The sequence below is a fragment of the Prinia subflava genome, chromosome 3 (assembly GCF_021018805.1).
Source record: "Prinia subflava isolate CZ2003 ecotype Zambia chromosome 3, Cam_Psub_1.2, whole genome shotgun sequence".
Taxonomy (NCBI): domain Eukaryota; kingdom Metazoa; phylum Chordata; class Aves; order Passeriformes; family Cisticolidae; genus Prinia; species Prinia subflava.
The window spans coordinates 90,180,785-90,324,963 of NC_086249.1; the positions used below are offsets into that span (position 1 = coordinate 90,180,785).

At 39.6% G+C, this 144,179-nt stretch overlaps 2 protein-coding genes across 3 annotated transcripts; one reads left to right on the forward strand and one right to left on the reverse strand.

Moving 5' to 3' along the window:
* Positions 1-2,641: 2,641 nt before the first annotated feature.
* FANCB (FA complementation group B) lies at positions 2,642-21,416 on the reverse strand. Its single transcript, XM_063392875.1, has 9 exons — positions 21,243-21,416; positions 19,650-20,689; positions 18,521-18,673; positions 17,908-18,000; positions 13,954-14,082; positions 12,921-13,087; positions 10,446-10,900; positions 9,371-9,608; positions 2,642-8,234 (listed from the first exon to the last, which is right to left on the reverse strand). Exons 2-9 carry the CDS (start codon positions 20,580-20,582, stop codon positions 7,814-7,816), a joined length of 2,589 nt encoding a protein of 862 aa, XP_063248945.1. The 5' UTR covers positions 20,583-20,689; positions 21,243-21,416; the 3' UTR covers positions 2,642-7,813.
* Positions 21,417-21,504: 88 nt separating this feature from the next.
* On the forward strand, positions 21,505-54,453 carry MOSPD2 (motile sperm domain containing 2). 2 transcript variants are annotated; one of them, XM_063392877.1, is made up of 15 exons: positions 21,505-21,623; positions 21,840-21,906; positions 30,802-30,957; positions 31,710-31,796; positions 33,124-33,278; positions 35,641-35,701; positions 36,899-36,937; positions 37,942-38,066; positions 43,063-43,233; positions 45,391-45,503; positions 48,822-48,918; positions 49,687-49,783; positions 50,430-50,559; positions 51,684-51,786; positions 52,299-54,453. In XM_063392877.1, the coding sequence occupies exons 1-15, from the start codon at positions 21,615-21,617 to the stop codon at positions 52,443-52,445; spliced, it is 1,557 nt and encodes a 518-aa protein (XP_063248947.1). In that variant the 5' UTR covers positions 21,505-21,614; the 3' UTR covers positions 52,446-54,453. The 2 variants fall into 2 exon arrangements, with proteins under 2 accessions (XP_063248947.1, XP_063248948.1); XM_063392878.1 differs by having other exon boundaries at positions 21,550-21,623; positions 21,843-21,906.
* Positions 54,454-144,179: the final 89,726 nt, after the last annotated feature.

The following is a 144,179-nucleotide window of genomic DNA, read 5'->3' on the forward strand; positions in this document are numbered from 1 at the left end:
GGGTGTAGCCCTGGCCAGGCTCTTGTACTGCCCAAGGTGTACCCTAAAGGCATTTTCATAAATATCTATTTTATTCTCCTAGCACTGTCTAGTTTTGTTCCAGGTCAGCCTTCCTAAGGCATCACAAAAGTTTTAAAAACTGGCTTGCAGATGGAAAGGGCACTTAGAGCTGTACACAGCTGAACCAACACCTTCCAGTCAAATGAAAACAAAATGCTGAGGAGTCAAAGATTCTGTGATTTTTAGAAGAGAAGATCCTGATTTTTTTACGTGTATAGCTGCAATGCTGGCATGGGGGTGCATGGGGTGGGTTGAAAAATCCGTGTTAGGAAGGCAGGAGAACTTAGCACTAGGCAGGATGGTGAGTCATGAATGGCCCACAGCAGTGTGAAAAGGGAATTCACAGATGAGCTGCAGCACTGGGTTGACTTAACATGTGTATGAGCAGGTTGATATGCAACAAATTCTTAATATTTTCAAAAAAATTAAAAAGGCATTTCAGATGCTCTTAAGGGAATCATTACTATAACCTTAGGCTATCCACAGTCACTTCAATTATTCAAATCCTGCATCATTCATACTGTTAATGTGTTACTGTTTTAGACATGCTACTAATTTATAGAAGATTAATGTGGATTGTTGAAGAATTCAATTCACTCCAAGTGAACTCATTCCAACAGCCAGTAGGACAGAATATTTATTGTAGAAAGAATCAACATCAACATCAACATGACAGGTCTCCTCTTTATTTTCTTTTAGATTATATCATGCCAATTTATTGAGAAAATATACCAGTTTGCACAAATTCCTACCTCTTTGGTAGGAAAATAGAGGGATTTATTCTTTTCCCAAGCCTTTTTATATATTTTTTTAAGATTATACACTTAATGTTATTTCACTTGATTACTTAGTTATAACTTCACAAGACAATATATTAATCTTTGGGGAAATGCAATAAGCAGGGATCATTTATTCAACCTATTTGATTATTTTTGCCAAGTCTACTTCATTATTCCAGTCCTACAAAATATATGGAAAAGTTTTACAATTAGCTATTTTCTTCTGAAGTAAAGCACCTCAGTACTATCGTGGATTTTACACACTGGGTCACTTGCATCTGTCTATATATTCTGAGCACAGTTGGAAAAACTGAGCTACTTTGAAATGAGCAAAACTGATATATTCTTTCCAGAAAATTACTAAAAGCTGATCTGTAGCTAAAAAATATCACATTTATTGTCAAGGTGGTGTTTATGATTGAGGTCCTTTGCATGGGAATAGTTCACTTACTGCAAAAGTAAGTGAACAAATAAGATAGCACCTTAGGAACATTTTTTTTTTCATTTCTGCATTTACACAGGCACTCCTCTGTCCAAGGGGCTGGTAAATTATGGAGTAAACTGAAATAATAAAACTCTTGAGTGTTTTAGTAAAACTATCACAACACCAACACCCTTTCTTAGTCCTTAAATAGGAATCATGTACATTGAAAACAGGGACATCATTAGGGAAGAACACTCCCAGTGCAGCCATCAGCATTGGGTGATCAGTGATTATTCCCCACTGGAATGTGTAATTTCAGCTCTGCTCCTGCTGAGGTCACAGTTGCTGTTCTCCATGGTGTGGTGGTTGTATTTACATCCCGCCATTAATTCACAGACAGCCTTTGAATGGGACACTGAAAGAAGAGCCCACCCCTAAGTCCAGCATGACAGCTACACTGACTCTCCAGCTTGGGGAAGAACTCATTATCTAATGAATGTGATCACAAATGAGAATTAATTAATTGTCATGGACACTGCATATTCTAAGAGGTCATGGGATCTTCAGATTGAACAGCTGCTCTGCTGGACTATTTTACCTCATGCTGACAAACAAACAAAAGCTGTTAAACTGAAGATTGCTGAACGGGTCTGACTGTCTTGTATTATTTCTCCTTAGAGTTGTGTTGAAAAATACAAGTAACTCCAATGTAACATTATTTTCTTTGCTTTCTCTGATGTAACTACCTTACACATCTGATTTGGGGTGATTAAAACAGCTGGTATATTATCTGCATTCAGTCACATCTGGATGATTTGATAATGAGAAGGTTTCATACTACTTTAGAAAAAAGAAAGGAGATTCTGATAAAAGCCTCAGAAATTCACTCCTTTCTGGAAGCTTGTGTGTTAACAACTCACATCTAATAGTTTAAAAATTCCAGTAGTATACTAACCCATCCATCGAGTGCTGAATTTTCTTAAGTGAGGTTGAGAAAAGGCAAATTAAAACAGAAGCTTAAAATTTTGTAAGCAGCATTAAAATCTATTACCAACAAGTAAAGCAGAAGTGTGAATGAACCTTAACTTCAGAAATCTGATAAAACAAACCAAAAACCCTGTGCAGCTTATCAGCATAAATAGTCATGAAGAGCTGGTAGAAAGCTCAGGTCAGGGCTGTGGAGAGGAAATGCTTTTTTCTGTGTTGCATAATTACTTGCAGCACTTGAAAATTTCATCCGGTTTGTTCATAACTTTTATGTGTAGATTGCAAACTTATCAGAGACTTATAAGACTCAGCAGTTTGGAAAAGAACATACACCTGTTTCCTACGGGACAAAGCACAGCAAGGTGATGGGCTTCTTGTTTGTTTGTGGGGGGTTTTTTGGTTTTTAGGGATTGGTGGGGTTTTGTTTGTTTGTTTGATTGTTTTTCATTTTCGAAGTGGTTGTGGTTTTGTGTTTTACTATTTGATCACTGAGGTGAGGGGAAGAGAGAAGCGTGAGAACAGAGTCAGCAGAGCCTGTGCAGAGGGAATAGCACAAACCTGACAGAAATAGCAGACTCCCACCAACCATGAATTTTGGCAGCTTCTGCATTTCCCCTCATGCTTGAGAACATTTCAAAGGCAGGATTACAAAAGAAGACGTGACGTGCTCAGTTCGAAACTGTACCTGGGGCTCTGGGGAGAGGCCGGGGCAGGCACAGAGGCAGCACACGCTGTTTTGAAGGACTCACTTCAAAGCCTTCCCTCTCTCCCTCTCTGCGCAGGTAAGGATCACAGCCCGGCACAGGAGCCACCGCCTCTCCATTTAGACAGTGAGGATTAGTTAACCTGAGACTGCTTTACCAACCTGTGCCTCTGACCTAAATACCACAGTTAAGCACCAGGGTTTGTGAATGCAGGACTCGAGGCGGGCACTGGAGTGATACGAACCTGGCGCTGGGCAGCCTTTGCTCTAACCGAGTGCTTCACAAACATGCAGCTGCCGTCCTGTACCTATGAATCATGAATTTCTCAATATATTCCCGGGATAAGTTTGCAAATACCACAAACATGAGGTCACCGAAAAGACCTAAGTAGTATCACCTCCTTAAAGCAATAATTAACATGACTAAACACCAGCATCAAACCTCCTACTCTTGCTTTTTCCCTGGGAGGATTTTCTTGGCTAGAAACTCCTGCTACATAATGATGTTCACCTTGTCCTTACCTAATGGCAAGCCTAGAGTGCATGCCATTGCATTGCCACTGCACTAAAAAAAAATAAAAAACAACGAAAAAACCCACAACCAACCCCCAAAATAAACGAGACTTGGCAATAACTAAATGCTCAAATTTACAACTATTTGAGATTTTAAATCCTTGCATTGATTTTTAATTGCTTTCTGCTGTTTAAAACTTCATTTCTCCCACGGAAGTAGAGAAGGGAAGAAAACTACCACTGTTTGAATACTCCTTTTGCTAAGCCTATCATCTTCATTAATAGCCTCTAATGAATAATTCACTCAAGGATAAACATGGTACCATTATTATTTTGTCAGCAGAGTCAGTATGATTCAGAGGAGAGCAGTCATATGACTGTCACACTTCCCAAATTGTGAAAAGATGTGGGAAAACAAAAATTAGCAGCTGAGAAAGAAGGCTTAACTTTTACTCCTAGGAACAACTGAGCAGCCTGTGGCTGATTTGAAATACATACACACACAAACTTAAAAAGGAAATATTACTGTCCATCAGAAACCACTCTAGAGCAGACAGGTTTCTTTTCTCTGAAAGCCCTTAGAATAAAAAAGAAAAATCACTGTAACTTAATTTATTACACCAACTTGGCCAGAAAAAGCAGAGTTCTTTGACACACAATCCCTCTTCTTAGGGTCTTAAATCATATTGACTTAAAAAGTGCTAAGATTGAACGAGTGCATCCAGGTGTGACAGCTCATACTTCCTATGTCAGCCTTCCCTTTGCATACCTGTCTTTTGAAACATGTGATGAATGAGTCATTGCAAATAAATATCTGCACACAGAACACTGCCACGGCCAGAGGAGTGGAACCATTCCTATAGATACCTGTCAGAAACCATTGACATCTGCTGGTTTCCAGAAATCAGGACTGTTGGGGTCAAGACAAGGCATAATTTCATAATTTCATTGCCTGATCAAAGGGCCCTTTGTGTGAGTTTATGTGACAGGGTTCTCCAGCTCGGGAGGGAGGAATGTTTACTAGCAAGCAGCAGGCTGAGGAGATTATTACATGCTGAGAAGCAGCATGTGAAAGTCTCCCAGGACTGGTAAGCTCTGGAGACCAGTTGTTCTGTTAAATCCACCAGAACTGATAAATTCAGAACAGCAGGAGCCTGCTGGCTGTGCACAAAGCCACCACACACATTAGTATCAACCACGGTTTGCATTAGCTTGGATCATGCACAAACAGGTTGTGGTTGCCACATGCAAACAAAAAACCCTCCAGGACTACACACACACACCTGATGAAGCAAAGAGCTCTTCAAAGGGCTTTGTAACCTAGCTAGGAGCCAGAGGTCCAGGGTAGGGACTGACCTCCCATTGTAACATTCATGACTACTCCTACAGAGTAGACTCACGAATGTGTGGTGTGCATGGTTATCTGCTATTAGTGACAGCTTTAGTAGCAGAAAGCCTTCTGTTCCTTGGGATGTGTACGTTTCCCAACTTGATCTACTATCATGGAAAGGGGAATTAATTTACAAAATCAAACATCCAACTATTTTATCAGTTATTTCTTGGCAAGACTAATTCCCCCCCAACTAAGACTGCTGCTGTCACTGTTTTAATTTCTCAAATGGCTTGTTCAAAAAAGTATTTGCAAAACCCACTATATGCAAGATCTTACTTTCAAGACTTTCTTGGAGGTTCAGAAAACAGGACTCCAACAATTCATGACAGAAACATGGTTAGCCAACAATTTTTCTATTCCATGCAGTTTAGACTTCTCATTTGAACACCAGCATATGCAGACAATTATCATCATGAGACACCAAATAAGTAGGTTAATTCTTTTGGTTGCTTTTGATCCTGAAAAGCAAGTTTAGGAAAGCAAATACCTCTAAACAAAATGCCTGCTGCTGCCACTTGAAGATAAGGTTCTAGAGAGCCTGAATCTTTGTTAATGTCTGCTCCATTTTTCCCTTATTCCTGGCCGAAAAACACATACCAGCAGAAACCTTTCAAGTATTTCCAGGAGACCTTTAGATTTTGGCACATAAAAGTACAGCACACACAGTACACCTAGCAATTGCATAACTACCTCTGAAAGTTGTACCATGCTATTATGCATTACTAGTCTGTTGAAGAACTGCTCCCAGGAATCTTAGAGCTGTTAGGAAAGTGTTTAATGATCTCATCCAATGATTTACAAAACAAGCATTCATGCCTCAGGAAAGTCTCTTTAGCAGGAACATGTTGTTACTATTCTACTCTAATAATTTCACTTCTACACTGCTGTGATTTCACTGTTTGGTTCTTTAAAGTAACAACTCCGTGGAATTAGAAACTGGTAATATCTGTGCTTAGCAGCTTCTCTTCATTTGTCCCACTGTGTTACTTCAACGAAGGGATGTGAACACAAATGGAAGTTTCTCTTTAAAGACAGACAGACCAATGGTTAGATGGTTAGTTACAGCATGAGAGCAGGCTGCTACATGGTGACAAAAATCAAAGGCTGGACTGTTTACACTGCTTTACAAAATGTCCTTCAAGTGCCCTGAGTGTGCAGTAGCTGTGTTGCTCTGAAGGTTTCTGCTCAGATGGCTTAGCAAGGTCTTGCCCTTAGCTGCAAGCTACAGGATTGCACCTTGAGATTTTTTTCTTCATTTAAGTGTTTATAATTAGGAACTTCTGGAAATTCCAGTGACAACTGACTGCCAAGGCCTAACAATGGGTTCTTAAGCTTTGACTATTGCCTGACTGGACTTAACAAAGAAAGAATTATAAAAAAATCTTCAACTTTCTCATCCAGCGAATACTGAGATTCAAATACCCATGACATTTTCCTAAGACACTCTTGACATCTTAATGGAAGATTTCCCTTCTCTGTAGCTAAAAAGGAGTAATTTAATACTTTTGACTATCTCAAAACGGAAGCTGTATCACTAGACTGGGTTAAGGTTACAAAGCACAGTTCTCTCATTTACTGGTTTTCTAGGCAGTGTTCTGCCTTTTATGTGCATCAGACCACTCCTGTTGCCAGAAGGAGAAGATGCCTTGGACTGAAACACATCACCACTTAATGCTTCTAGAGGACATACATACAGAAATTGAACTTTTTGATGAGATAAAAAGAATTATTCTGAAACATCAGTATTCCTTTGAGTCAATAAATACCCTCTACTTTTCCTGCCAGACTTTTATTGTCAGAAAGAGATCATGCTGGAGATGTGAACTATTAACTCTGTTTGCAGAGAAAATGAAAAGCAAAACTCTTGACAACTTCAGAAAAATGGTGACAAGCAATAAGGATGTTTTACTTATATAAAGCAGAGATAAAAGGAAGCAGATTACTGTGATTTGGGATTTTCTAACCTTTCTGCCCCTCTTGAAGCTAGTGGGAAAAAATTGATTAAAAATTACTATCTCAGCAAGTAGTATAGGCCATTTTCTTCCTAGAAGCATAAGCAGATCTTCCTCAAGCCAACAAAAGGAGGAAGAATAATAAAAAAATTGCTCAATATTATTTAAACTACCTGAGATATGCCAAAACCACAGAGCAGCTAGCATCAGCAGACAATCATCTGACTCTGGGATTGAGCAAGAAAATCTTCTGACCCTGAAGCTAGGTTAACACCCAAGGAAGAGCAGTTTCCTCCAGGATTTACCAGTGAGACTAGCCCATACCAATCCCAAATTGAGTGGGAATGGAGCTCTCAAACCTGAAGCAGCTTTATTATGCAGTGAATCTCATGAGTTCTTGAAATTTGTTTAAGAGGTCTGATCTGGTTCTCCACCTACAATAAATACTTCATAAATCTGAGGGTGGACTCCAGAAGATAGGGCTGAAAGGTAGAGAGTTTTTTTCCTCAAGTGGTATCACTGGAAGTTATTTATAAGGTTTGACATATCATGAAGATAAACTGCCTCTTGTTTGAAATTGCCAAAGTCCATGCTCAAATGATGAATTACAATTGGTTGTATAACTTAGATCCTTTCTATACCTGCTTTAAGATTTCTAAAAAAGGCTTACATTTACATGTGTAAACATTCATCTTTCAGGTTCAATAGAACTACTTTAAAGAGTACACACTTACCCATTTTTTTTCTAAAATAGTTCTTTTATAGTCCAAGAATTATGATTTTAGAGTAGGAATTATTAGAAAACACCTTAAAAATATTTTCAAAATCTCTAACAAAATAACTCATAAATTCCTCCAGTAGTCCTCAATTGAAATACCAGTATCTGTAGAAACAGAAATGCTATAATATACAAGGCAGTATAAGTACCCATAAAAATATAAATATTATTTAATGGTATAACTTTGATAAATTTTTTTTCAAAATAAATTTAGTCAGTAGTTTCTAGGACTTGGCCAGTCTCCACACAATCATATCTGAACTGAGCTGAGCTTCTGCTATTTCCAAAGCCATTTTCTGGTACAGGGCACCATTCATGGTTTGGTTCATACTTCGCACGCTCTCCTCCCGCTCCTTCTGAAGCTTCTTTCTGAACTGCTGCACTCCTTCCTCAGTGTCCAGCAAAGGAACCAGAGGAGCATTATTGATCTTCTTGCCAGACTCATTCCACCTTGTCAAGCTGTTTTCAGCTTTAGTTTCTTTGAAGAAAAGAGAATTCTTCCAGGTGAGCATTTCCCTCTCCAGAGCCAGTGCTGTCTGTTCAGTAAGTACTCCTTTGCTTCCAGATCTCAGGAGTTTTACACTGCAGCTTGGAGGGAGAACTCTGGTAAGGCTGTGAAGGCACTGGAACAAGACAGTCAGATTTCTGTAAAACAAAATGATGATTGTGTCAAAAAAAAGTTTACTCTGTAGTTTCCACCTACCACAGAAATATCCCAGATATCCCAGATAAAAGATCAATCCAAACACAGGAATAAAGACAATCACAGACCATAAATATGGGAATCAGTAACTATTAACAAAATGGGGTCAGAAGTGAATAGCACCAAGTAAAATAACTTTTCAAAAGGAACCAGAAATGTTGAGACTTAAAATTTTACTGATTGATTGCTTAAACATTCCAGCCTTTCCCCTTGCATAAAGGAAATCAACCCCTAATTTGAGGAAAAGACTGAACCTCACTACAAAACCCATTCTTAAGAGTTACACCTTCTCTTTTATTTTTTAGCTTGAACTCTTCAAAACAGCAATGTTTGTCAATATCCCAGAAGTACTTTTTATGTCATAAAAAGTACTTCTTACTTTTTATGTAAGAAGTATCCAGCTTATCCAGCTAAGTCATAAATATGGCAATATTACTAACTCATTTAACCTGGTTTAGGAAATATTTGTCCAAGAATCTGCCTAAGAAAGAACATCAGTGAGACTCTTCAGATTATTTCCTTTATATAATCATGGTAGATAGGAAATAACTATAGCAGAAACATGCACAAACTGAGACTACATTTATATTGCAATACTAAACTAAAAAATCACCTAACAATACATTTACATTTAATTTAACTTGGGGTTTGTGGTTTGGCTGGTTTTTTTTAAAATCAATATACAAATATTTAGTATTTAAGTTTTTTTAAAATTAACATACATTGAAGAAAAAATTACAAATTAAACATTATACTAAGAATAACATAAGAAGAAAAGAATATAAAATTATGCAGCAAAATTAAGAGAAGAAATAGCTCCAAACAGGTATTAATGGAGAAAAGACTTATTTGTAATGCAATGTTCCAGCCTAGACAAAAATTAAATAACTCAGTTCAGGTTCTGCAATAGTTCTGACTTGAAAACAGGTCTGATATTGGTGATTGTTATCAAAGCATCATATTGGCAGCCTATTGCTTATGATTTTGGCTGCTGTTATGGTACCAGTAAGAAACAGCGTAAAGATATAAAAGGGTGTATGGAAGATGAATATAAGCTATGCTTTTCAAGTGATTTTACCTGCAAAATATTGTTAGAACTCCTTCAAATGGATTTTTCAGTGCCCAATTAAAGATTGTACCATGGACATTTCCTGCTTTATGACAGAATATGTTGTCCTGGCATTCCTTAAATGGTGTGCACTCCATTTCTTCCAGCAACCATGAACTGACAGGAGTCAAAGTGCACTCACAAGACACAATCTGAAAGGAGAATCTCAAAGACACTGCAAGGACAGCAAGTATATCTTCCATGGAACCTGCAAGGAAATACAGTAAAAAAAGGTATTTGAACTAAATATTTTGATCATGCTGCATGCATTAAATGAGCTTTGATTTTTGGTTCACACTCCCATTTTTTATGAAGGATTTGTGTCTGACTTCAGGCATTCTTTGGGAACTTTCTTCTCTCCTAAGTTCTTATCCCTACTTCTGTCAAGGAAGACAGTTGATTAATGGTGCACCACTAATATAATGAAAGCTCTTAAGATAAACATCATCTTGCCAAAAGAAGACTATTATTAGCCTAGTGTGATAGTAAGATGACATGTTGGCTTTAGCAGTGACACAGCATCAAAGGAAGAAAAATTAAAATTCATTAAATTTTACAAACAATAAAAAGGATATTTCATTACCTGAGCAAAAGCCCAGTTTTGAAATAAATTCAATCAGGAATATTAAAAAAATGAAAATAAATGACTTTAATGTACATGTTCCTCATGTAGATGAGGAAGAGCTTCAATTACTTTGGAATTATTTAAGAGGTGGTAGTAGTATGTCAGAAAAAAACTTCTGTATCTAATTACAGTATCTTATTTATAGAAAAAACATAGGCTTCAGCATTCTGTACTCAAATTTATCTTCCAAATTATTCTTTCCAGATACCCTTCACCACCAATGCTAGCAAAACCTTACAGCAACTCACTAAACATTTTTTGTCATTTTGAAAAATGTTTTATCTCCTATTTCACCCAGCTTTGATTCCCAAAAGGTCTGTGCAGCTCGTGTTCAGAGAAATTTAGCTTGGCATCACCTAGAGTAAACAAAAGAATCAAATATATATATTTATAAATCCAAAGCACATAAATTCCATTTACCTGTACAGTAACTATTATTCCTCAGCATCTTTACTGAATATCTGCCATTTGAAATATCTTCCAGACTTAAGAAAATCTTCCCACAGAGTACAGTAATCTTTTTGCTCTGTTGTAAACTATCATCCTGATGGTTTTGCCTCCTGGCATGCAGAAGAACTACACAGCACACACGATGAAACGCCAGGAGTGGTGAAAGGCTGGTGACAGCAGTGACTGTCTTTGCTTCATCCAGCTGAACCCCTGAAGATGTCTTAGGGAACTCTTTTTTCAGATCATTCTTGCTATGCAAGTCCAATTTCATCTTTTTTGGAGGAGGTTCAATTTGACTTGAGGAGACTGCCAATGCTGAGAAGGCTTTGTTCAGCTTGATGATTTTACTTTGACACTTGATAATTGGAGAAATCGAAGAGAAATCCTGATCCATCACTAAAGATAAACTGACATCCCTCAGTGACCTGTGAAAATCCATACAATATGACTGCACTCCCAGCTCACATTTTTGCTTTCTGACAAATAACCACAACTCTGCAGACATTTAAGACTACCATAAATTCCAATACTATTCCAGATCAAGTCATAGACTTTGCAAAGAAGCTAAGTCTTTCACATGACTGTTTCATACAAACTTAGTATAAAGACTTTTCAAAAATTGGACTGAATTTTCAAAGAGCTTCTAGGAGTTAGATGCCTCATTTCAACCAAAAAAATTGGATGTTTAATTCATGCAGAAAAACCGGAAAATTCTATGTAACCTGTACTCTATGATATTTATAGATTATTTTTTAAAGATTTGACTTGCTTTTTAATAAAAAACTGCAGAAAATATAAATTCTGTCCTTTTGAGGACTAGAAACTCTTCTTATACTCTACACTTTTATAGATATTCAAACAAAATTGAATGTAGAGTAAAATAAAAGGTTTAAGATATTATTGCCTTGAACATGCAGCAATTTCCTGAAATGTATGAAGTACTTTATTTATTCAACACAGGGCTCTTTCAATGAAATCCTAATATTACTGTTCCAGATCCTCTCTCAATGAATATATTATTCTGTCAATCAATTCAATCTCAAGATGTCACTGACATTTGAAAGTCTTATGAATGTCTAATTTTCTTTACAGAGAAGTATCACCACCTCACAATGCAATCTATTATATCACTGCAATCTTGCATTAGTAGGAAGCAGAAAAATGATCAATAAAGAATTACAGTGTCGGAGTTGGAGATAAAGCAAGTCCTTTTGCCCATAAACATAGGTTGTTGTACACAGTACTGAACTGGAGCCCAGAACAGCCAGGTTCTGCTGCTGGCCTGCCAGGTAACCTTGGACAAATGGCTTCTCCATAGACCTTTTCTCCACTGTAAAAATGAGGGACAGGGCTAGACTGCTCCTGGTTTTTAAAATCTCCTGAAGATCTTTGAAGTTACACAGGAATGAAGCGTTTTACTTTTTTTAAAAAAAGCAAAGACATCATCATCAAAGCTAAAAGAACAAACACTAAAAAGGCAAAAAACAATCTTTTGCCTCAGTGGCTCTTAAGAGAGGCTGTCAAGAGGATGAGGTCAACTTTCTTGTAAAGTTACAGCAATCTGGCAGTTGAGAAAGAATATAGCCACAGCTGCAGCAGAATGGCCAGAGGGCCTAACAGGTCAGCTCCCCACAACCACCTGAATGATTTCCAGTGACATCAGTGGTCTTTGAGCTCAGCCCAACACAGCCTCAGCTACACTGCCTGTGGGAACGTGGGTCAAAAGAGAAGTTCTGACTCCACCAAAGTTTACATTACACAATTAACAATGTAATTTTACATTTTATGTAATCCTCTTTTTTCACACTGTTTCAACTTAGTTCCCTCTCTGTAAGGGAAAATGACCTAAGTAGTATTTACAAATAGAACTGAGTAATTAAAATAAATAGAATAAACAAATAATTTTAAAGATGATAATAAAAATAAACAAATTATTTTGAAGGTTTAAGTATTGTCTGGCTGATTGTTCCACATAATTTACACAAAGTACAAGCTTTGCAAGTATTTTGATTAGGTACTTGACTAGAAGAGTTCAATTCAAAAGCTAAGTATTTATTAGTTCGTAAGAGAATTTAATATATTTTCTTTTGTGCTTTTTGAAGCAAACCAGTTAGGAATGGCAAGTAGCTGACATTAAAACATCAAGAATTAAGACAGAGCTTTATTTACAACACGGACTACAAAGAGCCATAGTTTTTGTCAAGGAAAACTCTTTTGTAAAAAAGTCTCCAGTAAGGTTGCTACACTCACTCAACTGATTTCTGGCTTTCTGTGCAGTGCCAGAGAGCATGCAAGCAGCAGCAAGAATACTGACAAAGGCACATTTAAAACACACTATATGCAAATGTTCAAAATAAGAACGTTCAAATTTACTGCAGAGCTTAACCTATGCATTCATTTTCTATAAACTACCCATGAAATTATTAGATATGAGCATATACTCACAAATAAAATGATTCAGTTAGTTTCACTCCAACTACCAGGCTGTCACCCACAACACGCTGCCACAATTCCTCTGTGAAGCGCTCTGGGACTTTGGACACCAATGATGTCTCTTTGCTAAGAGAACCAGCAGGACTTTCTACATCATCCCAGAGAGAGACAAGGCCTTCCTTACAGAAAAATGTGGGGTTAGATGGATTAAGTAGAAATACTGGCACTTTTTATACTGCATTACTTTGTGTTTTACCCCAAGTGACTGCTGGAGGAGCTTTTAAGATATACAAAATGGCAGATACATATCTATAAACTAGTTTATTCTCTACAATACATAGAATTGAATTTCTTAAAACACATTATATCATTATGTAAAGTACAACTTATTCTGTCATTGTAAACATCACATGTTGAAATTTTGACCCGTCATACAATTAATTGTCCAAAGATTTAAGGTGCTAGAATTTATATTATTGTATTTAATTTCTCAATACTTTGTTGTCCAAACCTAGAAAATTTGAAAGATATCACAGCAGTAACTGAAAAGGAGATCAACTCTATTTCAATTAAATTAGGTTTCTTCTGAGCAACATATTAAAATAATTTTTTCCCAACCTCCATCACATTCTCTGCCCTCAGTTCACTGTGCCCACATTATAAAATCAATTTTGCTCACATAGTGCTATGACAACTCCCTTTTTTTAACATGTGAGATTACACACAGATATTCAATATCTAGGCAACTGTGCCAATTAGAACTGTACACTCTGCTCGTGTTTGTTGCTAACTCTGTTAGAGGTTACTCCTCCATACCAGTTGTCAGGAGGTGTTGTGCACATCAAGTTCAAGTAGAAACAACTAAATTTACTCCTAACTACTCATATTGGCAAGTTAAGAAAATGAACCTGACTTAAAAAGCAGATTAATGAGTTTTGATAGAGGCAACCCCTACAGGTGAAAATAGTCAGTGGTTGAGGACAGCACCCTCTACAAATGGCCTGTCAGAATTCAGAATTGATCTGGCCCATCTCCTGCATTTTACCTTTCTTGAGTTTGGGAGAATATGGGTTCTTTCTTCAACAAGATCTATTAATGCTCTGCAAGACTCAAGAATAACCCTTTTTTGGAGTCCTAAATGCTGCTGTAGCTCCCGAACAGAAGTCCAACCAGCCTGTAAAAGAAAATCATTAGACGACTGCACATAAGAAAGGATATTGAAGATATCAAAATATCTTTTCAGGTTTCCATTTTTATGCTTTTTCATTTTTAAAGCAATGTTTCTAAAAAATGTTCAAGTCAGGCTACTCTGTCTTTAAAATATGAATCTCAGAATCTTGGTCTTTCAATATTAAACCTAGAGCTTAAGATAAATATTAAGGTAAACTTAATCAAATTACATAGATATTCAGATATATTTCTTAGATATCTTTCTTTATTAATCCTGCTTCACTTTTTCATGGATAGCAGTTTCATTTTCTTCTCAAGATTTGTATTGATTATTGGTCAAGTAAATATATTGAAGAGTTGATAGATATAGAAACAGACACACGCGGTTGACTGTGTCTCAGTTAAACAAAACACAATAAAAAAATCCCCCAATAAACCAACCAAGGCAAATCAACCAAAAACCCCACAAACCAAGCAATAAAGAAAAAAAAATCGTGCCAGCTTTTCAGGTTTTAAGAAAGCTCCTCAAAAGCTTTCTTTATTTCTATTATCTGGAATAATATTTCTATTATCTGGAAAGCAAGAGCCTGAGAATCCAATGCTGTCGAAGAGAGAACAAACTGAAGCCTGGAATGCAAACCCAAACTTCCCTCTTCTCTTCCCCATCCCCTTAGAAAATCCCCTTAAACACATAACACACACAAATCCAATATAAGCCTGAATAAAAAAGCAGTTCTTGTCAGTGAAGTGATGGCCTCTGCTCAAGCTGCAATGGCAAAGGGCATTTAGACCAACAGCACTCTCATGAAAAGTTCTGAAAAAAAATTGTCACCTATGGAACTGTGAATCTAAGCACCAGATTCCAAGCAATAACCCAGTGCCAGACTTGAGACAAGAGATGAAAATGAAGAGTTAAGAACAAGATGAGTCTACAATACCTTCCTAATTTAGGTCATCAGAACATTTAACCATCATTTACTCACACTGGAGCTGACTCCTGAATAAACTGAGAACCAGAAAGCAAATGGGAAAGCACAGATGTGGAAGCAGTCAAAAGGGCCAAACATTCACTGCTCTGTGCTTGCTGACCAATCTGGCTTTTGCAAGCCCTTTTTCCTCCTAAAGCAACACAAGAAAAAGACCTGAATTTCACCCCAAGACTGAGTTGTGCCCCCCTCAGCGTTCTGTCACAAGTGACAGGCACATCCTTTCTGCAATGTGCCAAGATGTGCTGCACTACAAGCACCAGCAGGAGTTACAAGCTTTGTGCTCCGAAACTAAGAAAATAAAACTAGATCACCTTAGAAGAGAAAATAAACATGAGTATAAAAACAAGCAGTCCAGAGCCAAAGACAATAGAACTGTGAGTAAATTCAGAATTACAGTCTTTACAAAACTGTCCAGTCATGGGGGGGAGAACACACCAGTGGACATAAAGACACTTCTTTATTGCTGCCAAAACAATCAACTAAAACCATGAGAAACCTGTAACCTCAGCTGCTGCAGTGTAACAGCAGTACTCTGCCAAAGGATGCCTTCAGAAGATACCAAAACTAACATATTAAAGTAGAAAAAAAAAATCAAAAGAGAAAAGGCTGGATTCAGGTCCAGAATAGTGTACACAAAATAAACATAGAACAATTCAAAATTGCTCAAGCTGATCTGTTTTTCAATTTCACTGCCTGCAAAAAGCAGTTTATATATATTACTGTGCGTAACTTAAACACAACCTACTTATACAGTGGACTATAATTCATTCCTGCCAAAGTTCCACATGGCTAAGAAAACAGCTGTGCAGATGTGAAACAAGGGTTAAGCAACAAGGAAGAAAAAGGGCTGCATCTGCTATTTCATTCTGCTCTAAAACACAAGATTCCATGGAGACTGTGAAAACTTGATTTGATTGCAAATTTCTGGAATACCTGAATTTTGATGATAAATATCAGGAGGCACCACTTCAAGACTAAATAACCTTTGAAAATTCCCAAGTTAAGCAGAACTCATGCACTATTGCTTCAAAACAAGGATCCTTGAAATTCAATTATATATCAGATTATAAAAGCCAGCAAGAGTACTTCACTGTTCAGCAAATATAATACAGAACAATGGGGATTTCAACAAGGAAGAAACAGTGAGGGTAAAAAGAAATATCTTCATCTACTTCCAAATTCATCAGCTTGTTAAAACACAGTAAATTTCCAACTGCTTACAATGCTTGTGCTAACACATGGCTTTGAAAATTAGAGATTAGAAAGATCTAAAAGCACAGAAATGTTAGGTCTTATAAGGGATTCTGTAACAGCTATATTAGCACACAATAGATAAAATATCCAGCCAGTGGCTGACTTCCAGCAGAAGCAGTGGCAAGTGCAAACCAGATAATTCATTTGATCCTGGCCCAGACTCCCAGAGCTGTACAGCTGGAAGCCAGTTGGTGTACTGAAAGAACAAAGTTATGGAACATAGAAAGTGCAGCTATCAATGGCAGGGTGAACAACCTTCATCACAATCATGGAAGGAGCAGCCAACAAGAGACAGAAACTAACTTCTGTTTTGTAGAAGAATAATGCAATGAGCAATGTAATGAGTAGGGCAAGAATGCAGCAGTGAAGTCAGTTTTAAAATATGACTGTCGAAAAAGAAAAAAATGCAGAAACAGAAAAAGATGCATTCAGAAGGAAGATTGCACTTCTGCATGTTAAAGAAGTGTAACATGTAACATTGTAACATGTAAACTGTAAAAAAGTAGGATTGGAAGAGACCTCAAGAGGTCCTCAAAATTAATCCATCTTCTATTTTCTTGGCCTTCTAGGAGGGCAAAAAGTATTTTGTCCACTATTCTCTAAACAGCTTTTATCTTTTGGATGATGCACAATATCTCTTTAGATATCTTTGTCATTAGAACTAGAAAAGTTTTTTCTTTTTAAGTCTTTTCCTAACGTGTCCTCCTTTTATTTATTTATTTAATAACTGGTAAATGATGGCCAATTCATTTGCTCCACTTTTAAAGGCTGGAAATAAAACTGCCACAATACCCTACTTAGTTTTCACTAATTCTCAAGTGACAGGAATAATTACCTCATATCTTGTCTTTAGAGCACCCTTAGCAAACTAACAATAGCCTTACCTCATTGACTCAGTGAGAGATGCACATTCTCCTCTAAAGCTTTTTTTTCTTACATAACCTTCCTATTTGTTAATTATTATCTATTTGGTATAAGCTAATATACACACTGCAAAAGCACTCACATTGATGAGTACGTTGGATGGAAAACTCCAGCAAGTTTCCCCAGCTTATTTATAAATGATGCTAGTTGAAAGAAAGATACATTTTAGCTTATCTGCAGTATTTTTCAAAATTATTCTCATAAAACCACCAGCAACAGGAGCACGAACATCAGAAGATGGTGAAATAACCACTGTCACCAATTTGTGCAAATGTACTCACTGGGAACCTGCCACTATGTGATCTGAAAGTTATGTATGTGATGGGGAGCAAAAGGAGTAAACATTCTAATTTTTTAAGCTGGTATTTAAACATGAGTAAAATGACTGCTAAGGAGCTCTGATAAGATAGCTTCAATATTATCTCAAACTTTTAATTAAAATTAAATTGGACCTCTAAAATTACCTAAATGCACTTATAACAATGGAGAGAACGGAAACACAGACTACCACTGATTCAAGAATAAATACTTAACCATTTTGTTCTTTTGCCTGAACCACTTCTCCAGTAATAACAGTATCATTAGCCTCACCCTTTAGACAATGCAATGATACAGGACAGTAATTTATTGAAAACATGGAGGCAGAACTGTTGGGTACAAACCTGCAATCTTGTTTCAAGGGCTCGGACAGTGGGCAAACCATTCTCTTGCAATCCTTCTGCAGCAGGAACATCATGTTTATAATTGACACCACTCTGAAAGAAAAAAACAAAACCAAAACCCTGAATAAATTAAAAAGCTGAAAGTACAGTACATGTTATTACACAGCATTATAAAAATCTGGGGGAAAATACAGCAAGCCAAGACAACCAGAGTATGTGTTTGAAAAGAAAAATCCTGTTTTCTGAAAGCAATTAGAATTTGATAGTACATAATGGACAGACCCAATTATGAGAAGATAATTAACAAGCACTATGGCCTGAATTAAATTAAGTGTTCTTAGCCAAAAGGTAAGCATTGTGGCAAAACTATTATGTATGTGAAGCTGCATTTTCAGCTGCATTAATTTCCCAAAAGGAGGGTGATACAAACATAGAAGCAAAATAATATTTTCAGATAATTTAAGATTACAGCAAGAAAATTGTATTCAAACTTCAGGGCATTTCACAGAACACATCCAATTTCACTTTGAATCAATACTTTAATGATTTGTTGAGGTTTTCCTAATTTAGTAAGCACAGACTGAGTAGCTGAGAAAAGGCAAGCTCAACTTACTGCATAGTTGACCTCCCCAAGATCTGTTATTTTGAATGTACTTAACACGTCTGTATTGGAGTCATCCTCAAAAAGCAGAAACAGCTGCTCACTTCCAGAGCCAATGAAATCATCCACCAGAACACACTTCACTTTTTGCCATTTGGAAGCCACCTACAGTAGAAGAGGTTTTAAAATACATTTGTTAGAATAAAACTTGTATTTGAGATCTCATTTTGGTGAAGCTTGCTTTCCCATGAAGAGGAAGCCTATTCAGTTGTGTGAAATACAATAATATTTAGAAGTTTCAAGCTCTCATTCTCTCCCCATCATTTAAAGCCCATGTAACTCTGGGGAAAATTAGCCATTTCTCTTTAAAGATCACTTTCCAGATTACAGGTTGAAGAGAAGATGACAACTTTTCAGTGCACTCAAACAGCTGAACAGCTTAATGTTGTAATTTATTTAGAAGCAGTAATTCTTGAAGATCAGTTAAAGGCCTTATACCTTTTACATTGAGAAATATCTTTGTTTCATCACAGACTTAAATATGTCTGAAAGTTAGAGACAATTTTTTATAATAATGCCAGCAACTCAATAGTACAAATTTTTATTTCCTGACTTATACAAATCTTCCTGTCAGATTACTACAGAACTCTAGCAGAAACTTTTGTCTCTCCTAATTTATGAAACAATAGCAAGGCCTCTTCTTGTCATTATTATAAAACATTTTCAAGAAACAACTTTTTTGTTATTAGGAATTGAGACTCAAAAAGCTTTGATGTTCCAATGAGGAGTTTATACTTTGCAAGGATATGAGGTTACTTCCAACACAAATCATCCAGGCACACTCATTGACTGCCTTACAACTTCACACTATTGCAGTTTTCAATTAGCAACAGAAGCTTAGGTCAGATTCATAAAGGTATTACTAAATGAGAGAATCCCAGCTTCATTTTCAGATATATAAGTAAGCAATGGAAGCAAAACAATGTCATACTTTAGACAGGTTATTTTACCAGCAGCAACAATAACAAACAAATGAAAACTAAAGAACTTAATCATGCAGGTTTTCAGTTGCAGGACTTTCAATAAGACAATAAATACAAAAAGACTGCAGTAAAATGGAGCTGTTTAAAGCCACCAGTACCTGTAAGCTGTCTCTCCTCTGTACAACACAGCTATTTCCAGAGGCAAAAGACACAACAAATAGCAAATCGTTGCTACTGGTTAGAGCTGGTTTTACCGAACACGGCTTTTCGTAAGGAAGCTCACAAACACCTTTAGGGACACCATTTTGGAACCAAATAAGCTGGTTCTTGTGGGTTATGGCAACAAGTGATACTTGGAGCTGTTTTTTCAATCTCTCACTCTTGCAGACGTAGATGGAAGAGACCACTCTGCTGTAAGCATGAGGCATGAAGCATGTGCCAGTCAGCAATTTTTGTGTTTGAATTGCGTATCCAAAGAACTCACTACCCCAGATGGCTCTGTCTGAAACAGAAAACTCATCTCGATCTTCAGTCTCTGGCAGGCAAGCAGTTCTTATCCCTAAGACAACAGTGCCTTCACCCACAATTTCACCTGTCCACACTACAGAAGAAAGCTGTACAGGAGCACTTTGAACCACGCAGGTGTTGGAAGAGATGTAGAACAGCTTGTTGGCATGTCTCCACAACAATGATGGGCCAGCGAACAGCCTGATGTCTTCTTTCAGTTCATAATCCAATTTAAAATAAAAAGACGGCTCAAATTGGTTTGAACTGTGAAGCAACAACAAAAAGTATTTGACATTGTTCCGTTTTTTCTTCTTCATCAAAACGCAGGGAAGAATAATCCCTGTTCTGGAATCCGTTGTGCAGCTACAGCAAATCATTTCAATTTTTGAGTGACTGGCTCCCATGCTGAATACCCCAGAAGACTTCTGAACAAACAGCTTAGTGTCTCTGTTGAACGCCATCCTTCTGACACATAAATTCATTGTTTTATCACCCGCTTCCTCTGCATGCTTTGGTTTTGACAACTGAAATACAAGGACTTCACCATTGTAGGACAAGAATTGATCTTGCTCACTCAGGAGCATCTTGATTTATCTTCATGTGTATTCTTCTACAAGAAAACCGTATGTGTCCCTATTTCTGTCAGGCTTACTTCTTCATGGAAATTTTAACCTTTCTGGACATTTTCCATCTACAAAAGCAAATAAGAAAAAAAAATACTTTGGAACTAGCTGAACTGAGCCTTAATAATAATTATGCATTGCAAAACAATAATACAGAAAAAATTAAGAATGAGGCCAGTATGTGCTTTAAATCTCACTGATTAATAGGGAAGTTAAACAACTTTGTACTGAGAGATTTAAGTAGGAGAAACATTTCAGAAACGTTTCTTGACCAAAGTATGAATTCCCTGGTTATCTACACCTGCATGCATAACATAAATTGATAGAAACCGAACCGCATACTGACAATTCGTGTGATTGCATTGAAGGTGTCAGCACCACAAATATACTGAGCACACTGGAAACTAACGGTGCTCTGAATTCTCAAATTACAGAACCTTCGCTCGGGCGCAGTGATTATTAATAGCTATAAGTTATTTTCTGTTAAAATTATAAGGCCTCGAAGGAGAAGATTCTCTGAAGAAGCATCCAGTCATTTTGCGGCCAAGCAGACTCCCTCCCTCTCTCCCTCTTCGCCCAGAGAAGGCCCCGGGGACCCCGAGGGAACCGCAGCCGTCTCACCAAGTTTGGCTCAACTTGCGGGTGCAGCAGCGACGCTCCTCTCCCGGCTCAGGCCGCGTTACCTCCGCCCCGCCGGGCCCCGCCGGATCCCGCACAGGGACTGGGCACAGACAAGGGCAGCGACCACGGGCTCCGGGCTGCCGGCGGGGCCCGCTGCCGGTGCCCGGAGGGGCCGCTGCCGGTGCCCGGCGGGCCCGCTGCGAAGCTCCCGCCGCGGGAGCACGCCGGGAGCACGCCGGGAGCGGGGCGGGCCCTGCCGCCCGCCGCTCTCCCCGCGGCCCGCCCCCCGCGCCGCTCCGTCCCCTTTTCCCGCCGCTCCTCGCGCTGCCGGAGCCGCCTCAGTGCGGGCGGCGCGGGCGGACCCGCTGGATCATGGCTGAGGTGAGTCCCTGCGCCCCTGCCCCCTCACCCCCCTCACGCTGCCTTCCTGCCCGCCTGCCGGGTGTTCGCTCCCCGGCCGCCGCCCGCAGCCGCTCGGGTTGGGTGGTCTGGCGGGACGGGTGGCCGGGCCCTGCCGTACAGGTGAGGGTCTGGGGCTCTGTGGGGCCCCGGCCTTTCCCGTCCTTTCACGGCCCCCTGTTCCTTGTTGCCTTTCAGCAGCGGCAGGATAAGGCGGCGCTGATCAGCGAGACCCGGCGGCGTTTCGAGGCGGAATACCTGCCAGGTGAGCTGCGAGCGGGGCTGCGGGCTCTGGGGCTTGTCCGCTGTCGCTTTTCCTCTCGGGAATCCCGCTTTCCCAGGTCCGGCAGCGTCTGTGCCTCTTCACGGAATCGACTGGGTAGGAAAAGGCCTCCGAGATCATCGAGGCCAACCTGTGAGTGAGCACCTGTCAGCCGGACCACGGCGCTGAGTGCCACATCCAGTCTTTCCGTAAACACCTCCGGTGACTGCCGCCTCCCTGGGCAGCCCATTCAAATGCCGAATCACTCGTTGTGTTAAGAATTTCTTCCTAATGTCCAGCCTGAACTTCCCCTGGTTCACTTAAGGTGTCCCAAGCCATGGAAAGGTATGGTGCAAAGCAGGTCTCTGTGCCGGCTCTCGGTGCTCCGTCTGCTGGGCTTCTGTCCTGGGCTGCAGGGTGTGTTGGGGCAAAGTTCTTGGTCCTTTTCTCTCGCAGTTGTGTTAGACTGGCTGGAGAGTGTGGCTGGGACTTTGGTGTTCTTTAGACATAAAACATGTCAGGGAAGGGGGAAGGGAGGCATTCTGACCTCTCTGAGCTCGTCAAAGGAAGAGTTGTTTTTCTGGAGTAACTTGCACTTGAAATTCATGCAGGCCATAATTAAAATCGTGCTGCATGTCCAACTCGGTTCTTAAGTGCAGGTGCATTTAAATTTGTAAATGAAGGCCGGGAGATACTGGGGATGCCTAGGGGAGAGGGAGGATGGGTAAGCCTAGTGTGGTTTTCTTTTAATTCGAGGTTGATTTACATGGCTTATGTTGGAAGAATGCAGACTATGCTAACAACTGCAGTAAACAGTGTGTTTCATTGTGACTATCTAGGGACTTTCTACTAAAAATGCAGATTTTTAATGCAATCACAGTAAGACTCCAGTAGCGTTGCCTGCATCTCCTTTAATACGAGCCTCAGTTCTGCAAACAAATGCCTTGCTTTGATGTTTCTGATCAGAATTATTGAGGTTACCTTGCTATCTATCTCTTTTTTGTAAGGGTTACATGCTTCTTCATTGGCTTTGTTGTAGTGGGCTGGAACATGCCTTTGGGAAACTTTGAAGGTCTTGAGGATGATAGAACTTTGTCTCCTTTAGTTACCCTGAGAACTTTCATAAAGGAGATTACTTTGGCCTTGGTTACGAGTGATCTTTATTTCTGATCACAAAACTTATTAGAAAGTCTTGAGGTAGTGAGAGCTTATTTTACTGTTTGATATTTCTAAGTGAATAAAGATATCTGTAAAGCTCAGGCTTGAATGAGTGGAGGCTCATCTTAAATTCTAAATTTTTCTGCCTCTTCATGTTTTCAATTAGTGTGTATTTTCTTATGGTAGGTGATTCAATTTGCTTTGTATTCTATTATTCCAGAGTCACAGTCGTAAATAATTATTTCAGAAAGCCAAGGATGGTTCTGGGACAGTGGTTGTGAAAAAGGAGTATTACTCTTTTAGCTGATCTACTGCTTAAAATCTTGGAATTCCCCAAGTTTCTCTAGTCGTAACAATGTCTCTGTTGGGCTGGTTGATACAGCCATTAAAATAACTGAATAGTGTTGCAAGGTGAGCTGTAATCCTGTTTACAGTATTTTGAGCCCTTTTTCTCAGTAAGCCCATTTTTGGGTCATGGATTCAGGCTCTTGGCCCTTTCAAGAAAATAGGATTAAAGCTTTTTTGAGTTTGTGTTCTTTAGACTCTGCCACAAATTTAGGAATGCCACAAGCAAGTTGGTGTTCTCATGACTACAATCAAGAGTGAAAAACACAGGATTTTAATTTTGTACTGGTCTATCAGCCTTTACTCTGTGGGTTCTAAAACATATTCTTTATGCTTCTGAGTCAAAGAAATGTGGGGCTGCACGTATGCAGATACCCTCAAACCTGTGACTTTGGGGTGGAAAGGTACAAATGATTGCTTCATACCCAGGAATTTTAGTCTGCTTTCAAAACTAAGGGCACTGTCAGGCTACGCTGGGAAGCTGATCCATCCTGTAAAGTTTAGTATGGTCATACAATTGTGGACCTCTACAGAGCAAACTTTATTCAATTTACAGGTGAAATGCAGGTGGTAAAGTTGGAGAAAGGTTTTTAGTTTGTGTTTTTTTTTTTTTTTCTGGAGGTTGCAGCTGCCACTGTTTTGTTTTCCCTCTGAGGAAAACAATGTAACTGGTTATTCTAGAAACACAGTGATTCTGATCATCAAAGATGAAGGGGTTCTTCCATATTCTGTAACTCATAGTTACTGGTTTCCCTCATGCAGGAGGAATTGGTAATGGTCAAAAGTGCTGTGATGGCCTTACTGTGGTGTTTACTTTTGTTATGAAATGAAAACTTAGGGGATCTTTGAAATCCTACTTTTTCACTGACATTATTTATTGGCAGAATACAATTTTTAGATCAAAGTAGAATCTACAAAAATATATTATATAGCTGATTCAGAAAAGTCTAATATTTCAACATGTATTATAATTATTCTTATAGTAATATGCTGTGGTCTTGATAACTTCCAAGGTTGGATGGGAAAAGTTCTGTTCAGCAATTGAAAGCACCGTAAATCTGTTTTTTTGAGTTACACAGTTGTTTCATTGATGTGACCAAATCAGAAAATGCTTTTGATGGTCAGATACAGTGTGAAAGTGTCAGAGAACTTTACTGGTTCATTTTCCAGAACTTTCTTGTTGAAGTTGTTCAGCTAATTTGGCCATTGAAGTGTTCTAGAAGGAAAGCTTGGCCACTCTTGCATCTTATCTGCAAAGCAGTATTTGTTATTAACTGAAGTTTTGTGGTGGTTTTTTCTCTTCATTTAACTTTCTATCTGGGTTTCAAAGACAACTTCAGTTCTTGTGAGGAATGCGTGTCTCAATAATGAAACCCTTGTATTTAAAAGGTTTCTTTCCAGTAGTGGTCCTGTTAGTCCAGTAGACTGGCAAATAATGCCTGATGTGGTAGGCAGAGAGCACTTTGTCTTCACTGGTTTGTGTCCTAAGTTTTGTTTTGCCTGCTTGGGTTCTTTGTGAGAGTTGGTGATGTAAATGATTTTACTGGTGAAAGGAACAATGAAAACAAAAGGGTTTTTTTTCTAGCACTGACTGGCACTAACAATGTTTTCTAGGAAACAAGCATGTCTTTTTCTATAGTGAATTTCCATTCCTTAGAGGATTTCTAAAATTAGCTTTTATTTCTGGGCTCTTACTTTCTATTTTAATGTTACAATGGAAATTATTTATGATCAAGTCTTGTTATTTTTTGCAGTAAACTAGTTTTCTCGACATTTCCTTTTGAATATTAACTGTTTCTAATTGCCTGTTATTTCCTGGCCCTCCCCATTTACATACTTTTCCTTTCTCCTTTAGGCAAATATTAATTTTCAAAAAATATTTTGTAAGAGAGGTTTTCCATCCTTCCAATACAAAGGATTAAATTTCACCACCATGACCTTCTTTAAGCCAGTAGCAAAGGTGTTTTGTTAATCATATGGGCTAATTGCAAATAAATTTTTAGACATATGGGACATCCTTAAAATCAGTGGTAAGACTATTGCAGAAGATTCTTAATGCTTTTCAGAGCAGAAGACAAATGCAGGGTTTGCATACCTGCATATGTCTTCTGCTCTGAAAAGTCTGTTTTCCCTGGTTCTTGGCTTTCAGGCTGAGACTGGTGAAAGGATAAAATGGGAAACATAGAAATATACTTTCATAAAAAGGTCTGTAAACATTAATGATTGAGCTTTTTATTGAAAGTAGTCTTTATTGTCGCTGAAAATGTTCAGCTTTGCTAAAAGTTTGTTTCTCTCACTTTGTGGAGGCAGATTTTTGTCTATTGCTGCTTGAGGTTATTGAAATAATTCCTTATTGGATGGAAATAGTGTTCAGTTTTTTTTATTCATCCCTGTCCCTTTATGGCTACTGACCTTCTTAAATTGTTTCTAGTCTTGCTGATTTTCTCAGCTAGCAGCTGAAGGCACATACCTGAATTGTTTTGATACTTAGCCTAATGTTTGGCATCAACAGCCAATTAAAATGGTTTTCCTCTTTGTAGCCAAAGTCCAAGAAATGATTGTGACCATTTTAGATCAGGAATTCTTGGCTGGAGTAGCTTTAAGACAGTAGTTAAATTGAGTCTCTGTGTAATGTAATACTTGACATACTTTTCTAAGTTGCTTTTTTTGTCTACTTTGTACCAAAAAGTGAAGTTTTTGGGTTTTTTCTCTATTAAAAGACATGCAGTTGCTGTCCCTACAGCTTTCTGTATGGCTTGTTCTGTAACACTACTTTTATAGATAAGCTTTCTTTTTCTGAAGGGAGGGGTCATTCAGTGGTTTAATTCTGAACTTCTCTGGATTTAGTGTGTGTGATTTGTCTGTGCTGCCTGGTTTTGAATCCTGTAGCTATTCTTTTATATTCCTGCTTAATATTCTGTAATTTGTATTTTTCCCAAAGCCTGAACACTTGAAGAAAGCACAGCACTGTTCTCCTGGTAGTCACGGAGTGGGTCAGGCTGGAAGGGACCATGGTGGCTTGTCTGGTCCAGCCTGTTCAGGCAGGGTCATCCCAGAGCACAGGGCACAGGTTTGCTGCAGGCAGCCCTTGGGTGACTCCACACCCCCTGTGGGTGATCTGTTGCAAGGCTTGGTCACACCCAGTGAAGAAATTCCTCCTCATACTCAGGAGGAACTTCCTGTGCATCAGTCGGTGCCACTGCCTCTTGCCCTATTGCTGGGCACCACTGAGCAGAAGCTGGGCCATCCTCTGACACCTCCCTGCAGGTACTGACAGACACTGATGGGATCCTCTCAGTCATCTCCTCTCAGTCATCTCTTCTTGAGGGTGGGCAGGCCCAGTTCTCTCTGTCTGCTCTCAGAAGAGAGGTGCTCCAGTCCCTTAATCATCTTTGCAGCCTTCCACTGGACCTGCTCCAGGGGCTCCTGACATGGTAATTAGATGGCATTGAAAAAGAGTGACGTTAAGAGAAGGGATTTTACAATTTGTGCCTCAGAGGACTTAATGAAATCTTCTAGGGAAAGTATTGCAGTGAAATTTGTGTGCGTTTAGTTTTGCGTCATTCTGCAATTGTTTTCAGAGCTGCTGTCTGATGCTATGGAAGATCTTTTATGTTGAAATATAGTAATTAAGTGATATAGTTTCACTGGAAGCTTCTCAACTTGAGGAAGACAGCTATTAAAAGGGCAGAATGTGCTCATGGAAAGAACACAAGTTCTCACTAAAAAAAAAAAGGAAGGCAAGTAATATAAGAAGTTGCTGTTCAGCCAGAACTTTGTCATCTTCTAGTCTTTTCTCTTGACCTCAATTGCCAATGAGAAAATGAAAGTGACTTAACCAACTATTTTCAAAATAAGGTTAAATACCCAGTCAGTTTTGCTCACTCAATTTTTCTTGAAGAACTTTCAGCTAAAGGAATAAGGAGGGCTAATAATGGCCACATCTCCTTGCTACTGTCACTCCCTTATGTGTAATTTATAATTTGGCAGATTGTTTTTTCTTGCTTTTTTTTGGATCTGAGTCTTGCTTAGTTTCTACAGTTTCCTGGATCAGTGGAGAAGTATAGCAGCATCCCAGTTTTACCTCTTCCATGGGCTGTGGAACGATTCTATGATACAGAAGAGTTTGAGTGTCTTGGACTGAGGGAGCAACCAGGTTTCCAAGCCTCTGGACTACAAAATGTTACACAAAAGTCTGGCACTGCTGCTCCACACGTGGTTTTCAGCAGCTCTTTCTGAACAGAGATAGCTGATAGTGCTGTTCCTTGTGTTACCTTTGGGGTGAGTGAGGGTGTTCCAAATACCTCCGAAAATTCTGTTCATTAGGAACTTAACTACAGAGATGTCTCTCTTCCTGAGCTGAGCGTGACTAAACTGAGTGTCTGTGTCCTAGTGGCAGTCCTGCAAGTGTGAAGAAGCAAACACCTAATTTTCCTTTGAGAAAAGCATCAGTATATGGTTACAGATCTAAATGGGTAGGCTTGGAGGTTGTCTGAGGTAAGTTACTTCAGTTTACAGTTCCACCTGAATTTCCATATGGGTGCCCTGCAAACACTGTTTCCTTTTTGGCCTCTCAGTTGTTATGCAGGATGTATTTAAATAGTATTGAGAATCCCAAATGTTTTATTTTCTTTTAACTAATTCTCATCTAACTCTGGAAGTTTCTAATACAGCAGCTGCACTCAAGTGTTCCATGAGTGATTTAAAATTAGAAACATTCTGATTATTTCACAGCATATTTTGAAAACAAGTTTCCAGATGTCTGTAGAATTATGCGGCATGTACAGATTTGAAGAGGAATTCTGCCTCTGAACTGGCACATTTTCAATCACTATGTTCTTGGAAGGAATTCATCAATTTTATCTCATTCTGCTTTTCATGTGTGATATAAAACACCTTTCTTTTGGATTCACGTTCTCATTCTAAATTTTACTTATTTTATAGCAAGAATTTAATCAATCAGGTGAAAGTCATACAGTGTTCAGAACTCCGCACTGTTCTGTCAATCTTAAGCTAACCTGATTCAAATACTGGCATTCTGCAAGTACTTGTGGATGCAGAACTTGACTAGTTGTTTCTCCTGGGTTTAGGGTGTATTGTAGCATATATGTAAATTCAGATTACATGGGCCTTGTTGAGAGAACTTAGTTACACAAGCGAGGGAAAGATACTTTTTCAAATGTTCTTATCTCTGAATGCAGCTTCCTTTCCATTGATGTTGGAAGATTGGGTTAAACATTTCCTCTGTTTCACTTTCATTTTCTTAAAATACTCACTAAGTCAAATGTCTGTGTTTTTAAAGATATTAATTCAGAGTTTGGTAAAACTTGTTAGTGGCTGAGAAATGTGTTCTGAGGTTTGTTCCATGTAATGGTATATCAGTGGTTTAAATTGCAGCTTATTACAAGGTGCACAATTCTCTCATTTTGACAGTTGTGCTCTCAAACAGATACTGAAAGCAGAGAGAGCCTCAAAAAGTGTGAAATGTTATTTTACTAGTTTTTACCTGGTGGTGGGTTTTCTCTTTAACTACCCAGTACCCTAATCCCTTATTGATATAAGATACATGTGGGACTGATCTCAGCCAAGTGCTTGGCTGATTGCTTGACTGCAGTCACTCATAGCTGGAAGCCAGTGTGTGTTAGAGACTATTAAAACAAGGTGAAGTCGTGAACTTGAAACTTGGTACTCTTAGCTTTTCTCAGATAAAACTTCCTAAATCATTGAGGGAACTACAAATTTCAAATGAGCATTTGAGACTAGAAAATTTCACACCCAGGTTTTTTGCAATTCATCTGTGGTTCCTGTAGACCCACAGAGAAGTTAAACATTTCAGTCTGCTGCTGAGTCAGAATATAGGAAATCAGCTGTATGGTGCAAGTATGGAAATGATGAGAAAAGGAACTTCAATAGTTAAAAAGATTTGAGTGGATTAGAGGCTTTGGGGCAGAGAAGAAAGTAGGGGACTAAGATTAAGGAAAGTGAGATTAAATTCTAGGGTTATCTAAGGAACAAAGGAAAGTAGTGGAATGGGATCAAGGGAAGGAGAAATTTGAAGCCCAATGAAGAAGGGAACATGGTTCATGATGTACGTGAGAAGCAGTCAGATGTGAAGAGATGCATTGGGGAGTGCAACTATAATTTAGTGAATGGACACATTTAAATTGATATCTTCTTACAGTTACATTGACTAATTTATAACAGCAAACAGTATAAATTGAAAGACAAGTAAAATAGATCATATTTTTGCTTTGCCAATAAAACCATAAATATTAGCAGAATTTAATGGTGTCTTTTCTTTAACTCCTTCCTCAGAGTTGTCTGACTAAAATGAACATTCCCAAGCCATCCCATCACAGTTCTAGATAGTTGTAAATGGCTCTGAAAGCAGTTTATTGCTATTGATAGAGGCATAGTCTTTCCAGTATGTGAAAATTAAATCTTTTATTTAGTCTTAATTTTTCCATGGTAATGGTGAATTTAAGTGAATAGTTTAAGAGCTTATGGTTTTTTAGTAGTTAGCAGAGATGTGTATCAGTGTCTGTTGGTTTCAGAAGCCTGTTTCTATAATGGGCTCTTGATTTACATTCTGTTTTTACCAGTTTCTCAGACAGAGGATCATTGATCTGAAAACTGAGCTTTTGTTCAAGCATATCTGCAGTAGAAATAGGTCCACTTAGCATTTATGTTTTACTTTCCTGTTTAAAAATAAAAAAAGAACCAGAGCAGCAGCAAGTCTTGTTTCATCTGAAGTACTTCCAGAAGCATGTAAGCCTCTTATCGTGTTGCTAATGTGATACAAGAAAATAAAAGAAGCCCTGGGGGCTTTTGTGCTACTCTAGAGTTGCATGTAGTTTTTGTTGGGTAGGGTAACAATTTATAACAAGTGTAAACTTGTAATTTGTTTAAAGAAGACAACTTTGTTTAATTGGATTACGTATAGTGCATGTTCAAAACCACAAATTTTATATTTGTTGTCAGACATTTTCTGGTCTAACATGCTGAGACCTGTAAATTTGAGAACTCAAACATATACTTGTGATGTTTAATCTATGCATTCATCAGTATACAGATTGTAATACTATATACTAATTCATGTTAATTACAGGAAACTGGTTTTAGGGAAATTACACCTGTCCCAAATGCACCTTGATTTTCTTTGCATAAGGATCACAGAAAATACTTTTCTAGTGAGAGTAATCTCATAGTATCCCTGAATATCATTGCAGCAGATAGATGGCTTTCATTAATTTATCGTACTGTGCTTTGTTTGCTTAGATTTGAAACTGCAAGAGATGTTTTATGTACCAAGTAGAAGCTTATAGACATACACTTGGCAATTCTCATCACGTTTTTGTAGCAAATGCTATAGACACTAACTTATTTATTTCCTAGATAAATCAGAGAAATATGATTCTAGAGATGTGGAAAGACTTCAGCAAGATGATAAATGGGTTGAAAACTACTTGATTTGGCGTCATGATGTTGTGGATGATACTTTAAAGATGATTGATGAAAGCTTTCAGTGGAGGAAAGAATACACAGTTAATGGTAAGCTGTGTTATACAGTGATTTTGAAGGTGTGTGTTGCTTTCCTATTGAACTACCACTGACCTCTATATACAGTTTCATTAAGAACTTCTTAAAGGTTTGCAAGTACCATGGAAAGCTGAGCAAGAACTTGCAAAACAGGAAGAAAAAGGAAAAAGTATTGCTTTTTATGTTGACCAGTAGTGTCGGTTTTGTTGTGGTTACATATATCTATTGAAAGGGTGTTTAAGAGGAAGGAAGGCAGGCAGCTATCTATTGTTTTGTCTCTTTGCATGATAGAATCCAGAAAAAAAAAAGACTAATAACAAAAAAACCACAATAAACAGACTTCTCTTGTTCATTGTAACAGCACTGGTCTGGTACATCAAACAAAAGATCTCATTTTTGTGCTGTGAAAATATTTTGAAGGTGAACTCCATCTACAGGACTTCACACTGAATTAAATGGTAGAGCAGGGTGGGAGAGGCCTCAAATATGAAAAAAATAAACATTTGCAGCATTTGCTGATGTAGATTTTTTCCAAATATTCTTAGTTCATAAATAGACCCTACCGATTGCATGAGAAGACAGTCAAGGTTTGAAGTTATCTCAGTATTTGCATTAGATTAATAAATGCCTTGGAAAGTGGCTTATGAGAATGTTTTGGGTTTTTTTTTTTTTTTGCTAGACTTTTGCATTTTGAGTAACTTCTGTTAAGTTACAATGTGATTATTAATATGATTACTGAACTAATATTTCATTTGGTTTTACAGACTTGTCAGAATCTGTCCTTCCGAAATGGTTATTTGAAATTGGTGCTCTCTTTCTGCATGGATATGATAAAGAGGGCTATAAGTTATGTAAGTTATACAGAAGACACTATTTTCAGTCTTTGATCATTATTTTGTTTCCAGCATTTTATCATCTTGAAAAATAAGCATTTTAAGAACAGATGTAGGTATATATTTGCCACTGTTCTCACTTAAAAAGGTAGTTGGGTAATAAAGTTTTTAGCTATCGTAAAATTCAGTGACTTGGAAAGGGCCCAGTTGGATGGAGTCCAACTCCTGACCCTGCACAGGGCAGTTTCAGAATCACACCGTGGGCCTGACTCTGACAGGCTTGGTGATGTAATCACTGCCTTAAAGAAGAATATAATACTTTAATGTATGTTCTGTGTTTCAGTAGTGGTTTCTCTTAATCTTGAAATACACAGTCTAGCTAACATGCTGTATTTAAAAACATACATGAAACAAACCACTTTTTACTTCAGTTTTGGAATTGGAAGACATGGAGAAGAAATCTGGTTTTTGCTATAACTTTCCAAGTTTCAGGCAGAAGACTATTGAGCGTATCTAAAGTTATGTTCACTAACTTCAATACTGTAAAGGCAGTGAAAAAAAGCTACTCTTCCCATTACTGCCCTGGATATTTCTTTTCTCGCTTACTGTATAATGAGTAACTTGGTTTCAGACATTTTTCATAAAATCTTTGAATTATGCCTGTGGGTGTCTTTTTTTGTGGTGTTGTGTTGTGTGGGTTTTTTTTTGTTGGTGTTTTTTTTGGTTTTTTTTTTTTTTTTTTAGTGGAAAAGTAAGTCTCTGTATGACTCATTTTTTTAATTGCAGAAGAATATATACTAGGTTTTCATTTATACAATTTTGCTCACCTCCTGGAATTTTTCATTTTATTTTAGAAAGATCTGTTGCTTTTTATATAATTCTTAATGTGTGTATAAATAATTTTTCAAAATACATCAACAGCAGCGCTGTAAGAAATCTTAGCAGAAAAGGAAACAATTTTACAGCAATACTTAGCTTATGTGCTGTACATCATATTGTCTGAAGACCATGTGATTTAATTTTAAATTATGAAATGCTAATCTAGATGAGTAGTCCTTAAATACACAAAAAGTGACTTTCCACTTAATTGTTTCTTCTGGAGTATAAATCTTTGGATTTTCAATTTTTAAAAAGTTACAGTAAAAAGAAGTGATTTAGAAAAGTGGGGTGTGTGAGGAGGTGTGCAGTTGTTTTTCTTGCTGTTCAGTGGTCACAAAATCAGGACAAATGTAAAGTAGAAAACTCAGAGGTGTTAATACATTTCAGTGCATCCTCTCTAGTTATTTTCATGACGTTTTGTTAGCTTGGATCATTGTTTTGAATTTTGTCTGTGGTTTTTTTTAAGTTTGGTTCAAAGTGAAGCATCATACAAGAGATCCTAAACAGCAACTTGACAAAAAGAAACTGGTTGCTTTTTGGTTAGAACACTATGCCAAGAGAGATCATGGAAAACCCTTGACAGTGGTATTTGACATGGCTGAAACTGGAATCAGTCACATAGTAAGTATTTTTACTGTCTTGTCTTGATTGCTTTTGGAATTATTTAACCTGTGTTCCCAGAAAAGAGGGTGTCACTGTACAGTCCTGCACACATAAATAACTTAAGTCATTGAGATCAGTGATATAGTAGAGCTTTTTCCCATGACATGAGCAGTTTCCAGAATCTTTTGTTACATATTAAACTTTGTCTTCTGCAACATGCTGGAAACTTGCTTTTACTTGGGTGGCTGAGCTGGTTTTGATTGCAAAGTTGAGATCTTGGCGATCAGTATATATTTATTGATTTAATCTAAAAACTAAAAATCTCACAGGTTGTCTGGAAGTTCAAAAATAAAATGTATTTGTATAGAATAATTACATTTTTCTTACTGAGTGCCATGTAGTCCTGTTATTACAGGAATGGCTGAAACTTGTATCTTTGTGCTTTTTTTGTCTGGTGGTGGTGGTATGGTAAGAATTAATGTAAGCAAAGAAACCCCACTCCCAAACCCAACTCCAAAAGCTTGTTCATATCTAGCATAGGCAAGATTATTAATGTTGCATGGGGACCTTACAGCTGTGCAGGGCCACCAGGTTATGAGGGAGTAATATGACAAATAAATGTGTGATTCTGTTTTGCAAGGTTGGTGCTCTTACCTGTACAGTGAGAGCTGTCTATTCGTGCTCCTAAAGATAATACTGGAACCACAGTTTTGTATAACACAAGTAAAGTATTGTAATAATTTCCTTGATGGGAAACACTAATTTGATTTGGGTTTTATGGATTATATCCTGAAGCAGCCTTTTTTCCCCTGTGTCTTTGAGACTCCCAGAGACAAAATCTCAGCAAGTGCTGTCTGTAACTGTCCCATTGTGCAGTCTTACTTTGTAGTTAGTGTGTTTATCGCAGAACTGGAATATTTTTAATGGCTGTTTGTAGCCATGTGGAGTAATTGATAAATCTATCCTAAAAGAAAAAGAACTTGGATCTCTGAGTTCTTTTCCAGAGCATGACTCATTTGTTTGTTCTGTTGCTATGGACATCTACTATATCCCTTTTACCACTGGTATGCAGGAGATAATTCTGATAGATCATGGCTTGTTGCACCAGTTCAGGTAACTAGATGCAGTTATTGAGTGGTCTGTGAAATCTGCACTTCTAATTCCAGACTTTCATCAAAATAATGGATCTATTCTTCTGCTATCTGATGGTGCTGCCTTTGGATAGGCAGCAGAATAGAGAGCAGCATCCTGATTAGTGGAGGTTCTAATCATTCTAATCTATCACTGTGTTTGTGCTGTTAAATGAAAGATTGCATTTGGTACAAGCAACAGACAGTTGAGATAAATACTTCTATTAGAGACCACCTTCTGCCTGTAAAGATGTGAAGCTTTCAGTTAGTTTCTAGTTGCTGAAGCCACTTAAAAAGCTTTCAGGTTGTGGGTAGTGCTCTTAATGTTATTTTTTGGGGGGCTTTTTTCACTCTGTCCACAAATGTTTTGCTAGTGTGTTTACATCACCCTAGGAGCCCCTTCCCCATTCTTACTGTTATGACTGGCTTTGGATGCTCAGCCAGAAACGCTCTGTTTCTAAAAGTATTAGTAATGGTTACTGCTGTTAAAAGGCCTGAGGCTGAGGAAAGTATCCATAGCAAGCTTCCCAGTACCTTATTGTGGTAAGGTATCTCTTACTTTATTTCTGTACCTGTTTCATAAAAAGCCTTCCTTGTCCTTTGCTGCTTAGCTGCTTCCATTATAGGTGGATTTTGCAGATGGTGTAATTTCTGCACAGTTGCTCACTTGATGGAGGCATGCTGTAAATGGGTGGTACAGAAGCAGCTCTTCTGAGCTCTGTCTGCCCACTGTTTCTCTGCATGCCACCAACTAACACTAAACCCAACAGTTCTCTTCAAAGGAAAACCTATTTTTTTTTCCTTTGGATATATAACCCTTGAGTGCAGTAGTATATTGAACAGTATGTAGGATACTTATTGAAGGGAAATTTCAGTATATTGAGTACTCTTCTATCTGTCAAGCTTCTGTAGTAATAAAGGTTTATTTTTACTCTATCTTTCCTGCACATCTTAAGTCCTGTTGATACTCTGCAGTAGTTTACTTAGTTATTGCACTGATCAGAGGTTTATTGACTTCCTTCTTAGATTATAAGGGGCAGTGTGGCCACAATCCTGCATCAGTTTAATGGAGGAAAAAGTCTTGCGTTGTATTTTGATGATATTTGTAGTGTATGCAAAATTTGGACATAGTTGACTATGATATGTCTAACTTGTGCTTTTCATTAAATGCCTTAATTAGGCCTGTATTTTTTAATGTTTTGACTTGCTCTGTATTTATGCTGTAATTTTTTTTTTGTTTATTTATTTAGGATTTGGATTTTGTCCGGTTTATTGTCAACTGCTTTACAGATTATTACCCAAACTTCCTCAGTAAGTATAGTATATTAAATATCAAGCATTGTAGACTTGTGTACCAAGAGCATTTCATAATATGATAGAAGATGGGGAAGATAAAGGTTTTTTTTCATGTGGTTTCTAGGGTAAATTCATAAAACATGTCAATGTTATAGAGCTAGGATATTCTTGTCCTTAAATCAGTACAATTTTGTTTTGTGAATAAACTTTACTTTCATCAAAATCAATTGTCTTTTTTGAAGTAATAATGTTTATTACTATTACCAAGTAATAGTTCTTATTGTGTTTATGCATAGTAAGAGTATTATAAGCATGTAATAGAAAGAAATTGGCCTGTTTTCCTTTGCTATGTGTTACTTGGGTGGAAGCTTTACAAACTGACAATTTTTATCCTTTAGGAGTCTTCAGGGGTCAAAGAATGAATGGCTCTAAAAATATTCGCGGAGCAGTGGTTTATTCTGAAAATTATTATTCTGAAAAGGCATTTTTGTGTTCACACTTAGAAAGTCCTGCATACTTGCCTGCTAATTTTTTTGTATGCATATGCAAATACCGCATAGTATATGCTAGCTCATCTTAAATATGTTGTAAATTTTAGGTGAAAATGTCAGTGAATGCTGAAATTCCATACAACAACTGCTTAAACTCTGAATATTAGATTTTGGCTTGCTGATCAAAGTTTAAAGCTTTGATCAAATATCAGACTTAAAGGCAAGTGCAACATTGTTTTTTTTTTTTTACTTTGATGTTCAAGAGGAAAAAAATTGGGGCACAAGTATTTTCAAATTTCTATTTTAAATAAAGAATATTTGGAAAAAATAGATATACAGATTTATGGTTATTTGTTTCTTTGTGAAGTAGGGGTGCTGAATATACTTGTTAAACTTTCTTCTGTTTAGAAGCTGCTTTTCTAGGTCAGGTTGAGATCTTGTCTTTTTTTGCCTTGTGAGATGAGTTATTAGTAACAATATGTCACAAAGTAATATCCCAGGAAGTACATAAACAATGTATAACTTGGAATTTCATTACTTGTTTTCCAAGCAGACAGCTAACCTTTCTCAATAGCAATAAGTTTGTACAAACTTGCTTTGAGGTGAACATGGCGGTTTGTAAAAGTGAATATTTACTTTATACATGAATGTTATTGCTGTACTTACTCTTAAACAGAAAAATACCTAGCACATGGTACTCAGGTTTTTGTTTTCTTTTCAGCAAAGATAGTAATATTTGAAATGCCATGGATAATGAACGGTAAGTTGTTGGGTTTTTTTTTCTTTTCGGATTGTGATAACTTTTAAAAGCTAGCAGCAAAAATAAGAAACAATTTTCTAGTCTGTGTAGATACAGACAAATAATGGAGTTTGTTAAACATTCTTCTTTAAATCTGTCTGTTTAAAGGTTGCATATTTTTAATATGCAAAAATAAAAGTAAAAGTAATAAAAGTTTTTATTTTTCCTTCTACTATTGTATTTTGGATCATGCTTTACCTGATGTCTGTATTCATCCTGTTGTTCCAAAGGTTAGGAGATCTTGATGAAAAGTCTATTCCTTGAATAGATTCTAACTAGAATTCTTTCAGGAATCCTGTCATTAGCAGTGATGGTGACTTATAAGCAGCTCCAAACTAGAATATACAGTTTAAGATAGATGCCTGACACTGGATGCTGTTGTGGTTACATTTGTTCTGATATGGGTACTTCAATAATTATCTATAACTATAATGGAATAAATATGCTGTTCCTGTATTGTTGCCATATGAATACATATTTTTATTTTGGCTTTATATCTTCTTTCATATTCATGTTTTATTATCACTGAAATAACAATGGTCTTTGTAAATGCTTCATAGATCTAAACAAATAGCCTTTAAATGAAAACATTTTAAAAAACATTTTAGCAAGGAAGAGAGTATATGTATCTTTCCTAACCTCCCTCACTCAGATTTGGAAACACAATTGGTTTTACCCCCTCAGTTCTTCGAGGGCTAAATTCCAAGATAACAGAGTTGTCAATTATTAAATCAAAGATAATCTTTCCATTTTCTCTGTAAATAATACCTTTTTTCCCTTGCATTGCTCATTCCAATTATAATAGATATGTTCAGAGCAGGTTCTGCAATATCTTGAGGGATGTAACTCACTTGTGCTATGTAAGATCTACGATACACTGAAAAAAAACAAACCAAAAGCAAAAAAACAAAACTTCTCTCCTGTTAACTCATGTATACCTTTTGTTTTGTTTTATTTTTTTAAAGCTGCTTTTAAAATTGTGAAGGGTTGGCTTGGCCCAGATGCAATAAGCATGTTAAAGTTCACGAATAAGAGCGACGTGCAGGAGTACATCAGTGGGGAGTATCTGCCACCTCACATGGGTGGAACTGTAAGTATGAAGTTTCATGTTCATATTGAGATAGATTGAGACACCTATATAAATTCCATATGGGGGATTTCTTGAAATTGCTTTACCAATGATAATTTCAAAGTCACAATAATATAAAACAGATTAACTTCATGAGACTTTGGTTATCTGCATTCTTAAGTACGTTCTTAACTACAGAACATTTTTTTCTGAACCATTCATCCCCGTATAAGTCACTGAAAACCACTTAATTTTTCAGACCTTCAAGAAAAATTATCTGAGTTTCATTGTCCCTTGTATTTTTTTCCTCCCTGATTAATTAGGGATGGTGTTTGTTTCTGAAACAAGTTTTATGAACAGAAAGTAGGTTTCAGGGTCCTCTGAGAGTTCTAGTCCTGCTCCAAAGCTATGATTCACTAAAGACAGTTATATTGTAGCTATTTTTCCTTTGTTGTCTCTAGGGCTGCATTTTGAGACATAGCTGTAGAAGATTCTTTTCAAAGAGTGTAGTAGAGCTCCAAAGTGGTACATGCAGCATCAGTTTAACAGAACCAGAATCTGGTTCTAGTGCAATCTAAAAAGTGGAACAACACAAGCATCTTGCACAACAGGTTTCACTTTTCACTGGGCTTGTAGATTAGTATTGCATGATCTTTAAAATAAATGTGCAGAAAAATTCTGCTCTAAAATGTTAATAGGCCATTTATGGTAGTAGAATAAGCCCACTACAAGGAAGTTACTTTTCACTGTTCTTTTTCCACCTTTTCTTTTCTGAAGTACTTTTGGTGTTATAGCTGTAACAATATAGAGAAAAGGAGGGGGTTGTTTCAGCAATAGTAGGGGAGGCCATGTTCCTTTGTATATGAATTCAGGGCAGTGTTATTGTGGCCAGAACACAGAAACTTGTTTGGAGAACACAAAAGAATGTTACCTTGATTTTCATTTGGTTAAGATAAGCAGCTTTTAAAAAGTGCATGTGGCTCTTGAAGGAAAGATACCCTTTTTCTGCATGGAAAATTGCTGGCCCAGCTCCCAGTCTCCCATGAGAACCTTCTCATATGGAGGAAAGCTGAAATTGCTGCACAGCAGGAGTGGGCATTGAGGGAAGGGCTGATGATGTCTGAAGTGGCTGCAGTAAGAGATTGAATGTTGTTTAGCAGTGGTTCTGGGCCTGGCTCCTGTGGTATTGTTCTATTGTTGCAATAGAGGGGCAAGGTTTTTTCCCACTAAAGCTGAGTATCTCCTATCTGCTTTTTAGACTATCTTACCCAATAGTTCATTATGTTTTTAAAGAAAGAACTTGTGCTTTTGCGAAATATCCTCCTGAAGCATCTGATGGAACATCTTAACATCTTAAGAGTTATCTGTAATCCTGCCTTGGGCCTAAACATTGCTGGTTTGTGATTGTTGATCAAGCTGGCTCCGTGTTGCTCATCTTCTAGGAGCATTAACAAGTTGCAGAATCACGGAGGCATCTTATCCAAATCATTTGTCTGGGGTGAAAAGTTGCAATGGCAGAAATAAAGTAGTACAATAGTAGTTAACTTGCCTGACAAGGACTCCAGAGGCTTTGATAATTTCAGAAAAACAGCTTTATCTCTGCATCTTAAGAGCCCTGTATTTTGAACCAGCACATGCTTTAACTCCCAAGCTTCACTTGATGGCTGTTTTGAGCTTTTAACCTCAGAACTGTCATAATTTGGAGGAATTGTTAGCAAATACCAAGACTCCAAAATTGTGCTCTGAATCTCTCTTCCCAAGATTTTTTCAATGTAGACAGTAAAGCAGGATCTTTGCATCTCTGGCAGCAAGGAGTTTTTCACAGACCAGACAACTTAATGCCCTTTCTCAGAATTTAACTTCTCTTGATGTGATTACCCTTGGCTTCTCTTGAGGCAGCTAGCTAGAGTACAATTGACCATTATTAGTATTGTCAGGCCTGACTTCTTTTGAATGCAGTATCTGACTTGCACAAATTGATTCATTCCAATTTCTCTCAAGTGTTTTGTTTTCTTTGTAAGGGACTTTTTTTTCCCCTCCTTCCAATTCTCTCTGTCATCTTTGATTTCCACACATTTAGTTACAGATCTTCATATTCACAACAAGCATAATGTCAGTGAAGAACAGCATGTCTGTGCATCCTCTGCAGTGTCCCCTGCTAGGATTCCACTTCCAAGTGCCAGGTCTTGCCAGATGTAAACAACTAGTGGAACAGATCATTTGGCAGGTTAATTTGGGGAGATATCCAGATTCCACTGCACTTATCTTCTTTGTATTCCAGAAGAATATTAGACTATTTCTGGAAGTAACAGAAAAAGTCCATAGAATTAATACTGAACTTGGAGTCAGTGATTACTTTGCTTAACTAAGAGAACTGTTCTTTGTCTCTGTTGGGAGCCTCCAAGCTTCAGTGTCTCTGTGTAGTTACCTTTAAGCATGTTTTAAGTCTGTCTCAGGGTCACTCAGAAGATGAGTCAGGAACTTTGCATAGCTTTAAAATCCTTTGATTTACTGTCAGCCAGCTGTGAAGGGAGGAATAGTGCATGCTTGATTTCAGACAGCTAGTGGGCAAAGCTGTCTCCAGAGTACCCAAAAGCATTAAAACTAATTATGGAAAACAGAAACTTGGGTTTTGCAGGACTTTGGAATATAAATTTAGTTTAAGTTCCATTCAAGTCCTCATCAGTCTGTTGCCTTTGGCTATTACCATATTGCTGATCCATACATGCTACATACCACGTATGTCCATAGTGCACAGAGGTCATTTTCTTTATAGCAGCTTTATTTTGGAGAGCTTGTCAAAATTGCCCAAGGCAGATCTAGGAGTAAGCTAATGCTAGCCAGCCTGGAAAATCAGGGTTAGGTGCTCAAGACACAGTTGGTAATAATTTTCATTTAGTAATAAATTTATACTAACTCAGTGTTTTCTGGTTTTCCTATCTATTGTATCACACATTCAGCTGTTGGAACAGTCCAGTTCTTATGGCTTACACATTTCTGACTGAGCAGGGAGATTTGTTGTCTCTTCAGTAAGATTTTCTGCAAAACTGATGTGCATGCCGTGTACACTTCGATACAAGATATATTCACACGGTAGGGTTTTGATTTGTTGTTTTGCCCAGTCTTTGTCAGAAGATGGATTTAACAAGGATGAATTGATCAAGAGTCTCTCAACTGGTGCCAATATTGAGCAATGTGTGCAACTGTGCTCTTCACTTGGGTATCTAAATTGGTAGCCCACAGGTTTTCTTGGAAGTACCTTATATAGGTCAGTGGCCTGAAGTTAAGACTTGGCTAAGCTTGCATATGACTTCATGGCCACTGTGTACATGTAATCTTAGAAAATATCACCACTATAATTAAGACACCTTGACAAGAACTGCCAAAAATAGTGGCTTGAATTCTCTGGATCTGCTATAAAAAAGAGCCATAAGTCTATAGAAGGGATGTATCAGGCATTCAATAAATCAATCTTATTTACCTGGCAGAGGTTTTGACCCTGATAGTAGGTATACCCATGCCACTAAAACTTAGGCACTGTGACTATGAAGTATGGGACTTTGAGTTGTCCCACTGATGAGGTTCTGTTCAGCTCTTAAAGCTATCCAGCAGCAGGGATTAACAGGGCCAAGTAAAGGGTGCAGCAAAATTCATTTCCCTCTATTAAGGTCACTTTGTTATATGCCCTTCATCCTGTGGTGGAAGGGAGTGACAAGGCTTTGTTGGTTTGGATAAAGGGAAGCTGGATATGTCTGTCAAGTGTGGGTGTCTGTATTCTGTAAGACTACTGCAATATCTGTATCAGACTGGAGTCTTTTCTTCTAATAGTGATTTCGTCTGTGACTGATACTTAAAGCTTGTCCTTCAGGCCCTTAATAGGATATTGTTTGAGCTAGGCAATACCTCTTTCATTCACCTAGAGATCTTTGACTGTTGCTACAGCCTGAAGAGTAGATGAGATTTAGACCTTGATTATAGATGAGCAGGAAGTATGCTGTTTTGTTTGTGGTTTATTTGAATGGGCCCATCTAAGACTTTTCCCTTATAATCTTTCTTAAAATCACATTATTCCTTGTTTTGAGAAAATGTGCTTGCTTATGGAGAGCTCTCTTGAAACACCTTTTTGTAACTCCCTGCTGAGGGAGGCATCATTTGGGAAGCTGGGGCATTGCTGTATTTTGCCTCACAGGAGTCAAAGCTGTGTTATTTTCCTCCACTGGAAAAGCTGACAGACTACTTCAATTTATTTGATGATTAAAACTGCTTGAAAATGCAGTAGGAACAGAGATCCCCATTCAAACACTACCTCTAACATTACATGTACTAAAATGATTTGGAGAATGTTAAGAGAATTTCTAGTTAGCAAAAAATTGGGTTTTACTGATCTTCCAGTGGAAAAGTTACCTTTATTGTAGAGTCATTGAGAACTTAAGTATTCTACTGCTGCATTACTCATACTCTTAAGTATGGTCTTTAAATTGATTTGGCATTCCAAGGACTAGAGCTCTGAATTGCAGGATATGCTAAAGGTCCACACATTATGTTAAACTTCAGGGATTATTTGGGATTGTTCTATGGTTTGGGGGTTTATTTCCTTTTTTTTAAGCTGGCCATTATGAAACTAACATACAAGGAACAACTGATGTTTTTCATAATTTTTGAAATATTTTTAGAAATAACTGTCATAAGTTTTAAACCACATTTCTGAGAACTAAGAAGAGAACTTCAGCAATAAGGCTGAATGCTGATCCTTGATAGACCAGCTTCTGCAGTTCTGCTGTGAATATAAATAAAAGTTACAGTTTACTGGCTTCATTGGATGACTGCATTTATTTGTCTGTTGATGATAAAATAGAAACTCTTGGTGTCAGCTCTCTGTACAGGAGTGCAACTTGAAATGGATAAATGAAACATAAAAGTAATGTGAAACAATGACAGTATTTCCATTTAAAAAACCCTAGAGAAGGCATTTCTAAACATCTCAAATAACGCATCTTTTATAAATCTCATCTTTCAGGATTCTTTCAAATACAGTTATCCTCCATTGGTTGATGACGATTTTCAAACTCCTTTATGTGAAAATGGGCCCATTACAAGCGAAGATGAGCATGAAAGTAAAGAAGAGATAGATGCAGACACCAAGGAGGCTGGGGAGCTGAATGAAGCACAAAACCTTAATCAGAAAAAGGTATCTAAGTGAAGATTCAGGCAAGACTGGCTAGATGCTTACAAAGTGTTACAAGAGGCATATAATTTTGGTTACTTGTCTTTGTGTTGTAGTTTTTAACAGTTTTTCTGTCTTCTAATTTAGCAAAAGAACATAGGGAAACTGAAAAATTGTAGTTGCAGTTTCAGCCTTGATTCTTGGTCTCTTAAGACAAGTTTCATGTTTCAGAATGCATGAAATGTGCACCAAGTATTTAGTCTATCTCTTGGAATATAGAGAATTTTAGAGTAAAATGAAAAAGGTTTCTGTATTTTTTTTTCAAAGGTTGTCTTTCTAGTGGGTTTCTTTTTAATCTTGAGATATCTAGTGGTGACCATTTTGAAATAGATCTAGTTTTCTCTGATGCTTAAATCAGTATGTACATGAAAAAATATTAAGTTAAATATTTATGCACTACTGATGGTAATTTGTTTTCTTAAATTATTGATAAAATCTCAACATATAAATGTTTTCATTTATTCTCAGGAGAAATTGTATTCCTACTCCATCAATCATGTTTTGCAACATAATCTTCCTGCAGTGTTGTTTATCCAGAAATAAAGGCATTGTTTTACACAAACTTATGTAAGTGATATTTAGGAATATGGAGTGATACTAACTGGTGATATTGCTCTTGATAAAAGGATAAAAAATTTTGAAATTCACTACTTTATTACCATAATTAATTTTGGAATATTACTTGCCAAACTTCTGTTTAATGGAGTAGAATACAGTTTCATTTACAATTCAGGTTTGTCAAAATTTGAAATGTGCAGGTCACTAAGTATTCCAGCTGTTATTTGCAACTTGACCAGCCTTTGAAAAAAAGAAGATAATTTCACTGACCTTAAGGTCAAAAGGAAGCATTACATAAGCATGGTTAGACTCAGTAGCTTGTTTTGCTTGGGGCACATTTTGCAAGCTATGATTCTCATATACAGAAACATGGGGAACTTCTGCTCAGTGTGAGAATTGCCTTTGGTGCTTAATAAGCCTCAGTATTTGTTGGCTTTTAATTTGCCTGGGTGACTTAGCTTTCTACTTCAGGTATTTTAGATTTTATTTTACTTTGTTTACTCTTGAAATACCATAAGGCATATAATTGGTTTCACTTTTATTCAGTGTAACCAAGGTGCTACTCATTTTTTTCAGTGCAGGGAATCATGAGTGGTAGACCTGGTTTGTAGGTGCTTCCACTTTTGTGTTCTATAGTAATATTTTTCCTGGTAGTTTATGTAGAACAAAGCCTAACATAACTAGTGCAGTTATTTACACACTAACCTTTTTCTACCCCTTTTATATAATTATAAAAAAAAAAGTTGCTGTGTGGGTTCTTTTTATACAGCCTATTTCATATGACGTTTTGTATTCCTTTCATTCTCATACTTCAAACTTGCATGAACTGAATTCTTTTCGTGTCTTTTCTCTGTATAAATGTGGACTAAAAAGGAGACTAAGCAAACTCTTCAGCCAGCAGATCTTGAATCATGATGAATCTTGAATCATTAATTTTTCAGTCTTCTGTACTTCCCCAGCACCTGCCCTGTTTTGCATGTATTTTCCTAATGTTATAGAAGAAAACCCTCAGAACCTAAGATGTGCCTGCAGTTTTGAAAGCTCCAATTCAATCAGCATTATTTCTTTTATGTTCTGCAATACTTCAGAATTTCATCTAAGAGCAATGAAGATGTGTTTAGCTACCCTGCAATGCAATGAAGTGTGGAATTGGTACTGTATTTTCTGTTACAGTGGTACAGTGATTGTATTGGGGCATTTGTTTTAATTTTAATTTGCAAAAGATGAATAATACCAGTGCTTTATAATCTTAGATGTTTGAAGTGCTATAACTTAGTGTGTCTGGAGTTTTCAAAACCTGACCTGAGCAGCAGGAAAATATGTGGAAAAAAACAAAGCAGAAGTTTTGTTTCATCCATGCCTAATGTGTTACATAACTTCTACAGCAAATCATTTTATTCAGTGGACTTCAAGCACCTTCAGGGAATGAATATAGATAAAGCTTGGTCTGTAATATGTAAGCTGTTGAAGTAAGCCTCATCATATTCTTTGAAATACCTGCATGATTCTGTAACATATAATCCAGGTTTTTAGTTAATCATTATAACTATCATTTTTACTCAGATGAATTCTGTAGAACAAATTTCCAAATCAGAGGAAACTGACAAAACAGAGGTCAAACCAAAAAATGCAAAGAAAGCATTAACCACTTTTAAAGGACCTTTATTACATATCAGGTAATAATTTTCTTTAATTTTCTTTCTACAATGTGCCTTGGACACTTAAATACTGAATTACTTGGTTTTCAAAATAAACTTTTTTCAGTCTGTTAGGAAAACAGATTATATACAACTTTTTAAGAAGGATTTTTACAAAGCTCGAAGAGTTTTTCTGGTTTTACAAGTTTTTAGTGAATCTTCTGGTGTCACCAAAGATTGGCATGCTTTTTGTAAGAACAGGTGTATATTCTGTAGAAGTGTTTTGTTTCTATTTGAGAAACCATCTAAGTTAAGCCTGTCCTTATCTGTAATGAGAGCAGAGATTTGACACTGATTTCATTGGCTCAAGAAAAACCAATGTTTTTTCAAGACTGTTTTCACTGTTAAGTCTTGCTTGAATTCTTTTGGCTTATGATGGTATAACTGTCTACAATAATAGTTTCCACCTTGAATGGAATGGGTCCAATTTATTTTGTGTGCAAAGAGCTCTATAATGACACATCTACCCAGAAGGTTTTGTCATCCAAAGTGCTACATCTTGCAGTTATTTTTATCACTAAACTAGAATAAAGAAATCAATCAGCCAATATCACTTTTTCTTTTCACTGCCTTTTAGGTTAAGATACTTGTTTAGAATTTGACTTAGATGGTAACTTTTACTTTTACTTTCAGTTTGCTATTAGATGAATGAAGAAAATATCTAATTTTTAGGTAATTTCTTAGCTAACTTTTGAAGTGCTGTAATAAATTAGTTTTGGAATGAATTTGAATCATGACATGCTCATTAGCATAAAGATATTTTGTATGTGCAAATTTTTCCTAATTTTGGAATTAAAAACCTCCTCTGTATAGCCTTAGTTTCTTGTATGACAAGACAAAGGCATAAACTGCAGAATTGTGATCACAAAAGAATGTTAAATGTTTTCTATGACAATCACAAATGCTAGATGTGTTTTTCCAACCACTTTTTAATTAAAAAAGAAAGGGACACAAATCATAAGCAGACAATTAAAAAAAATCCAAACAAGCAGAAACACACCTGACACCCCCAGAAACTTCCTTTTGTCTCTTAAAATGCTTCAAGCTGTTGTTGAATAGAAGTAACTTATATGGACTGCAGCACATGGAAGAGTAAACTTAGCCAAGTATAGAGATGTTAATATTTGTAGTCTTGCTGTCCATGGAAAATAAAGTACTGGTGTCTCCATTGTCCTTGCTGTTCGTTTGTTTTGTTTTTAAAGTAAAATCCCGAGTGCAGCTGTTGCTCTTCATCAATGCTCTCCCTCTGTAGAAGCTAGAACTAGTTTTCATTTTCTTCCACTGATTCTCAGGACATTGAACGGAAAGTGACAACCAAAAATACACCACTTGTAGGCACCTATCACAGAGTCCACAAACTCTGCCACTGTGATTAACCTCCACCCTTGCTCATCTCCCAGCATTGCCCTGTGAAGGGAGCAGCAGCGTGGAGCCTGAGCACAGCTGAGGCCCTGCAGCTCTGGCACCATGAAATCATGGACCAAAGCTGGGTCCCTGTGCTCTTTTGTTTCTTGTATTTTTAGTCATGCTCATGAGTCAGCTGCCTCCCTCATTTAGACCACAATTGTATTTGCCTTGTATACAATGAAAGGCTGCCTCTGACTTTCCTCCTCAATAGATGATTTTGTTTGCTCAGACAAAAAGCAGCAGTTTCCTTGCACTGTCTGGCAGAGGAGCAGCTCGTGGTGTGTTGTGGTATGAGAATTTCTAGTACAAGCTGGTTATGTCACACACATCAGAATAAAGAAATTTCAGCATTTATAAAAATTAAAAAAAAAACCTTGGCTGTTTGTTAAAACAATCCAGCCTCCTAACAGCTATGCACCACCTACTCCCAGTGCTGTGGAACTTTATTTCACAGGCAAGAGTCAGACAGCTGTGGTCCCCAAGCTTTTATTTTTATCTTTGCTTAATGGCCATAGCTGGTAGAACAAGAAAGATCAGGCTCTGGCAGAATGTTCCCTCCCTTGATCATGTTTGTGGCTTGTTTGGAGGCTGATTAATGTTATCTTGTTTCATTTATGGTTCATCTTGCAATTGCTGTTAAACACAGCTGCAGTAGTACAGTATTAAGATAGCTAAACTATGTTACAGCTAGAATCCTTCCCTTCCCTACCACTCCTTACTTAAATTGACAACTTCGAAAGGGAAGAAGACTGAGAGGAGAGGATTACCCTATGAAGCTGTTTTAAACCCATCAGGTTTTTTTGGTTTCTACCTTATTTGGCACACTTCCTTATCCCCACCACAAAAAAATAGTCCTGTCATGTGGACTGACTAATGCATTGTAAAACATCAGCAGCCCTACATCACAGTCACCACTGGAATCTGCTGCTGGTGTGGGCGTCCACGCTTGCCCTACAGCACCAAGGGGTTTTCTTCTCAGCTCATACACTAAGTGGGAGAAGAAGGAAGGATTGGTACCATAAAAGGAAGTCTTTTGAGGAGGAGGTCAAACTAACATGAAATTGGCGTTCCAGAAAGAGGACATGGGAAAAAACAAAACCACATTTTGAAAAAGAATATGCAGTTCAGCAGTATGGAGCAGAACAGCAGTTCTTTGCGTGCTCCTCATGTGACATTATGAAAGTTCTTCACTTGCTACTCAAGTTTCCTTTCACCTGTATTATGTGAGCATGCCTTTGACCTACTAGTGTTCATTTGAATGCTTATCCAAAACGAGTTGTGTTAGTTTGATGTGATTTAAATATCTCATGCATGATTCTCTTAATTGCACAAGGGTATTAAAAACAAGCAATAACTTTATTTATGCATGTGGTACCACAAGTATGTGAAGACTGACTCATAAGTACAAGTGAATTCAGCTGTCATGGTTGAAATGCTTGCCAGTTGTGGATATCCACCTTCTCTTATGTGTGCACTGTATCCATGACAAGGATAGATGCTTAAGGTGGAAATTACTCCCTATCTATGACACCTTATATTCCTGAACATAAGCATGAATTAAAGTCAATGATGCTTTCCCTTAACACGTTGCCCAAAGATGCAGTAGCTGACTCTGTGCATCTCTTGGCTGTTCCTGCTGTTACAGATGGCACAAGTCAAGGGCAGCAATCAGCTGAGGCAGCCAATTCTGCTTGTCATGAGTCAACCCTGAGCTTCACTATAAAATGTCTGCTTTCTGTTTTCATAGCTTTTTTTGATGAAAATCTGTTTATGCTGACCATAGCTGCAGGGTAGAAAGTATTTTATTTTCCTGGAGGTGTGATCAAGTTTTTTCTGTGGTCTTTTGTAAAGTAATCTGAAGAAACTAATTCTTTTTAAATTTTCTATTAGCCCAGCAGAAGAGCTGTATTTTGGATCCAAAGAAACTGGAGAGAAAAAATGTTTGATAGTTCTCACAAATGTCACTAAAAATGTAGTGGCTTTTAAAGTAAGTGTTTTATGTGTGGCCTGGTTTACTAACGGTGTAACTTTTTTTTCTTTTCTGTAAGGAGGAAGAATACTATTAAATCCATTGTGCAGACAAAAATATTTGTTGTGTAGTGATGTTTGAGGCAGATCAAAGAAATCTGGCTGAATTTATGCTTGTGATGTATCACCTCAAAAGGGATAATTAGTATTAGAAATCTTTGGAGCATTGACTAAAAAAGAGCTAAAGTGATGATTAGTTTTTTAGTGAGAGTAATACTTCTTGAAAAAGTAAAGCTTGAACATTAAAAAGTCATCTTTTTAGAATGTTTCTTTTAAAATATTGGCTGGAAACAAGTTAGTAATACTCCAAAATGATGCAGATGCATCTGCAAATGTCACCATCAAAGGAATTGGTAGTTATATTTGCTTCAGAAATACAGAGTTTACTTGCATCTTTGTGGGATTTTCCCCATCTTTTGCATTCTCTGCACATTAAAATAACTTAAAGTTTTCGTATTTTCATATTTATGATAACATGTTTTCCGTTGGTTTTAAATATGTATGCAAAAGACAAATAGCAAATGCAAGAGAACAAAGGATAAATACAGTTGAGAGGGAGGAAAAGGAATATACAAGAGTCTTGTTATGCCTACAAAACAATGTATTTCAGAGACTTGTCCTAATAGTCAAGCTTTTGAGGATTTAGTTGTTACAGAATGGGAGAAGTTATGAAGCAATTGTAGTTTGTGCATGCACTTAGTGTATCCTTCATATTTCTTGTTCTTAGGTGAGAACAACTGCACCTGAAAAATACAGGGTTAAACCCAGTAACAGCAGCTGTGAACCTGGCACGTCATTAGATATAATAATTTCTCTGCATGGTGGTAAGTAAAAATGTAAAATAGAGTTTGTAAGAAATCTGGGCCAGCTGCATTACTAGCCGTGCTCTAGACACTGATGGTTGCATGTCCTTGCTGGTGTGCAGGACTGACTGATGCCCGTGCCTGCCTGACTCTTGTATGAGAATGGTACCATTTGTTAAAAAACATGGATGTCAGAAAGGATTTGAGTGACTGCCAGTACTGATCTACTGCTCCTCTCAGGCATAAGCAGCTGTTGTCTACAACCCATTTTGTTTCTTGTCTTAAAAAGTCTAAGTGGCAGTTGTCTTGCTGGTTCATTATTACTGTGGGAGTTTATCTGCAGTAAATCAGTTTCCTAAATTGTTGCAAGGACTAGTGAATTTGCTGGAATTCTTTACAAAATTTGGGGTTGTCTTTGAGCTATTCAGATGAAACCAGTTCTGTTAAAATGAACCTACATAATTTTGGGAAAACTAATTATTTTGGGTAATTAGAATTATTAAGCTTTAGAGAATGATTTCCTTATTTTTATTTCTAGTAAGTCAGTGTCTGGTGTCCTGCAGTAAACAAGTTCTCATTTTATCTCACTTTTGTGCAAAATACTTCTATCCTCCTTGTTGTTTTTATCCAAGCACGCTGTTGATTTTTTTGTCTTTCTTGAGGGCAGGTTTTGCAGCTTCTTTGCAGGATCGTTTCCTTATAATGGCAGCAGAAATGGACCAGTCTTCTGGAGCAGGAGTGCCAGAACTGACTCAGTTTTGGAAAGAAGTGCCCAGGACCAAAGTGATGGAACATAGGTAAGCATGTGGTCTTCTGGTAAAACAGGGGTTTGGGGGTTTTTAGCTTTTATTATTTAGCTGATTTATAGCACTTGTGTAGTCATAATCAATGAAGGATTCTTCAAACTCACTTGTGTGGTTATTGACCAAAATACATTACTGAGACTTTTGCTCTGTTTTAACTGATTAGATGTGAGTTTAATGTATAAAGTGGTATTCTGGACATGCTCTTCTTTTTGTCTTGTTCTTGTGCTGATTAAGAGTTAAGTGGGAAAAATATGAATACATATGACAGTACACATGGACAATAATTTTTTTTTAATAAGAATGTGTTGCTTGAGTTTTCTAAAAGCAAGCAGTCAAGGAAAGCAGACATAGCAAATGCAAAGCTATTTTCTAGACAATATTAAAATGTTCCCTTTCTACTAGGGAAAATCAGAATTTTATAGAAAATTTCTGTAAGACCTATCACATCTTCATATGGGTATTTTCAGTATTTAGCAGTGGAAAGGTCATCTAGAAAAATGACTAGAAAAATACATTTCTCCGTACACTTTTTGAAATGCACCTATTGCTCTTCTCTCTCATCCAGTCACGTTGGGTGGTATCACTGAACATATCTAGGAAATGTTCCCTGCAGTTTTGACTGGGTTTTTTTTGCCTTGGATTGTTCCTGGGGTTTTTTCAGTGGGTTTTTTTTTGGAGCTGCCTTTACCCCCTCATGGCCAAAACTACCATGGAGAAAGTATTTTGTGAGTCTCGATGCCTAAATCTTGTGGTGTGTTTGCTTCAAGTGCTTATCCCTTACTTCCCTTTTGAATAAAATCTCCATCATGTGAATGACCTTAAGCTTCCTTGCATAACTGGTGCAATTTCTTTGGGGTTTTTAAGAAAGTTCCTGAAACAATAGAGAGAGGTTATTTGATTGCAAGTGTGCTGTGTGCATCATTTACTGATGAGTGCAAACCCAACCTTTACTTTTTGATAAACCTAGACTAAATGTAGTGTAATTATAATTATTGTCTCTTAAATTTTAAAAGTACAGGGACTTTATCCACTTAAGATGGATTGTTTACTCTTAGTTATACAATGTTGCATTAAATTTGTGATTTTTAGTGTGTGTTCTTGTTTCCTATTTACAGGCTCAGGTGTCATGTCATAGAAAGTAGTAAGCCCTCTTCTCTGACATTAAAAGACAATGCTTTTAATATTCCAGCAAAAACTAATGAAGATTTACATATACAGGTAATAGCATATTCCTTTGTGCTGAATATTCAGCAAAATTATAGAATATGCTAGAGATAAAAAGAATTTTTATTGAACCTTTTTGTTATTTTGTAAATTATACTATTTGAACATTCAGCAATTGAAAGTAACTACATCAGTGATAGTGATTTAATTATTTTGTGTAATGATAATGATTTAATAATAATTGAATTTTCAATGCAGTTTGCTCATTCTTCATGTGTGGATACAGATCTGGCATATCAAGGAGCATCAGCTCTATCTTTTGCATCTGAGTGTAAAGATGTCACCTGCTTGATGCAGGCTATATTGGTTATCCATAATTTAAGGTTTGAAGTTCCTTTAGTGGAACAGATTCCTGAAGTGTGTACTGATAGAAAACGTATTGCTGAGAGACCACTGGGAGAAGGCTTTTTCTTTTCTGTGGTTATACTTATTGCCAAAATAGCTCAAAATTGCCAAGTACTTTCAAGTGCAGTAATTCTAACTTAATGAAACTGTTCTATTTGCAGCTAACTCATTTAGTGCAGATTAATAGAAGACTTGAAGAGCAGATGAATCAGTGCCTCTGGTTCCAGCAGCTGTCAGTTGTTTTATCACTGCTATCAGTTACTGTTGCTGCCTTCTGCTTCTACCTGGCGTACACCCAGAGAAGCTAAAAAGAATTGCTGTGCCCTGGATGTGCTGCTGCCTTTTGTGCTTTGTTGGAGTCAAAAAGATTGCAGTGCTGCACTTGGATTCTGGAACTGCCCAAATGAGGTTTATGAGCCTACAGCAATGAACAAGGAACAGTTTCCTGGGGGAAAAAAAAGATAGAAGAAATGAATGACCAGCAAACAAAATTACTGAAATTATTGTCTAAGTTGACACATACGATAGGGCATGAGGAAGATGTTAAAGCTAGGACCTATTTTCACTGTACAACTCAATAAAAATTACTGAACTGGAAGGAGGAAACCAAATACAACATTATTTAAGACTGTTGTACCTTTTTTTCCTCTACTCAACTACTTTAAATACATATATTTCATATATTTCTTTTCATAATATTCATTCTTACATTCTGAATCACTCCCATAGAAGATGCAAGAAGTCAACTTAGTGTATTCTGAGGTCAATCTCATCCAGGAAAATTTACAGAAATTATGTAGTACAGGTGGACTTTTTTATATAATCTGTGTATGTACATGTTGATAGTAATTATTTTGATAATTCAGACTCACTGCTCTCATTGGTTAAATTCCTTATTTTTGTGCTTCTTCTAAATGAAAAATTATTACCAAGAAACACACGCACAAGACAAGACACTAGTCCTATTCTCTTTTTTTTTTTATTTGGAGAGCAATTAAAATTACAGGAGTGTGGGAACTGAATTCTTTACTGTGATGGCCTATTATTGGTTCAAAAAACGGAAATTAGTGTAAGAACTTACTCTGAGTTGTGCAATATGGTTAAATTGCATATGAAATTATGAAAAAAGCAAGTCAAATCAGGAAGATTAAATACACTTGAAGGCAACATAAAAAGTATTATATCTGCCATTTCACAGAAATTGTGGAAATGGTGCATGAAGCTAGAAAGAACTTTGCGAACAAGGATTCTTTGTACTCATTGCTGTAAATATGTATATTAAAATGATAAAAAACTTAAAAGGAGACTGATGGTATCTTTCATACGTTTAAAATTTTCACTCTTCAAGAGATTTAAAAATTTAAAATAATTATGTTACTTGAATTAATTTTTGCTACAAATTGGCTTTGTAACAGATTTATTAGTTTTGTCTGCTGACTTCAATAGATGAGAAGTGATTATTAGGGAAGAATAAAGGTCATACTCTGCTTCTGTCTTTTTGCTTACAGTGCGTTGCTGATGTAGGATCATTTCTAGGAAATAGGAAAGGGCAGTTTAAAATAACAAACAGATTAACTCATAAAGCCAGCAGTATGATTACTAAAAAAAATGCCATGTAAAAAGCAAGGCTACAGAAATGTTTGGTGCACAGTCTTCTGTCCTCTCTTAATTTATACAATGGTTTACCACATCTGCTTTTTCTTAATTTTTCACTAATCTGATCTCTGCCTATTTTGTTTTTCAGTATTTTGTATTCCTAATGATTTGGCAATTTATATTGTTAACTGCTTATAATAAAGCTGTTACTTGGGTTATTTTTATGTGCATGCAACTCAAATGCTTTGCTTCCAACAAAATGGGTTGTTGTCTTAATGAGAAAAGTAACAAGGTAATTTGTAACCTTAAGATAATAATAACCATGCTATTAAAATTCCAATTCCTTAATTTGAGCGGATTGAATAGCACTTTACTGTAAAATTGCCAGAAATATATTCTTAGAGTCTTTGCCAGTATGAATATTTTAATGTTTTGATGCTTTCATATATTTTCAGTATTTTATTACTTATTTTATTATTGGTATTTTCTTTGTATGAATCAGATGAACATCTTTTCTATTTTAATATGTTTTAGAAAAATACGGTTAAAAAATAAATATGAGGAAATACATAGTCTGGAATGTTTAGTCTTTTAAAAATAGCTGCATCTCCTGAGGTTTTTGCTTTCTTTTTAGCCTTGGTAAAATTACCTATTGTTTAAACATCACAAAGAAAATGGAAAAATATATGTAACAAAAAACAAACAAAAAAAAAGGACAAAGTGGCAGTAGTGGTTTTTAACTTGAAATGGACAACAGTCAATTTGTATTTTTCTTCTTTGAGAACATCATTGTTTCCATCATCACTGAGTATTTTCCCGGTATTTTCAAAGCTTTCAGTTGTTGTAGCTTCACATCTTGTTTGACAGCCCTTGGAAAGGGATCTCGCTGTGGAAAGTTTTGTGCTTGACACACACTGAAGTTACAGAGTAACATGATTTGATACCCGAAATTAAGAGAAGAAACGAAACAATTTTTTTTCCACATTATGGGAAACTGAGTTTATAAAACAGGCATTTTAGAACTTAGACAATTCACAAAATAGGATTTGATGACATGAATTGTCAAGATCTAAGATTTAGTTTTCCTTTGCCTCACTGTAGACTGACAGTTAATTTTGGTGTTTACAGACAATTAAGAGACAATAAAAATTGTAATCCTAAAAATTAGCAATTTGTGCTCCGAAAGAGCACATACTCTTTTTCCTAGCAAGGAATTTTGTACTCTCTTCTGATCTCCTTTGTTCTACTTTCATATTTAAAAGATCAGATATTTTGTAAAAGAAAAAAAAAAAAAACAACGAAAAAAACCATGGGAATGAGGGGTAGCAGGGACAGGAGCAGGGGTTTTAAATTACCTTTGTATTTTGTCTGCAATTCCCTGCTGTAACTAATTTGTCTCTGTTGTTTACCTTCAGAATCTCACTTTGTCCCTATTTCCAGAGGCTGTTAGTTTATATGGGGGTTTTTGACTGTATGGGGTTTTATGGGAGAGCATTTTAAGTCTATGCAGTGTCTTGGTGGTTCTGAGTATTGCACTGGCAGCATGAGGATGTAAATGCTGCTCTGTTGATAAGCACAGTGTTAGTTCACTCATTTTATGGCTTTATATTGAAAGTGGGCATTCACTCAGATAACTTTCTGCAAAGCCCAGGACAAGTGATTGTAAGAACTCACTGGTTTGGGTCTGGTGTAGCCCCCTAGGGTGATGTGGTCAAGACACGAGGTACAGCACGTGTATTGATTTAGGAAGAGCTAATCACTTCTAAGCAGCCAGGAAGAGCAGGTTGTGTCCTCATTTCCGAGCTTAAATAAGACATTTCAGTCAGTTTCTGCAGTGCATGTCTTATTTTCCCTGGAAGATGGCTCACTGAGGAATTACCAGCCTGGTGGTGTGCAGTTGCTGCATTTCCATTGTGTTTGTGGTAGCACAGGTATGTGCTGTAAGTGATGATTCCAATTAGGCTTTTCAGTATCCCTGTTGGCACATTTCAGCATCAGCAGCTTCTGGCTCTGTGCCTCCTGCACCCGATGAGAAACATAACCTCCCTCTTGCAGTTTTCTCAACAGTTTCAGTGCCACGTTTCGATTGGAACCTCACTCACTATTCTTGTTCTTGACACTTTTATAGTGGTTGCACACAGCAATAAAATATACATCGAATGCAGAGACACAACTCAAAACATAAAGCACAGGAAATCCATTTCTCCAGAAGCATGGCAGGGCTGAGTTTTCCTTCTTTGTGGAGGAACTGACTGAAGTTCCACATGCTGGTCTTTTCTGGCCCTGATTTAGGCAGCTTCCTGGTAGATCTATGAAATTACTGCTTTGCTGCTTCTGAGCAGACACACTGCAATTCCCAAGTTATATGAGCAAAAAGTAAGCAGCTGGACAGATTTTTGCTGGTAGGTATCTCATCTCCTGGCTTTCTTTATTCCTAAGAATGGTTCATCAGCCTGTTTGTCATGTTCTAAGTCACTTCTGTTTTCCTAAACACTGAAAAAAGTTAACTCAATTATTGCTGTATGATTGCAGCTAATAGCACTTGGTTTTTAGATTTCTTTAGGCAATTCCTTCTGATGTTAATAATGAAGTCCTTATACAAAGCCCTTTAAGGGAAAAAAACCCAACTATTTGTCAGTTACCCATCATTGTTGTCTTCACCATAGCCTAAGCAAAGCAGTTCACCCAAAGGACTGCTACCGTCCTTCTCATGGCAGTTCAGGGTCTCTTGATCTGTTAGTAATTCTTTATTCAATTCTAATTCTCTTAATGCTAGTTGTGCTATACTATATTGGAGTTGTTTGAAATGCTGGAAAACCTGATATGAAACAAGAGTCTGAAACTTTTGGTTATTTATCTTTCATTTTCTTTAGGCAGCAATAGAATGTACTCATTATTTTACTGTCACTTGGTGGTTTCACTGAAGCATTTTTGAGGTTTTTCCTTTCTCTTAAAAATACCTTGTTAGAATGGTGGTGCATTGTGTGTTTCATTCTTCTTATTACCTAAGATATGCCTGCACCTGATGGTTATTCAGCTGGCAAGAAGCAGTGGTTTCTTTGAAAGTACTCAAAGATTTTTTTTTTTCAGTTTTGCCATACAACTCACTGTGCTTCACTTTTCTTTAGTCCTGATAAGAACTTCCTCCTGAATCTACACAAGTTTACTCAACCAAGGAGTGAAAAACTTGGCCTGTGGGAACTTCCCAGAAGGAACAGATAGTTGGATATGTACTTTCTTTTACAGCCCCACCTACAAATATCAGGATTCATCTACTCATCAGTACCTGTGTGTAGGATACTGAGAAGTAGCCACACAATAAACTTGCATTGCTGCTCAATGAGAAAATTGACCCCTCTGTCAATGTTATCCAGACAGTCAGGAGGGCAGAGTGGAAAAATGCTGCATAAGGATATGGTCTTCCCCAAACAGGCTGTTTAAGGGGTCTCTCTAGAGTAAGCAGCCCCCTAATAAGGCCTCAGGAAATGGATCAGATGCAATCTTGAAAGGTTCTGATCCACTGTGTTTTCATGAAGTTTGCAAAGAAATGCAAGACAAGAGACCAAAGTCCAAGTCTCCACTATCAGTCCCACCATAAGCACAATCCCATTTTGTGTTTGTGATGAAATCCAAATTTAAAAATCCTCTTGGCAACCATGACGTAGTCTAAAAAATCCTCTGTGGCATTTAATTTTTCAAAATTACAACTTCCTTATATTTCCTCAGCCCCGTGTCTATTAAACTCATTGCCAGTTTTATGTTTGACAGCTTGGAGCTATATATGAACACCTGTTCTTCAAGCCGCAGGGAAAATAATAAAAATAAGGAACACCATTTAAATAAACATAGATTACAATAGTAGTGTGAAAAAGAAGTATTAATAGAAAATCTAACTTTTTTTTGTCTAGAATGCTACAAGTGATAAATTGCTAAATGGAAAATTGAGTCTGGGCAAACACCACAGATGCTTCATTAATCTGGTGCAGCTAAAACTTACAGATTGATGCTTGACCTTCTGGTAACTGAATCACTATAATTTCCATTCCCTGCAGTACATTTTCCTGTACCCAAGTAGCATCTATCACATTTTTTTTCTTGCAATTTTGTTTGGAATTTAAACTTGCAACTGATGGTGATGATTCACAAAAAGATTTTTTTTAGTGCATCCTAAAAAAAAGTAGCATTTTCTTCTTGAGTTCATGGTTTAACAGGCTTTCTCCTGTCAGGATGTATAAACACGGCTCCTGAGTGCAGTCTGGGATTAGGTGGGACAGAACAGCAGTGCTCATTCAGGCTCACCTGTTGGGAATTTTAACTACAATCCTGAACAAACACGTGTTGATGTAGATATAATCCCAGATACTGCCATTCCAGCAGGTACTGTGGTTAACATGATGTCTCTTCCTACCACTCACACTGGATGTGTGTTGAAGTTGAGAGTAGGTGTGAAATCATGTGTTCCTAGCCCATACTGAAAGTAGACTCCAGTATTCCTGTGCTGACTGTCCCGTACTGGTGTATGGATGAGGAATATTGGGAACTGGTACAGCCACTCTGCTCTGAGAACCTTCAGAGAAGAGTATTCACTTACTCCAACAAGTTCCCAAACTGAGGAGAAATTGCAAAAGCACCAGAGAAATAAAAACTACTTCATTTCACTTCTTTGCCTAAGTGATCTGCTGGAAAACTTGAAGAATTACATGATAAACAAAAGGTGAAATAGCCAAGGAATTGCCTACTCTAACCTGCACATTGAAAAGACACAGTAGACAAGTTGATTTTATGCCTTGCCCATTTTCAGTGTGATTTACCTTCCATTAACCATTTCACTTTGGAAAAAATATCTGAAGTTCCTTAGTCACATAGATGCCATGGAGGGACAGAGCAGGAACAGGAGTCTCTGGGTAGAGGAACTTGAGTTTCCTTTGCTTGACATAATGCAAAGAGAACCATGAAAAAATTGCTCCAGTTAGAGACAGACTGGAGGAAATGCCTTGACTTGCAATCCAGTGACACAGGGCAGGGAGTTATTGCTAAAACTTCTTTTTTCACCTGTCTCATCTAAAACCTCCTCCTCTCCTGTTTATAATACACCACTAGAGGCTGAAAATAGTGAAAACTGTGTTCTTGGAAGAGTGGCCATACAGATGAGACATACACAGATCTACATCAAACTCTGGGTAATTTGGAATTCAGTCATGACATGCAATATCACAGTGCAGGGGAGACTCCTACTTTCCTTACAGCCTCCAGGACCTTTTCCAAGCACTGTTTTGCCTGCATGTGTTAAGTTTCCATTGGGAATGTATCCAGTAGCAGATGTCCTAGTCTGGCCTTGCTTAGGAAAGTTCCTGCAGAGGCAGAGTGTGCCCCGAGTTTGTTGGCTTCATGCAGGACTGAGGCAGAGGCTTTCCAACTTGCCCGGGGGGTTTCAAGAAAGAGACACCTCATGTCTGCTGTGTGCAAGCATAAAGTAGCTTTGCTGTGCTTGTGGAGCAAATCAAACACTCTCCAGGAAAAAGTAGTCACACACAAAAAAAGTGGAAATTGCTTTGGTAGCCAAACTGAAAATTGTTTTGATCCATGCTGTGAAAATGTTGTCTTGATCAGCAAAGTCATCTCTGTGTAATGATTGGCAAGTGTCCACGTGAATGCCCTTGCAAGTAGATTTGTTGTCTCTCAAAGCAAAACGCATATTAGGGTTTTCAACCATATTTATCAATGCAAGGATCTTTCTTGCCAACCTGTCTGGACCAGTGGGCAGGACACCTGGCTTACAATGATCCCAAAACACAGCCTGCCTTTACGGGGGGAAGGGCTGCTCTTGCGTTTTCTCCCAAACAAATTTCAGCCTGGGAGTGGGATGATGTTTCAAATACAGCTCTGTCACACCAGCAAAAATGACCTTCATACATGTGTAATACTGGACAATTTTTAGGCTGAATAGTGAATTTATCCTCAAGAGAAGTAAAAGGAGAAATAGGAGACTATTTAGTGACCAAATTGCCATTTTTTTCAGTATTTCCCTGATACCAGTGCAGGCAATAATGAGATACAAAACCTGTCTGTAAAGGACTACAATTTTAGTTGCAAGAAAGAATAAATCATACAAAAACTGTAAGTACTGCAAATTGTATGGCATTTCTACCTAGCTCAGCTAAAAAGAAAATAGCAGTATTTAGTAGTAACTACCAGAGCTGATGGGGCTGCTACTGATGTTATTCACATTGAGTTATGATATGAATGGGGAGTTTTCAATTTTACAGTAAGGAAAAATAAACTACAGAAACACCTCAGTCGCTGGAAAGAGAGGCCTGAAACTGATGCTCTTCCTAGGTAAAGAACTTGATACCAAAAAGTAATCTTAACCTCATACAAACTGATAGCCAAACATGTAAGCAAATCATATTTCTAGTTTTTTTATTCTGTATTAAAATATCTTAAATATTTTAGGTGTTTGTTTGTTTGTTTTGTGAGTAAAATTTCTAAATTGGTACATTTATTCTCTAGGAAATGTATAGAATTTTGCATCAGGAAAATGAATTGCCAACTCTCTATCTAGAGACATACCTTTTTGGAGTAGGGATCTGTGTCTTCTTTGAAGGGATATATTAGGGATATATTTTGCTGTTATTTACAATTGGATTTCCTTCCAGAACACATCTGATAACTCATAGCAACTCTGCCAGAAGGTGTGGGAGAAACTGATAGACAATTCCCAATATAGTCTGCAACACAGTGCTGGAGGATAAGGGAATCAAAATATTACAGAGCTAGAGAAAATATTTGATTGCTAAAGGCAGTATGTTGCTAGGATTTAGACCTTGAGGTCCCTGTGTGAAAGTGGTAGGTACTCCAAGAATTCTGGGGGTTGGAAAGCAATTTTAGGTTACTGAATGTAGAGGAAAATTTGTTTAGCAGCTGAAATTAAAACAATAAGCATCTCTGTTCCATGTCTCTCAGCCAAGGGGCACAGGGCAGGCTCCCAGGGAGGATGGGAGCTAATGGCCCTGGGTGCATTTGGCTGGCCATGCCTAACTCAGGAGGCAGAAGGTTGTGTGGGACAAGGAGCCCAGCAGGCAGGGAGTTGCATGGAGACTTTTTTCTAATAGCTCTGCGTCATACTTATGTAAATTGTACTATAATTGTTAGGTGAACAAATGTATCAGCTTAAAAATACAAGGCTGACATTGGAAGGAAGTGATTTACCCTGCCTGGGAAAGCTGGTGCCTATTGGAGAAGGGGAGCACTTCCAGACAGCTATGTCACAGCAGTGCTGCAGTGAAAAGCAGCAATGCCCCAAAATCCATGCTGAAACACATCTGAACTGTCCTATCAGGTCTGCTTGCCATCTGATTGTATAGGAAGAAGAAAAATTAAAAGGTCTCAATCTTAATAAAAACCCAGAGGAGACAGGACTGAGCTCTATTAATACCATATCTGGAAACATTCTATGTAGATATTGCATATAATAGTCATTTTACTGCCACAAAAGAGAAAATATTTTTGCAGATGACTAAATTTTCAAGGAGTGAAGAACCTCCCAGTTTTAGTGCTCCCTTTCCCACAAGCCTGGTAGAAAACTGGGATTACACTTGCACGTACACTAGTGATATACTGCTGTCGAGTGGTCTGTCAGCACAAATCAGAGATTTCTTGGCTGTGGATAAGCACTATTCATAATTTATAACAATCACAATGCTGCTGAATGCAGACCTGTTTACTCTCCAGTGTGAGCCTGAGAATTCTGCTATGATGAAGAACTGTTGGGGCTCCCAGTGCTCAGCACTCTGACCGCAGGCTCTGACATGTGTGAGGAACGGAGAAAATCTCTCAAAGGCATGACAGCCAGTAATGTTCTTCAAGTGGATTGATCTAAATTAGACAGATGGGATTTGCACAGATGGAATACCCAGCATCACTGGCAAAAATGACTCAGTTGCTGTACTGGAAATGTTTAAACCCAAAGCTGGGCAGTACCCTTGCCACATCCACCAGGAGACTCTTTGTGCCAAGTGAGTTTCACGAATGTTTTAAATACTGCTCTCTGTTGTATCAACAAAGTCTGTGTGAAGGCACTTCATTTCAGAGAGATTTGCAAAAATGACAAGCTGGGGAAATGAGTGCTCCTTTGCAATCCTTGTTGGTTGTCAAAGAGGAAAGCTCTTGGAAAGTCTAGCAACTAAGAAAACCAGTGATAAATTTTCTGATGGAGACCGAATGTGCTGAAGACTGCAGGCTACTTGAAGATGAAGAATGGATAAGCAAGCTGGCTTTCCTCACAGATATTTGTTTTTTCTCTTTGAGAGCTCAATATGAATCTCCAGGGGAAAGATTGCCTTTTGCAGTGCTGCATAAGGTACTTTCTTCTCTCATGAAAATATGTAGACTTCCACATAACAATTTAAACCACTTTTTTTCCCCTACAGACTTTAGGAAATGAAACTTCTTAAATTCATTCAGGTCCAGGCCTGAGAATTCTGAGGCAGAAAAGAACAGTTTCTGATCACTACCTCAGACATGCTCACAAATACAGAGTGCTGGGATGGATGGACCACCTATCTGACCTGGCATGGCCGGGAAAATTGGGCTACAGCATCAGGAGTGAGCATCTGCAGCTTTTACTGCATGGAAAGCTGGCCTGTGCAGCAAAGGCACTGGTCTTCAGTCTGTGGAGACCAGATTAAAGTCCATGCTCCATTCCAGAGGGACTGCAGTTCCCCCAGACACTGTGCATCTGCTTGGAGGGGAGACTCCCAGTATATACACAAAAAGTGAGGGAGTTTCTTCACACTGCTGCAGGCTTTGCTGCCATGCCACAGAGAGTTCAGTGCTCACTGCATGTCCTGCTGCCTCCACAGCTGGCAGGAGCTGAAGTTCTGCAGGGCAGGAGTGGGGCTGTGAAACAGGAACAGTGAGAGCAGGGGAAAAGAGTGGAAATTCTCAGCCCAAACTCGCAGGAGATCCACTCCTCTTCCCATGTTAGATGTCTCCTGTGCCTCCAGTGGAGACAGGAGGCAAGAGGGAGCTCCCATTTTCGCTTTGGACAGCATGACCTGTGACCAGCACTGCTGGTGCTTGTGCCAGGACAGAGCAGCACACGAAGGTCCTGAGGCCCAGGATGGAGGCTGATACATCTCAGCGAGTTTATTGCCACTGGATCTGGGGGTGCTCAGCACCTTGAGTAATCCTGCTTATCCTTCCCTGCATCGACCCCTGAGGAGTCTCCTCTTCCCCAGACCCTGAACAAGCCTTGCTCTTCTCATATCAACTCAGAGTTTTGCAGAAATCAAGAGTACCACTGGGGCCATTGCATACATTCTGTTCATGATTGTACAGTTACATATGCATACGTCTGTATGTCTGTCTCTATCTATGCACTTCTATAAGCATAAATATCTTTACTCATTTCAAGAGACTCTGCAGCATGAATATCAGTGATTTCTGGCATTGTCTATCAGCAGAAAAAAAAATTGGGAAAGAGCTGTCTCTGAAAATGCTTTTGTCATGACAGCACTCTAGTTCTGCTGGTATTATATGAGAAAAGCATTCAAATCCCTTTTCAAGAGACTCATAACTGAGACTCACGGTGTCTTGCTGCTGTTTAGGAGGTGCAGAAATATGCAGAGTGCACCAGACACAAAACATGACCTTTTCTTGCTGTTGTTAAATGCCAACCAGCCTGCCCCCAAGCAGCTGGAGAGCTTTGTAGCCCAGCTCAGAAATGTAGAAATGTGTGCCACCAGCCTGAGCGGGTTTGTGCTGTGTCTGTGCTGTTTCCCCCGGGAGCCCAGGCGAGGCTGGTGGGAACAGGCCCCTTCAGCATTCTAGGTCTAACAGGGTTGCAGTGATGACAGGCAATCAAACAATGCCAGGGCCCCTGGAGACACAATTCTCACTCCTTACGTGATTCTGGCTTCAGCTGAAGCCCTTTATTTCATGTTCTGCTGTTTCAAGAGGCATCAAGGACAATCTGATTGCTGGGGAGAGAACACCCTTAGCAGGACAGCTCCAGCAAAGGCATTGGGGTGCGGTGGTGATGGTGTTAAATGGAAATGAAAATACTTTCTCTTCAAAGGGTGAAATGGAGGGCAGAGTGGGGAGAGGAAATCACAGCAGGAGCCAGGGACAGGCCCTTTTGGACACAGGGATCCACGCTGGAACTGACAATTCCTGAGATGGCAAGAAATTGAAGGAGATACCTGGAGTTTAGAAAGTGAGTTTAAGTCAACGAATCAGTCTGGTATGTAGGGGTGAGCACAAGCATGGGGTTTTCCTTCCAGAGGATGACCCAAAACCATTTACACGGCATCCCAGGATGGAGATTCCAACCGTATGAGGAAAGGCCTGAGCCACACAGAGTTGCTTCCCATCAGTGTGTGCTGCAAACACTACTGAACAAATCTTGACAATTTTGTCTCATTTGAGAGTGGGTTCAAATTCCCTTATTTCAATACCTCAAACATGACACTTATATGGGATAATTTCCTTCCAGCTGCATGGACTCATTTATAATTTAAGTTTTCACCAAATTGAAATATTATTCAAGTTCATATGAATTTAATGTACAGTGTGGAGGGAAAATAAAAATCAAAATGTTGAGAAAGGGCAATAGTACAGTTCCAGGGGTTATGATCTCTCCTCTGGCAACTTGACATCATTATTTGCAAAGTCATGCACATCCTATTAGCTAAAAATATTTGGATGCTCTGGTTACTTCACAATTTTAATCAGACACAGGGGGAGCCAAGTAGTAACTGAAAACACATATTAAAAAAAATCAACTAAGCAAAGAAAACCAACCTGGGTTTCCTATAACTTATAGCTCAGGTCTATCTTGCTTCTGTCGCTTAAACAGGGACACGACCCTTCTCTCTTGATTGTCCTGCAATATTTCACCCTTGGTTGGTAAGACGGGCATTTTTAGAAGAGCGTATCAAGCTAAAAACAAACCAAATACAGGTTGTGATTTCCTCTGCCTCCTTGTGCAATTTCCCTTAAAGGTTGTGTTCAAAGCTGTTTCTTAAGGGTGTTTATAACAGCATAATGATTCTATCTAAGCCTGGCAAGTGTCAGGAAAATTACAGCAGAGACCTTTGCACTGATACTTGAAAGTTATTTCACATTACTGTTCTAGTGGATTCTTTATGACTTAGAAGTTCAGGACCATAAAGTTTGTTGTCCTTGGGAATGGCCTCTGCCATCCTTGCCAGATATTTTCTGCTTCCTGGCAACCTTTAATATTTCCTAGACAGATTTGCTTCTGAGGTTGGCTTCAAAGCGACTTACTGGTGTTTTAAAAATCTTCAATAAGGGTTTCCTCTTGTTTGCTGTAATAATAGAAGCTGTGTCTTACAGCATTTTTTGTGAAACTGGTGCCCATTCAATATATTTCTTGCATTGCTCTTGTGTTTCCATTTACAATCCCATTGGTGTTCTCTGGATAAGGCAGTTGCAGGATTATCACTGCAGTTGTTCATTTCACCCCTAAGGCGAGGATTCACTGGGAAACTCTGAGTGTCAAATATTTGAGCTGAGCACAGCAGATGTGTCAGCTGAGGAGCTGTTCTCCACAGGGTGCAGCAGTGCAGCCACCTCTCCACAGGCTGGACTCCAGGGATGAGCCAGGTGTGGAGCCCGACCGCTCCAAGGAGGATGTTCCACTGCAGGCTGGGAGACAGGGCAGGAGTCACAGCGATCTGCTTGGACTCCTGGGATGGAACAAGTCTAACTGGAATGCATGTTTAATATTAATGTGAACAAAACACAGCAGAGCAGCTGGGTCAGCCCCAGGAAGGCAAAGGGTAAGGCCAGAGCTGCCCCCCGTTCTCCCAGCCAGATCGGCAGGGAGATGGAGCACTAAACTCACAGGCACCTCACAGAGCCACCCTCAATAAAATCAGTCCCATGTGGATCTGAGGATGACTTTCTCTGGTTCTTCCCTGTATTTAATAGCCTATTTTTTATAGTGAAAATGAAACAGAGGGATGTTAAATGTCTTCCAATTTGATTCTTAGAATAGAAGTGTCAGACTTCAAAGGACTCATTAAAAGCAGTCCTAAAAGCAGACACTGGGCTCAGAGCTGATGGGAAAAGAAGAAAAGAAGTATAAAAGTATAAATGTGTGTGTATGTGGAGGGGAAGCAGAGATGCAAGATGACAACTGTGTCAAATGTAGTAGGGACAAGGACAGCCATTCCCTTGCTGATACTCAGAATGTGGCAGAATTTGATGTTACGAATGAAAGCAAAGTGGTTTTGATTTAATGTTGAGAAATATTTGTCACTGTCAGATGAATCAAATTCATAAAAAAGACATAGTAAGTCTCTCTTGGATAAGAAGAGCATTCAAAATGTGAATTTTAATATAAAGGCATGATTGTGCTGCTTACTTGAGCTTGTTTGAAATTATACTCTTAATGATTGTTTTAATGATCCTTCAGTATTTGGATTGGCTGGTTAACTGTAACTTGTAATTACACAACTAAATCTAACTGTGTATTGCCTTTCTTCAGTGTCCAAACTTAGTTCAGAGAGAAATCAGAGATAACAAAATCTATTACAGAGCTAAAAGGAGAGAGCAAATATGGCTAAAATATGGCTAAAATAGGAACAAAGTGATATAAATCATATAACACACTTTTTTCTTTTTTCTTTCTTTTTTATAAAACTGTGAAAAATTCTATACCCTGATGCATATAACTCCTACTTCAGACATCTCACAGTCTTTTAAAAGTGCTGAGTTTTATGCATATCACCAGATAACAGATACAAAATCAGAGAGGGATAAGATGAGAAATAGGGATGCCAGCAAAGGCAAGGGAACAGTAGAAAAAGAATTTGTTATCACATGGGAGTGTATAAATCCATCTGGTCACAAAATGTGGGGGAATTGTAATCTGGGTACCATACAAAAAACATGTGTGAAAATATTGAAAATAACTGGGTATTTTATGCATCCGTAATTATGTGTATAATTAGATGAGGAAAGAAATTCAGGGTTTTCCTTTGCTCTTAGTATAACATCTGGACTGCCAAAAAGGCCATGCAATCACCATTATCAGCACAGACAGGATTATAGGCTGGGGCAGCACTATTGAGACAAATAGTTAAGATAGTTTTACACACCAATTAAAAAAAAACAGGAAAACTGAGGGAAAACTCATTGGGCATAAGATAACAGCATCCTTGTGAAAAAAGAGATCAGATATCAGTAAGGCTCTGTCTTGTGTTCCTGTCCTAATTTTATTGATTTGTGTAGGATACGATAGGTTTCAATTCTGGAAGACAAGGAACTCACAAGATACTTTGAAAATGACATTGGGTCAAGGAAGATGAAGGCAGTGTCATCAAGAGATCAGACCAGGGCTGCACATCAGAAACCTCTGCATCTATCGCTGTGACTTCTTGTGAGACCTCACTGTGCTTATTTCCTCTCCCTGTTGTGACTTCCACTTTTCCCGGATATCACCTTTGTCAGGAGATTGTGTTGAAACATTTTGCAAAGTGCAGAACTTTAACTGGTTGAAACTTGGTAAGAACTCCTCTCTTTTAGGACATATATTGGGAGAGATGGTGAAGTCTAATTAGTCATTATGGTCAGAAGCTTTATTTCAAGTTACCAAGATCTACAAAGGAGGGCCCCCAAACTCCTGGGATGCCAAACAAAGTTCCCTGGTCATACCAAGAGAAACTGTATCCAACTGTGTTTTACAAAACAAGAGCAGAAACACTTCCCAAGTCTTTGCCAGCAGCTTGAAGGTAAAAGCACTGTTGCGACTCCACTAATTTTCCTGGGAAAAGGACTGGGCTTTGGGTTCTGCTCTACAAACTGCTTAGGCATATAAGAGCCATTGGCAATTTTTAGATTCACAAGCCTGAAGTAATTTAAAACTCAATTCCATTTTCAGTGACTAATTGAGGTGACTCTCCCAACCTCTCATGAGGATGCCAGTCTTCTCCACTCAGCGTTCTGCTGGCAGGGAGGAGGCACGGATGACTCTGGTAGGTGATAAAGAACATTAAGTCTTTCTAACCCTCAAACAAGTGAGAATGTCAGTTGTGCAAAGTATTTTTATGATTTACTAAAATGTGTAAGATGCAAATAAATCCAAAATTTTAAAATGTAGGAATGCTGTAAAATTATGTTCTGTGTATCACATACAAAATTTTGTACTTATGTATTGTGTACAATAATACAGTTTCAAGCACTGAGTAAAATTTAGGCTTACTAACTTGATGGCACCACAAAAAACCCATACTAAACACTTCTAACATCAGCACTGCTCTCCTCCTTTAAATACCAGGAAAACTGTGTTGTGAAAGATGCTGCCAACTGCTTGCTCATATACCTAACTCTGATAATTTGGGGAATAGAATAGAATAGAATAGAATAGAATAGAATAGAATAGAATAGAATAGAATAGAATAGAATAGAATAGAATAGAATAGAATAGAATAGAATAGAATAGAATAGAATAGAATAGAATAGAATAGAATAGAATAGAATGACTCAGTTGGGAGGGACCTACAAGGATGATCTAGTCCAACTGCAAGACCTCTTCAGGGTGGACTAAAAGCAGCAAGCATGTTTTTAAGGGCATTGTCTAAATGCCTCTTAAGCACTGACAGGTTTGGAGCATTGACCATCTTTATAGGAAGCCTGTCCCAGTGTATGACCATGCTGTCAGTAATAAAATGCTTCCTAATTCTCAGTCTGAGCCTCTCCTGATGAAGTTTTGAACCCTTCCCATGCATCTTGTCACAGGAGCCCAGGAAGAAGAGATCAGCACCTCCCTCTCTGTTTCCCCTTCCTGGGAAGCTGTAGAGAGCACACAGTTTGTCCCTCAGCATCCTTCTCTCCAAACCACATGAGCCCAAAATCTTCAGCCACAACACACAGGACATTCCTTCCAACCTCTTAAACATCTTTGCTGCCCTCCTATGAACCCATTTGAATTCCTTCACATCCTTCTTAAACTGCAGGGCCCAGAACTCCACAGAGCACACAGGTGAGGCTTCACCAGCTCTGACCAGATGGGATAATCACATCTTTTAACTGGCTGTTTATGATGTGCTCAAAGGCCCCAGGATGTGCTCTGCCCTCTCAGCAATAAAGAAGTGACACCCCTTGTCCCAGATCAAAGGGAGAGGCAGAAACAGTCCTGAGGAGATGCAGACTTGCAGGTTGTCCCTAGACTGGAGTTCTGCTCACCACTTTGTTCTGAACACCAGGCTGCCTTTGCCTTTCATGGTTTACACAGCTAAGTAATTGATTCAATGTCTTCTGCAGTGACAGCCCAAAAGGCAGACCCATAATCTGGAAAAGCAGGCATATAAAAGCATCGGCCATTACATTTCTGATAATGTCATAGAAATGCAAGTTTCAGAGCTCAAAACTTTACCCTCTGCTTATAGCTATATTGTGAAAAAATGCCATAATTTCTTCTTTGTATTTTTTGCCTTTTGTGATATGCTGTTTGGGGATATCTCCTATCCCACACATGGATGAATCCCTACTGAGAGTCACAATAAATCATTGACAGTATTGCAACTCCAGGAACAATTTATCATCCAAGGATATTAATTTTTATTGTATTGAGAGATAACAAGGGAACAGGCTAATCTGTGCTGCTATGGAGTTCCCTGGCTCATGAGCCATAATCAGCATCACAACTGGAAGTCAAAACCTTTGGGAGCAGAGCCAGTGCACAAGGTGCAGAACAAGGTGGCAACCTGTGCCCATTACAGCCACACTGCCTCTTTGGGAAAGAGAGAGAATGCGTTTCTTAATGGGAATTGTTTCATAAAGGATTTTTTTAGAGAGATATATTTCCTAATACAGGTGGTGAGGTGCTTTCACAAATCTTGAGCAATTGTCTTTTTTAATCAAAAAGGCTTGGAGGCATGTTGGATAGCTCAGAGAGTATTGTTCTTTCTTCTTGACAACTGAACATAAACAAAGCAATATCACTTCATTATTTTATTATATAACTAGCAATAAGAACACCAAATAACCCAAGGTAATATAAACAAAGACTTTTCTACTTCCTACATTTTAGCTGACACGCAGTTTTAACTCTATGTGTGAAAAACTGTTTATTCCCTAGAGAAAAAAGCAGGATTTGACACTAACAACAAAAGCTGATTTTTAAAATATTTTCTACTCAAATGCCTGACCTTAGACTTGTAAATAACTGTCCTTAGATATAATATCAACATTAGCTGAATTGTCCATCTCAATTTTTTTTCCTAAGAAGCCTTTTTTCCCCTTATATGCTAGTTTGTGGCTGACAGTCATCCTTGACATTGATTGTCGGGTTGATTTATATGAACAGGATCAAAGGGAGAGTTTTCCTAGGCTGTTCCCTGTGGGATATGTCACTGTTTTCTCTAGCAACTCTGCAATTGTTTTTAGGAGCTGCTTTCACCAGGTCTGCAGCAAAGATAATAAACAACGACTGCTCACTGTAATGTTGGCATTTCTTGACTACAGGTCCTTCTAGTCACAAAACTATGCTTGTGGAAAGCCTTAATGACTTCAGTGAAAACACCTTCAGGTAACTTTGTTGAGTGCTAAGCATAAAGATAAGAAGACAGAGAAAGAGCAAGGAACAACCTTTGTGACACTTTGGGCTAGATTAATTAACTTGCCAATTACTCACATGTAATAATAAAAAACTTAATGTCTTCTCTAATGTCAAATATTGGAAACCTCGTGCACCATTTATCACATGTCTGTGCATCTAAATGCCAAGCATAAATATTTTTATATACTGATCTCTTTTAAAAAATCCAGATAGTCATTGCATGAGCTTAATTTGAGGATGGAGAGAGAAATGTCTCTCTCATTCCTGACTCCTTAATATTCATGAGAAGTCCATCAAATGTTGCAGTAACTTAAAAAAGTATTGTGAGTCCTTTGATCCTGTTGGATCAGACAGATCATGGGTAGCATGCAATGATAGACACATATTCCATGACTAGCAGAGGTGGTATCTGATAAACACCACCAGGGGCATAAAAATTTTGTTAATTGGATATTTTCCTCCCTGTGCAGGCGTCAAGTCATGGAAAGGACAATAGAAAATGCATGCCAAAATGAACCACTGGGCTTGAGAAGAATGACAGGTAACTTTTACAAAGGGAATTTCACGGGTAAAGACATATTTAAGACTCTGAAAAATAAAGTAATAGAATATTTTTTTAGTATCTATGTATCTGCATTGTCATTGCTTGTAATGGAATTGGTCTAAAAATATTTACCTTTACCCTTAGACCATCACAGCTCTTAATTACACTGTCGATAATTGCTTTTGCTTGGGTTTTTTTGTTAAAATATTTCATTGTGATGATGCTTTGGTTTTGATTGTGCTATAAGGTACAACACAGACACTTGCAGGAAGTCTGTTTGAAGTGCTCTGGTGTAATTGGGGCAGAGATGACAAAGTGCCCAGGCCATGGAGCAGCATTGCAAGATGTCCTGTCATACCCAGACCCTGGTCCCAGTGCCCTCGGGGGGGAAGCACAGCTGGCCCTGGGGCCGTGGCACAGTTGGATCTGGGGCTGTGGCACAGCTGGATGTGGGAAGGTAGGGCTGTGGCACAGCTGGCCCTAGGGCTGTGGCACAGCTGGCCCTGGGGCTGTGGCACAGCTGGCCCTGGGGCTGTGGCACAGCTGGCCCTGGGAAGCTGGGGCTGTGGCACAGCTGCCTGCCATGGAAGCAGCATTTGGCAGGCAGTGAGAAGCAAAGCTGTGGAGCCAGGCAAGCACAGGCCATCCAAGGAGACTGGGACTTTGGCCACTCCACGAGTGGAAAAACTGCCCAGCAAGGCTGGGCTGTCATCCCAGCAGCATCTGCTGCTTGTAGCTGTTGTATCACCAGCCCAGGGACACCAAACCATTGGTAAGAGTCCATTGCCTACATGGAGGTGATTGCTGCCCTTGGAGATGAGCCAAGGTACCCAGGATTTTGTGGCATAAAGTGGGGTCACCTGACACAAGGCATGTGAGACACCCATGTCCTCGTGAGGGAAGCATTAAGGGTCAGGCAGGAACCCCCTGAGGGCCATGTTTTGGCAACTAAATCATGTCTTGTGTACCTGGAGATCAACTTCAAGCACTGATAATCAGAGTAGTGAATTTGCACAAGAAGCTGAAGACAGACATGAGAAACTACATCTTTTTACAGGCCAGCTGACCTCCTGGGTCTCTACCTGCATAGGAGTTTGTGAGGAGGGAGGAAACAAGGTCTTTCAAAATACAAAGAAAACATATGCAACAAAGGTCTTTCAAAAGTGTAGTAGCATGCTCATGCTTGCAGCAGCCAGAGTTCTCCCTGGCAGATCTCTATTGATACACTGTAATAACTCAATAGGATACCATGGTGATCAAGTGGAAACATTAGGACTGAGTGCCACTGCTCTTGTCTGCAAGGCTTTATTCATTTACAGGCTTCTGCCTTCTCTAATACTTCCTATATCAAAAGATGTTTGAATAGTGTTAGTGTCTTCACTGAGAGAAACAGCATAACCAGGAGAACAACAAATAAATCTTACCCACCAATAGAAACTTTTCCAGTGGCTGAAGCAGTCTGGGATGTCCCAGGAGAGAGCAGGGTGACACACAGGAATTCTCTCACCATCAGTTGTGCCTAGTGGCATGTGCTGGACACTTGTTTTTCTTCCTCTTCATTTTTCTCCTTATCTATTTTGCAGAGCTGGTGAGTTGACTTCCCGTTGACTCATCACTTATTACAGAGATTGACTGTTTCTCATCAGCTATGACCAACTTCAGCCATGCCAACATTAGTGTACATACCAATAAACTTCATTTCAAAGCTAGCTAAAGTAATACATGGGAGTGAAAAGTTCTGTGGATGTGATGAAATATCCATGTCTTCACCTAACTACCCATGGAACAGTAAATCCAGAAAAGGTGGACTGTGAGTAGCACCTGCTTGTGCACAGTAAATGTCCCAATATCTGAATGCATCCCTTTTACCAAATTGAACTCTGATCAGTTCTCCTAGTCAGAGAATATGTCATTAAAATAATTTGTCATCTTAGAAAACTATGTTTGACAGAGTCTCAATGATAACATCATCTGACGACTTTTGAAGAATTTAGTCTAAAAAACTCCAAACCGGTGTTTGGCATCTGGACAGTGGGGTTGGTGCATTACAGCAGAAAATGTCTAAATCGTGTTGCACACAGTTTGTGACTTCCTAACTGAAGGACAGCAGTTAGTATGGTAATAAGCTGCCCTCAGATAATTCTTTACACTAAGTGACAAAACATTACTAATTTCTCCTCTGTAGCATAACAGTTACATTGCTCCCAATTAATTACAGCATTTCTCCCGTGAGTGTCAGACTCACATTAATTGTATAATGAATTATTTGGCTTTCCACCATGCAGGAGCTGAGGTGGTGTGCAACAACTTAAAACCAGCAGCAGAAAAAGGCACTGTGGTTTGTCCATAAAGTGTTTTTGTCTGAGGTAGCAGAGAGGTGCTGGTGTGTGCAGGGTGTACTGCTGGTGCCTCCCAGTATCCCTGAGGAAGACACACACTTCCATGAATCAGGTGATTGTGTGCAGGTACAGTTTATCACTGCAGCAGCAGCCAGACCAGCAGCACCCCTCACCATCCCTCAGCACAGTCTCCTACAAAGCCCACACAGGGAGAGGAGGATGTTTTGTCCTCCAGAGAGATTTTCTCTGACTCCTCACATGCAGTATCGTTTCCTGTCTGAGATGTGCAGAACAAAATGCAGCCTTTGTTTCAAAGTCATAAAGTTAACAAGCAAGGAGAAAAGGCAAAGCATCTCAAGGGAAAGAAAATATCCACCTGGCATCCTTCTGCATATGAAGTGGATTAAGAAGAGGTCTCTGTCGTGTATTACATTTGCAGTGTGCAGTGAGAGTTTCATTTGAAAGGCACAGAGAAGCAGTCCCTCTTGGTATCACACATATTCTTTCAATACCCCAAGGCTGCCATGCACTCCAGCCTGGTCTCCAATTCACAGGGACTCCCTCTGGGCTTACAAAAATTGCATATCAGGAAGAGTACTTAAATAGCTTTTTCTTGAATATTCTCCACATTAGCTGTGCAGCAGTCATTTGTCCCAAAAATTGGGTGAAAAGATGAAAATTGAACTATTTGCTAAACTATACAGGCCCTAGGCCTGTTTCCCAGCTGCCATCAGGCAATGTGAACAATGATTCAACCTCTTATTCAGGCTAGATAAGAGCAGCAGCACATCCTTCATTTACATCCTGGAATGGGTTCCCATTCTGTGGAAAGGCAAAGGGCTTTCTTAAGCATTATCTAACAGGATCCACAAATCCATTCCTGCTTTGGTCTAAAGAGATTAGTTACAGATAGATTTTTACAATGCAAATTATATATTGGGAGAAATGGAAGTTTTGGTGTTGGTTATACATGCATAAGGGAGTAAGGATTTTAAGGATGATGTAACACAAAGAAGCCAACAGACATTCAAGACTCAACTACTACCCAAACAGGATGGACAGAAAGTTTTCATGTATTCTTTTCAGCAAGGCTGTCTTTTTTTGGAAACCTAACTTACGTTTCCCACTAATTCTCACCCTAAATCCTCTCATCTTTGATATGAGTTAACGTGGTTTTTTTTCTTTACATGAGTTAATGTGTTTTTTTCTCTTTACCTCCTCTGCATGTCCAAAAACATATATTATTAATGTACAGAAAAGGCTGTGTTATCAATTTGCAGCCATCTAACACTGCCTGGAATAATGCATCTGAGCAAGATGTCCAGCAAGGTTTATGTAGCTTCTCTTTTAAAGCTTCTCCACTTTCCATCCTGGGAGAAAGAATAATATTCTCAAAATAATGTGACCAGCCTTGCTCAAGCACTGCACCATGGAAATGCCCAGTAGCTTCACCTTACATTTTTGGATATGATCAAAACACTGAACTGAGCTCAAACATCCTAGGGTTGTTGAACCAGTGGGACTTGGAAGGTTTCTGTTTCTCCATCCCCTCCTGTCCTTCAGTGTTACCTGAAGTTAGCATGGGGTGCAGGGACTCCTACACTGTGTCTCACATTTGCATCCAGGTGGCTACTGAGGGGTTCCTCACAGGCTGGACTCTGTGTCTGTCCAGTATCCAATCTTCCTTTATCAGGCAGAAAGAAATACTGTTTCCAAGACAATCAGGCACCAAAAAATCACTGGAGCTTAAAGAAGGACCACGACTTTTCAGGAATTTAATTGGTAAGGAAGATGGAACGCTGTATGGATATTTCTGACTTTTTAATTTTATGGGTTTTTTGTTACAGATCTGGCCTACTGGATCCCTGTTCATCTATATTCAGGCTTTGGCCACAATCTGGTTCAGACTGTCTATCCCACACAACCACTGATGGGAAAGAAGAATAAGGGGCAGTAATGAGTTCATGTCAAAATCCAGACTTGATAAGAAATCCTGATGTGCCCAGTGCAGCAGACATTAATCTATCATACATGTGACATGGGTCATGTTTGTATTTATATTTAGGATTAGGTTTAATATTGATGTCAGCAATACCATAGAGCTGTTTGGTTTAGGAAGTCCTGTAAAGCCAGAGTGAAGCTTGGTGCTGGAGGGGATGAATGGCTGATGGGCAGCTCTGCAGCAGAAGTGGATCTTGTGACTGAGTCATCTTTGGGATTAGGACTAAAATCAGGAAAATCAGGCTGAGGTATAAGCCTAGCCTTAATTTTAGACTTTGCAGGAGGTGAGGGAATAAGCTATAAGGGCAAGAGAAAACTGAAGAGTGAATTGTATTGCTGTATCAGCCCAGGCCTAGAGTTCCACTGGACTCAGGGTTAGGGGTAGTGTTTGGGAGCTTGTCCTCCAAGATCACCAGGGCAGTATGTGACATGATGCCATCAAGGGTTAGTACCATATCTCAAGTTACCAAAACATTGTTCATCCTTGTCACAAAAAAATTTGATGTGTTCTGTTTAAACAAAACCAATTCTAAACATGAATCTGAAACCTGTCTCACCCTAAAATAGAGTTTCTATTATGAGCTGCAGGAAACTAACCTCCTGGCCTGCCCTAATGGACTAAACAATGCTGGACAATCAGAACTGCTTTTTTAAAGATTGCCCTTAATCACAGCCTTCAGGTACAGACCCTAATCTGGCTCAGCACCTTTGTACTGAACCCTGTTTCTCCATTTTGAAATCCTGCAATTTTACGGTTTGGTTGGCAGCCTCAAGCCCAACACCATTCAATTTGTTATGCTGCCAGAGTTTGAGGAGTTATGAAGGAAATTGTTCTTCAAGTCCTTTTATCCTGAATACTGACCTAAATCCCACAAAAGTCAAGACATTTTTCCCATGCCTGGTAATAGCAGTACCAGTTTCAAATGTTCTCAGAAAAAAAAAGCAGTGCTAAAACCTCCATGGACTGAAATGAGAAACATAGCTATAAATCACTGAAGGCTCCAGGCTCAGTATCTTTGAAACACTATTAAAAAAAAAAGGAGAAAAACTGATATGATTGGTCAACCAACCTTTCAGAATTCCACAAGAAAAAAGAAAACAACACAGTTTTGCAGACTTGTTACTCTGAGATCTTTTCAAAATCCTTGACACTGTAAAGCTTACAATAGGTCTCTGGACAGCCTGTATAAAGATCTCATGAGCCTCCAGTCAGGATAGAGCTGGAAGAGGTTGAGTAGGTTAGTTAACAGGGTCCCATGGTTGGTCCTGGGTAGGCTTTATTTGGGGTTATAGCCTTTGTGTAGTGTGAGGGACTCAGCAGACACAAAACCACCTTGGTTTCTAACCTCATTTGCAATAAGCCTACATATAATATATCCCAGTAAATGCTCTAGGAACCTCTAACACCAATAAAATGGAATCCTAACATTTTTCAAATATTAAAGATTTAAAAATTTATCTATCATGAATTCAACAGCTTCTGAAGTATTTCTGCACCAGTTGATCCTACTGCAACTGGTTCTCATTCTAACCCAGTGGCCTCTAGCAGATTCTGGATGTTTGTTCATCTTACCATGATCCACATTTAGCACCCAGCTTGGCCTTTCACAATTCCCTTGCTGATAGCAACCTTTCTGGCAAGTCTTCACCCTAAACCAGCCCTATCCTTTGAATTCCAGTGACCATCTTCAGTGCTAAGACAATGCTATTTTTGCCTGTCAATATCTGCCTTGCCAGGTAACAGTAGCAAATCTTGCTCCTTTCCCTTTGCCCTCTCAAAACCTAACAACATCCTGACATGGCTGTGCAGTCATTCACCCAGAAAGAATCTCACTGCCGCTGATCACTTCTCTTGGGAGCAAGCTGTAAGCTGTATTCTTCAATTCTGCTGGCTTAAACCTTTGCTTTTAAAGCTAAATCTAACCTTTCCTCTAACATCAGAGTCTGGCAATCCTCGCCAAAAAAAAAAAAAAAAAAAAAAATTATTAAACTTAGAAACATTAATGGATTATGTAGAGCCCAAATATAACATTACTTCTGTCATTGCCATTAAAAAATCTCCCTTTAGTCATAACTTTAGATGTAAAGATATAAGGCTGACCTTTCATTAAACCAACCTAACACAAAACTCTTTTCATCTGTCACTGGAAAACCCAGTGACAAATCTGGTGGCTCAGCCCTTTTATCACTACATGGGGTCTTAAATGCCTTCTCTGACCTGTTCTTTAACACTCCAGTGACTCTTGTTAACACCATTTAACTCACCCACACCACACCTCATCCTAGTTTTACCAACTTTCCATTTTCCATGCTAATCCAGCTGCAAACCTAGCTTTTTGTTTTCTCTAGTCCCAAATAAAATCTACAAGTGGCAGACATCCTCAAAAACCTAAGTGACTCCATCACATTGGCATGGCTTGCCATCAAGCCTCCTTCAGACCTTTACAGCAGGTTGGGGATAGTGATGTAGCCCCAGCTCCAGTCTTAGCCATAGCCCATATTGGAAACAACCAAAAGTTATTCGTATTTGTCATTGTCCAACATCACCTTGTCCCTGCAGGCCTTTCAAAATCTACCAAAAAGTTCTCTGGCCCTGTTGCCCGTAAGGCTAAACTAATCTAAACTGTTGCTCAAACCTGAAAATTGGGTATGACTTCACTAGATGTCTAAATGAAAGTAATTTGTTTCTGGAAATAATCCCTTCCAAACATAGTAAACTGTTGATGGTTGGTCAACAAAATTATGTCATCATTTCATGCTAGCTTACACTCTAATTTTGACATGTCACTGTGTCACTGCCTTATCTCCAGCCCCTTCTCAAGGTTATTTAATTTACATTATTTACACTGCTGGCAGCAGTCTTGTAGTAGTCCTGCAGACCATTCAGGGTCCAGCACTAATGTTACCTTTCCACCTTTTTCTTGCCATCATCCTCATGCTATCCCCAGTCTTCACTTTGGGCACAACAATGGAGCAGAGTCCCTGGACTGCTCACAGCTGCAGACAATGAGCTGGACTCCTCCACCTGTCCGAGCCCCAGCCAGTGCTAGCACTGATAGCTCAGGCCTTTTGTTCTTACTACTTCTGTGGGATTGTAAAAAGAACCACTGGCTGTTCTAAATGCAAATTCAGTTCTCGCTGGCTCCTAACTTGGCAGCAGCAGCAGCAGCAGCAGGTGGTACAACACCTAGGATTTGGGATGTACCTCACTGTAGGGGGTGCACCTCACTGTAGGTGACGCAGACACCTACCATCAGTTAGGAGAGCTGACGTGTCCCTAGGGACACCAAAGCCCTTCATACCTAATCTAAGTGTGTACATGTGCCCAGGTCACCATCTGTGGCCACCAGGTTCTCAGGATCCAGAGCAGGTAAAAGGGGAATAAGAGATTATCTAAGAACAAATCTGCATTAGGAATGATCTCTCACATAATACCCTGGTGGGGATACTGCAGGATTTGTGGGGCATGTGATACTATGACTAAGGTGACCCTTAACCAAAACAGGCTCAGAACCACACTCACAAATTCAGTCTACAGGCTTTGGGCTGTTGGGACAGAGGACATTCTTCACGTGAACTTGGGATATCAAGCACCCAGGGCTGCGAGCAGATAGATGGATGACTCTGTGTGTGTGTGTGTGCACCACAGCACACAGTGGATAAAGGGGGTCATTTAGGGGGGGTTGGAAAGCTGCCCATGGCCTAGATGACTACATTTTTCCTAAACCCCACTGCAGGGGAAAATTTGTTAAGCAAGACCTTAACCTCTGTGCCTAAACCTATGTCTGTCATCCACAAAAACAAGTTAATTCACTCTGTCACAACAACTTTGATTATGTCCACCGTAGCTGACACAAACATTTTCACCTTTCCTTCCTTGGAGATGCAGCTTTGTTGCCATATGCCAGCTGTCAATGTGTGTCACCCACATCCCCAGCAGGACACGTATCTGAACTGGCAGTGTCAGGGACTGACAGTGGCCACAGTAATCTCTGTGTCATGGCTCTGCCACGTCACCTGTCAGAGGATGTTCCCTAACAAAGCCCTCCATTCTTGCCACATGGGTCCCTGATGCAGACATCAGACCCTGGCACAGAAGCAGCTTGATGCTCAAGTCGAATGATCATCCAGGAGAAGGGGGATTTTCATTACCTCAGAATGAAGAGAACAGCTAAGCCCTATTCTTGCTGAAGTCTGTGGCTGTCAGCAATGACCTTGAACTCTGGACTGAAACCAGCGTTATTACATTCAAAAAAACCCAGATAAAATCTGTCATTCAAACAGTTTCAGTAAACTGAGAAACTCAGGAGAGCAAAATAGTGCTGTGGAAATAAGGAATTTTGATCTTCGTGACAGCAGGTAGCTTCTGTTGAATGATGGAGATATTTGCCAGAGTGAAGTGGGTTATTTTTATCATAGCTCTCTTTCCATTACTACATTCCCTTTTGGTTTGGAGGATTATATCTATTTTGGATTGCAGGATTACACCAATTTGTTTTGCTACAAATTCAATAAAAATAAAAGCTAAAATGACAATTAAATCCAAGAAAGCTCAGCTGGAGAGCATGCAAAATTCCTCTTCTCTAATTAAAGTCTGTGCAAACCACAGCTTTACAGAGGCATTGGGGAGGGAAGGAATAAAAGGAGCTTGTTCCCATTAACACATTTACTGTAGCTACCTTTCAGGCCAAACAAATTACCACACAAATGTTAACTCAGAGCTTTAACAAGCAGCAAGGTCTGCACAGTCTCCTCATTCTGGGAAGAGGAGGACAAAAGTGAGGCTGATTATGTAGGGGGTACCTGTACAACATCTGCTGTTGGGTGTGAAGACCTTGCCGTGTTACCTGAAGACCAGTGAAGTCAGTGGGCTTTGGGTGACATCTATGATGTGGTTAGGAAGGTACTGTAAATGCCAGATATCTCCCTCTTTAGTCTGGACAGCAGCAATTGGCAGATAGAACTGCTGTTTTGGAGCCAACATTTATGAAAGTGGGGGAGTGAATAGTAAATAAACCCAGTGGCTCTCTGTGATCACTCCACGGCAAGCTGCTGCCTTCATCTCCTCATATTGCTTCCAATGCAGCCACTGAGGAAAGCCACTGGCACTCCTTAGAAGCTAAATAAATAAATAAACAAAACTCCAACAACCCTAGCCAAACCAAGCAACTCTCACAGCATAAGAGGGTAAAATACAGATAGGAACAACTGTGAAACGAGAAGAAAATGAGATGCATGGAAAAAATCCAGTGAACTGCATGGCTAAAACTTTGCACTGCTGCAAATTGAGTGTGACAAGAAAAAAAATCAGAGAAGGCTACTGGATCTATATTCCTGCAGAACAGGTTGCAATACTGAATCTATGGACAAAACAGGCCACAGGCTGCCCTTCCATATCAGTACTTTATGGTAGCTATGGATACACCAGTGAACAATGCTGGATTGTTTTATCTTAAACCCAAATTTACCTCTTTTGGCACCAGAGCAGTGTCTTCACAGCTGGCTGTCATCAGTCTGATGTGATAAGAAGACACTGTTATTAATGGTAGGCTCTATTCCTAAAGCCTCTGTTTACCCTTAGTGGACAGGCAGAACAAAATGCAGTTTCATATGGCTAATGCATTTTACATAACCAGTGCCAAACTGGAGCTGCAAGGCACAGAATGATTGCAGAACACCTGTCTGTGATGCTGTGAGCAGTCAGCATTGCCTACCAGTGAAATGAATGGATCCTCCCCACCTTAGCTCTACACACTGCAGAACTTTTCACATCAGTCAGAGAGTATTTTGCACCAGTAATTTTACAATTAAAACGTTCCAGACAGTGTGCAAGCAACACTTTCCCACTGGAAATCCTTGATAGCATCCAAAAACCAGGGTTTGTGCCTCTAAAAGCAGAACTAAGCACAATGTTCATTCTGCCAGGGGCTGTTAAACTGCACACCTGGCTGTGAGGGAGCCAAAGCACAGCCTGGTGGAGGACACAGCTGGGAAGGGCACGGGCTCATCTCTCAGGCGTGTGCTCTCCATGGACATGCAGCTCTGCTGGGTAATGCAGCATTAGCTGCAGGAGACTCCCCCTAAACTGGTAAAGGTAAAGCTGTCTCTCACAACAAGGGTATTTAAGCTGACAGAACTACTTGCCTGCCTGCATAATTTGATATACACTGTGGGTTTTGCTGGCATGGCTGTCATGATGGGGAGAAGGAAGTTTTTTCCCCCTGCTGTTTTCGTTGATACTGAGCTGTTGGCTAATTTCAAAGTGAAGACCACATTTAGGATTGCAAGATTATACTCTGCTTGAGAGAGCCTCAAAAAGGATGCCTCAGGCATAATATTGGGATTGATGCTGATTAGCTAGTCGAGACAAAAATAGTAATGAACCCTGTGAGCTCCGATAGAGCTCCTTTGCTGCTTGTCCTTCTCTAATGACGTGCTGGCACAAACCACCTCTCCCCAGTCCAATATGCTGGTCTATGCATAACTCCAGGAGTTAACCCTGACTGTCTGAGGAACACGGCTCCAAATTTGATATTGTGTTAGTTTCTAACCTTTGCTGTCAAAAAATATTAAATCTTCCCTCAGCCACTTGCTTTGCATGGTGAAAGACAGATGGTTGTGTTGGATCATTCCACAGCAAAGCAGATGTTGTAATCGAGGACACAAGAATTCTGCCAAATTAATTAGACTCTTCCACTGATCTGGATAAAAAGAACAGCTCACTGGCATTTCAAAGAGGTCTGGGTTCTAATTTATGCCACCCTGCCAGGTTATCCTGTGTGAAATATAGGTATGATGGGGTATTCTTCCGTGGTATCATGACAAATTATTTTGAAATAGAGTAGAAACTTGGTAGGCAGATGTCAACTTTTTAATACACTATCCTAAAATGCATATAGGGAAATACTGAATTAGCAGGGTAGAAATCCCTATGACATATATGCTCCCATATCAAATATATTTTTATGCTTTGGGAAATTTAGGAACTAAATTTCCTTGTGTCTATGTTTTAGCTTACTTCTTTGTCAGCTAAATTTGCCTCACACAAGTCCATGAAATATAAGATACATGCATCTTTTTCAGAATTTCACAATCTTTTCCTTTAGGTCCATTAGTAGTACTCAGGGTTTGCATACCTTTTTTTGCCTTATCAGAGAACTGTTTCAGAACACCTTGATTCTTGGCATAGGAAAAAAGTGTGAGGAACACAGCAAGTTTTTGTAAAGCAGGATTTTTATAGAGTAAGTAAGGCATGTGCAAGTATGGTATTCTTGAGCTGCACACTATGAAATAGTTTTCCTCCTTGTGGACCATATTTCTCCTTGGTGCAACATCAAAGCAAATTCTCTTGGCAAGGCATCAGTATCCACAGGAAGATACCAACAGTGTTTGAAAAAAACTTGGTTCTAGAAATAAAACTTTCAGTAAGAAACTCACTGAGAAAGAGAAAGGGTCTCTATGGTTTCCCTGATTGGCTTCTTGCACTGTTAAAAGGGATCTGTGCACACAGATAAGTTTAAGACTTCTATATTTTTATTATGGCAAACAGAGGGACTTCATTGCAAAACTGGACTTGCATGTCATAATTCATGGTTGTTTTTCTCCCTTAAGACACGTATTTTGATTACTACAGAAAATAAAAAACATTTCCTGGTCGTGTCAAATTTTTAATGCTAGGGTCCATAAATAATCTTGGTTATTCTAGAAATCCTTTTCTTTTCCCCTTAACATATACCTCTAAAATACAAGAAAGCAATAAGTAAAAAGCCCATGTACGACATTTTTTCACACCAGAGCACTGTTCCTTCTTAGTAAAAACTGAAAATAAAGGGGAACACTTTCAAGTTGTCCAAAGCTGTGCAGCTCCACTGATTTTCATAGAACACTGTCAATTAGTACAACCTAAAATCTGATACCTAAATTCATTGTCAAGCTGCATAACAGTCTAAGTCTGTTATGATGGCAGCCAGTGCTTTAGTAGTTTCAGAAGCAGTGGCATCAAAGATGTCTCTAGAAAACACAAAAGCTGAAACTGTAAATGTTGCTAAAATGTACAGGATTTAGCAGGTGCTATGATGCTGTAGCTTCTTGTTGTGTATCCCATCTGATTCTCTTGGGAAATTAACAGCTGTCAGGGATTTCTTGAGGATGTATCTTATTTTACAAAATCCCTTCCTTTCCCCTGAGCATGACTGAAGCAGGCCAGGACAGTTTCCTTGCTCCTCAAGTCTGGGTCAGCCTCTGCAGCCTGGAATATCTCTGCTGGGCCATGCCCTTTGGGTCCTCTCCAAGTTCCTTGCCCATCCTCTCTTGGTGACCACTCTGCTTCCCTGCACAATTTCCTCCATGCAGTTCCACAGCTGGGCCTTGAAGAGGTTTCTGTCCTTCTCCCCAAGATACTTTGTGCTCAGCCCCTTGTGGCTGCAGCACTGCTCTCCAGTCCAGACTCCAGAAGGAAAACAGTACCTCATTTCTTCTTGGTTCAGACAGAAGGAAAGCTCTTCCATCAGGTTACATCTAATGCCAGCTGTAGCCCAGGAGTCATGGCACATTAGCTGTCTGCTACTAAAGCTTTCAGTATCACAGTGCTGGTTTCCCTCCTCGTTGCCATCCATGGTAGAGCTCATTTCTTTGCCTACACTCCTGCCATCTGTCTAGATGCACTGTGTCACATCTTTTATCTAATAACACAGAAACCTCATCTGGCTTCAAGTTTGGAATGTGCCTGAAACCACAAGTGTTGATTAAACTGGAATTTGAATCCCATCCCCTTCATATTCTCCCTACAGTGCTAAACGGGACTAGTGATGAAATTATTCCCTTCTCCTTCCTCTGGTAAAAAATCTACATGCCAAGCACTGGCCAGGCTGCTGCTGCACACACACAAGAGTGCCAGCACCTTTGTTAGCTCCTCCTAAAAGACCTTTCATGTTTCCTCAGGAAAGGTGTGCCTTCAGAATAATCTCAAGCTTGAAGGGAGAGGGCCAGACCTGAATTTTACAGTGTTGCACTTGTATCTTTTTGAGAAAACAGATCTGAATTTGGTTCCCCTGCTATTCCTCAGGTTATTCCTCAGCAGCATGAAGTCAGCATGTAGCCCAAAACAGGTTATTACAGGCTAGCACTTTCGCAGTTATTCATCTTGTCTTAGCCATTAAAACAACACTTTGGGCAGCTGATCTCCCCAATAGTTTTACTGTGCTAACTCCTCAGGGGGAAGCTGCTATGAAGCACACAGCTCAACAAAGTTACTTGCACTGCCCCACAACTCTTTTTACTATAAAGGCTGATAGGTTGTAGCTTTTAATGCAAATTAACCCAGAAAAAACCTGAGCTGCTGAAGCCTGTCTAGAGGTAAAAGGCTCTGAAACTAAAAGTCTCTAGCAAGAAGGTGGTGGCAGGATAAGGTGATGCTGCTGAATCCACCTCACCCCAGCATTCCAGACAAGTTACAGGCAGCCATCTCATCCATGAAAGGCAGCCATTCAGTGCAGCAACCACAGAGACAGTGTTTTCTGTTAAACACCCAGTACAGATTGTGAAATGATCACATGTAAATCAATGGATTTTTTTCATATGCAGGCATGAAATGGTAATATTTTTTCAAACTCCTTTCTCTGCTGTAAAATATATGAACCATGCCAGCCAAGAGCAATAACATATTTTCTTCCCTGACTTGGCTCTATCATATACTTATTATATCTTCAGGGAAACTGGCAGCTTACAGAGGCTTCCTGGAATAGGAAGTTAAAGATATATCAGAAAATATTAGCACAGCGTGAAGGGCCTTTCTTCCTCACACACTTTCAATTGTAACTAGTATATCCTTCCTGGTTCCATAGTTTGGAGCAATACATCACACCTTCATTTTTGTAAAGGAAAATCTGCACTTAAGTGCCAGTGTCTTACAGTACTAATTCATTCTCAGGATGCCATGGAGCTGATAATGCTCAGGTGCAGTGGCATAATCCATCATGGAGCATGTGCACTGTCTAGGTGTTTCTTTAACGTCCCTTAATAAGCAGAGAGGGTTTCTGCCTTCCAAAAGAAAACAAATTTTACATTTTTCAAGAGAACATGTTTGAGTTCTTTTTCCCTGAAATTACAAAGAACTTTCAGGGAGATGCAGAATTTATATTACATCACTATTTATTTTATGAGGTAATTTGAGGCTCATTTTAAAATGAGCTGTTCCAAAATCCAGATCTGGTATTAAACATAAATATTTGAAAACCAGCTAATTAAAAATGTAGTGCAAAATGTCAGAGTTTCATATAGTGAAAGATGTGAGAAGCTGTGTTCTCTCCCTATTTCTCTTACTTCATATATTATTATTCTCAGCTGAATGCCTGAGAACAGAGATACTTTCAACTAAATGATGGTCTTGTGCAGTGGGGATTGTTAGCTCTATTTTGTTCTTTTTCACTTTCTAGGTCAGAAGAAACTCTGGCAGATACTTAAAAAAAGATGCCCTGAAGACTGGAATGTGCTTTGTCTTATCATTCATTCTGGATACATAGATAAAACTGAAAAAAGATAGTCAAGTGCTGAATCCCAGTGTGGAGAGAGGCTTGCTTCACTTCCCCTCACACTTCCCTGCTGTGGCATGTCCATGGCAGAGCGATGCAGGGACCCCCACCCCATCCTGCTCCCAGCAAGGTCACTGGGCACCAGAAGCCCCTTCCTGGTCCATTTTCTCTGCTCCAGAGCAGGCTGCTCCCACCACCCAAACCGGTTTGGGAATCTGTTCATGGCCCTTGATTCCTTACTAGTTTTTACTCCTGGCACATCTGTCTGCTCCCCCAGCCACTGAGTCAGGCTGCTTTGCATTCTGTGCTTGGCTTGGCTTATGCTGCCTGTACACAGCTGAAATTCAATTGACTCCAGTGGCATTACTCCTGAGGCTAGTGAGGGATGGAGATAAAGGCATCTTTACTCCAGGATGAATGCAGGTATGGATTCATAGCCTCCTCATAAGGCAGATGTGGAAATGTCATAAATTAGGCTGACTATTTTCAAAGAATGGTTGTAAAAAATGCTGATGTATCCACAAACAATATTTGGTTCCTTGACTTTTAAGGAGAAAAATGCACCCATAAAGGAGTACTGATTCCCTGGATAACTTCAATTAAATAGAGCATCCAGCTGCTCTGGATTCCTGTCACTGACAGATGATTTTGAAGACTGCTTAACTGAGTCTAGTCCTGAGCTCCTGGCATGCCTGGGACAAAGGATGCCTTCTGGTAGAAAGGTTTCTGTGTGCACATGGTGTTTTTTGAGATGGTGGAAGGCACATCTGCATTTCTGCTGTGTCCAAATCAGAGAGCACTAAGCTGTATGGGAACAGGAGCACCTGAATCCTCCAGCACTGATGAGCAGATAAAAATCTGCTGTGGTGATGTGTTCCTGGGTACAGAGGCTTACTGGTTCTTGGACAGACAGAGAAAAAGAAACAGATCCACCAGCCCAGGTGTGTGTCTGTCATTAGCTGGGCATTCCTCTGCAGGTCCCTGGTCCTGAGGCAGTCAGGTTGGGTGGCTGCAGCCAGAGAGATTTGCCTCAGCACTGAGATGTTATGCTGTGCTTTTGCAACAAGAAAAACAGCTCTGTGTCTCTGGGACTGAAAGGTTTATTTTCCTGAACATGCAGCTGATGTGTTAGAGTTGGTTCCCACCCAGAGGAACTTCCCACTGGAAGAGAGAGTGTAAAAGTCAAAGGTCAGAACAAGGTAAGGAGTGATCCTGTGCCAGAGCCTGGACCAGGACTCGGGTGACATGAACTCCTGTCCCTATTCACTAGGGCAAATACTCCATTTACCTCATAGGACTCATCCAGACAGGAGACCAAAGAAGCACCAAACAGACACCAGTGGTTTGCCATTGTACAGCTTTATAAATCATTTTGCCTGCACTGTAACCAGGTAGCCCATTGCCAAAATAATTATCTGCTATTTTAAAATGAAAATGACTCTTTAGTATTGTGACAGTCAGTGCAAGGTACTCATACATTGCTACCATGAAAGAAAAACTGAGGAAGTTAGAGCAACATTTGCAATTTTAAAGAAAATGCTAAAAGACTTCTCTCTTCATTTTTTCTCCCTATAGGTCTAGTAAGTGCTGGCAGTAATCAAAAGTGCATTTAATAACTTGTGATGTCTTCTCTCAAAAAACGATAGAAATCACACATGGTCCATGGGCACATTTTTGTGGTAATATTTACTATTGTATTTGCACGTACTTAAGGGTATAGACATTGGCTGGTGTATTGATTGCACTAGACTAAGATATCTTCTGTTGCTGAGTTCCCAGAAAACTACTGGACAGCACTGGGATGTTATTTCTCTTCTCTGAAATTTTTGTTTTCCTCCTCAAAGCCTCACCTAGATGATTATATTAAGGTTAATTTAATGATGAGTGTTTTTAAACCCCATGGTTCATGCTTTATTCTCCAGAGCAAAATCCTGCCTTTGGTGGAGAACAACTCTAGGAAGAGCTTACAAACTCACTGAGCTCCAAAGGATGGAGTTAACCAACCTGTTAACATCGTGGAGTCAGCATCACAATGCATTAACATCAAACGTGGAGCATTTTGTGTGAATAACATGTCAGGAAATGTCAGCAATCTTTGGGTAATGGCTTAAGACAAATGTGATACTCTGGGGTGATTTTTGAGGCCAGGTGAGAGACCTGGGATCACCTCCCCAAAGCCTGTGTGTTGCATGTTGGTTAATTCCACACCCAAATGGGGGAAGTGTCAAACACTTCCCCTTTCAACTCAAATGACTAATTTCTATAGATTGCATACATGGTCTTCCACAGACTCAGAAAAATAGGCTTTCTACCATTTATCTCTTTTTGACATGCTCTAACATGTTTTAAAATTATTTCTTCTATAAATACTTTTTTTCAGCTGCCCCCTGCATAAATTCAGTTTAATTTTATCTAAGGGAAGCTTTTCCTTTGAATGCATCCCTCTTGCACAAAGCAGTACAGTGTACAGACAGCTCACTTTGTGGCAGCTATGCCCAGTACAGCATTTTAGCTACAGAATAAACAATTCTGCACAAATTTACTCCACTGAAAGTCTAAGAGAGTGTGACTATGTCACACTGAAGTTTATTTCAGACACACTTCGTCCTGTCATCTGTGCATTTTGGTTTTGCTTTGTCAGATCTTATTCGTTGTTATTACAGAAATCATATTAATTTATGCTGAAATTCATTCTGTTGTAGAGGCAGAATCCTCCAGAACTAAGCATATAATAACACCAGTATTGCCAAGAAAATGGCCTGCAAGCATAACAGCAAACAAAAACATTATTCTATTTGTCAGCTGGGTCCAGATAGATCAGATCAATAGATTCGGAGTTTTTAGGTGTCTGTTAGCACTGGTTGAAACCTCTTGTGTGGCAACTCAATACATAAACCAGTCAATTTAATTTCACTGGAAAAGTTTTCCTGAACCTATATTACTTAGTGTTAGTAACGAATGTTCTTAATTTGAAGTGGAAATACCTTTGATCTCACAACAAATTGAGATCCTTGAAGATGAAAGGGGTCCCTGCTGTTAGATAACTGGCAGAGCCTGTGAAAATAATGAGCACTTGCACTGAGCTACCGAAAAGGGACTCCAAGCTTGGAGTGGTTGAATAAGGATATCATCCATACAGTTGACAAAATTGCCTCTAACGATTTCCCACATGAAGCATCTTTTGAAATGAAGGCCATAGGCTGATGCAAAGGATGAGTAGAAAGGACCCCCCTCCCCCCAGCTGTTCACTGTCTGACTTGGCAGTGACTCCAGAGTCAATGGGACACAGGCAAGGGTGGGGCAGTCACTGCCCACAGGGGAATTGGGTCAATATTCGTGCAGGTTCCACCTCCTCGCTTACTGACAGCCTGGAAGTTTGCTTTGCAGTGATGCTAAGGCAGCCAGGCCCTCACCTTGCAGGTTTGCTAGCAGCACAGTCATCTGGAAAATGTCTCTGCTGTTCTGCTTGGAGTGCCTTCCCTCCTTGCATGCCACCACTGCCTTCCCAGTTACTACACTTTGCTGATGGGATCCTGTCAGTGAGGCAGGAATGCTGGCTGGAAAATGGGGTGTTACTAGCTCAGACCTATCCAGTGGAGATGTTCATGGGCTCCAACTGTGGCTGAGATACACCACACGTGTCCCCACTGCCCCAGAAGCCAAGACACTCTGGTACCTCACCACCAAGGGATCATTCCCACCTTTATCCGCCTCCACCAGAGCTGACCTTGCCTCTGCCATCACACCTGTGCCCCCTGCACTCCCAGGGCACTGCAGCCCAGCGTGTGTGCTCCCTCAGAGCTGCCCCTGCTGCTCAGAGCACTGCTGAGAACTGGAAACTATTTACAATGAAATATCTTCCTGCTTTTAAGGAAACAATCAGGGGTTTTCTCGCCTTTGCTGTAATTTGAGTAGAAAGTCCTCTCCAGACCAGGGAGAGCTGCGTGCTGTGCAGGGTTTTGTCCCCAGTGCTGCCTTTCATCATACCCCAATATCTCTCACATTTTGCTCAAGAATTCATCAATTCCTCTTGTTCATTTGTCCCTCAATTTGCAATTCTCAATTTATGATGATTTATTTTCCTCTGAGATGCCCAGCATGGAACTTGCATATCATGAATACAGGCAAAAAGAGAGCATTTGTAACCAGATTTGACTCCTACCCTGTGAGGACTATAGCGTTTCTTTTGGTGTTATTTTGACTCCCTGGGTGTTGGGAGCTGTTGCACCTTTTCTCTAACAAACCAAACTCTGCAATCCCAGCTTATGCCAGGGTTTGAGAGGAGGTCCTGTGACAGCAGCTTCACTGATATTTTTTGAAGTTGCTGCTTGTAAGAGCTTCCTCTGTAACAAATTGGAGGACTTCAAAATACTTTTACTATCTCTAACCAATCTACCAGCAAATGAAATATGCTATGAACTTACCACTACCAACTCAGAAAAGTAACAGAAACATGCAGAAAACTTACAAAGGAAAGGACCTTCTTGTTCTGAAAACACCCTTATTGATCTCTAACAAAGAAAGACAAACTGAAACCCACAGAGGAACCAAAAGGATAGCTGATTCCTGGATTTCTATCACACCTCCTATTATATTTCTGAAAGGACAGAAGCACTGCATCACCCTTTTCTCTTTGTCACAGGGAATTGATTTCTAGTATTACTCTTGCACTCCCTTCAGTAACCTCTCTCTGTCATGGAAATAAATGGATCTACACACACAGACTGAATACATCACTGTAGCCCCATGTAGCCCAAAGTAGCACATACATTCACACACACCACATGGTGTATTTGCTGGTGTATACAACACTCAGAATACCCCAAATCAGATACCCCTGGGCAGTGGCACAAGGGGTTATCTCTGAGGAGATGGACCCTGATGCTGATGAGCCATCCCAGAAAGGTTCAGGTTGTAGGCTTATTATACAGGCTCGTATGTGCCCTGTTGCCTAAAATTGAAAGAGAAAAAACCCTTGCAACAGTGTTAGAATAATAAAGTAAAAAGCAGACCTTTATTGGAAGCTTCCAGGGGCCCCAGTGGTGATGGACACAGCTAGCACTGGATTTCTACAATTTGTAAGGTTAACTAATTAGGATATCTAACAGGTACATCCAAGATTCAGTTGCCCCAGTAACCCACCCCTGAGTCAACCCCTTGGACTTGGTCCAAGGGCTTCTTTGCTCCCCTTCTTGTTATGACTTCTCAGATTCTGTTTGGAAAACAAAATGTTCTTGTAGGTCCTCTTCCTGACAATAAGACCAACCAGTATTTCAGGAATGTATTACAAGGTTAGCTTACTGTTCAAAATTCTGGAGGAAAAGGGTAGGAAAAGTACTGGAGCTATAGCCATGCATTAACAATCTACAAAGCTACAAATATATGAAAAATATATAAAAAGCTTAGGAATCAGTCCTAGGATTGAAGGCTTAATGCAATATTTCAAGTTCTGTTGATACAAGATGGCTTTGGCATTGACTTCCCTCTCAGCCAACACTACTTTATTTAGTGGTGACAATCCCCATCTCCATTAATACAGGCAATCAGGGCAAATGAATCACCAGTCTCTACATATATAATTGTATTGTTCTTGGTCTTGAATAGTAGAAAATAGATGGGCATGTTTTATATTCCAAGGCATGAAGCAGGTAGATGATGACTGACTGCAGCTGGGAATTCCTCTCACCTAGTTCAAGCAACATGTATTATTCATGTATAGTCAATGACAAGGATGAGTAGTCAAGCTTGAAAGTCCATTAAAAACACAAACACAGACCTGTGCAAGCTAAATTGGTTGGAGCTACTTTGTGTTTTTCCAGACCGTGGCTACAATGAGTGGCTCTGACTCAAGCCAGAACTCGTGATCCTTCTGAGGAGCCTTTGGGATTGGAAGGCTCGTAACAGTGGGAGACAGAGAGTCCTTACACGTAACAAAAACTCCAAAGAGAGCAAGGCATGACTGCCCATGGTTGCCTCAAGCCATTAAATTTAAATGAACTGTAAATAAAGTTAAACCTAAAGGATTAAAGAAGGTCAGGAACTGTCAATTCAACATTGGCAATGGAGCAGACGTGTTCAGGCAGCATCAGGTTCTGAAGCTATCTATGAGGATCAGGAGTCACAGAAAATCCACACCAGCGGCAATGACGGTTCTTCTTCTCTTTGGTTTTCAATTGATATTTGCTCTGCACAAGTCAGAGCTTGCTTGGCATCTCTGACAAATGTCCACTGGCACAGAGATACAGACAGTGACTGCATCCAATGAACCCAAATTAACCCAGCACTGCCGAGTCCACCTTGTCCCTAAGTGCCACATCTACATGTCTTCTGAACACCTCCAGGGACAGTGACTCAACCATTTCCCTGAACAGTCCACTACAATGTTTAACACTTTTTACCCTTTTGGTGAGGAATTTTTTCCTAATGTGCACTCAAAACCTCCCCTAGCACAACCTCTGGCCACTTTTTCTCATCATATCACTTGTAACTTGGGGGAAGAGACTGGCCCTTCCACCTTGCTCGAGCCTTCTTCCTGTCATTGTAGAGATTGATAAGGCCCTCCCTGTTTAGCCCTACCTCCAGGCTAAACATCCCCAGCTCTCTCAGCTGCTCCATGGAAGACTTGTGCTCCAGACCCTTCACCAGCTCCGTCGCCCTTCTCTGGACAAGCTCATGCTCCAGCACCTCAGTGTCTCCCTTGTACTGAAACACCCAGAACTGCACACAAGATTTGAGGTGTGGCCTCATCACTGCCACGTACATGGGGAAAATCACTGCCCTGACCCTGCTGGTCACACAATGATGTCATTTGGCTTCTTGGCCACCTGGCACACACTGGCTCAGTGGCTGCTGACCAGCACCCCCAGGTCCTTTTCCACCTGGCAGTTTCCAGCCACTCTGACCCAGCCCATAGCATTGCATGGGGTTGTTGTGACTGAAGGGCAGGACCTGGCATTTGGCTTTATTAAATCTCATACAACTGGCCTCAGCCTGTCGATCAAGCCTGTCCAGATCCCTGTGCAAATCTTTCCTGCCCTCCAGCAGACCAACACTGCTTGACATGCAAGCAGTACAGCAGCACCTGACACCTGTGCAAATGCTGTGGTCTGTGAGGTTTGTGTGACACAGAATGAGATTCAGCTGCCTACACCAACGTTCCAATGCCACCTGAGATGCTGGATGAGACCTCATGACACCAGAGCCCACATGTCCAGAGAGGTCTCTGCCTGCTGCTCCAGACTATCAAATGTGCTGCAAATGTCCTGTGCCATATCTGCTGCCTCAGCAGAGACGTCTCAGACACCCTAGAGCTGCCTGGATCAGATGTCTGGCCTTAGATGGATGAGCCATTCCCCTCTACCTGTGCAGCCACTCTGGCATTTTTCCTCTGTGCCCTGCAGTGACAGACATGCTTTATCCAATCTGAAGATGGCATGGACGGGTGGCATCTGTGAGCCATGTACAGAGACTGGAGTGACCCATAACAGATCACCTTCTCCACATGAAGAGCAGTCACTGTCCACTTCAATTCAGAATACTTAAAGGGGCACATACACCAGGAATTGCAGACAAGTACAGCAAGCCTTAAAAAATAGCCAAAGCTGACTTGGCAGGAAATTTTTAAGCTTTTCTATATTTGTTATATACCAAAGGTCAGACATGGATCTTGCTGCAGGTTAATTCCTGTGTTAACTTTGTGTGGAGGGAGTTTATTTTGATAATAGGTCTGACAGATGGATGAATATTGTCATCACTCTGTTTTATTTCTTAAATTCAGAGGACAAAAAAGTCTCTCTCTGGTTTGTAAAAAGACCTGAAATATGTTCATAATATTACAGCTCTTGATATGTTCTTCTATCAGCAGTTTATATTTTCCCCTTAATTCCCCTCCTCAGAGAACTACAAATCCTAAATAAATGCCTGAACCAGAAGTCACCCTGTGTCACGACAACTGGCCCATGCAGGAAACATAATTGGATTCACTTTACTCTCCCTTGAGGAGATAAGAAATTCAGAATATAATTAAGCTGAATTAATATGTTTGGTATTAACATCCTCAGATTTAGCTTTGGCTGAAATAGGATGTTCTGTCTCCCATCAGATAGAATTTAGGCTGTCTCAAATCAGCCACCTGTAGTGCTGAGCAAACAACAGACTGCAATTCACAGTAGGCTGGATGCTGTGCTCAGCACACGCTCTGATCAGGGCACCCTTCAGAGATGGGACGTGCTTTTCACAGTGTCCTGTGGCTGCAGAGTGAACGTGACCACCACAGGTGCCACCTGCCAGGACACTGCCTCACACCTCAGCACAGCACCTCAGCTCCTGCCCAGGCTCCCTTTATACTCCTCGCTGGGCAAAAAAAAAAAGGTGTTAGCACAATCACACTGTTGGCCACAAACAACAAGAGGGGCTTCAATCTCAGCAGCAGCTGCTCCAGGTGTCCTCACCACAGTGCCCTCCTAGGCGATATCTGTGTGCCATCACAGCAAACAGAGTCCCACGGCAGACTGGCTGGGAACAGGAGCACATGAGGTGTGAGAAGAGGCTGAGGGAAATGGGTTTGTGTAGCTCAGGAAAAAGAGCAGGTTGAGGAAGAGGTTGTAGTTTTCTATGTCTTGAACAGCACAGATGATGGTGGATGGTGAAGACATAGAACTCACAGGTTCCAAAAAGAGAAAATTCCATCTGGGTATAAGGAGAAAAGTGTTTACAACAGCTTAAAGCTGAAGCAGCTTATGCAGTGGAGTTGTGTCATCTCCATCCCTGAAGATTTGCATACCTCATTTGGAGAAGGCTCTAAGCAGCATGACATAACTTTGAAGCTGGCCCTGCTTTAAGCAGGCAGATGGACTTGTTCACCCCAGGAGGTCTCTTCCAAAATTAATCTTCCTGCAATTTTATGATTTATTTATGCACACCCACACATACCCTCAGTGCAATGGTTATGTGTATTCTAAATGATTTTACTAAGTGTTTGATGATTTAATGCATAGCGATGCCTTAAACACCCACTCACCTGTACAAATGCCCATATCTTCATCATGTGTTTGCCATTCCCAGACCTGTACCCGTCTGAAAATGATCTCTGATCTTTCTGATAACTGGCAAAAATATATACAGCTGTAGCAGAGCAGGCTTGATTTGTCTCAGCTATGAGTTTCTTGTTTGTCCTAGCCTGCTGGCACCAGCAGCACCCAGCAGTGCTCCATAACAACCAGCCCAGCTGAGCAGAGGCAGCAGATGCCTTCCCTGGTGCTCACCACCCCTCTGCTCTGTGCTCAGCAGGCACAAGCGTGATGCATGGACGTGCTGCTGGAACAGACTTGACCATTTGTGCCGGGGCTGACTGGATGGAAACGTGATTGCTGAGGCCTACTGGCCACTGCAATGCTTAAATGGTGAAATGCTTACACAAGACTTATCCTCTGGCCCTGCTTGTTAGCTAAGATGATAGATTTTGGCATCTCCCTTCTGAATAGTTACTTGCAAAATATCTGTTTACTTTGTGCTTTGAGAGGTAGAGGGAGCAGGATAGGATGATAATTTCACACATCCTTTGTATGCTAATAATGAAATGTCAAGGATTTCATTTTATCTGAATATCTCGTATCAGCAGTTAATATTTTCCCCTTCTTCCCCTCCTCAGAAAACTACTCCTAAATCCTAAATAAATGCCTGGACCAGAAATCCTTCTGTGTCATGACAACTGGCCCATAATAATGATTGAATTCACTTTACACTCCCTTGGGGTGGTAAGAAATTCAGATTATACTTAAATGTCTGTGAATATCTGTCTGCCGGCAGATACTAACAATTAAAAGTCTGGAGTAAGATATTGTTAAAAAATATGAAGGTAATGTTTCAAAGAAAATGCCTGTGCCTACTTCTGAAGCAACTGCATGAATCCAGGTAAAATGTTTCCTCAGTAGGAACCAACCATAATTCACCCACTTGAGAATGTACAGCAAATTATTTTCAGGAGTCATACAGTGATTTTCCAAACTTTTTCTTTCCCAGAAAATTTGTAAAGTATAAAATACCTAGGTGAAACATAGTACAATTCCTAACAAGGAAAGCAACAACTTGCTCCTTTGCAAACTGGATTAATATAAGAAGAAGAGCTTAATTTTCTTTGCTTTCCATGCTTTTTTTCTGTACTATAAAGTGCAGCTACTTTAAGAATTCTGGTACTTAGGTGACCACAAAGGGGATGGAGGATCTCTATACACAAGGCACCACATGGAAAAGAGAAGGGGCAACAGTAAAAGTTGCCCAGGGGAAGGTTTCAGTATGAGAAAGAATTTTTTTACTGTGAGAAGAATCATTGACTGGAGCAACCACCCCAGGTGTGTGACAGAGACCCTGTCACTGGAGGTTTTCAAGATGCATTTGGACAGGGCAATAGATAATGCCATCTAGGATTCCTTCCCTTGAAAGGCTGGATCAGATGACATCCAAGATTCCTTCTGACCTGTTCTATGATTTTATAACTCTACTAAGTCTGAAGAAAGTAAGCCACAGCAGTGTGGCTACTGAGGCTAAGGACAATAAAATACATTTTTTTTATTTGAAACAAAGTCTAATAAATAAGGCATAATGTGACTTTCTTCAAGTGAGCAAAATTCTATCAATCAAACACGTTTGATCCTCTGCTTGCTGAATTTAGGAAAATAAAAAGATGAGGATCAGATGAACAACTGTTGAGACAGAAATTAGTAACAGCAGGATATGAGGATCGAATCTCACTTTGATGTAGGTAATACATTTTCATTGAAATAAAAACTGCTTAAATACATGTATTTCTATTCTCAGAAGAAAGAACAATCAACACAGAAAGTAATTCCAGCAAGATAATTTACTTCCAGGGATTAATGGAATTATTTGATTTCTAGTGAAGAGATATAATTAATTTTTCAAGAACATTTCCTGGATATAAATCATGTTTTGTAGCTTACTGATAGTCTGATCACCAAACGTCAGCTTTAAACTTGCCTTCACATGCCTGAAAAACATGTCCGGTGTTTGTCCCTCTGATCCTTTGGATGTTCAATTATTAGCTCTTCCTCAACGTGGTTAAATCCAGTCTCAGTCCCCTTCCTTCTAAATCCTCCTCCAAAATTTATTTCTCAGTTATTATGTTACAGCAGATATTCCTGTTACCTGCTAACTTCTGTAAGCCAAATCTCACCCGAGGTTCTTAATCCCAGTTTTATTTCAGCCTTAGTGCAAAGCACCTGAATTTGGCTGCTGGTGCCCACCCACGTGGCTAAAGCTGCTCTCCTTTCCCACCTCTGCAGGATGCTCCCCTGGCTCTTACATCCCATCCTTGCTCTGTCCACGCACACAGAAATGCAGTTGCAAAAATAGCTTTACCCCGTATTTTGACCTTGTTGCCCAACCTGCCAAGGTGCAGAGGGCTGGGAATGAACAGGACACCAGATAAGGCAGGTGGTCAAGGTTGCCAGGCTTAGGCAGGACCTGGGCAAGACCCACAACCAAATCACATCTTCTGTAGAGGGGGCCATGCCCATTTCCTGCAGCTTTTCCTCAGACATGGAGAACAGCATTTTTGCACAAAATTAAAGGTTCCTTCTAGCCTGCCTTACTTCTCTATCATTTTTCACTGTGGATTAGGAAACTGGTTTCCATACCTGAGCTTCTCTAACTCAGTTGTTGTTATTATTACAATTTTAAGCAATAATTTTTCTTTTACCTCCACAACTTTCCAGTTGGGATGCTCTCTTTGTGCCAAGCCACATAGCATTCTCCTAGAAATCCCTGCTTAATTCTTTATTGTGTCTGGAACTACTCGGAAATGCTTAATGTATTTTAGACCACCAGTGTGCTAGGATTATTGTCTGATATGCTGACCAATATTGACTTATTTTATCTTAGTATTCTCCAAACTGTCTACATTTCTATATTATCACTTCTCCCATGTTACAATGTCCTTGGGCTAGATCTAAGCTCTTTCCTATCTTTGTTTGTACAGCATTTATCACAGTAGAGTCCTCCTCCGTGAGCAGTGTTTTTAAACACTTGGGCTATATATATAATAATGCTTTATTGCAAATGTTAGCAAAGCACCCCTTTAAATGAAAGCCAGGTGTGAAATACAGGCGAGTCATTCCCAGTGATCCAGCTCTGCATGTGAACTTTCCCATTTCAGAAAGGCAATGCTCAGGTGTGGGTTTTATGCTCGTGATTCTTCAAAGCAACCTGACAGTGGAGATTTATACTCTTCTTAGTCCTACTTCTCTTCCAATCTGATGATCATGGAGCAGTAGCTGAAAATATTGATAGCACCTCGGAAGCCCAGCTGAGATTGGGTCAAGTGTCAAATAGATACATTGACTGAAATCTTGATATCTCCAAGTCAAAAAAATTATCTTTGAGTACAGCAAAGGCAAGACTTCACAGAGTGAAATTCAAACCAGCAGTCATGAAACACTGCAGAAGGGAATGGATGAATTGGTGAATGGTGTGACTAAAAAAAAATTATATCAGCTGCCCTTTGGGAAACTCTTTAGAAAAAAAAAAAAAACAACTTACAAATCTCTTGTGTCAAGGAGTGCCCAGGTGTCATTTGGAGATTAGAATTGGAGTTGGGATAATGGAGGGAAATACTTTTAAATGAATAGCTTTTAAAGTTTTGCAAAGTTGACTGAAACCAAAATCTCACTTTGCAAGTGCTAAGGGCCTTGGATGCCTAATTTACATGGGAATCTTGAAAAGTTTGAAGCACAGGCACTCTTGAAAATTTTTCAACTCTACATAAAACTTGGCTCTTTTGTAGACAGCTCTTATTGAAAATCACTATTACAACACTTTAGAAAAGCTCTCACTAAATTGCTTTATAGCCTGAAAGAGAGGGAAGAAACCAATACAGAGGATCACTACCAGGATTATTTTGCCCAGCCATTTAGAGAGAAGTGTCACTGATCACCAAAAGATATATCCAAGAACTTCCAAAAAATGAGTCCAGCACCAGCACTGACCAGAACTGCATAAAATGTAGATGCACATTACAACCCAGGAATGCAGAAAGGAGAGATACTTGCTATCAAAGGTAGTTTCATACTCTCCCATGTATGGCAATACCTGTCTAGGTGCTTTCTGCTCATTTTATACTATAGTGTAAAACAAGACACTAAAATGTTACATGTTTGATTAAGGAGGTGATACAGATTATTAGCGGAAAATCAGATTTGAAGATTTTAAGGACGCATTAACCTTCAGATACTTTGTTGCTGGCTGGATGGAATTCACTCATAAAAATGAAAGCAAACCACATTGTCTCAGTATTATTCATTAATTGACAGAAATTCAGTCCTGCATAAAGGCTAGCTAGAAACTGGAAAAAAAAAACCCAAAACAAACAAACAAAAAAAAAACCCCTCAAACAAAAATAAATGAAACAAAAATAAAAAAACTAAAACCCACAAAAAATCCCAAACCAAACAACAACAACAACAAAACAAACAAAAAACCATAACAACAACAAAAAAACCACACCTAAACTCAATGCCTCTTGTTTCAGATTAGGGCCCTGTAGAAAAATCTTCAAGAGAAAAAAAAAAGGTGAAAATCTTGCTAAAATCAAGAGTCAAGACACTCAAGAGCTCTGAGCACTGAGGTAACTTGTCTGATTTTTAGTATTAAGAGGTTCTTACTGCTATCTCTGTTAAAATAGCTCTTTTCAACACTGAATGTCAAATACATGTTGCAGGCTCCTACTTCCAGACATGTCAGAAGGCAAAGCCCTGCTTTGCCAGCCCATGGAGAATGGTAAAGATACTCTGATGGACACAGCTTTGTCCTCATTAAAGGCAGCAACTCCTAGTGATAAAAAGAAAAGGAACATGACTGCCTGGCCTTTCTGAGGTGAGCAGGCACTGTTTTAACTGGCAGCCATATCAACCCCTCTTTTCCTTTTCGAGCAGCCTCAGATTCTAAGCAGAGCTAAGGTACAGAACAGCCATCATTTGTGTCCACAGATACAAACATAAACCTGGCCTAAGCACCAAGAAGTCATTACTGGATTCTGAACTGCCTTGTCTCCTTGCCCTTGAGTCTGCAGAAGAAAGTCTGGGGCAGAGAGTCTGATGAGTGTGAGAGAGTGTGTGTTTGAACAGCAAAGCTAAAGGTACCCCTGGGGTTGTCAAGGTTCTAATTTATCACTTTTCCCTCTGCAGCAGCAAATAACACCAATAAAGCATCCACAGCTGGGCTATGGATGCACCTGGAATGGGAGGCTTCCTCCCACTCTGGCAAATCTAAGCCTGCTTCAATTACACCTCTGCTTTGCTACAGCAAATACACATCTAAGGTGTAAACACTTGAGCAGACCTGAGCCTGAAGCATTGACCTGACAGAGACCTCAGCTGGAGCTGGGCTATGCCCAATGACAGCTGGATATTTCTTTTTTGTTTATACCTGCTTTTTGTCTTGTTTGTTGCTTGGTTTTAGCACAGCTGAATTATTTCCACTTTTTATCCTCCGGAGAAACATCCATTGACTGCTGTAACATCTTGCTTAAAGGAAGATGGTGCTGAGCAGAAATTACAGCTGCTGTGGTGACACAGTGTGTTGCTGTGCCCAGCTGCTGCCGGTAGCCAAGGTATTTAGTACAGGTTTCTGCTTTTAGGACAGTAGAAATCTATGGTTATTAGAGCACCTGGGAGAGCTGGGTTTGTTGTTTCTGCCTAAGAGAAGGGTAAGGGGTGTGGGAAGGTCTTGCTGCTGCCTGTAACCCTCTAATGGGAAATTACAGGAAAGACTGAGCCAGGCTCTGCTTGGTGGTGGGATGAGAGGCAGTGAGCACAAGTTGCAGCAAGAGAAATTCTGATAGGGCAGGAAGAAGCATTTTGCACCACAAGGGTTGCCAGGCACTACCCAGACAGTTTGCATGGATCTTCCCCACAGAGACTGTCAAAACATGAGAGGACAAGCCTCTCAGAAACCTGATCTAGGTTTTACCATTATGAGCAGAGGGTTGGACTACCCAGCCTTCAAAGCCCCTCCCAGCACGAATGATCCTGTGAATCTCTCCTTAGAATTCGAGATGCAAAAGATAAGAAGATCCATTCCAATAAAGCTGCAAAGGCATAGATACACGTGGGTGAGCATCCAAGATAGCATTGTGAGAACTTTTATACAGGCAAATGCTTTTTTACATGGCAGGTAGTTTCTCAAGATGCCCTCTCAGTGACATTTGTGTATTTGTCACAATCACCTCTGACTTGCAAAAGCCTTTTGCTATCAGGTGCTGCTGGGAGCCAGGAGACATTTACCTGGGGATGCATCACTGCCCAGAAAAGATACTCTGTTTTTCCCAGCTTCCAGGTCTGAAGTTACTAACCATGCCTTGAACCATCCCATGCCTCCCATCTCAGGGAAAACATACAGTAATTGGAGGCTAAACCTTTCACTGGAAGGTAAACTAAAACAAGGTTGATTTGGGCATGGAAAGTGCACAAGGATTACTGCACCTCAAATTTATGTGTGACATGCATGTGGTTTGTGAATCTGGAAACAACATTCATAACTTCTTACATCATCCTGTTCAGGGATGCTCAGTGTCTGTGCCCAGATCCAGCAGAAAGTTAATTTTAAAAAACATTATATTATACTTTATATTTTACAACTTGGTAAGAATTTTACAGCCACAGACTTTTAAGCTAGACTTTTTAGGTGGTTTAATTTTAAAAAATAATATACATAACACTGTCAAGTTTCTACAGATTAGGACAATGGTTGTAGATGTGGCAGGTCAAGTAGTTTGAAAAGTCATTCTTGCTCTCACAAAGCTGAACAGTTGACTGGGGCCAGAATATGATAAAAAGAATAACTGGATTCATCTTATTCTTGAAAACAGGTATAAATCTTTTATTGGAACAGCACCAAAAAAAAAGTGAAATTAAGCAGAGTTCTGGACAATTTCATACTTAATTCTAATGTTCATCTCAACAATTTCCATTTGTTTCTCCCCATTTGTATGCTCTTGTTTTTTGACAAAATGCCCAAACATAATTGTAGGTGACTCTGACTTCTCAAAGAAATCTCCAGTCAATGGACTGCTAGGCCAGTTTAACTAAAAATTATGATTTTTTAATTTCTCCAGGCTGAAGATAAAAACAAACTGACCATTTGAAATATTTATTTAATCATTTCTGTAGGAGGGCAGGGAGGCTTAGTGGAACTTCCCCTCCAGGAGGTGCAAGGTTAGGGAAGCAATATGTGGAGGTGATCCCAGAAGGCAGAGCAGAGAGGGGGCACATCTGAAATGGTGGATTTGGAAGGGAGAGCAGGGTGTCTGCCATGGGGTGCCAAATGTCACCCTGCAGCTCCATTTGTGCATGGTGGGCATTGTTAAACCTGTATATCTCTGTTGGACTTGCCCAGCACCTGAGAAAACTGCAAAGCACAATTTCAGTGGCACATGATACTCAACATCTGAATATGGTCCACGTGGTAATGTGGAAGTTCATGGGAACAATTGCCTCATGACCGACCCTGTGAGCTACACCACACCACAAAGCACCAGTGTGAATCCTACAGCACCCTGCAATAAACCACTTCTGCAAACAGGATCACTATTATACAAAATCAGGTTTGCATGTTTTAACCATTTTTATTTTCTTCAGTGAGTAGAAAACATTTCAGATGAGGTGACAACATCTACCAGATTGTGACTGCAGTCTGCTCTCTTCTCTTCACTAGTCTTGGAAAAAAAGAAACACAACAAAACAAAACAGAGAATTCAGGCAGAAGGGCTTTTTTCAACAACCAAAGCAGTTTCTTCTATAATGTGCATTCCATGTTATAGATTTTATACTCCAGACATCCTTGAAACAGTAGGAGAACAGGTGACAGATATGATTTAGGAACTTGGAGAGTTAAGGAATTCAGAGAACTCCACAACTTTATGTGTTTGAGTGTTTTTAAGTTTAAGTCAATTCTCTTAGGAAATTTTTAGATTCAGGATTTTACACTTTATTTTGAACAGATCAGGTAAAGTAATCTTGAGACAGCACACTAACCTGGCACTGCAGTAATGGGCTTAAGGTGAGGCTGAGTAGGAAGATGAAGGATGTATATAACATGAGCTCGTATGGTGTAAGCCTCTAGGTTTATTAGATGCAGAAATAACTTTGCAAACCCAGGAGGAGTGTCTGCAAATGAATACATCAGTATTGTGTACCAGACAGTGCACTGGGTAATTTGAAAGTCACAACTGCTTTCTGAAATTTTGTGTGTTCAAAATTTATACCTCATTAATATTTATATTGGAGTCTGATAAGACCTGCAAATATTTAGTGTTTAACTAGGCAATATTTTAATTAAGGAAATGTGCTTTTAAGTGCTGTTTTGAGTGCACCTGGCAAAGACTGGACAAAGCTTGATGTTTCTAATTATTCAGGCTGACTAAGCACACTGATTCACAGAGAATTACAGAAGAGTGCTGGATGAACCTAAGTGACTGCTCATGGAAATCACAGTAGATGAATGCCACTCAATAATTACATCTGAAATCTTTGTCATGCTTAGACTTTGCACTTAATCATTGTGTCAATGTCCCAATATCAACTATGCCAGAGTAAATTGTCTTTTGCATGGCATCAGCTAATCAGGGAAGGTCTATAATGTTGTTTTGCAAGGTCAAGTCTACCCAAAGAGCTGTTTCTAACAACAACCTCCAATCCCTCAGTGTTGTTATGATCGACAGGTCACTGACAGCCCTCAAGGTCACAGCTATCAAGGTAAGGGCCAGTCCTCACATTTCCTGTCAAGGGACTCCTCCTAATGCCTAAATAATCAGCACAGCCCTTTCCAGGGTAGCAAATAAGGGCAGATGTAAAAATGGGCTTGCGGGAGGTGACTGAGAACGAGGAAGGCTTTGACCTTTATTACTGGAGAAATCTGAAAGGAAGAAGACACATGAATGGCTTCTTACATGTCTAATTGGGCACCACAGGACACACATTTTCCCTTTGCCTCTACCCACTTCTCACAGAATGTTGTCAGGAAAGTTGTGGATGCCCCATCCCTGGCAGTGTAAAAGGCCAGGTTGGGACACTGAGCAGCCTGGGATAGAGGGAAGTGCTCCTACCCATGACAGGGGGTTGGAAAAAGGTGATCCCTTCCAACCCAAATCATTCTATGATTCTATGAAAATACCCAGGTCTGTAAGTCAAGTCCAGAAAGACACAAAAGCAGTAGATTCCTATTTAATTTTCCAGTTCTTGGTTAAATAATATAGATTACAGCACATATATATATATATATATATATATATATCCTGTGGATCTTGTCTGTATCTTCTCAGATATACTGAATGTGTGTTCGAAAGCACATTTGAAAAGACAAATGTATTCATTTCTTCTAGTTAATTCCCTTGGTAACAATGTACCTAAAATTAAATTTACTGGGCTCTATTAGAAAGCCTATCCCTTTTCTTCATATTTAGTTACAGCAGAAAGCTCATAAAGAATGGTACTATCCGCAATTTTCCAAAGAAGCTAAACCAGAAGCTATTAGGGACCTTACAAGATGTCTACTAACTGCAAACCAGCATATTATTTTCCCATTATATCCTACAGCTCCTACTTGAAATGTACTACAGCATCCACTTGGCTGAATAAATTGAGCATAGAATATAAATCTCACAGATTTCTGCATAGCATGGATTTTCCTGTTGAAAAAGGAAGGTTAGATGCCTGCCATGAAATATAACACTCCCACAGGTAGGAGTAGCTGCTTTAATTAAGTCCATATCACTGGTTAAGAAGTGGTAAAGGTTGCTACTGATTTGTATTTAAGGTAAATGCAGATTAGGAGAGCATTTAAACTGGCAATAAGGAATCTGCAATTTTGAGATGATGATGATGATGAAAATAGCAATAACAACAACAATAATAACAATGTAATTTAACAGATATTATCGTGTCCCTAAACTGATGGCTGTAATGACACATATTTACTTGGAGGACTTCCCAACCACTCTGCTTTTAAAAGTCAAATGAAAAAGAAGAGTATCCTAAATTGTAGTAGGAACAAGGACACAAGAATGTGCCAGGGTTAGGGGGCATTATGTTATTGACATGAGAATGATTAATATTATCAGCCAGACAGTGGACATCAGATAGAAGCCATGGCAGGAATGGTGTGTTGGAAACACTTTGTGTTGGCAGTAATGCTGCTGTCATTTATGTTCTTTCAATGAATTACTCTTAAAAACTGGGGTTCTCACTCTGTGTTTAAAGATAGAACAAAAGATTCCACAAAAGTGGTTACTGAATACTCATAGGTTCAGAAAAATCAGCCAAATATTTACTGAGAAACACTGCCTGCAATGCAAGAGCACAAAGATTGTGAAATAGAGCTCAAAAGTTTGGGACCCACAGAACACACTGGAGTGAGAGGCAAAAATTTGCTTGTTTTCCATGAGGTTGTAACTGGACTCTTGATCTGCAGTTCTCCAAACAGTGAAGGCAATGAACATTTATAACATGGAGAATAAAACCAGTCCTGTTCGTTCTGGCCAGTCAAGGAATGTTCGTTCTATAAAGTACACTGAAAAAGTAGATTTTGAAGCTTTTTCCCATTTTTGGGTCCTGAAACACCATTTCACAGACGTGTGGAATCCCACATAGAAGGTATGAGCACATTGCATAACCATTTTTTTTATTTCTTCAGGAAACCCAGACCACAGCAAGACACACAAGGACAAAGAAATTGTCATCAGCCTGCTCCAAATCAAAGCCAAGGCAGCACAGCCTGACCTCCTGTTACAGGGGGAAGTAGAGAGAATCTCCCCCTTTCACCAGAAAAATGCGGGACAAGACACTTCCTTTCTTTCCAAAAAAATAAAAAGAAGCAGGGACTCTCCTTCCCACTGAGCAGTGGGGTGGCAGGTTTTATTTGGAAATCCTTTCTCAGCTGTGCAGTTGCCCACAGCCCTGTGACTTCCCTGTGCTGCAAGTGAGATGTTACTGCTCATCAGTGAGGCATTACCTTGCAAATCAAATCCCATTGTAAGCTCTGACACCAAGCTGCATACATAGGAAAAAGCAGGTAAATTATTATCCAAGCTCTGTACATCCCACTGGACAGCTACTTTTGGGAAAAGCTGCTCTAGTAGAGATCTATATTAAAGATAGGAAACTATAAAGAAGACATACAGTTACTTCTTGTTCTGTAAATCACTGCAATAAAATTTAGAGATTGGCAAATGTGCCATATGTGTGTGTGCTAAGAAACTAAGAAACATTTGTTTTTCTCTGTTCTGCCTTTATATTTTCTGGGTCTGAAACCATTTGAGCATTGCTTGGCTGTGCTAAATCATTAGCATGTAGAGAAAATAAACAGTTTCTCTCTTGGAGATCTGACTCTAGCTTTTGATGTTTTATGGCTTTTCCTTCATCTGGAATAAGTTATTTGGTTATAAATGAGTGCTTTTTTGAGCCTGCAAAAATATATTGACAAGAAGGAACATTCTTACTGGAAACTGAGCGTATTTACCTAACATGTTAGCAATGACAAGGATGTGAAAGGAATGTAAAGAAATGTAAAGAACTCATAATTAGAGGGCATTAATTGCTTGAAATGTTGAAGTTGTATTTTAGAGATCATGCCAAAAAATTCATGACTTCATAGTGGCCCAAGAGTGGTTCTTAACCAATGCATTACACAAATTGTAATAGTAAATTCTACTAAAGCCCACTCTCTTATTCAGATGACTTAAATTTTCATTTTCAGGTGCCTCAAAAATAATGTGTTTATATTCAGCAGCCCTATTTAGAGCTTGCATGGAATTGTCCATGTCCTTTCTCTTCTCTATTATTAACAAGACATTAAGTGAGCCCAATCAGAGTGTCCAAGTAGGAAAGGTGAGATCTAAGGCTCAGCCCCAGCAGAGATAAATAAATAGTATGCAATAGTCACATTTAATATTCATATCTTAATAATTTAATCTCTAAGGGAGTGAGAGGCTATAAACCTCATCTTCCATGTAGTGTTCTAGCAGCCAGGCTCTGGGATCTGCACAGTCCTTTTCTTTGACTCAGACCAGAGGTAACCTTTTCCACAGCAGCAAGTTAGCATTAGCAGGGTAAACTTTGGACTAGATTTTCCTGAATGCCTGCTCACTTGGACAAGAGCTATGCTGACAAACTAGACAGGGACAGGGAGCTGGTTTTCCAAGGACTTTATCAATGCCCATTTTGCAGGGAGCAACCCTGTCTTTCGAAAGGCTGGAGAGTGTGTGAACACTGGAGCTGTGCTATGCCAAGTTTTAGATAATTTTATTCATCAGTAAAGTTGCAGCCATGAAACCCTGGTCTTGTTTATACATAAGAGTGAGGTTCTGATCCTACATGTTATCTTGCATAGGTCCAGCTGCATCCCCCACATCTTTGTTTAATGTTGTATATTTTTTTCTCTCTTCCAGCTGTGTTTTGTGACCAGGACTGCATAATGTACAGACTTGTCTTGGGTTGCAAAGTCACAAGTCCCTATGGTAGGGCCATTTCTCCTTGCTGCTTTTCTTGTTTCAACCACTTTTCTCATTTATTCCATTTGCTACTGTCTAAGATAAATCCTTCGTGTAGGATTCCAGATATACCCATGAGTTGGGGTGTTTGATTTTTTGAACTTTGGACACCCAGTGCAGGGCTGAGGACTCTCTGGGGTGCTGAAATAGGCAGTGCAGTGCTGGGCTCTGCCATGTGTGGATCAAGTGTAAGAACTTGCAGTGAACACACTGTATTGACATAAAAAATTTGAAATATATCTAGCCATGATGGAGCTACTTCCTGGTTTTCTTATGAAGAACCAGATGTACATGAAATACCATAAAGTCCAGTCTGCATTTGGGGTGTGATACTAACTTACAATTTCTTTCTATTTCTCCTCTTATTGCATAATCTGATTGGTTTCATTCCACATGATATCATGATAGTGCAAATGTAATTTTGTTAGACCATCGCCTTGGAGGGAGGAACTCTGGGGACTTTAAAAAGAGCAGATAAGAAAACACAGGGCACAAGCAGAAGGAGAAACCCTTATTTAAAATTAAGCAATAGTCTCATAGGTAAGTGCCAAAATCTTGACTGGTACTCAAAGCTCTGAGTTCACTGGTACAATGGTGGCTGGATGGAGTCTCTGACATCTCATTTTCTTTACATTATATTGCATTGCACAATCTGTGGTTTTTAAAATAATCTTTCATTATTTAAGTTGCATTTATTTTTTCAAATAATTCTGCAGCTGCAGATGCTACTGGTATTTTTAAAAAACCACAGGGTCACAAAACCCACTCACAGAAACAAACATAATCTAAATGCCTATAAAGCCCTCTCAAAGTTGGTACAAAATGATCTGATCATAGCTGCATTTTGGACAACTAACCAGGTAATGCTAAAAAGCTGTCTGGCTGTGTATGTCATCAAGACAAAAAGTTGACTTTGTCTAATTAGCATGGCAGAAGAGAAACAAAAATCAGAACCAAAAGCAGCATTTTTAAAGGGAATTGGCAGTCTTACGGTGTGTGCTCAACACTGTGCAAACCTGTCTTGAATTTCTTATTATAAAGTTTCCTATTTATAGTGGAAAAGTAGGATTTATAGTTTATTTTTAATTATGATTTATGATTCATAATGTCAGATATTAAAGAAATGAGAGTGTCTCTGAACTCTTAATCTTTTTAACCATTAGATGGGGAAGTTTTTCTAATACATGGTATTGACTGATGTTGTTTGCCTATTTGATGATTAACTTCTGAAATCAATTTGGAGCTAACACTGCAAACTGGCTTTGAAAGTAGATCAAAGAAGGATTTCAGAATTACTTTATTGTATTTTCTGTCATGCTTGTGCAGTAATCTGAATAAAGAGGATTTCAGAAGATGAGGGTGATTTAAAGTGGATCATTGGTAAGATACTACACAGTGTTTACATCTAATAGGTAGAAATAAGTTGATCTTGCATCTCATTTGGATGCTGAGGAAAATATATGTTTTCATTGTAGATTCTACAGGTAACAATAAAATAGAGACCACATTTCACAGTAAGAAAGTGAGACACCTAATTTATCAGATTCTTTTCTGCTTCTGAATAGTAGCAGCTTAAAAAATTGTGTTAACTGCAAATAAGCTGCAGTAGGTACTATTAATGATATTACAAAATCTGAGAAGAATATGGTTTTTCCAGATAAAAGTGCCTTTAGAAGAATGCACTGGCTGACTTATACAAATCCTTTTCCTAATGCAGTGCTCTCACTGACATTGTAATTTCATTATGCACTGACACATTTATGAATGTACCTATTGCACACAGAAACTACCACTTTCTCAGCCCCATGGAGTTGGTTTGGAAACTTCCCTCTGAGAGACTTGAATAATCTTGAGACAAGGGGGAGTTCATGGCCTGGTATGCTTAAAAAGAGAACACCTGTCAATCTAAACTTTGAGGCATGGGCTGTTGCACACCAGGAGTGTTGTGGAGGGTGATAAACCCGTGTTTGCGTCTCAGATGACACTCCTGTATAAAAGGAACACATATAAATAGTTTATGGAGGGTTAATTAGTGTTACCAGCATGTTACAGACATAAATAGATAGACACAATCACCCCAACAGAAGGCAGCAGGTAGGGATGAGATATTGTTTTAGACAGCCTGTTCACCTGATGGTCTTGCTCCAGTTGGCTACAGAAACTTATTAAAATGTCTATTAATAATGTAGATAGATGGAAGCTAAATTTATACACTCCAGCTGACTGCAGCATTCCCTACAGAGGCTTGGATCACTTCGGTGTGAGCTGGGAACAAAAGTCAGGTCACCTGACAGGGGTGCCAGGGCTGCTGCTGTAAAAGCAGAGGGCAAGCACAAGGGTCTGCTGGAGAAATGGGCTGCAAGAGCCCATGGACACAAACAACTTCCTGTGCTCTCATCTGTCACAAGGCTCTGCTGGAGCACTGGTTTCTGGTCTCTGGGCTGGTGCAGTATTACAGCTAATAAAAATTAATGGGCAGTTCATGGAGCCATGGCTGCAGGGACTTCAGTCAGTCCCTGCATCCCTACAGTACAGACCCATTCTCCCTTTCTCTGACCCAGGTGAGCTGCAGTGGGGTACAACAGGAGAGAGAGTGGATGCACTCACCCCCAAACAGCCTCTGACTGTCTGCTCCTTTGAGGATAAGAGGGCGCGAGGGTGAGCATGAGCCTGAATCCAGTTCCTCTAGTGTATGCAAAGACACTTGTAAAAGGCAAGAAGAGCAAAGTCTGACTTATTTTCATTTGCTTTGGGAGACATTTCAGTTCAGGACTCAATGTCCTCATCTCTGTGCCTCCACACTAGACAAGACTGGGCTTTCAAAGTATTTTCAGCCACACCTTAAAGATGAGCAAGGTGCAGCCCTCCCTTACCACTGGACTGCTCTGCTCTCCTTCCTAGAGTGCCCACAGTACCTGTTCAGCAGTAGTGCTGCTCAGCATGAAATCACCTCCCTGGATTAAACCCAGTTTTTGTGGTTTCTAGGTGTACCTCTTTCCTACATGTCACAGGGTAGGACTGTTAGCTGTAGGGAAAGGGGGGCAAGGGGTGTGTGTATGGGGTAGAGAGGGAAGGAAACAGGCTATGGTAGCCTGGGTCACTGTCACTCTCCCAGAAGACAGCAGCTCCTGATTCTCTGGATTTTCCAACTGAACAGGGAGAAACTGGAAGAATATACTTTTAAATTAATAGGACAGTTCTACTCTTTCACAGTGGTTTTTTTCTGTATATTGCTAAAAGTGGTTCTTTTAGTGATTTCTACCTACTAATTAACCTCTTGCCCATTTCAGGTTTCCTTTTTGCAGGACTGCATCTGCTGCTGAAACATATAGCTAGGACTAATCCCATTTAAAATGTTGTGTTAATTAGAATTTGTCATTGACCTTTCACTTTCACACGGATTGTGGCTTGAAGGAATCTTTTTCACTTATTACATTATAATTCTGCTTTGTGATAGCCGTGTTGTTCCTTTCAGCACACCAGCTGAAAAGCTGTCTCTCCTTTCTGTGGGACACACTTGGGTTCCCTGCTCTAAGGGGACCTCCAATCAATCTTTCATTATTTTCCGAGGATTACAGAGAGGACAAAGACAAGATTTTTCTGAGTGTTTTCTGTGCTACCCTGTTAGAGGCAAATTAGAAGAGTACAAATCCAAATTAAAAACATACCTGGCATCACCAGACTCCCTGACTCATCTTTTGTCTTCCCCTCCTTCTATCACTGGGGTATCTCTGTGGCTTAGTCAATGGATTTCTTCTTGGAAAAACCTTAAAGCTCCATCTACAGTAGATGTTTGGATTTACAACAGAAATCTACAGTAGGAATTATAGTAAAAAGCCCAACAACAGTGGAAAAAGGCAAAGGCTGGGGGAAATAAAGAGAAAATTTTAATTGCTGCTATTTCTTCACTTCAAAACAAAAAAGGAGGTACCAATATTTCAAAGTGAGAATCAATAGGGAATTTAGCATTCAACACAATATTAAAAAAACCCACACGGTCTTGAAGGGCAACAAATTAAAAGGCAGACACTGTTCAGAAAAGCAAGTATGTTACTAGAGAATATCTCTGTAAAATATAAGTGTAGTTCAAAAAGCAAGAGAGACTGCTGCTTAAATAAAGCAGCAGGAATTTTTGTCTTTCTCATTATACAATAGAGAGACAATTGTCACAAGGAGAGTTTGGTTTTGGGAAGAAACAGTAAAGGAGGGAAATATATTTTAAGTAATCAGTCGACTGAAATTCAAGGTGCAGTTGCTAGGATCCAGGTTTTGATCTCATCATCAGGAATGTGAATTAGGAATAAGAACACTGGTTTACTTTACAAATCCTGGTGACACTGAAGAATTATTGCAGATTTTTATGCCACCACTACAGTGATCACAAAGTGACCACTCATGTTAAAATCTTTAGAAAGAAGAGAGGCTCTCTTCACAATCACAGCAAGTGTCCTGCCCTGCCACACTGTGATAATTAAGGAAAAGAGCTCTTGTGATAAAATGTTCAAACAAGTTGTGTTGAGCTGATGACAGGCAACACAGAGCTTTTTCTCCAGCAAAGCAATGCCTACTTAGTTTTACCCTGGTAAGTACAGAAACTTTTGCGTCTTCAAAGAACAATAAGTAACCTGCATCCGTTTGATAGTTAGCAAACCTTAATTACTTTGTGATTATCAAAACACTAACTATCCTTAAGAGACCTGAAGGTTGCTCTGGACAGACTGACTACTCAGCAATAGAGCCAGTGCAGTCAGTCCAGAAGAAATCTTGTGGGAAAACCTACACTTTAGAGGACATAATTTGTATTTCAAGGTTTGCTCTGTACTTCAAATTTTGCTGAGATTTCTCCTTCAGGTAAAGAGCCATTCTACACATGTTCATTGCTATTCTAATTCATGCTTTCATTTAATTTTTAATGGCTAACAAAACAATTTGGCTATCTTATTTGTATTACTGCTGTAAGCCTTAAGAAACTCCAGAATTCTTTCAGCTCACACCAATATAAACCTACACAACTCAACGCTTAACATCTGAAAATTTATGGCAAGTAATTCAGTTCGCAAGAAATGATACTAATTAAAGAAATCAGCATACCCACACATATGAGATTTCCACAAATGTTTGCATTGTGAGACCCTACATTACCATATTTGCTTGTATTAATACTTTGTATCAAATAAGTTTGCTTGTTCAGTCTTTTATTGTATTTAAATCTCAGTGTGCATTATGTAACTGCTTATTAAAAACACAGGTGTGAATTCCACCCTCAAGAGATAAAGTGGTTTGAGGTGTCTTCTGTTTTGATTCTGTGAAGTTAGAGACTTCGTAACATTTGCAAAGGTATCTTTGGCTTAGGAATTTACACCCGTTATTTAAGAAAAAGTTATTTGGACCCTTGGTATGCATCCTGCACTCTGTGACATTCACACAGGCACTCTGAAATTTTACCTTGTGTCGTTCTGACCCAGGTATTGGTGAAAGATCTGTGTGGCATTTGTAGTCCACTGAAACAGATGTCTAGGACACGACTGAAAATAATGTCAAAAATACTAAGAAACTGTGGACAAAAGCCAGATTTGCACCACCTCTGTGAAACAAGACCACTATTTCCTGGCCATGTGACATGTGAAGGGTGGAGTAGTCAGAAAGCAGAAAATCAAAGAAAGATTTCCCGGGGTGGGATTTCTCTCATAAAATGGTCTGTGAGTGGAGTAGCAGGACGTTCACTGAGTCAGCCCAGCAGCACCACCTTGTGTTATGTGTGCTCACGTTTCTTCTTGTATGACCTGCAAGGACCCAGTGAGGTTTGCAAGTTCTAGTGTACATCCTGCTGAAGTAGTATATGACATCCTGCATATATATATATATATTTTAGACATGTCAGTCATAAAGGAACTAAAATACTTCTTATAGCAAATAATCTTTATGTGCACAGAGTATTGATACGTGCATGTTTCACTCCATCTCCAGACTATATTAGGGATATTTTCACAGGGTAGTATGTGCATCTCTGCAGAGTTCTGTTTCATTCTTACAATGAAAACTGAAACTATTTTGGTCAGTCTGTTTTCATCATAATGTAAGTTTGATCCATAAACAATTTGTGAACCACTGTATGAAACCTGTCCTAGATTTCAGTACAGCTGGAACAATTTACTCCATGAGTACAGAACTGGGTGCCCATGAAGGTTGGAAGATGTTTCTAGATCATGACATAAAACTGTGCTCCTTCTTCTGTTTTCAGTACTTTCAGACTTGTCTAGTCCAGCTTATAGTCAGTACCTTCAGAGCTGTATTAAGGATGCCATCTGCAGACTGAGGACATACCTTAAAGCCCTTTAAAACCTCTGTTTTCAGAAAAAATCATTCTGAAAATAGAAAAGCCTAATGTGGACAAGACTGAGAATGCAGAATGGGATGAGAACTCACACACATTCATACTGAGAAACATCTTTGTTTCTATTTCTGTAACATGACATCTGTCTGGTTAATATGTGCTCAGTTTGTGTTCTTCCCCTCAAGAAGATTCCACAATCAAGATTTTGACTTGTCAGGACCATCCATGAGTCATCCACAAAAGGCAAGAGAGATAACATATTCCTGAGCTTGCATCTAGGGTTTATACCTTACTCTGTAAAAGCTCTTATTTGCTTTGAAGGATAGTAAGGTAACAAGGATGCTTAATGTAAGTTGTCTAAAATATTTTGCCAAATAGAAATATATACTTTGTAAATGTTGAACCACTTTACTTTGGCACCCAGAATAGTCCTGAACATGTTCTGCATGCTTGCCTTTGTTGATTGGGGCAGAGAAAACTGTATGAAAAAAAATTTGCTTAAACTGTGTTATAAATCACTATTATGAAAAGTAGAAAAGGCAAGAAAGTAAGCACTGCTCCTTACAAATCTTCTCTGCAGGAAAAAAAATTGGGTTATATAACAAGAAGAATACAAAAGATGTGCTTCTAAAGAATGAAATAGCCAGTAAAGGGCTTATTTTCTACCACGATCTAGTTCTCTATAAATTTGGGTAACATACTACTGGTTTCGTTACACTCATCTGCCAAAGTTTTGACAGTGTTGCCTGCTGCTAAATCAGTATTTGCTGTTGGGTAACACCCTTTGTTTCTTCCCTTTCAGACTAGAAACAGGTAATATCTCCCTGCTTGAGAGTGTCATTCAGATACTCTACAGAAGCAAAACTGTATTTCTGCAGTGATTTCACAAGGCACATCTAGAGCTCACAGCTCTCAAGGGAATTAAGTTGCTGCTTTGTGTCAGTAAATTCCATTCCTCCTTCACACATGTGGAAACAGAGGTCTTGGAGAGACCATCAAAGCACCCAGACCAGAAGGTAGGTTCTGTGGCTCCCAGCACTGCCTGGCAATAATTCTTAATTGGTGTCTGTGTTAAGAAAGTTTTGAGCCAAATATCTTTACTGTTTTCACAAACACTTACCACTGTATTCAAATGTTTTGTGGAGGGCTAGTGTTAAACCCTTGCTGAGCAAATGGCTGTGTCAGGTTGTGCTCTCACCCCTGCTGCAACTGCAGATGATCACATCTGAGTTAATCCAGCATCCTGGAGTGAGGGTAGCCAGGAAACTGCAGGGATGTGGGGAACACTGAGCACACCCTGAGCACACACTTGGGCAGTTAGACCATGCTGGTGTCTATACAGCAGCACTGATGGCTTTTGCTGACAGTATGCAGCTAATTCTTAGCTCTGGCTGCAATCCTTGTAGTCACAGAGCTGATTACTGAACAGACAGATCTTAGTCAACAGTTCAGCTTTCACCCAGTGAAAGAAGTGGTAGGTTGCTACAGACTGCTCTGTCAGCAAATTCAAGCCCATTAGACCTAGAAACTCTTCCAAGCTGGTCCATTTTGTCTTTCTATTACTGAATAAACTCTAATTACATTATCATGGCAAGGAAAATACAGCCACTTGCTATTAAAGAAAATGATGAAATTAAATCTACATTAGTCACTGGATTGGTGAACACACATCTGAAAACAAGTATTGGTCCTTTCTACTGAGAGGCAGGTGGTTACCAGTTTACAGAAGACATCTCCTTTCATGTCAGTACAGCTTCCTTTTCTTTTCTAAGCTGCACTGTTGGCTAAAGCTGAAAATGGGCAGTTGTCAGTGACAGATTTAAATTACTATTCTTTCTGCATTGACTCTGAAGACTTTTGACATGATGGATTAAATCATCACTGCTGTTCCTCAGATCAAAAATAAACTCAACAGCAGAAACCCTGTGTATCTTTGTTCGTATGTTACCCACACAAGGCCCAGCTCACACTGTTTACTCATGCCCATTTAAACACTGAAAATCACACCCTCCTCAGCTGGAGGCATGTCTGCCTTTTTGCAGTCTGCATCATACTTTATATCAGGAAACTGAGTATCCATATAATTAAAAGTTGTTCAGAGTCAGATGGAGAAGACACAAGAGCACTCTGGAGCAAGTCCACCCTTCCTGTGCATAGCAAGAAGCCTGCCTAGCAAGCACTGCTGCATTCCTTGTGTTTGCTCCTTGTGTTGCCTTGCTGTGGGAGCACTAACCACTACCTCACTTCTTGGCTTGGCTTCCACAAGCTGTCACATTAAAGACACTCTGACTGCTCATGTATCCCACCATGCACAAAGAAACTCAGAAGCACCCACTCCTGTGGGGTTTTAGAGCTAGTTTTCAGGCTCCACTTGACTGTTTTACAGCAGAAAACATATAATGCTGTCAGAAGTGCTGAGGATTGGCTTTGCTGAATCAAGGACTCAATCAATGACCTCTTCTTGAACCCTCAAAACTCCATAGTAGTTGTGATGCTATTGACTAAAATGGGTTTCTGACCCTTATTTCACTGATCCCCTTCTTTCAGGCAGCATTGCCAAATACAGAACCACTTTATTCTGCAACAATTGCAATGCTGGGTAAACTCTGAAACTATTTCCAGAAGTAGGAAGGTCCAGAAGGCAGTAGCTAGTTAGCCTTTGTGAACACAAAGTCACTCCTGACCAACCCGGTAGGCTTCTCTGACAACCTGACTAGCTTGATAGACAAGAGGAGCGCAGTGGATGTTTATCTTGATTTTAGAAGGCTTTTTTATGTTTTATGTTTCCCATACCATTCTTATGGTGGAAATTAATAAGTAGAGATTAGATACACAGGTAAGTGAGGTGAACTGAAAACTGGCTGAGCTGCTGAGCCTAGAGGTTTCAGATCAGCAGCACAAAGTCCAAGTAGTGACCAGTCACTACTGGTGCCCCTCAGGGGTCAGCGTTGGGAAAAATACTGTTTAATAACTTCATTAATGAGCTGGATGAAGGTACAGAGTGCATCTCACAAAGTTTGCAGATGATGCAAAACTGGGAGGAGTGACCACTGCAGCAGATTCAGCCTTGACAGGCTGGAATGCTGGCCAGTGAGGAATGTCCTGAAGTTCAACAAAGGCAAGTAACAAAAAATACCCCGGGCACCAGAACATGCTGGGGCCTGATCAGCTGCAGTGCAGCTTTCCAGAAAATGGCTCTGGGGTCCTGGTGGAGGTCAGGTTGACCATGGGCCAGCAATGTACACATGCAATAATTTTACTGTAGAGAGTTACACAACCCAGAAATCTTCCTGGACTCTACTTAATATGCCAGAAGAGAGGTAGTCCACAATGCCAAACTTGAAATACTTCTTAAGCTCATGGTTCATCATTTGCTTGAATGTTCTCTAGTAAGACTGTTGTATGAACACTGTATTACTGTCTAATAAAAGTCACAGCTTTCTAAAAACAGAAACAAATGCACAACAACAAATGCAGTTTTGCCATGGGTTTTTCTTCCTTCACTGCTAATATTTCTTCTTTGGAATAATTTAGAAAATCTGTTCTTTTGTGAATAAGGGAAAATCCTAAGTGGCTTCCAAAACACCCCTTTTTATATGAGACACTTTAAGACATATATAGACCATGTCTTAAATTTTTCCAGTTCCCAAATTTCTGCTCCTTCTCCTCCACTAACTTTTCCATGGCAAATTAGGAATAAGCTTCCTTTTCAGAAAAAAAAAAATCTGATCCTTGGTGCACACTTACAGAAGTGTAACAAATTTAGAAGGACGCTCTCCCAGCAACCTCAACAGGTAGCTCTGAGTCCTGCTTATACAGATGGGTGTCAAAAGCTACAAATTCACATCTACACCAAGGCAGACCTTAGCTAAAGAAATGCTCACAGTGAGGGAGCACAGCCATGGAGGCAGAGCTGTGAATGGCCTCCTTTCTGCAGATTATGCAAGACAACTGTGTTAGTCAAATACAGCGGTGGATGGAGGAAGGGCAAGCCAGGAGGAAGACTGGAAGCAGCTATGAGCTGCCACCAGGATACTTTATCTGCCTTTGTCCCTTGTTTGTCTCTGAATTGATCACAGAATCACAGAATCATTAGGTTGGACGAGACCTCCAGGATCATCAAGTCCAACCCAACCCTAACCTCAACTAAACCATGGCACCAAATGCCACATCTAGTCTTTTCTTAAACACATCCTGAGATGGTGAATCCACTACCTCCCCAGGCAGACCATTCCAATATCTTATTACCCTTTCTGTAAAAAACTTTTTGAGCTTAGGAACAAAACACAAGATATCATGGGCTAAATCAGTGGTTCTTGTGGCCAATTACACCCACAAGGCACAGACTCAGTACTTTGGTAGAGCAAGGCAAAAGGTCAGTCTGAACAGAGGGGTCTATAGATGATCAATCCTTTTCATGTGAGTCTCCATTACTCTAATACCCACCTTCCTGGGATACCCTGGAACATCTCTGGTGGCTTTGCATATTTAGTTCAGGCAGCTGTGTTGCTTTCTGGATGTGGACCATGAGAGGAGCCAAGAGGCAAACAAGACCTGGTGACATGTGAGATGTCTGAGACACCTGCATAGGCTGGCAGGTTTGCACAGGACCTGGGAACACTCACTGCTCCCTAGAAGGGCAGGTGTAGCTCACCTGGGGTTCTCTAGGGTTTCTCAAATATGTATGTGGACAACTGGGTCCTACTCCCAGTATTTTTTTCAGAGACAGAGAGTGCTATTGGCTATCATATGCCTGATTGCAAAATGAACTTTACCTTTCTTTTTTCTCTACTGTAATACGTCTTCAGCTAGTGGTATCTCTACAGGTAATATTTGCCTGAGCATGTGTCACCTTCCAGGGCATCTGAAAAATCTTTGCTTTGGCTCTTCTGTCACTTACTAACTGGTAGCTTTTTCTGTTCTCCACCAGCTGGCTGGGGACCTTTTGGGAGAGATAAGAGGGAACAGAGGGCAGAGCAAAGTTGTGTGTTTATGGTGTAAAATTGCTATGAATTGCTGGATAAAACAGCACTTTGTAACTGCAGAAAAGCCTGCTGTTCACTCACAAGTGCCTCATGACTGAGCACATGGGTAATGAGTACCACTGCTCCCAGCCACTCAAACAGCAACAGGGACTTAGTATGGAAAGAAAGGAATTTTAAAAATAATTATGTAAGAGGTGCCCCCCATAAAAGGCGATTTCGGGGGCACACAGATGCAGAACTTTGCTCTGACAGGCAGAGTGCTCCTCTGCAGCCTCCTCTGCCACACTGTAGTTCAACCAAGCCACTCTCCTCAGAATGTCAGAGATTTACTTGTTTCTGGTTTTTTTGTCAGTTGCACATATTTGGAGAAGATAAAGGTCAGTGAGGTGCTGTTTTGTGGAGTTGGCAAAAAATCCCAAAAAGTAACATTTCAATGTCCAAGCTATGACTATAAAAATCAGTGACTTCATGTCTTACTTCTTCCCCTCTAGCCGTCTCTGCTTCATCTGAAATATATGGTTTTCTAGCTGTCCTTTTCATTTTCAGGTTCTCTTGTCATAACGTAAGGAAATGAAAGCACCAGATACCTTTCAGTCTCCTTACATAGTATCTAAAGCTACATTTTAAAGAAAAAGACCCCATATTGGGTCAAAATGCTATAATGACAATATTTTAATTTAGGAAATTGCCATCTGTGGAAACTTGCTCTGTGCTTTGCATCACCAAATGCAAAATGTCATTAAACACTTTCTCTTACTCTTTGATCTTTTAAACAAAATCTTGATTTGAATTTGGATTCATTTTGCGTTGACATTTCAAAGTGGAAGGTGGACACCAGGTTCAGCACTACAGCTATAATTTATTCTGGATGCTGTTACAGATTCTTTTTATCAGAAACTTGGTTTACAGAATATACTTCAGGGCTTTACATTTGCTGTGCAGTATTCCTGCCTGTGCAAGAGTTACTGATACCCGTAAGACTCCTCACAGGACAGAAATGTGCATTCACAGCACTGCTTGGGAAATCAGTGGCAGACACAGGTCTTGCTCTTTGGCATAAGAGTAAGATTTTGTTTGTTTCGTCTTTTTTTGCAATTCAGATCATGGTTTCCATTGTTTCAAACCCTTCATTTAAGCTGTACTAAAATCCTCAGGACAAAAACCTTATTCACAAGTCAAATGAAAGGATTTTTCTCTGGAGACTGTGCTCAAGTTATGGTAGAACTAAGAAGAAAATATATTGAGATTTAAGCCACTCAGTGTTATTGCTGACCTTATCTCACAGATTTGTGCTGTGCAAAACCCCACTGACTACTTTTGTTCTTTGTTGGCATAAAAAAAATGCTGCAATGGTTTTTTACTCCCCTGTCATTTGTCATCGCTCGCCTCCTTTCCACCCCCTGAAATCCGTCCTTTCCCTATCTGTCCAAACCAGTAGCATGCCTATTCATCTCCTTTCTCAAGGGCACTAGATTTTCAAATCAGCCTTCTCCTGCCTTCCTCTAGACCTGGACAAAAATGAACAGCTTAATTTAATGAAAAAAAAAAAGAAAGAGAAAGGAAAAGGAAAAGAAAATGAAGAAAAAGAAAAAGAAAAAGAAAAAGAAAAAGAAAAAGAAAAAGAAAAAGAAAAAGAAAAAGAAAAAGAAAAAGAAAAAGAAAAAGAAAAAGAAAAAGAAAAAGAAAAAGAAAAAGAAAAAGAAAAAGAAAAAGAAAAAGAAAAAGAAAAAGAAAAAGAAAAAGAAAAAGAAAAAGAAAAAAAGAAAAAGAAAAAGAAAAAGAAAAAGAAAAAGAAAAAGAAAAAGAAAAAGAAAAAGAAAAAGAAAAAGAAAAAGAAAAAGAAAAAGGAAAATATCTTGTTTATTTCATTCCACATTTGAATGAATAAAATATGTACAGCTGAAACAAACCACGGAAGTGGCAGATTAGCCAGGCAAGAGCCCTGTTGCAGCATACCCACCTTCTCAGGAAAAGCTTGGCACCATTTCATGCTCATTCCCATAATAAGAGAGATGTTGACTTCCTGGAGAGTGGCTGGAATTTGGGTCTTTGTATGTGACTACCATTCTTTGTCTTCTAATGTGTCAGTCTTTCCATATAGATAGAGAAGCCTAAGTTAAATGAGATGAACATAGGCCACACATTAGACAGATGGTTTGGGAAAGAAGCCAGTCTGTTGTGTATTTGAGCAGTGCCTAACAACTCATTTAAGTCCTGTGCAAGAGAGTAGAGAGAGGTTTGTGAGTGTGCTGTGTTAGCACAGATGACAGGAATACACATAAGAGCTGACATAAACATACCACATTTAGGTTTTTAGATCTCTTCTGGGGTATTTATGGCACAGTATCGGAGAAGCAAGATTCATCTGTGACAATTTCAGAATGTTTTACACAACTGAAGTGTGAGATGATCATCCTGACCTCTCATTACATCCTCTTCTTTCCACACCCAAGAGCATATTTTACTCCTCACATATGTCTAAATCACACAACTTTGAATAGATTTACAATTCATGTGGGATGTGATGTGATGTATACACATAAACAATGTAACCTTCCTTTTCAATATGAGATTTTAAAACAGGTGGCTTATATTGGAAGCTCAAACGTGTCTTTAGTATACTGATCTGCACAAGGAGTTCTGCTTAAAGATGAGCTGATGATTTGGATTTATTTTCACATTTATCAGGTACATTTTGTAAAGGTCTCTTCAGAAACTCTGCAATTGCAGCTGCTTTTTCAAAGATAAAGTACAACAACTAATTGGATGTCTACAAAAAAGTCTTCTAATGGAGCTGAAACCACAGTGACATGAACCCTGACTACAAGTAATTAATTGCAAAATCACATGGCAATGGCCCTGTCCAAGACTGCCTGCCAGTAAGTGCTTAAACAAGGGAGATCTGCAACTAATTTTTTCCTAGTCCTGTAAATCATTGGTTTCTTCACTCAAGACCATTATTTCCTTACAAAGTTAGAGTTAAAATTCTTTAATGAGGTTGTTGGAAAGAGTCCTACCCACTCCAATGGATTTGGGGGTCAAGTTTCTTGATCCTGGACCAACAAAGCATTTCTAGGACACTTTTTATATGTTCAAATACATATTGCTCTTTGAAGGATTTTTTCAGACTTAGCTTTCCAAAGGCTATTTTATAATTCATACTATTTATGTTATGTTACTGCCTCAGAACTCTATAGCTCTGTATCTATAAAGATTCAGGTTTTGACTGATGAAGACTCTTTATCTACAAACAAAAAGCCCTCATTGAATTGAAATCCAAGGCCAAGAACATATCCCACTAAAGGACTCCACTGACAACTGAATTCTTTACTCTGTCACATTTTATTTTGCCCAAGCACCAAAAGGATCATGTTTCCTCCATATGTAAGAGAAGATTCCTTTGGACTTTGGAATGGAAGACAACACCTGTAAATCTGGGACCATTTTTCTGTATGGCCATATACCATCGACCAAATTCACTAAATGGCTGCCTATCCCCAGTGTGAAAGTGATGGATTTCATTAAGAATCAACAAAAGAAAATTTCAAATTTATGCATTCACATTAGCCATCCACAAAAGGGAGCAAAACAGAAGAAGTCATAGACTTTGAATCTCCCTATAGTTTGATTAGCCTAGGGCTAGGTTAAGGTTAAGGGTAATTTCAGCTTGTTTTTTTTTTTCAGTTCAGTGACATCAGACAACACAGAAAAAGGGGGCAGACCACAAAGATATCTCTGCACAGGTCAAAAGGTAAAACTACCAAGGGAGCAGAGATGTACTTCACTTGTTTTTAGTGTTAAACTCATACCTGAGAATCTAAGCCTTGTGTTCAGCTGTGACCTGGAAAACTGAAATCACCCCAAATCCATAAGTGTGGAAAGATATGTTAGGTGAGATACACCATTCAATGTATTCATGGGGTGAAGGCAATGCCGGAGTCTTTCATCTAGCTCAGCCACTGCAGCACTGCAGTGAGAGTGGGACACAGCTCCTGAGCAGGCAACGAGAGACGCGGCTCAGAGCGCTTTGCTCTATGGCATGGAGGTCTTTAGATCAGCACAGGATGGGGGAAAGGAATGAGAGGGAGGTCCTCTGTTTGTGATCCAGAAAACTTTGCTCTTCCAAGTGGTCAGTGACAGAAAAGACCCAGAACACAGTCTGCAACAGCTTATAAACAGGGGTGGGTATCAAATTCTGCTCAATAGGGAGAGGACATGGGAGGAGAACAAGGAGGAGTTTCACACTTCAGGAACCAGTGGGAAAACAGTGGGAGAACAGGTCACATGGGCCAATGGGACATCATGGATTAGGGGAATTCCAGGGAGGGGTTTAGACAGGGGTTGGCCCAAGGGAAGGATTGACTTAGAACATTCAGGAAAGAGGGGTTGGGGTAGCTGCAACTCACAGCTCAGGGGGTGGAAACAACCTTTGGAACAAACCATTAATTCAAGGAAACGGGGATACAGAATAGTTCATTAACAATGGAACACTACAACAATGGGGTGCCTGGTAGTTTATCACATATGCTATAATAGCACAGGTTTACATCACTCCTGCTGTTGCCATATTGCCTATAAGGCAGTAGCTTCCTAAATCACTTCTCACTGAGAGTTTTACACATCTGTGCTCCCTCCTAGTCAGACTTGGGGCAAAACAAAAATGACGAGACTACAAAAAAAGGTGTTCTTCAGCCCAGAAATTAAGATGTTCACTCTCACATTGGAATTTAAGAGAGTTCCTGATGAATTTCTCCTTCAGGGGTTCGAACATGCACTATGTCACCTGCCCATCTCACTTTGCTAAGCCAGCAGCGAGGTTTTTATCAGCCCATTTTATTCATCATTGCTCCATTCTCATGTTCCAGGAGATTTCAAGAATTTTATATGAAATTGCTGTTAGATCAGAGACTATAAATTGCCTTTCCATTTCTTTTATTCTTCAGGTGTCCTTTACACTAATCCTGCACTCCAGCCAATGTAGGTTTTTTGAAGCTGGTGCAGGTGACAGAGAACTTGCTCTAGCAGATGGCCAGACTCCAAGGAGACATGGAAGACTTGACTGTAATGAGGTATTGCTACTGAGGGATATTGCACTGGATGTACAGTAGCACATGCCAACAACCAATCCCTGGCCAATAAAATAAAATGCAGTAACTTTGGCTGGGGAATTCAGGCATACATTATGCTAAGACCTTGTTGTATCCCAGTGTTTAAGGCATGTGGGGAATTAGTTTAAAATCCATCTAGCAGAAGAGGAATTCTACCCATGTTACTCAGAAATGGTGTATAAGATTTCTACTGCATTGTGAAACAAATGCTAGAGACAATGAAACCCTATTATTCTGTGTATAAGATTCAGTTACCTCCAAATAAGATTCTGGTGCTATATCAAGTACCCAGGGTTATTCTACATTTTTCCCAGGTGGTATTCCAGAAATGTGCACATCTCCCAGAGTATATTTATCAAATTTGTTCCCATGTGGATGTCACAAATATCAACAGACATATAAAATGGTGCTGAAACAATTGAAGAGTATCTTCTTATCTTTTGAGATTAGATTGTTGCAGTTATAGTATAGGACAGTACGTCAGTTTTAAGGACATATGTTCTTCATTGGCATGAGGAAGGAACCAGTCGTGCCCCAAACCTTGGCACCAGTTTTGGTAAATTTCATCAGAACTGGGAGTTTCATGGGGCAAGAGGGTACAAACCCAGAATCATCAGTGCTGCACAGTCTTTTGATGTGTAAATAAAAGCAAGCTAAAACTCATCTTAAAACCATTCTCTAGGAGTAGAAGGTGAGACATACCCTCATTGAGGACTGTGAATTTTAAGCTGTTCCATTCATTTAAGGGCAAATCATGCCTGGTTATACATACTTCCCATGCCCAGACAAGCATGCAGAAATGCAGAGTCAGAAAGCTGTTACTGATGAGAAGGTTAAATTTAAAATACAGCCTTATTTCTTTCAATAAAAAATATTTTTTTCAGAGGCTGACTTCTTTCACTTTCTTACATTAAATTTTAAGGACAGAGGACCTAATTCTGAGTACATTAAAGGGGGTGTGAATGAGAAATAATTTCACTGGGTTGAATTTTGTTTCACTTACACATCAAAGTCACAATTTTTTCTGAAGGTCTTGTTCTTGGGTTCACATTCAATTGAACACATGTAGACTTTGAAACACAGAGGAGCTGAATAAGCCTTTTAAGCAAATCCAGAAATTACTGAAAGGGTCATTAGACTATATCAGGGCTCAAAAATTCTTTCTCTTTTTTTTTTTAATGTGGAAAAATTCTAAATTACTAAAATTAATACAAGATGTTCCCAGGGTTTAGTCACAACATAATGAGTCATACACTCCAGCAACTCGGCTGGTGTGTCTAACTTAACTGCCCTTCATTACTATGACACCATTAGTTTTATATATAATTGTAACAAGACATCCAGATTGGCACCAGTGTTTGTTACAGATAAGAATTTCAGCTGATCAGTTAGATACGCTTCAAAGAGCATAATTGCTGCCCTAGGGTTACTTTAATCTCCACATTTTTGTGTATATATGAAATATGTCATAACTGTCTTTTCGCTTCTACTGTGTGAAATGTGTAAGTCATTTTAGAGTACATTTTACATGTATATGGTAGCAGATTTAAATATTTCTGAAATTCCATAGCATTAAAGGAAATATGTTCTCCTCAGTCAATTAGTGCTTGAGCTGTATTCTCAGTACCATCCCCAGTTCTTGCAAGGCAAGTTAGCCTTTTGAGAAGTGGCTGGAGGGAGGCCTGGGCAGTAGGTTACTACTCCTGATATTTTATATTCCCATGTGAGGGGAATTAAACTGCAATTCTGAGTGGTAACCAGATGGGGGGAGGATATAAGAGCAACTTGAGTTTGGCAGTTCCTCTAGGGGAGGAGCAACATGGACTAAGATGACTAAAATGGGACTGATTCAAGCTTTGTCGTCAGGAAAGCAGAATGTTGCTGCTTCAAGGATGAGGGATAAATATATTGTTTGATTTTGACTCAGTACAAACAGACGCAGACTCAGAGGTTTTGTTGGTTTTCATACAACAAAATGTTTCCCTTTCCCTTGGTGTTACTGAGGGATGTTGTTTGCACACTAAGCAAGAAGAGCCAAGAGTTACATGAACGGCCCCACCCATCATTTCATGGGCACTGGGCTTTGGCTACCAAAGGGCCTGTCTTTCTTCCCCAAAAAAGAAAGATCAGAGCATCTTTGTGTCCAGGAGGCCACGGCATACTCACCTGGCTTCTGGCTGCATTGCAAAGCCTAGTGAATAGAATTGCCACACTGCCCCTCAATACCAAGCAAGCATTGCATGAGGGCACCCCTTAATGTGTCTGGCATCAACCTTCACATCCCTGTGGGAACAGCTACAGAGATTATGAGACCTTTTTGCCCTTTTGGAAGGGTGAACACAAGCTGCCCTTTTCTTTCTTGTGCCTCTTCTACTGAGGATATCAAAGGAACCAGAAGGAGGAGAAAGCCCATTCCATGTTCTTTTGTGTCTGCAGCCTACAACATCAATTCAGAACTAAGCACTTTCTGAAAAGCATGCTGGATGTCTGTTCTTATCAGTAGGAGGTTTGCAATCAAGGAATGAAATTCTATTTGGATAGTAAAACAGTTTTTTCAGAGTTCTTTATTTCTGTCCCTTTCCTTTTCAGGAAGTTCCACTTTGGGTTTCAGAGTGCCACCAGCTTGATCCTATTTGTGTCCTCTTCTCTTTTCTTCCTGTCTTTGCCTGCTTGGTTTCTTTCAAAGTGTCTATCTCTACCTGTGGCAGCTCCCAGACAAAGACTCTCCCCTGATTTTTTTTCCCAATCCAGGTCCTAAAACAACCCTTGATTAAGTTATGGAGCATAAGTTATGGAGGCTGGTCATGAAATGTCATTGTAAGAGCTTACTCCACTTGGTTTTCAGCCCCATCAGAGCTTTGCCTTAAAGGGCAGAATTCCAGACCATTGCTCTGTGTGCCATGGATCCCACAGCGGAATTACTGAGGCTCCCGGGGTGCTGGCTCTGCCATGCCTCCCAAGGGAGCCATGCAGGTACAAGTGACAAGGTCCTGAAGCTGTGTGGGGTCTCGGAGCAGACAGCAAAGGCCTCTTTGCTGGACACTTTCTGACACATTCCCAGCTCACAGTAGAGGGAAGAAGAAAAGGGAAGTGAGGAGAGGAAAGAGTCACAGAATGCTTGTGGCTGGAAGGGACCCTGCCCAGGTGTTACTATCCCATATAGAGAGACATGCCTCTGGCCAAATGAAGGTGTAAATGAGACCACATGAGGACAGCATAGCGATTTCATTTAACATGCATTTTATTTAACAAGAAAGGGGAAGTAGAGGGAGAGAAAGAAATGGGAAAGAGGTCTCAGAGGGAAAGTGAGAGAGAATCAATAGGAATTAAATGGTCTTTAAGGCCCTTACCTTCATCATGTGATTCTAGAAGATGTGTGGATGTGTATTTTAATTTCAGTTAATTTCAGTAGTTACTATTACTACTACTACAATTTCATCTTCTTATTATTCTCATTATTGTTTATTACTGCTACTGTTTCTTTTTCTTCATCTTGATAATTTTATTCTTATTATTATTCTGTTTTTCTTATTCTAATTCTTATTACTAATTACTACTGCAATTATTTCTGCTTCTTCTTCTACTTCTTTCTCCTCTTCTTCTTCTAATTCTTCTTCTAATTATTTTTCAACTAATTATTCCTTTTCTTCTTATTATTTTATACTAGTATTGTTTCTTCCTCTTCATCACCTTCTTCTTCTTTACTACTACTATTTCTTCTACGCCTTTATCTTCTTATTCATATTCTTGTTTTTTATTATTATAACTTGTTATTATTTTCTTCTTGTTATTTACATCTACTATCTACTATCTACTATCTACTATCTACTATCTACTATCTACTATCTACTTCTTATGCTTATGCTTATGCTTATGCTTATGCTTATGCTTATGCTTATGCTTATGCTTATACTTATGCTTATGCTTATTCTTCTTATTTTCCTATTCCTATTTTTGTTTTTTTTGGTAGAGTGGGAAAGCTACATGGAGGCTGGAACTCACTATGGACTGAACTATGGAGGCCAGGAAAGAGAGATGGAAGATTTCAGTCGTCTTAACTAACACTGAAAGCTACATAAAGAAATAAAAGCAGTGTTGGTAAAATGTGAGATGCAGTGATTGTGAGGCAAAGGAAGGAGACACAAGAACAAGCATTTAGGTGCATAATTTGTGATGCTTAAGCCATGAGAGTGAGCTGCAGCTTGCCTGGTACCAATGGCCCAGTGAGTTAAACACCAAAATGCAGTTGTCTCACTGAGATGCCTTGGTGTGTTCCATCCTACACACGCTTGTCTTTCTCCATTGCACCATGAAGAAGTGAGAAGCATGCACTGGTCTCAAGACTGGTGTTTTGTTAACAACATAGCCTTACAGAAAGCTCCAAAAATAATTGCAGAGAAATTTATTTTCCCTGTGTGTAATAGGTCACTATGGTAACTTGTTTCTGACTTACTGCAGTGGTCCTCTGCTGGAGGAAAGTCAACAAGCTCACATTTATTTTTAGTGATCAATATAAAAAGTATTTTTTAGATTGAGTCTGCCTGATGCATTAGCAAGTTTTACCAATCCAAAGCCTATTAATTTGTACATCTCCAGCTCTTCAGGTACAGGGAATTGCAAAAAACAGAAGGCTTTTTTTGTTTTATCTATCATACAGGTTTAGCAGGTGTTTTCCTTCCTGACTGTGTACCAGTGGGCTGGTTACATTTGGCTACATGCACCTGCTGCGCTTGTCAAGGTGGGTTTCAGAAAAACAGGACAAGTTTTAGGGAACCATTCGAACCATCTTTCAGTTAGTAAGATGAATACATGGAAACAGGAAAACTATAAAAATGTAACTAATTTTATATCAAACATCAAACTAATAACTCAGGTTTTGGACTTTGCTGGATGTTTTCTTGGTGGCTGGAGAGTTTAATGGAATGTACAACATTCACATCTGTTAGCAGCTTAGATCTGCAGGCAGTTTTGTGCCATTCCTCCATGAGGCAGATGGCTTGAGGGGCTACTCTCGGTATGGCATCATAGGTCAGACAAGGGTGAAACTTTTGTTTTCATTTTTGATTGTCTTTTTCTCCAAATATCTAAAATGAAAGCAAGTTTTCTGGAAAGCACAGATCCACTAATTGCCTCTCAATATGTCATCTGTTTTCTTAGAACAAAACAAATATGCTTTTTAAAAGTGACAAATATGAATAGAGTATCATAATGTTTTCAGAAATAGTACTATAATGGTGTCAGAAAGTGGGACACGGTTTTAGAGAGAGTCCCAGATCTCTTACAACTATCATAAATTTCAGGCTGTGGTCAATCTGGGGTCTGAGTGCACTAAACTGTCTTTGAAACTATGAGCAGATGTGGTAAAAGAACTGAGAGATAAATTAAGAATCCTTGAGTATGAGCTCTCTAACTTCTCTATGACCTGCCTGTCTCAGCTTGAGGACAAGTCCTGGTTGTGCAGTAAAGGGCTACAACCAGGACGGTTTACATGGATGTACATGCACACCCCACATGTGCTGCCTCAGCTCCCAGGTGCAGCACAGCAAGAGCACTTCTGTGCCATCTATGGAATGGGTTCCTATGGCTTCCAGCTGCAGAGCTGGATCATTCGGTGCTACCTTGGAGATCCCTCACTGTGGTCTCTGTGTCCAGCCTTGTTCATCTCAGTGGGGAAAAAATCCCAGACTCTGGGACCTTCCTTGTAGAAGATATACCTATACCTTATAGAAGATAAAGAATCTCCTTCTGTACAGCAAAGAAGTTTCAATTCACAAATATTTCAGGAAAAAAACCTCAAAGAAACAAGCAACAGCAACAACAACAGAACTCAAATCAGATGGATCTCCATCAGCTAGCTCAGTATTTGTTCTGATTACTGAAGAAATTCTCATTGCTCAAGCTGAGGTTTAATTGCCTTTTCATAATTGTTTTTATCTATTCAGCATCATCCTTTCCGTAGCTGCTTGTATGTATTCAATGCCCTCCTTTCAATGGCTGGCCCAGGATGTCCTTGCAGCATCACTGTTCACTTGTTTTTAGGATCCTTATGTGCATCTGCATAAGTATTTCAAGGGCATTCACTTCCAGCAGAGACTAGTGGAGTCATTTGTCTGCTACATCAATAAATGCTGAAAACCCCAATTCAACATTATTTTGGGTAATCCTTAAAAGCAGACTGCCTCTGCTTTATAAAAGATGAAAAATGAATTATCTCAAATAAATTACTTGCAGGAAAAGGTTTAGAAGAGATCAGACCACTTGTGGTAGTTTTCATCCTGAGGGATGTCTGTTGCCTTACAGACGATGTGCTTTTAGAAAGAAAAAAATATTTGGCACTAGGACTCAAGTTACAAGCTCTGAACTGAAAAAAAATCCAATAGCACAAAAAAAGAGCAAGAGAAGCAGGCTATAGACATAAATACTTTTCTCTTACTAGTGTGTTACAAAGTACAGTAATGAAAGACTTTATCTAAAATTGTGGAAGAGATTGTATTTTTATTGTATGTGCAGAATTGTCACAGTAGGGTTTAATCCATGGTATATACCCAGAGATTGCATCCAGACTCATCTTCTAGAAAGTCCTATAGGATCCTAGACCTCTGATTTTCCAGGTCAAGGAACTGGTAGTTCATTTTAACATTCTCCTGTCCTGCTTGCAAGGGCTACTTTGTCCTAGAAATATAGGTGCAAGGAGGAGAGGGTTGCAGAACAAAGATGGGATCTGGATAACCCCTGGACATGTCTTTGCATCATGGATTAATCTTAATGTACACACACCTGTTCAGAAACACAGACCTCCACTGCATATGGAGTTAGAAAAGCATGATGTGCTTGTTTTGCACTGGTGGAAGAAAAGCTGTGGCTAAACCAATCAGCGACTAGCTTTGAATATTGACAAGCTATGAAACCAATTAAAGAGTTAGATATGGCTCTCTGACTACACAGGTTAAAAATTGGGGAAAATCCTGGGAAGCTCTCCTTCTTTCCAGTCTGGGAAGAGGTAACAAGCGGGCCTGGCTCCCTCCTTGGGAGGGGGGCCCGGGGAGGAGGGGTCCAGGCCCTTCCTGGGAAGCCTGCAGGGCCCTGTCCCGGGTTGCAGGGCCCTGTCCCGGGTTGCTGGGCCCTGTCCCGGGTTGCCGGGCAAGGGGAGGGGACAAGGCCCTGTCCCAGCCAGCTCAGGTCCCCGGGGGCTGTTAACATGCTGCTGCTAAGCGACCCCCACATCGCGGCCCATGGGGCCTAACAGGGCTGGGCCGGCCCCCAGAGCCTGCCAGGCAGAGGAAGGGGGGAAAGCCCCAGGCAGAGGCATGCAGCTGTTGAGATCCTAGCTGCCTCCCCCACAACACAGCTTTTGAAAAGTCTTGTCCTATAAACAGCTCCAGCCACCACTACCAAGACCCCTTGCCGAGGGAGTGGCCCCTGCTGCACCAGAGATGATGCAGCTGGAGACCAGGGGCAGCTCTGAACGGCCCAGCAGGAACCATCATGACCTCTGCAGGCCTTGGCTGAGAATATCAACTCCTTCCTTGCACAGATGAAACTTGCAAAGCACTAACACTGTCTGAGTGAGAGAAAAGGACACAGTGAAAACATGCAGAGAGACAATATGAAGACATTAGGGTCAGTGAAGGAAGAGTTACATCCAAGATGGGAAGAGAATGAGACGATGCCTTGGTTTTAGGCTGAAAGTCTTTTGTAAAGCCATGGTGATGAACTGTGATCTACTGGAATGTCCCTTTAATTTGTAAAATACTGTACTGGGGAGATGAGAGTGTTCAAATTGCAGATATGAGCAAGAGTATTTGTGTTAAATAAATGTTGAACTAGCTGTGATCTTATGGGAAGCCTGAGAGAGAGAGAGAGAGATGAGATGAAGATGAAGATGAAGATGAAGATGAAGATGAAGATGAAGATGAAGATGAAGATGAAGATCTGCCCCCAGAAAGAGAAGAAGACCTCTTTTCGTAGAGATAAAGATGACCTTGGAGAGAGATGAAGAGAACCTTTGCTTTTGAACCATTCATCTTTAAAATAGTACCCCATAAGTTTACATGGCCCAAATGTGGCTGTGGGAAGGCTGCATGAAATGGGAGGGACTTCACACATGCAGATTCCCAGGCAGCTGCCATTTGTGAGAATTGAATCCATAAGAGAACTGCTCGTCTTGTGGGGAAGTTACCATGATATGTCAAAAGAGATTTCTCTCTCTAAAAGAAATTATGAAAGACTATTTTTAGAGGTAGTAAACTGACCTTGAGTTTTAAGTTTTGCCTCTCCACATTGTTAGTAAGAAAGAAAAGGAGCTTATGGAAAAGAGGAGAAGTAGTTTAAAAGTTTTATTCTAATTCTTAATAATTTTTTCTCTCTTGTAGTTTTGGTAATAAACTTTCTTTATACTCTTTAAGTTTTGAGCCTGCTTTGATTTTCTCCTAATCCTATCTCACAGCACAAAAAGAGTAAATAATTCTAGTAGGCACTCGGACATCTTTACTAATTGTTGCATTGTCTGGGAAACAAAACTAGGTGAACTAAAACCACTACAAATGAGTTTCCAAGGCCTGTACTGAATAGGCATTAAATAGTGAAAAACTCAGTAATACAAAAACATCTACTCCAGGATTTCAGGAAATACCAATCCATGGAAGAGGAAAGAAGGTCAGGCTTGCACTTTGGCAGGGCTTGTAAACTACATTGAAGGATATGACATGGCTAGGACACATGTATTGCTACGGCAGTATACAGCAAGTAAATCCTGTGTCCTGTGATTTTGAATATACAGCTCCTGTAGACTGAAGGCAAGTATCTCAGATGGAGATCCTTCTCAGAAGGAGTCTAGAGAGCCATGGCTTGAAGAAACCTCTGTGGCATAGCTATAAAATTCTATTTACAGACTAATCCTCAGTGGTATCTTATTTTGGACCTAGTACTTTTTAATATTTTGAATAATGACCTGAAAGATGAAGGATAATATGCTTACTGAATCTACCAATGGCAACAATTTGTGAGGGATAGGACATCTTGGGAAGAGCAGGACAGACACCAGTCTTGTTCTTTATCTCAGGAGTGCCCGTACAAGCAGTCCTGCACCACACAGTGCTGTCATCGTGTGTGTGGAGACCCTGAGGCAGATGTCAGCCTGTCACCAGCAATAACAGTGGCAGTGGTCAGTGGAGCTGCTGGATGCTGACATGGTCATGACTGCTACAGTCCCTTGTACCATGGTAAGCCATGGGGATTTGTGAGGCAATGGGCACAGAGACAGCATGTGCACTTCAGAAAAACTTGGTCATTTAAAAGAGATTTAGCAATGTACAGTGTGGAAGTAAATCACAAACTGTGATGTGCATACAAAGGCTGCTGGCTCAGACATGACCTGCAAGGACTTCCACAGCACACCAGTACATCTTTTATTTCCTTTATTGTTTAACTCGCTAAGTTGTACTGTGATTCACTTCAAGAACAATGGAAAAAGGGCTGCCTGCATGAGCTCTCTCTTATTTTTATGTTTCCTGAAAATGTCTAGAAAGCAATGAATTTGATGCTCTAATATGCACAGAAATTTATGGAAACAACAGGATTTCATTTCCTAATATAATTGCTGAATTGATTTGCGTATGCAGTGAACTGCTCTGATTTTCTTAGTGGCAATAATAAAGCAGTGTCTGCAGTAATTTAGCAGGTGTTCACAGCTATTCCAAGTGTATGTAAAAGGTTACCTCTTTGATTTAAAAGGTTCATTCAAACTCTTCTTTCACTTTGCAGAAGACTAATGGAAGATGAAAGGTTCCAGGTAATGAGAACAAAGCATATTTAAATCCAGGATATAATTTTTTCCCAGAAAGTCTGAGGGTTTTTTCCATATCTTCAGGAAATTCTGATAAGAGTTGCTTTATCCTTGCCTTTTTTTTTTTTTACTACTATCTTACTCTGCCTGTCTTGAAAATTAGGTTTACATTTATGGCTCTAATATTTCTCAAGTGTATTCTAGTCAAGTCTTATTTTTACTCAAAAGAGACAAAATACATTAACTTCAGCATGAAAAGGTTGTTATTTCCCATTCTTCCATTCCCCTTTTAAATAATTCTAAATGAAGAGCTATGTCAGATTGATAAATATAGGTGAATGAAGCCGTTAAGCTCCACATTTCTTGCAAGATTAAGACATACTTTTCTTGCATACTTTATAATATGAAGCTTAGGGCACCATTTATGATAATACAGAGGGTCATACTGAAGGTGAATGGGAGGAGAAGTTAGTTACTGACACTGCTCCACAGACTTGTCTCGTGTTTCTCTCTGGTGAGCTGTTAAAATCCTTGGGGTGAGAGCTGTGTGAAACGCTTCTGGCAAGCCTCACCTTGCAGTTAAAGATTTCGTGACTTTTTAAAATCTTAGCCTGTGGTTTTCAAAGCGGAGAGGACTCCTCACACAGGTGATAGGCAGGAAATCTTTCAACAGTCTTCTCCCTCATCACAGCAGAAACATAAGCTATTTTATCTCTATTTCTATTCCTGCAGGATAGAAAGTGGGAAATACTGTCAGAGAAATGTATGATATGACTTAGAAACTAGAAAAGGAGAAAGGCAATTACTGAGAAATCCTCAGAGGTATAGGTTTCTTTTAAAAAGGAAAGATTTTGGTTAAGAACACAGACAGTTCTTAAGATTCCTCAAATTGGTTTCTGGACCTCCTAAAAGCTTATTTTATAACACTGGAAGAGACTCTCAGGCCCAGGTCATATTTTGTTTCCTAATTTCTTATTCTTTATGAGCACCTGAATTTCAAAGGAGCCTTTGGAAGGGGCATTTACTCTTTGTGCTTAATTCTTCACACATACTAGATTGGGAGCAGCCAATCCTGCCAGCTTCCACAGGAATGTTGTGCAGTTCGTGGTTTGCATTTCCATGAAGTGGTTTGATACGACAAGGAGAATTATTACATATAGGCAGAGAAAAAACCCCGGAGTCACTTCAGTCCATCAGCTTCTAAATATGTCCTAGAGATCTTATTGCTGTGTACATTAAAGCTTTAGCAGTAAAATCTCCCTTTGTTTGCTGAGCACAGTACATGTGGCAGAGAGGCAAGTTCATGAAGTTCACTCTTCAAACCCACAATTTATTCTACTGAGTCTCTAATAATTTGCCTTATGAAACCTGCTGGGGGTTTCTCATTTTAAGAGTTAAATTGATTCAGTCAAGTTAAAGGGAATAATGTATTTACTTCTGTTCCAAACCCATTTATTACTCCTCCATTTTCTTTCTATCAAGGCAGTGCACTGCAGTCCTATTTCATCATTTTACAGGGAATCATCCTGTTCTGCCTTCTGCCTTCTGTTCTGCCAGCCTTTCAGGAATAAATAGTGGAGAAAAAGGCATACCAGGTGGTCACCATGGAGAGAACCACACAGAGAAATTCATTGGGCACTGTGTTTGTGGTTTGGAAAGGGCACAGATGTGAGATTTCTGGAACAGTACACATGGCAAAATAGCAACATGGGGCAAAAGATGGAAATTCAGGACTGGAATAGGATGCCTAAATCCTTCATATGGCCAGAGATCTTGGGTAAAACTCTGTTAAATAAATAATTGACTTTGAAGGAATAATCTATTTCTGCTAATGGGTGAAATGACTCTTACTAATAGTAGCTGGATTTAGTTGGATCTGGGTATATGGGTTTTATTCACAACACCCTGAAGTCCCAGATACCTTCTTTTGGAGTCACAAGTGAGACACAGAAGTTGTGCAGATTCAACTGTTAGGGGCATTGTTGCTGATGAAAATACAGTGAAATGTTTTTTGCTTCACAGCTTGGCTAGATTAACTGCCTGAAAAGACTTTTCAAAGTTACGAGTGCATTTTTGCATGGACCTTTAGTTCTCAAAATTAACTTGCCATTCTTTTGGTTCACATGGGACTTACAGATTTACAGTCCCTCACATCATATCACATCACCTTTGGCCTTTCTGAGGACTGCAAACACTTCTGCAATAATGATTAATACAATTGCAGGAAGAAGAGTGATTTCTGAATCAGGTGGGGTCGCTTACTGTTTTTTCCCCAGCCTTCTTTGCTTTGAAAGTGCCATTCAACAGAATACCACAAGACCAGACACTGCCATGAGGCTGTCCTGCCAGATTTAGCTGTTAGCAAGGTGAGGAGTTTGCAGAGTCATAGGATGATTTTCTTTCTGTCTTCAGCTGAGCAGTAGATATGGTCTGTGCTTCCCAACTTCATGGTTATGCTGAAAATTTTAAGGTGATGCAGTTTCATAGGCATTTTGAGACTAACACTTTCCCTTCACTTCATTAAATCCTATGATGCTACTAAGTCAGTGATAATCTTTAGTCACAAAAATAATATCTTTGCAATTGAAATTTATTTGAACATTTTGATTCACCTCCACATTCGGTGGAACTTGCTCCCACTGATCTTCAAATTATGGAAATAGCCTTCATGTGAGGTGTTTGATTGGTTTGTAAGCCATTTTGCACCATAAACTTTTGTGTCATCAGGCAACTTTCTAAAGCATTCCTTATCTTGACAGAAATATCAGTTTTTGTCTATAACAAACCAAACCTATTGTAGAAAGGATGTATCGCTACACTGAAATACATGGCACACAGCAAATGATCTTTCTTCTGATATGGCTCTTTATATAACCAGCGTTGTCATGACAACTGCAGAGCAGAGTTGCATTTTCAGTAGCAGATGCATGACTAAGGGCCTTTGTCTTACTGATGAACATGTCTGCAATTCTCACCCTCTCAGCAACAGAAAACACAAATAACCATCTCACACAATTTGTTCCTACTCACAGAACTTTCTGTGTAAATGGCACATTACTTCTAAACAGGGAAAACTTGATTCTGCCAGCAGTTTGCACTTCGGAGCCAAAGCAGCTTTGCAGACCATACATGGGTTCAGGAATGGCAATTGAGAGAAGAGCTGCCCACAACCCTCTCCCTTCTGTAATAAAGCAGATACCCCAGTGCTTGTCACTGATGAAGGAACCTACCATTCCTTTAGGTTCCTGATGAGTCTACTCTAACTATTAGGTGATACTTCACAATGAAATGTGAATAAAACAATAGCTGTAGTAGGTTACAGAAATAAAAGCCTGGAAAATCAGGTGCTTTCTTCATCTCAAGGGATGAGCTTATTCCTAGTGCCTGCAAACCTGATGTCTCAGCTGTGTCACTTTAAGGCTGTGGGCAATATACCTTCCTCACTGTCATAGCTACTTTAACCAATGTTTTATTGATGGCTATGAGATGATCCCCCCAAGAAAAGAAGCACAGACGGGAATCAGCATTAGCCAGTGACAGAGAAGGAAACTAGGAGTGAGCTTATGCTGCGTTTAACTGAGCAACTTTGATGTCCTGCTTTTGTGGATAGTAGAGTGCTTTGACAAAGTGAAATGGTGTGTTTATAAGCACATAAGTTAGTTACAATTCAGATTTATGGTGGACTCATATTAGTAGCCACCAATCTGGCTGGGTCTCACAAATTCTCTTGGGCACAGATTCATAAAATAGCTTGGCTTGGAAGAGAACTTAAAGATCATCTCGTTCCAACCCTCCTGACATCCCAGCCGACATCAGGATAAACAGCATATACATTGGATACCATTTAAAGGGCTGGGCAACACCTGGGTCAGAGGCAAAATGGGAAATAGCTGAATATCACTGTACACCACCAAGAAAATAATATTAAATACCTCCAAACCTCCATACCTCCATAAAGCATGGACAATGAAGTTAACTAGTTGTTCACTAGTTTTTTCTTTTATTTTGTAATTATCCAGTGGTGCAGTGCGACATCCAGCTTTGTCTTCACTGCCAAGTAGCTGAGCTTGAAATAGAGGAATAGCTTTCTATAATATTCACTGGCAGGCAATGGAACTTAAACAGCCAGAGTGTATTAAGGCCATTTCTTATTACAGAGTTTGTTGACACTGGGTTTCCATCAAAAAGAGCTCTATTATTCTGTGGTGCATGGCCTGTTGTAGTAGAATGCAGTGCTCTCAGTTCCTGTGTCATATAGGCAAAAACACAAGCTCAGAAATTAATACCAGTCAATTATCCCATAAAGCCCTTTTCTGTTTCACTGTTTCCTGCTACCCTGTGCAATATTGCAATATAACACTGATGATTCCTATCCTAGAATCCTTTTGAGTAGCAGTCTAGGAACTTTTAAAACACCTAGCCACTGCTGACCCTCACCTGTCACTGGCTGTGACTTCGCTGTGGTGTCAGTTTGAACATTTTGCTGTTTCATATTTCCTTGCTGTTGGTTTGCAGGCAGTAACTGGGAGCTTGGGACTGCTGCAACATATTTCATATGAGTTGACCAATGCAGCTTTTGATCATAGCAAGCAGAGATGCCTGCATGTTAGTTTCCTTTAACAATCAGCAGAGAGAAAATAGGCATCTCTTGCTCTGCACAGACTGTGAAGGGAGCTAAGCTGTGTGTTTCTCTGACCAAATAGGTATTGTATCTTGTATCAGAATGAGTTCCACTTTTTATGGATGCTTCCTATGAACATTTCTGGCTGGAAAGCATTAGCTTAAATAATTACATGAAACACAGAACTGGAGTAAGTGTGCTAGGAATCAAAACCTTTCTGGGCTCCTCTGGCTATGAGGCCCATTAAAGGAGAATCTTTCATGAAAACTCATAAGGATGACACCTGAAGCACCAAATCAGGAGCAGAGCCACCTCTGTTCTAAGCAGAGTTTTAGTTTCCTCTAGTTTACACAGATTTAGTGAATCCTGAACTTTGTGTGAACCCTGCAGGTACAAGTGCCAGTCACAGCTTAGAGGATCCCATGGCATCTAAGAATATTATATCTGTCAGGATGGAATAGCTTTGAGATCATTTATATTGTCATGTTGACTTATTTGCCTGTCATAAACACTGAAAGGAAATATTTATAAGTTTAGATCTTTTCAAAAAATCTCCAGTATCCCTCTTAGAAATGTACACAAATGAAGATGCGTATTTCAGATATACTGACTGGGAACACTGCAAAGAAGTAAAACATTTGCCCACTTCAGGAAAGTAGCAGCAAACTTTTCAGGGTTTGAAAAGCTCCAGATTAGGGATACACATGTCAGATGTGTGGTCTTTACAAAAAAAGAAATTAGCTGACTTTTTCCCATCTTTCTGACTGGCCTGGCAAGGCCTCTAATAGGACATAAAATGCTGAACACTGTCTGAGGAGCCACTGGATAGCTTTTTACTCAGGCAGCAATTTCTTAAGAAGTCCTTTGCCTTTTGTGCATTGCTTTGAGTTGTTTCCCTTTGTTGATCAACCACCACAACCCTTGATACTTTCCTAATACCCTGCTGGGGAAATCATGTATCAGACAGATTCCAAATGTGGACGGATCCAGGTAGCTACAGTCAGACAAAACAGAAGCTTATGGCCACCCTGCGGTGTTGAAATGTAATTAAAAGGGTTCCTCTCCTGCTATCTGTTTTCAGAGTTGCTGTTGGGAGAATACAGGGCAGGGGACCATGCTGTGCCAGGATGCTGTGATCACTCCTTCAGCTCCATGCTGCTTCAGATGACAGAAGGCAGAAAATCACAAGTCAGCAGGGCACTGAAAAGATCCTGTGATTGCTTTCTGTTCGTATTGTGTTGTAATAAGGGCAAATGTGGACCCTTTGCCCCACCTTGTCACCATGGGAAGGAAATAAAAAAGGGAATTTCTCATTCTGGAAATCATTCTGGTTTGCTTTTACCCCCCACAATTGATAAAATGGTCACACTCTGCTGCCCGAGGACTGCCTGGGAGAGATATAAAACTTTCTTCAAACTAATTGGCTATAATTAGAGATTTTCCTTATTTTATGTAGCTGTTGGATGACAAATATCAAAAGCTATGGGCATGGGATTTCATGTGCAGTTGGAATTGCAGGTATTGCTTGTGCAGTGGGATTCACAGGGAAAAAGACATTCCAGTGTGCCAACACTGCAACATGCAATTAACAGGACAAATTATGTGTACATGTTTGAAAGTAGAGCCAGCCATACTAAAATCTGCTCTTACTTGCCTTATTATCTCTTTCCCCTCCCAACCATCTTCTCTCCCTCATTTTAATAAGAACCCCATTGGCATAGAAAACCACTGACAGAAGCATAATTTGGAACAAGGCTGGAATTTGATGTGGGATTTCATGGAAATCTATGGGCTTACACCAAGGAGTGCTTCAAAAAGAACCTGAATTCTACCATCTTTCCTTTGACAGTATTGGCTGGAATTTCTTGTAAACTTATGAACAAAAACTTTAAAATGCTCTGACACTTTCTGATAAATGGCACTGCTGCTTCTCATCAGATGAGCCTTAGGAGGTCAGTTACACGTTGGGAGCTCAGTTGAGGAGTGTTTTCTGCCTTAATGGAAAACAGCTGCAGAGGCAAACCTGCCAAAGCTGAGTGGGATATCAGCAAATCTGCACTATATAGGGTAATTACTCACTTCTGGAGGAAGACAACAAATAGAAAACCCCTTCCTTAAATGCCTCCAGGGCCTCAAAGAAAATTATGTAAACTCAAAAGCTGATGACTGGAGATTCTAATACAAACCTCCTCTAGCAAGAGCCCAGTAGGGAAAAGACAAAATGGTTCCTCAGGTGTGAGGCTATGGAATATGTGAGAATATTTATCTATACCATGGAAATACATGCCAGGTGTGAACTCTCCCAACAAGCTCCACACTGAGTATAGCAGCTCTGTTTTTCTGAAGCATTAACCTCAAGCAAGGAAACAGCAGGAAATACATGGTTGTTATGTGATCAAAACTTAATCAGTTATGGATATCACTTGGAGCTCATCTGCCTGTGTCTGTGGATGTGTTTGTGCCAGCTGCAGCAGTCCTGGAGGAGCCCAGTAGTGGAGTCACTCTGGTGGGTTTGGCCAGTGCTTCTGGCCAGAGTGAAAGATGTGAAGAGCTGGTGGCAGTGGGGAACACCAGCTGGAGCAGCAAACTACATCTGGGAGCAATTCAGAGACACCATTTGAGGCAACAGCAAGGTAAAAGAAAACTTGTTGGAACAAGGCCAGAGTCACAAAGCTGATCAGAGGCCTGAAACACCTCTCCTATGAACACAGAGAGTTGGGGCTGTTCAGACTGGAGAAGGCTTTGGGGATATCTTATAGCACTTTTCAGTACTTAAACAGGCTTACAAGGAGGCTGGAGAGGGACTTTTCATAGGGTCTGTAGTGCTACGACAGGGAGGATTGGCTGTAAGCTGAAGGTGGATAGTTTAAATTAGATATTAGCAAGAAATTCTTCACTATGAAGGTGGTGAGGCAGGAACAGGTTGCCCAGAGAGATTGTGGAGTCCTCCCCCAGGAGCTCTTCAAGACAGGTTGAATGGGGCTCCAAGTAATCTGGTCTAGCAGAAGGTTCCCTGCCCACAGCAGGGATGTTGAAACTAGATATTTTTAATGTCCCTTCCAACCCAAACCATTCTGTCATTCAAGAACTCTATGAAAAGTCTCTCACCTTCATCCATTAGAAGATTTTCACAATTCTCAGTGTGTGAAGCAAACTCTCTTACTCACTAACTATCCCTTGGCTAGAGATACATATCAGGCCTTTCTTCACTTAAAAGTAATGTCCTGCCTCAATGAACATGGTCATGCCATGTGTCACATGTTCATGTACTCCTGTCCTGAGACTGGCAGCTCTCCCAGTGGTGCCTTGCCCACTGTGAACAGCTACACAGGGTGAGCTTGGGGTAAGCTGAGCCCTCAGTGCACCCTGCAGCAGATGTAGAACTCCCTTTGTTCTCAGCATTGTATCTCAGGGCTGTTCCTGAGATACAATGCAACAAAAGCCTCTAAATTTAAAGGACTTTTCTTACTTTATTCTTCATTAAGCATGGAGAAACAGTGAATAATAAACTTCTCGCTCTCTGCCAAGAGAAATATCAGTGGGAGCCAATTTTCTTCGTTGTGAAGATTGTTAGTGTCATCCACCCAAACTTGTCATATCACAGCAATGCCCTAAAAACATTTTGAATTTCTTCTAGTGCTGTAAGAATCACAGTCAACCTACAACAAAAGTCAATTGTACAAAATACCTGCCACTGTGACATGTAAGATAGCACCATGGAAAATCACTGCTAGTGCCAAGCACCAGCACAACCCCTGACTGGGAACAACTGACTTGTAATTTTAAGGGCTAAAGGCAAAATATTACTCTGCAGTAATTTCTCAGCATAAAACATGAAGTCAATTCCAGCAAATTATGGCCTCAGGATAGGCTGTTCAAAAATATCAGAAACATAATGCAAAAACACATTTGTTCCAGTGAAAATGAAAAAAAATTGCAAATTCATCTGTAAAACCTGGAGTTTAAAATAAGAAGATTCAGATACATCAGTACTTGCAATCTCCTGCTCCATTTGCCTCATATACCTCTTACGAATTGTTAATAACTTCCCTTGTCTGGTAAGAGTATCTCATAACCTGTGTGAGCTATATTGGCCTATAGGTTCCTCAGTAAAAAAGAACAATGTCCAGAAAGATACGGTCTTGAAGCATGGTTATTTTCATACATTATCTTCTAGCTGTTTCAAATTCATAAAATATCATCTGAAAGAGAACTCCATTTGTTTCCTGTTGAACAAATGTCTGTGGACCTATTGCCATGGAATTTGGTCCCATTTAATTAGAAATAGAAGCCTTCTCTGCACCTGGCAGGCATACCTAGGAGTGCATGATTTTTTACAGTGTTTTATAAAGGAGTTTCTGGAAACAGATTGGATTCAGTTAATGAAAGTTCTTAAATTAATTTTGAGTAAGGGGATAAATATTTTATTTTGCTGTATGGATGGGTCACCTCCTCTTCACAAGTGTGTTTTGTTTTCCCACTACTGTTAGCTTTTAGTATTCAGTTGCAGACATTCAGGCCAGCTAAGCTGATGGCCTGCAGGAAGAAAAATCAGGATTATATTCTAGTATATTCCAAGTGCAGTTTTATTCTATTGCTTGCATATGTCAGTCCTGGAATAAAGGATATTCAAGAGATGCTTCCCGAACCCAGCTCTGACTCAAAAATGACCACAGGACACAGATCAAACTCTCTGCATCCTCATTATCCTAGAACAGCCACAGTCTATATTTAGGTAATTCGTTTTAAAAAAATCTAAAACCTAAGGTTCCAACGCTGTCTAGCACATCTTTCTATTTCTCACTAGAAATTTGACTAGGAAATTTGTAAAACCATGGTTGCTAGTACTATCTGGTGTTACGGACTATAATCAAATGCTTAAAACTGTGCCTCTGGTCTGTTGTTTGTTTTCAGAGTCACCAAACAGCAAGTTTGTGAGACTGACGTTTGTGCAAAGAGTTTCTGTTCTCTCTTTTAGAAACTGATTCTGAGAGAATTTAGTTTGGTGACAAACTTCTTTCCCCCCTTGTTTCTTCCTCTACAATTTGATGCTGCTAATTGAGGTTTGTCCAAAAAGGCAACGTGCTTATTTATGTAAAGGCTAGGTGATAGGTACCAGAAGTACAACTTTCTTCTCAGAAATGAGAGAGGACTATTTGTTCTGTGTGCTCTGGGTGTCATTACTCGACATTAAGATGTGGTGCAGCAGATGATGAGTGTGCAGGAGCACTTTGAGGCATCCCACTCTGCAGACTGACTGTAATCTTCCTTCTCCTACAGGAAGCTACTTCACATCTCCTCTGAAAAACTGACAGAGAAGTGAATGAGAAAAGAACCCAATCATTTGAGATCTCGAATACAGAGCTGAAGTGAGCTCTTGAATAGTCTACATGTTCTCTTTGTGCTTTCAAGTGGTATCTTAGAAGAAAAGCACCAGGTTATGCTGGAGGACAATGCTCCGAAGTGCATAAACAGGATGACACACAGTGGTTGAAGACTTCCTGCTGACTTTGAAGCCCAAAGGAGGATCCAGTGCCTGTGGGACTATTGGTCTTTCCTCTGTAAGACTGCTGCCCTCTCTGACAGCTTTTTTCCTCAGGAATTCAGATAAGGAAGGAAAATATGCTTTCACTCTGGCTCTGTGCAAGCAATCTCTCCTTTCCCTTTATACAAAATGTTTACTTCAGCCAAGATATAAAGGAGTGTGCTTTCATGTCTATATCAAGTAAAGTATAATGGAAACCCTTTTTATACATTTTGTTTATTATTGCTGGGGCACAAACATACAAAGTCTCCAAATTTATGTATTGTTCTTTGCATTTCTGCTTCATTAACAATGGGAACTGATTTGAATGCATATAAAACTAGAGACAGCAATTTCATAAGGCTAATGTTCATCAGGGTTAAAAAAAGCTAATTCATCAAGAAATTTTGATTTTTCTAGAAGCTGAGTATATATTGTTTCCTTAACCCTTCCCTGATAACTACAGGATTTTTTTCCCAGTATGGATTAATCTAGCAAATTGGTCAAGGCCCCAAATGTATTGCAGGTCATGC

Bases quoted from the DNA above. Each gene is read 5' to 3' on its own strand.
- FANCB (XM_063392875.1), bottom strand. From the start codon at position 20,582: ATGCTCCTGAGTGAGCAAGATCAATTCTTGTCCTACAATGGTGAAGTC. The intron at 13,088-13,953 runs GTAAAATGCAGG...TTTTTCTGTAAG, and splicing joins TTCTCCCAAACTCAAGAAAG to GAAGGCCTTGTCTCTCTCTG. The intron at 8,235-9,370 runs GTAAAATCACTT...TTTGTTTTACAG, and splicing joins GTTCTAACAATATTTTGCAG to AAATCTGACTGTCTTGTTCC.
- MOSPD2 (XM_063392877.1), top strand. The intron at 48,919-49,686 runs GTAAGTGTTTTA...TCTTGTTCTTAG, and splicing joins AAAATGTAGTGGCTTTTAAA to GTGAGAACAACTGCACCTGA. The intron at 49,784-50,429 runs GTAAGTAAAAAT...TCTTGAGGGCAG, and splicing joins AATAATTTCTCTGCATGGTG to GTTTTGCAGCTTCTTTGCAG.